Consider the following 115812-nt stretch of genomic DNA (forward strand, 5'->3'; position numbering starts at 1 on the left):
AACCCAAACCAAAAAAGCCCCATGAAGGTAATATGTTTGCTATACATACATAATATTAAGTGGTACTACTGCCTACTAGATTCCAGAAGCACATGGTAACACTGGTTACCATCTCAGTTACCACACTTCTATTTCTTGCCTTTTTCATGTTCATGAGTCAAACACTTACTTGTGCTTTTGATCTTATTCAACTTAAAACTAAAACACTAAAGAGGATAAAGTTCCTTAGTAAAAGTGGCATCTTTACTATTGAATGGAATTATTGATGTTCTACAGACATAAATAAATTGCCCATAGCAAGCTTGAGGAATAACCAAATGAATTTTCAGAGCCCAGTTTGTAGCAAAGCTGACTGCATTTAAAAATTACCCCAAAGGAAAAACACACACCTGTGATAAATCCAGTCAGTGAGAACCATCCCTTTTTGACAGCTCACAGAGTGAGAAGGCCAGTGCTCCAAGGAGGGTTAGGGCACCGGCAGTGATAAATTTGACTGTGATAAATTTGGGCAAAGCCTGACAACCTTGCCTGGCAATGTAGATAAAGCAGTGGCTCTGGCTGGCATGGAGACACCCAGCAGGGGCTGGTTGCAATGCACACCTTTCAGGTCTGCAGAGCACACTCATCAGCCCTGACACACCTTGCAGAGCCAGACACAGCATACATGAGCTTTGCATGCACAGTAAACATGGCTGGAGCTGTTTACTACAGCAAGTAAGACACTAACACAACCCACTGGATGAATGGCCTAAGGTTATCTTTTACGGAACAAACCATTTATACTAGCATCAATAGATCTCAGGGGGTCAGCAGTGACAGACTCTGTGAACTCAAATGTTTCTCACCCATGAGAAGTGCTCCTGAAAACATGCCACAGTGTTTGCTTCAAGAACAGCAACTGCCAAGAACAGAGATGGAAGCAAGCAAAACTCAACAATGTCAGCCAAGTACAATCCTCATGTTTCATCACAGCTTTACTTCAAAATATCTGTAAATCTGACACACAAGACCACTATTTTAGATTCACTGAAACTCAAAGGTAGCACCACATTTCCTGAAACTTTAAAGATATATAAAGGACAAAAAGGGTTAGGGACCACTATTTCTGTTTTAATTCCAGAGAAACTAAGCCTTAGTAGTTATTCTCCTAATGACTGAAGTCTACGTCATTATAGTTTAAAAACTGGGAAAAGTACACAAATGGGCCACACAAAATAAGAACAAGACGTCAATTAGCATTACAGGTTCTAAAAGCAGCTGCTCACTAAGACTCCTAAAGTGAATTTATGGCCTCTCTGTGCCAATTTCTCCCTTCCTGCCTTCTCCAGGAAGGAAAAAGAAGATGGGGTTTCAGCATTGAAAACAGAGGACATCAATATTGTGTACTGGAAGTAGAAAAAGCCCTGTGTCACTAAGTTTCTCAAAAGGCAGGTATGGCAGATAAAAACGACTTTTGTGCTTCTGAAGAACACCACCACATCCCTTAAGAAGAAACAGTATTAAGAATCAACGATAATCTTATCTCTGCCCAACAAGAAAATGTAACAATAAATTTTGAAGTAAGAAATAAAACACTCTCTAACCAAAGGAAGCTTTCTGAAGAGTAACATAAAGCACTAACAATTCAAATGAGAACGAAAATATTATTTCACTATTGTTTTAAAAAGAAAATACTGCATATAAAACTGTATTTTATATTTTGCCCTAGGGAGAAAGAAGGAATTACTGAAGACTTCCTTTCCCTTTATACACACTTCCTCCTCCTCAAAAAGGAAAAGAGAAAAAAAAAAAAAAAAGGATGAAAAAGCCACTACTAAAGAAAATAGTCATCAACAGGCACAAGCCATTACTGGAAAATATTTGATTAATGATAGCACAAACAGTATCAATTAATCAAAAAAGCCCCAACAATGCCAAAATATCAGACAGAAAGGCTGCATTCCTGAACTAAGCTGTAACTATTGACTCTAACCTGTATCCTTTCCCAGCCGTGTCTCTTTCCATGGCACACATAGTCCAGGAGACAGGAGAACCTTGCTCAGGAGTGCTCTCCCTGCTCTCTTGGAGGCATGTGAAACCAGTCCTGCACTTTATACCAGCTGCAAACACAACTGCATAAATAATAATTTAAAACTGTTTTGCCCAATAGCATGGCTCTGCTCCTGAGTGTAAACTGATAGGACACATCCAGCCAGCCAACATGTAATGCTTTCAGAATTACTCTTCAGAACCCTGAGCACTGGAGCAGGGCAGGGAGGGGATGATTCCTCACTGTGATTATTTTAATCTCAGCCATTAGTTAATGTGCTTGTTTATGCTAATATTGCTGTCACAAAAGTAAAGTACAAGAGTACAGAATATAGTGTCCTGTGCCTGGATGACAATAGGGGGTTAAGCAACAAAAGTATTTTTTGAGAGGCATTAAGCAGTGCTACCTAGTAAAAATTGTGATTTATTAAGAAAATCATAAGCAATCTTAGAATTGTCTTTTAAGAGATAAAAAAATGAAGTGATCCCTCAAATCTGAGGATACTGAGCACTTTTCAAATACCCAAGTTACAGAAAAAAATTGCTCACATCTAAGAGCAATAGAGTCAGTACATTTTCACCCTCTATTTGCACAAATTCTTTGGTTTTGATATATTTAGGCTGACAACTTTGCCCAAATAATTAGGGAATGACATTTTCAGGTCAGTTACAGTCCCAAAAGACAGAAAAGCAAAGAGATTATAAAATACAGCCTCATCAACCCCCTGTAAAGTACAGATAGAGAACTTTCCCAAGTCTCTGCAGACAAGACAGCACAGACACCAAAAGCTTCATATCTGGAATATGAAACAAGCTACATAGAAAGAGACACAGCTCTTACATTTATAACTTTCAGCCTGCAAGCTGCACAAGCACTCTACAACAATGTCTCTTGCTCAATAATTCAAAAAACATGATATATAAACCACTGGATTCCAGCAGCCCAGAGCAAATAGTGCATTTCTTTTATTGCTTAAGATGAAGACATCAGTTTTAGAGACTTGCAAGTTTGCTGATGCTAGCTGGTAATTTAAGTTACCAAGGTTAACAGGAGAGTCCATGGAATCACAAAGACCCTTATGAGACTAACTGGACAATAAAAACAGCAAACAAAATTAAATATAAGTGAACACAAACACATCTATCTCTTGGGGGAAAGCAACCTCAGCTTCAAATATAAATGTGCTCTCAGCGTATTAATACTGCTCAGCAAGACTACAGCATTGTGATTCATAGCTTCATTAAACTATCAGTACAGTGTTTGGAATAAGGAGAAGAAAAGAAGCAAAGCAATTCCAGAAATTATTAAAGAAAGGAATAGAGTATGAACCATAAAACACAAATATCACGCTCAACAAATCAAGTTTTTGCCCATCTACCCACACTTTAATTGCTATGTGCAGTTCCTCAATCTCAAAAAAAAAAAAAAAACCCAAAAAAAGCGACCAAACAAAAACAACAACAACAAGATTTTCTTACAGATCTTAAACTTATCAAGGAAGGGGCAAAAATAAGATCAAAGGCATATAATAGCTCCCATGAGACATCTCAAAGGGAACATGACAAAAGCCTATCAAATCTGGCATGGCATCGAGAAGGGAGACTGGGAGTGCTGTTAATCATCTCTTCAGTGCTAAAACTAATGACCAGAAAATGAATTTACAGCCAGGTTCTCAATAAAAAAGTGAGCTACATTTTTAATGGATATTGTGCGAGGAGATGGGGAGACTGGTCATGCACAAGGTACAGAAATTTCCTAATGGCTGTTAAATATCTGAGCACAAAGGGCTCAGAAACCCCTCTGAGCCAAAACTAATTGCAAGGTGGAAAGCAGTCAGGGCAGGAGGAAGACCTTGGGTTTGGGTTTTTTCCTAAGGCTTCTGCCCAAGGCTGCAGGTGGGCTGGATCCCTGAGCCAGTGTCTGCTCCGTTCTTGTGCTGCCAGGAAAATACCCAAGTGTGCATTGCAGAGCAACACAGATGGAGCACACAGGGCTGCAGGGTGTCATTTAGAGAGAAAAGACCTTTCTATTACTTTCTGTCTTAAAAATTCTGAAGAGCCTCAACAGTTTTGCATTACAAGTTGTGAAATGACAAAAATAAGAATTCTGCATTTAAGTGATGCTATCCATCCACTGTTTTCAAGCCACGTTTGCTATTGCTACTTCTCTTTCAAACAGAAGGGAGCAAAGACCAGAGCTTTGGGCAAGAATTGGCTGTTACACACCTCAATTTCTCTACTCCTTCTTTGGAGAAAACTTCAGAGCTGTAGCTGCTGCGAGCGATGTGTAACCGTTGCAATACTTAACATTCCAGACAAGTGACAGGAACATTTACAGAACTCCTGAACTCACAAACTGTGCTCTAAAAGCCTTTTCATAACAAAATTTAAATTATGTAGCCTTATTTTCAAGCTCCTATTTCAAACAACTCCTATTTCAAACCACTGCCAAGGAAAGAAAAAACAACTGTTCATCAACTAGCATGGGGAAACTGTTCACAGAGAAGAACACTGTCCATAACTTGGTCTCAGCAGGAGCTTCTACACTGACTGCAACTTCACAAGACTTTTTTTAAAATTATTGCTTTGAAAAACAGAATAACAGACCAGGTAAATCCATACCTTACTGGTATCCATCGTTGAGCTGATTAAAAAACATTCCAGGTCAGCTCAGTACCCTCAGCATGCCCATTAACTACAGCTGCTCACAGTCCAGATCAAAACACCATCCACATTACTAAAGTAGGGTTTGTTTCCTTGGTGTTGTAAATAAAGGTAATTTAGTTACATTGCCATTTTCCACTCCTTTTGGGAAATCTCATAGTTGCATTCAAATTTGAAGCCACACACTAAGAGATGAGGCAGCATACACCTATTTCCTGGGTAGCAATTACACTTCTATGTCAGATTTTACATGCTTGAACAAACAGCAGACATGTCAACCTTCCCTGTAAAACCCTTGGGTTAATAATATTAGCTAAATAAGAGCCAACTCCTACAGCAACACTTGTTTTCCAGGAAAATGTAAAAATGAACACACTAATTTTCCCAGCCATAAGTCTGGCCAGCTTTAAGGACAAAACCCCACGAATCTAAAAAGTGATACTTGATCAGTTAACTCCATTCACTGGAAGTGCTCTTACCTGTTATTCCAAGCATGCTCTAAAGAGTTATTCCAAAAATCAGCAACCTTCCAGTTACAAAGGTGTATTTAGTGTCCTATAACCTTAAGCATATACTGTATTCCTCACAGAGCAAAGTCCTCTGGTGGAATGCTTACACTGATAATTGCTGTGATTCCTACAGCCATGAGTCCTACTGACAAACACACACGTGGAAGTTCTCCTGGCACTGCCTGGCAGTACTTTCAAAACCAGCCATGTCCACTTTAAAACCAGAGGAGTTGGTAGAACAGCCCAACAGGACAGCTTCCTTCCCTTTCAGACTGACCTGCTCAGTGTACATTTCACTGCAGTGTTCTCTCTCCAGCACAGCTGCTCCCAAAAGTGCTCCTAGAGCAGGGGACCAGGGGTGACCTCCTCCCTTTGGTCTACTGTAAATGTTGTCAGCTGAACTCAGATATCAACAAAGCAGCAAAGGCTTCTGCTGCATCAGGCTCCCAGGGAGGAGTAAGGCAGGCAGCAGCCGGGTGCCCATGACAGGAAGGGGACAGAGAAAGGACGTGCAATGGGCCATTTCACAGGCAGACCAGTGGCTCCCAGCACACGTGTGTTACAGGTAAAACCTGTAAGAGAAGTGATTAACTTTGACTAGGTCTCATCCTCATCCAAAACACTCCACCAGATCTTCAGTTCATGCAAAATCCAAACCCTCCAAGTCCTGATACCAGGATGGTTATGATGATAGATCTGTTCTTACCAGCAGCTGATTAATTCTCAGCTTGAGGACTTTCTATTGCCTGGATGTCTGGAACTGGGAGGTGATGGGTGCTCGCTTTGTCCACTTCACCACCAGCCTGGTCTGACAACATTCTTGAAGGCATTGCAACAAAAAAGTCCCAGAGAACAGAAGCAGCAATAATGAGATGCATCACCTGAGGACCTTCCCAGGCCCCAGGTGTTTACAGCTCTGGGATTCCCAAGCCCAGAAGGACCATCCTGGTCTCAGATGCACCAACAGAATGGCCCAGCTGGGAATGGCTCATGCACAAGTCAATCTTGCTAAGGCTGAGGGAGGGAAGTGCCTGCTTAGGTTAGTCATGAAAATAATTTAATTGTACCCTGCCACCTAAAGAGGCAGTCCCACCCCTTCCTCAGTCCTCTCCTCTCCATTCTAGAGATCAGAGCTCTTTTTTGATGACTTGGTCTTTCAGACAGATCAGGACTGATGTGACTCACCTTGTAATTGCTAGATACTATGCAAAGGAAGCAGCGGGACTGGGAGCTGGGAACAAGAAGGAAGTCTCATCCTTTCACAGATGGTGTAGCCCCAAATTTGTTTTAATTCAGTTTCAGGCTATTGGCCGCTCAGCAACAGCCCTGCTTTAAATGAACTTCTTACTGCCACCAAACCTCCAAAGCCACACTCTTCCAGGGCACAGATGAACCATGTTATTTTTACACTGTCCCCACATGACAAAACAGGGCACTGAGGAGCCTGAAGCCTGGCTATCTACAGATTTCAATTCTGTGCAGTGGCTCACATCTTTCCTCACCTCCAAGACCTGTCACCAACACACTCATTACAGAGTTTAAAGTCCTTCAGGCTTGGCAGACAGAGCAGAGACAGAGCTACATGCAAATCCTTCCTAAATACTCTGGTATCACTAAGGGAGGAGCAGTTACTGGCCTCAGTGTGGAAGCACAAGGACATAAATTTGAGTCATATGGAAGAAAAGTCTTTGTGACAGGATGGAGAGGTTTCCACCAACTGGTAATTTTATTTCCCCAGGGAAAAAGGGTAAGACTATTTCTCTTCCAAATTTAATTCCAAGCCTTCCAGAAAAGGGTGAATCACCAGCCAGTTAATGGAGTCACCGTTCCCTGGGACAGTTTGGTTGTTGGAGCAATGCAGGGTTTTACACAGGACAAAGGCTGGGAAAGCACTAAAAGCCCAGTACAGCATCCCCAGCTGATGTAGCTGCTGATGTGCTGATATCTTCATGGAATGCCAAGTGCACTTTCCACTCTGAAACACTTTTAAGGTATTTCTTTGAAAAGCTCCTGTATCTCCAGGTTTCCTGGCAAGCCTCTCATGTGTGGCCTCAGGATAGTTTTTCCTCCAGAAAAATGCAGTCTTTCTATTAAAAAAGGCTATACTGAAGTCTTTTTCTTTTCCCTCAAATATCCTTTATACTGCAGCAGTAATGTTCATAACTGGTAGACCTAATTTTCTTCTGTAGACAGACACCATTTATTTTTTACAGGTGTGTATTATCAGAAAGATTTTCAGGAAACTGTCAAGAAGTTTTTTCAACAAGTATTTGTATGATTTCATGTTTTTAACATAGCAAACGTAGTTCTGAACATGAAACGAAGTAGACTGAAATTTCACCTGCACACTTGGATCTGTACCCTTTAAAATGTCTTCACTAGGTTTCCTGAGCTTCCACAAAACAGAATTTACATTGTTTACAGCAGTATCTATCCCAGCAAAACATCAAAACCTTTGGAGAACAGAATGATGGCACCTTTAAACCTCTCCAAAGTCACAGGCATGCCCATGCTACAGGAAACTCTCTCCTGTTTTGTATAAAACTAGCAAGAACAGCAACAGTAATGGGAGAAAAGCTTATGTCACAAAGTTTTCCTTTTAACATGTTAATTCTTGATGACCTCAGTATAGTTAAATTCAATTATATTGCCACATTCAAGGATGCATCTCATATTCAAGTCAAGAATAATTTGATGGCAACAGCTACCAGCAACTGTATGCATTCAAGTGCATAATTCTCAAAAGAGACATTCATTGTCCATCTTATGTAAGAAAGTGCAGATCCAAAGTAGTTTTCCATGATTCTGTCATTGAAAGGAAAGAAGGTTCTTTTTTTGTTGTTGTTACAGAAAGAAATAAAAACAAAACTAAAGCTTCAAGTGTACACAATTACTCAGAATTGTAGAAGGAATCACGTCTATAAAAGTAGCTTTAATTTTCCTTTTCTCTTCCAGAAAAGCCTGTATTCCTTCAGGGACTTGAAGGAAATATTTGCCATTAACCATTTAAAGTGCTGGTCACTGGTTAGGGAAAAGCCAATCGAAACAGGCAAGACCACTGTCTGAAAGACACTGCACAGCAGATGCTGCTTTAAATGCACAACCATTATCAACCCTCAGTGTCATTTACTTTGCTAAATAAAAGAAAATTTTAGCTCAGTATAAGCTGGCAACTCAGTAAAAAGAAAAAAAAATTAAAAATCCTATGGCTAAACAGAGAAAGTGAAACTCTAGCAGACCATTTTTATAAAGGTGCCCATGTCACTAAAGACCTGTCCATACAAAGCCAACATTTTTGCAGGGAAATACATTGAAGGAGCCTCTCCAGTGCCAACCCTCACACACCAAGCAAATTCTGCAGCCGAAACTTCAAGAAGGTTCCATCTGCCAAACCACTGTGTGCTTTTAATTAAGAACATGCACAGAAATGTATTAAGAAGAACACAGAAAGTTTCAGGGAGCGGTAGGAGCTCCAGCCTCGTGGTCATGCTTTCCACCCACCTCCCCAAAGGCAGATCCCACACAAAGCCATGACTCACTGCAGGTACCTGTGCACAACATGTATCCCACACTGGCCAAATGACCAACGTCAAGGAAATGCTTTTAGCATCCAAAATATACAAATACTTTCAGACTGATGTCATCAAATGTATCACTCCAGTACTTCACCTCTACCTTAACTCTTTTTTAGTATTATTTAGATACTACCTATTAGCTGCTTGGTTTATTTTCCTGAATAAAACTGCATATCTAACAATTAGTTGCGCCCAGTCATTACCTTGGCTCCATTCTGGCACACAGTGATGGAAAATAAAATTTATGCAAGATTTATCTTCCAAAGATGTCAAACCAAGTTTGAAGTAAGGAAAAACTTGTCATTTATTCTTCTGAAACTTTGCTTTAGTGGCTTTATAACCATTTGATACTCAGCAAGTGACTAGTTCTATTTTGTTTTGTTTTGTTGTACTGAAATCTTGTGGCTTGAACCTCTCCACAAAGTCTCCTTTCACGTAACTTCAGAATTTATTCTCACACTATTCTTCCCTGCAATTTGGGAAGCTACTAGTCCTGCCACTGATTTGCAACACAGTGTCAGTTCATTGCAGAACAGAAGTACCCAGAAGACATTTAGTTACAAAGATGAAGATCAAAAGTTGCAGTGCCTACAGTGTGCCCACGCCGGGTAGATGCAGCACAGTGAAGTCGTCTTTCCCAAGGAAAATCATGCATGTGTGTGTGAAAACTCTGCTAATGAATTATTTTTAGTTAAAGATAGTGTCCTGTGATTACTTCCAGGCTACACTACTGCTAAGTGCTCCAAATAGTGGCTTCTCTGATCACTTCAGTTGGAATAAGCTCAAAAGAAACAAGTAATATGTTCCTTGTAACCAGTCACGTAAGGCTACCATTATGTACACAAATCAGCTTCCAACACTCGCCCTTTCTCCCTTTTTCAGTATAAAGACCAAAAATAAGACCAAATGGGGTGATTTTTTTAGCCAGGAAGCACAAGCCTAACGTTTCTTATGCTGTTTTTCCCAATGAGCAATAGTGATTCAGTCCCATTAATAGCATTACACACTGCTAGGACTGGATCCTCGTTGGCAAGACAGGCTCCAACATCACAAGGTCAAAAAAAGAGCTTCTGAATTATGTTAGTGAAAAATCTCTTAAGGAGTTTCCATAGCCTCCACCTACTGAGAATCTGTTTTCCTCTTTCATACCAATAGTAAAGCAAAAATGGCACAAATTTGACTTCAAAATGCTACTTCTATCTCTATCAATGCATAAAACATTGACTGTATACCCGATTTATTTTGCACAATTAAATCTTTGCAGCACAAATATATCCATCCCAACATGTACTTAGACAAAAACTCCTAAAACTCAGGAAGGATTAGAAGCTGGCATTTGCCACCTTTAAATGATGTGCAGGCATGGCACAGGAAAATGCCAGCTGGCCCAAGCAAGTCGTGCCAATGCCCATGCTGACACTGATGTGGCCAAGCACGTGGCAGACCTCAGCCTAACACCCAAGCTGTCTTTGATTTACTGCTATGGACACACATGGAGGGAAACCTTAGCTCCAGCCTGATGCAGAAGATACCTTTGGCAGATGCCTGGAAGGCCACAGAGATCACACCAAGCCAGAGCACAGAGGGAAAGGGAAAATACCCCAGAGCTGCAAATCACAATAGAAGGTAACAGTCCATGACACCTGGAAATTCCTGCACAGATGTTTTCCCACTGTGATGTTCCAGCATTTTAATATAAAAAGCTCTCATACAATCGAAGAGAGAAGACAGATCTTTACCAATGATCACACTAAAACATGTGTCAACAATTGGCTTGAGCAGATAAAATAACTGTGAAATGTGGGCTGAATTATCTAACTAGATGGCCCTTTATTTGACAGAAATAGAAAAATGCATCAAAAAGATTTGAGACGTTTTATTCCCAATTATGTATTATATTCAAAAAAGAAAGAAAAACACATGTATCTTCAGCCATACAAAACAACATCTGAGAAATCCAGGGTTTTTTTCCTTACTTCACCCAGTTTACCAGCCTGGAATCTGGTTTTTCCATTAGCTGAAAGTGAAGTGGCAGTGTTACAAGAAACATGAGACTACTCCCGTCTCAGTTTCCCAGTTTTAATCTCAGACTATTTACAATGACCTTCTCTTTTCATTTTTGTTAGCAACTACCTAACAACACTCAACCAGGCTGAAGAGGGAGAAGAAACTACTTCTCTTATTCTGAGCTACTGCAGCACTATATTGTGATCCACAGTGTTAAATGCAGCCACTGGCTTTAATTTGCCTTTCAGCAGCCAAAGTCCACACCATTAATAAGCAGGAAGCAGCTCCAGAAGGTTTATGTTTGCTTTTGGGGTGAGCAGAGCTTGCACAGACTATGCCCTTCAACAGAACCCATGGCTCCTTAGAGCTTTCTTCATCCAGCAGAACTTAGAGGACACATTTTCTGCTAAAAGAGAACTGTGTTTCCCAGATCCCAGCCCAGACAGACACTTCATGCAATCACAGACAGTGAGATGCTGTTGTGGAGAGAAGGCTGCAGTTTGCTGAGCATCAGCACAGCGCTGCATTGTTTTTCTCTCTGAAGACACAGCGTACAGAACCTCTCACAAGAGGCAGGCGACTGGTTTTGTCCCAGCTACAGGAACCTGCCTTCCTACATCCCTGGTAATACGAGGTCATGACAGACTAGGCAACTAAAATAGTGTGAGGCGCAGGATGGCAGACAGCAGGCACAAAGCTGGAACTCGGAGGCCCTTTCAGCTCTAAAAAGGCAGGAAAACCGCGCTCCAGAGAAGCATGAGCCCAGAATCCAAACAAAGGTGCTCCCAAACGCACCAAAACCCAGCTAGAAAGCTGCTGAACGCGGGCACTGGGCGTTTCTCCCCAGGGAGCTCCACACGCACCCACCATCCCTCCCACAGGCACCAGCCAGCGGCGCGAAGCCAACGATTCCCCCGCGGGATGCGAACGCGGGCCAGCCTGCGCCTCCCCGGCAGCGGCACCGGCGGCCGCCCGCCGCCTCCCTCCGCTGCCCGCGGGCTCCCTCCGCTGCCCGCCGCCTCCCTCCGCTGCCCGCGGGCTCCTGGCAACACGGCTGACAGCGGGGCCGCGCAGGGCGGGCGGAGGGCGCCGCGGGGGGACCCGAGGCGGGCGCGGGGCGGTGTCACCGCCGCGGGGTGACAGCGCGGCCCCTCAGCGAGTTAGGGGCCGAGCCCGGGGCTCCCCGCGGCCGCGAGGCGCTGCGGCCGGGGCGCGGGACACAGGCCCCGCCGGAGCCTGCGCGGCCGCGGACGACCCCCCGGCGGGCGGGCGGGGGTCGGGGCCGGGCTGTGGCGGCCGGCGCCGGGCGCTTACCGGGGCAGCCGCCGCCTCCTTCCCGCTGGGTCGCAGCCCCGCTCCGGGGGCGCCGCGCGGGCCGGGCCGGCGGGAGGGGGGCGCGGAGGGGCGCGCGCACGGCAGGGACCCCTCCTCCCGCCTCCGCCCCGCCCCCTGGCGGCACCGCGCACGCGCCCCCGCGGCCCCGCCCCCGCGCCGTGAGGGGAAAGGGCGGGGCGCGGGCGGCGCGTGCGCGGGGATGGCGTTCTCTCAGCGCCGCCGAGATCCGCACCTGGGGCTCGGAACTGCCCGGTGCCGGCGGCAGGCTGGGGGGAAAACACCCTCGGGTGGTCGAGTCCAGACTGTGACCCAACACCATCGGGTCATCTAGAACATGGCGGTGAGCTCAGCGCCGCGTTCAGTCTGTCCTTAAACACCTCCCAGCACGGTGACTCCATCACCTGCCAGGGCAGCCCCTTGCGAAGTCTGATTAACCCTTCTGTGGAGAAATTACTGCTCGTGTCCAACCTGAGGCTCCCCTGGCACAGCCTGAGGCCGTGTCCTCTCATCCCGTCCCTTGTTGCGGGGGGCAGAGCCCGGCCCCTCACGGCCGCCTCCTCTGTCAGGGAGCTGTGGAGGGACAGAAGGTCCCCTGAGCTCCTTTTCTCCAGCCGAACCCCGCAGCTCCCTCAGCCGCTCCTCATCGCTCCCGTGCTCCAGACCCTTCCCGTTATCCGTCTGAGGGCGGCACGGCCCCGGGCCCGCATCTGGGACTGGTGAAAAAAACATTATTTTGTGGGGGTTTGGGGGTAGGAGAATAAGCATGCAATGTTTTAAGCTCTGCCACCAAGCACGCACAATGCAGGAAACATAAGTGTGAGTGGGGAGGCTGTGGATCTTTTAAACCTGTGCCTTGCTGCCCAGATCTATAATTGTAACTTCTCATTCGAGTGAGAAGTAGATGTTTAAATGAATGTGTGTCGTGGCTTAAATGGGCTAGAGTTTTCTTCACAGCGTTCAGCACAAACCCAAATATAGCCCATACTAGCCGCCTTGAAGAAAATTAACTCTACCCCAACCAAAACCAGCACATTGTGGTAGGAAATAGCTTTGCCTTCTTAGGTTACAAGAACTCATGTGCACACAAGCTTTCAGAGTCTGAGCTCCCTTCAAACGCACTAAACTGAGCTCAGCTTTGCAGCCCATCACTGTACAGGATGTTTGACTTGTCATGAATAACCAGCAACTGAAGTTTATAACCCCAAATTGCAGTGTGGGTGCCTTGGTGGGAGGTATAGCAGAGTTTGTATTTACAGGCTGGGAAGTGCTATGAACATAGTAATGAAGAAAATGTGCTGATTTGACACATCCCTGTAAAAGTTTCCCTCTATTTAGGTTAAAGCTTCTCTCCCAACAGCAACTCAGCTGTTTTAGCAAGAGAAACATTTCAGTGTGAGATTGAGTTGTATGTCCTCCCTTGAGGTACATTCCTTCCTAGAATTCATAGGAATAGAATTCACAGGAATAGAATTCACAGGAATATAGAATTTGTAGGTTGCAGATTGGTAGGCCAAGTATGATTTACAGTCCCCTCATCTTTGGCGAAGTTAAATTTTTAATATCGTAAATCAAAGTAAATTATATCACTATTACATCAGAATTCCCTTTAAAACTGGCAGGATATTGCAACATAGTTAGATTTACGTGGTGGGAAATTCTTCCTGTTTATGTGTCTCACAAAGTCATTTTCATTGAGCTGTCCTTCCCTGTCCATTTCTCTGTCCCTCTGCCTGCTCCTACCTGGTGGGGATTCCCCTGGCAGGGCTGCACAGATGTGGTGTGTTCATTTGACAGTGAAAAGCTCCTTTATGTTTAAGAAATAATCCTGATGTTTATATTCCTACAGTAGGACCAAAGTCATTCTGTTGATTTTCTGCTCCATGATGCCTTCAGCAAAATGTTCTCCTGTGTTTCTACCTTTGGATTGATTTTTAAAAGTTATCAGCTAAAAAATGGCATTTCAATGGCACTACTTCTGTATTAAGGATGTGAAAAGTGACTGCATTTGTGTTGTACAATGTATTTCTCACGGAAGCCCACAAAGGGCTCAGCTTTCTGTTTTGCAGCAGGAAGCTCAGCTCAGTGAATTAATGAACAAGCTGCTAGCTGACACTGCATATGCCTCGGATCTTGGTTCTGGAACTTTAAAGGTCGCTGAAAAAAACCCCGTTACATTGCAGTATTGTGTGCTGTAATGTGTGCAGGAGCGGTTCAGCTGTCTGCTAGGAAAGCTTTTCCATTGTGGTTATGTTCTGGGTTAGACTGCCCCAGAGGATTAGAGAATCTCCATAACTGGAGGCTCGTAACAAAGAGCAGACAGATGTCTCTCCGGAGTCAGGCAGGGACGGCTGATCCTGCCTCACACTGACAGCTGTATTCCCTCAGCTCTCAGGGCAGCTGCTGCCCCAGGGCAGCCTGTCCAAGCCTCAGGGCTGTCTGGAGAATGGAAAGACACCTGCTCGGGTTGAGCAGTTTGCACGGAACATCCGTGGTTATTACATTCATGTTCTTTCTCATCCTGCTCCAGCCGCTTTCATTCGCTCCCTCTCGTTCCAGGTGCCGCAGGTTTGTGCCGGCAGCTTTGCTCAGGCTCGCACGCCAGGCTCACCTCCAGCCCCGGGCAGCTCTGCTCACCTGCGCCCTTCAGTGGGGAAAAGCCCCCAGCAGGAGTGCCTGGGATGCTCCAGGCTGGCAGTCAGCACAGAGCTGGACACGGTAGGAGCTGGTTGTGGGTGCAGAATGCTTGGGGCAGGACACGATCCCTTCCAGGCTCACCCAGGGGTTGCTCTTCCATGGGATTGCACTTCAAGCGTTCACTTTCTGGGAGAGAGAGAACCATCTGGCAGAAGAATATCACATTGAAGCTATTGGAAAACTTTTATATTATACAGCCACAACACTGGTAAGAAGTATTACTAATAGTCATTGAGTTTCCCCTTCTTTGCCCAGTTCAGGGGTAAGAGTGATATTCGGTGTAGTTTTAAACACTGCAGTCAGTTATATTTTATCTATTTCCAACGTTGCAATGGAGCCCTGTAATCTTTGTGATACACACTTAATGAAATGGGCTAGAGAGCTTTCAAGCAGGTATCTTTTTATTGTAGAAAGGTTTATATATTATATTAAATTTGGACTATATTCCAACATAAATGTACTTTAATTACATTAATAATTTAAACAATATTTAAATAAAGCACCAAGGTAACTTGATTTAAATAACTGATTCAGTTTCCACACTGATTCCTACAAAATCCCACTAATTTCATGCAGTGTTTGAAGAACTGGAGGCCAGAGCTGATTCCTTAGTAAATATGAACTACAGTTCAAGTGCTCTGCACACAAATGGAAAGTGGACAAAGTCTGAGAGGGGCTGGGTTTTGAAGCAGAACTCCTACAAAGGGATTCATACAGATCTGAACATGGACTGGGTTGCTCAGCTATTTCTCTACCTTCCATGGAAACTATTTCCACACATTCAAGATGTTTCAGTTTGGTTCTCTGTACTCACCTCTAGATTTTAGGTGATACAGCTTTTACCTTGTAAAACAAGAAGCAGCTTTAATTTTGAAATAGCAGTGTTAAATTCCATGCCCCCAGCAAACTCAGCTGAATGCAGTTCACACATTCAGTGTAATGCAGGCCCACTTTTATCTAAATAAGACCAAAAGAACCTGACAACATAGATACAGGAGATTTTATTTAACATTGTGTACAAAGAAAGGCTACAAATGCCTTAAGACATTTTTTCCCCACATACAGTTTTTGGATCCCTTTTTCATACCACTTTTCTCAGAAAGTTAAAAAAAAAAAACAAAAAAAAAAAAAAACAGAATGACAAGTTTTCCCTTTCCCCTTCTCTTTGGGCCTAAACTGAGAGATGTTTAGTAGTATGGTTTCAACACCTTTCCATATTAAACTATTAGGAATAGGTTTTCTTTCCCCAAAACAGAGCACTATGAGATACTGAAGCATTAGCAACAGCAGAATAAAATGTCAAAAACTGACTCCCTAATATGGTAGTGTTTAAAATAATGCCAACAGTATTAGCTCTGATGAAACCCCAAATTATCCAAACAATAACAAGTTGTTTGTCTTCTACATCTGATAATTTAGGACTAATTATATAATTTAATTGTATTTATATTTAAATAAATAGTCTTAACTCCTTTCCTTGGAATTCTTCATGGATTATAAACACTTATAATACTAGAGATAAGAACCAACTACACAACTTACATAGGCAAGAGAAGGCTGAATTTTTGTTGGGTTTTTTTTTGCTGGACAGACACAGAAAGGACAACATTTCAATGTCCTGCTGTGAGATAATTTTTAAATTCACCATTCCATTGTGATGCATTTCAATTATCCCAACACAGTAATTCCTTACCCTCTTTTTGCTACCTTGGTAATAATCACTTTTAGTACTCCTGAAACATTGGTCCCTGCATAGCAAAGTTTTATCCAGGATTCTGCAAGTTTTGTTTGTGACTGTGAAACCCAAGAGAAGACTTCTTTTAGGCTGTGAGATGCAGTAAAGAAGGCAGAGAGTAGAAAAGGTTTTTGTGGAGAAATGACCTTTTGCTAAGGCAGCTTTTACATTGCCATTTACTATATATGACATAGGGTCTAGATATAGATCAGTTTTCAGTTATTTGTATAATTCCAAATCAGCATTGTCCCTGTTTCTCCCAAAATGGGACTAAAATAGAGGAATTTTGAGCTAGTCTAGATGAGCATTTGATCATTTGGTTGGGTGCAGTAAGAAGGAACTCAGAACTGCCTCCTGAGCCCCATCAAACTGCCCCAGGGCAGATGCGAGCACCCAAGGCCTCTGCTCACTCTGGGCTGGACCCGCTGTGACCTCCCTTGGGGTCATCTCCAGGAAGCTGCTGCAGTCTCCTTGCAGGCAGGAAGCTGTTTTGTACACAAGCCTGCCCTTTGCTACATCCACAGGGATATAAAATGCCGTGTGGTATAAATCATTCTGCAGATTAGAGAAACAGTTCATCTGTAGAATGTCTCAGATTCTCAGAACATCCCACCACGGGGGAAAAGACCACAGCAGTTACACATGCAAAAGCTCTAGCACAAAATAAAATTTTCTCTGTTCTGGTGAACCATTTTTGACAAGAGGATTTGAATATGATTGTGATTCAGACAAAGCAGTAAACACCTCTGCTAGGCTTGGGCACTCTGTAAATATATTAATTCCCAAATACGCTTGAATAGCTGTAAATAATAGAATTTTATTTAGCTCACAACACAGCCCTGCGTGAGCCCAGACCTTCAGCAGTACCTGGTCCACTCTGCACAACCAGGCTGGAAACATTTTAATTATCTCCAGGGCTCTGCTCTGTAGCTCTGCTACAAACTGAACCTCTCAGTGTGGTAATTGCTACAGTGCAGAAAGATGTGAAGTGGTTCTGTTGGGAAAGGAGTGGTCATGTCTTACTGTGAGGTGAAACATGGCAGCAAGAAAAAAATTATGTGAAAACTGCTGCATATTTGACAGTGGTCTCCAGCAATGTCACTGTAAGAAGATAAAACAAGGTGGATGCAATTTAAGAAGATAAAACAAGGTGGAGGCAGGTAATTTAATAATTTTCTAATTCTCAACAACATTTATGAATTTGCTTGACCCGAGAGGCATCAATCTAATGATATGGTCATAGAAGGGAGAATCAAGACAGCACATACACTCAGGTCTGCTTTGGTCCTACTGCCCCAACCCTTCTGTCATTACAGCTATTGTGGCATTTTATCCTTGCAGCCCAAAACCAGACTTCTAGCTTAAACAGTAGTCCAACTTTGTGGTTCTAGGAGCTTTTTACTTCCTTGTGGTGATGGTTCACCTACTTAACATACAGGCACTATAGCTCAGGGGGAAATGGTAGAGAGCAAGTGGAAAGCTTTCCTTTCTTAGCACTGAACTGTGAATGTTCACTAGCAAGAAAGAGGGGTTGCAGCACATCAGAACTGTGAGGCTGCTGGAGCTAAATTCCTGTCATTCCTGTATTCATGTTTATTTACTGGCAAGAGAGCCTTTGCTCAGTTATCTAGGGCATGAGCCACCTTCTGTAACTCAAAATGAGAACCTCATTCTAGTCCCAAGCAACGTGATCTTGAGCAATTCCCAATTCTGCCTCCCTCTTCCATTTGTGTTGGTTTTATTCCCTAAAGATTGTTAAGGAACAGTTTATTAACTGTAAGTGCTTCCTTTATAGCTTCTGCTGATTTTAAGGGCAATGCATGGATTTAATTCTATTCAATTAGAAAGTTCATAGAACACAGATGAACATTTATTTCATCCTGCTTCAGAATGGAGAATTGCTAATACTAGTCCAAGGCTCCAGTATCTCAGTTGTACAGGCCCTGTGTTAAAGGAAGGGAACGGTACCATGTTTATTTTTCACTAATAGTGGTAGGACAATGTTAGCAAAGGCTACAAAGAAAAACATCCCTGGAGTCGAAATTTAAGAGGGCATAAACAAGTGACTATCTACAAGAATTTGATTAATTTGATTGTATGTAGGAATTGCCCTTTCAGATTTTTCTTCTTCAAGGAACAGAAACAAATCCCTCCCAAGTTCCTGCACAAATGTATTGGTCTTCTGTTATTACAAGTCCCTGTCATCTTGAATTAAAGTAAAAAGAGGAAGTGGAAGGGTTTTTTTCTTAAAATATTTCCCATTTTATACTAAAATTTCCATAAGAAGAATGCCACATCTTATAAAGTTATCCCAGTAGATGACCAAGCACTGAAACAGAAGGATTACCTAGTGAGGAATTGGAGAAGGTTGGGGTTTTGCCATCAGACTTTAAACATTTTTAAAACCACTGACCATTGGTCAGTTTACATTTTATACACACTTGAAAGAATGGCACGTTAAGGTAAATGAACACATTGTGATGCCTTCCAGTGTTACACATGTGACAAACCAACCTGGAGATCCACATCTGCCTTAAGGAACAGTCCATTTGTTTAAATAAACTCATAGAAAACTGACAGGAACAACCATCCAAGAGTTTTTAAACAGGTAAAAACGAATAAAGTGTGAAAATCCTGCACCTCCCGTAAACCCCCTCTGTGGTTGCACCGCGAGGGCCGCGTGGTGCCGGCCGAGTCCAGAGAGAGCCCCGGCGGGCAGGGGCACCCGCAGGGACAGGCACCACACTGCTGCCTCTGCCCTTAGCTGATACACTGAAAAATAGCAGCATTAAAGTACAGCCTGAAATAGCTTAGCTACTACCTCAACTTGGTAAAAATGTGCAAGAATAAAGAACACCAGCAGCATTTGAATGGATGCGTTTCAATTTGGTTTCCGACACTTCCCTCCCGTACAAAGCACACACAAACACAAAGCTGACTCTGAGCTAGTAACTGTTACTTCTCGTCCATCTTTGAAAACTTTTCCCTTCATTTACTTAACTTTTTAAAATCCTACTTAAAAACCTATTCAGTGTTAAAAAAAAACTCACGAGAATTTTAAGGTAGCTTCTAAAAGCCAGGAAGCTGATGCTTATTTCCCTCCTTAAACTGGAGAGACACAGACTATCCTAATCACCTGAATTTCCTTAGCTGAAAACTTAAACATTTCAGATTCCTGTTCCTGAAAGCGACATTTGTAGAAAAGTCTCTCCAATACATTAGAAACTGAAGGAGCAAAATCTCCCAGTGCACACATAAAGGGTAACTTTTTGCTAGTTTGCTCTTGTGTTGTTTATATTGTACCTTTTAACATAGAAAATTAATGAGTCCAGTTTTCTGACAACTCACAAGGGAATGTATAAGAGGAGAAATCAGAAGGCCTTTACTAAAGCCAAGTTTTGCATTTCCCTTTTTGTTTAAGTATGATAAGGCTTATTAAAAAAAATAAAGTAAAAATTAAACCAAAAACACAAAAAAACCCCTCTAAACAAACAAAAAAAACCCAACCAACATCCCTGGGAAAAAAAAACCATAAAAGTCTTTTGGAAATACTTAATTTCTGAAAACATTAGACTACTGGAAAAAAAATAATTGCAAAATTAAAGGAAATTCAAGAAATCAATTCTCGTATTTCAAATCAGTTCATGATTTCATCATCAGCAATATGATCCACTATCTTTTCCAGCCCAAAATTACCAGCTTTGGGGAAAACATATTCATACTTAACACAAATAATTAACGGGTTAAGTTAAATTAACTTTTTTTCCCTGATCCACATGCCTGCATGTTAGATAACATTACATTAGAACTGAGCATTGTAATGAGAGATTGACAGCAACAACCTGTCACAGTAACCAAAGCAAAAGCAATTTTCTCATGGTTACATACTATAGATCAGTAACTTAATATTAAAATTAACTTCCTATATAAATAAAAATTAAAAAGTTGGGCAAAAGTAAATTGGCACAGTCATTATGGTATTGCTTTCCAGTTTCAACACTGCAAGGAGCAGCCACAGATTCCAAACACCAAAGGAAAGGGCTATCACCCAGCACCAGGTGTAGCTTGGGTTTTTTGCCTTTTCCTTGAAGTCATCAGCAGTGCTCCTGCCTCAGGTCCATCCCCCTGAGTGGGAGCAGGCAGGAGTGCAAGGATTGCTGTAGAGCTGCTGGGGAAAAGGGAAACAAATACAGAGAAACAAACACAGAGAATGCTTTACTGCTCTGCACCACATGGCTCAAGTCAAGGGTTTTTCAGGATTGTGACTAATTTTTACCTTCAAACAGGCAAAAAATGAAACTAAAAATTTTAAAAAATCAAAACCTTAAGCCTTCAAGTTTCCTTGCCTCATTCCCTCCCTCCCCCCAAAAGCACCTCCTACTACAGACAGTTTTTTCTTTTTTTGAGGGTTCAGAAGTTGGAATGTTGTGGAAATACACACAAGAGAGAAGGAATTTCTAGTTGTACATTACATTACAAAGAGGTTTGCTCCCAGACCTAAGGAGGGAGGGATACTAAGCAATATTAAATTCCTATAAGAATCCTTACAAAGCATGCAAAATATTGATATACTCACAAAATTGAAATTTATATTTGTTCCTTTCTGATTTTGCAACTTCACAGTACAATAAATTCTAATATTCTGCAGCAGTCAGAATTACAGTGACTACAAAATCATTTCCCTTTGATTTTTTTCTATTTCCTTGAAACACTCCTTTGCTATTTTTTTTTAATTGAGAGTTTGCAGATCACCCATCAGAAAATGTACAATTCAGCACAAGAGGAGTTGCCTTCTGTGTCATATTTCCCTGAAAATGATGCTGACACCTGACCCTACCAATCTTCCAGAACCTGTCCCTCCCTCCCCTTTTTGTGCTGATTCCTTCCCTTGTCTTCCAGCCGTACTTTCCTTCCTGCCAGGATGATGATGGACAGATGCCACTAAATGGATGCTGCATAGCTGGGTAGGAGTAGCAGGGGCTGGAATAGTTTAGGAAAATGGCATCACTCCCACCCCCAGGATGTTTGGCACAACTGCTTCAGAGCCAGAAGGCTGGCTCTGGATACCAGCGATTAGATTCTGCAGTTTCAATTCCCTGGACAAATACTGCTGCCTTTTCCACCCGGTAGCTGTAACTGATTTAGGGAGGGAAATACAAAATTGGTGTTTGGCCAGACCTTTTGTACTGCTAGATGGCGTTCCACAGAAATTTCTCCACTGCTCTTAATTAAAACAGAGTTGGAATTTCTGGAGAACCCACAATGCATGCTACTTGCTAGATTGTCCATAAAGTATGTTCTGGCATTTTTTCAGAGCGTTTGTATCTATCAGAAAAAGACTCTTGTAGAAACAACGTACAAAGCCTCCAAAAATTCAAGTATCAAAGAAAAAAAAGATGTTCTGATAAAAGTCTGGAGTAAACAGCCAGACAAACAGAGCCACTGATTTTTTTTTTAATCCACAAATTCTTCAATTACTTTTGCAGAGATAATATATTTTCTTTGGAGTGTTGGGAATTATCAGTCTTCCCAAATAATTTTCATCAAGTTTGGTGGGGTCTAAGGAGTTTAGCAATCCTTCCGGGATAATATTGCCTCTGCTTTTATAACCAAACAACAGAATCACTGACTGTTATTCTCCCTGCCTCACTTTAATTTGCCGTATTTATTTATTTCATTTTGTTGAGTTTGTCTCAACCCAACAAAACCCATCAGAAGTGCAACATAGGCAAGAGCAGGGCATCTCTTTCCCTGGGATGTACAAGCATTTCTATGGGAAGGGCTGGGTGAGCCAAAAAACCATACAAACAAAAGAAAAAACCCAGCCCCCAACCAGAGAACAGTTCTAGCTGTACATAAATCTCTTTGATTTCTTTAGAACCATATTCAAATCAAGACTTGAATTTCTGTGGAGAGAATTTTAGATCCCAGACCCTTCTCTTCTCCTTCCTCTTGCAAAGCAATGCTATTTTTTGTAGCCTCGAACAGTACTTGAAAAACAGCAGTTATTAAAGACACAGTTGTGATATATCCTTTAACACCCCTTCTCCCAAAAAGGGGTGTCCTATCAAGTGGTCCAGTAGAAATCTTGAAGTTTCTTTATGATAAATTAAATCCATAAAATGAGGAATACCTTCTGTCACATTCCCAACAAGAATAATCGCCACACTCTGTGGTGCATTTGTCCAAGTGTCTATTGCTCCTTCTAGTGGAGACTCCGCACAGCTCCATCTCCGGTTAGTCCTGGTTCTACCAGCACAAGGAGGTTTTCCCCCATTCCCTCCAGCTTGTCTCTGGTTAACAAACAGCAGAAGCATCGAGGGCCAGGATTCCCCAGGACAGGAACAGGCCAGTCTGAGGAAACACCAGTCATCTTTTTTCCCAGGGTGACAGAGTTACACCAAAAGCAGTTTGTGTCCTGTTGGTACCTCAGGCACCTACACCTCTGTGGAAAAGAGAATGTTTTGCCTCTTGCTGTCCGGAGTAGGGATAGTCTCTAGCTGCAGGAAGTACAGAAGAACTTGAACCTGGAAAGAGAAACAACAAGGTAATATTAAAACCCTTGTGAGAACTGGTGATACAGCTCTCTGGGTCATCTAGCTGCCGTGTATTTAATACATTGTATTAGAGCAGTAGAAATAGCAGAACTTGCAGTGCTTCAGAGATACTCTTTTTAGATTCCAGGTGGAACAATGGTGCTGGTTGGTTCCAGCAATGAAAAAATTAAATGTAGAATTTGTCCTTACTCAACGGAGAAATACAAACCAGTTTGACTCAGTGACACAGGCTCTGTGCTCCAATCCCCTGCATAACCTTCAAAGGCAGCAGTGGCCAAAGAATTTTGTTGTGCATCAGTGAAGGTGGTTTAAGTGCTGAGGAGCATTGTAGAAACACTGCCAATTCTTCTATCCCAGGCCAGCAGCACAGTGCTGGGACACAGCTCCCCAAAAACTCTTCCCATGCATGAGCACACACAAGATGCACACACAGACATTCCTTCATGAAAAGCCATATTTGTACAGATGCAAACTGACCTGCCTGAAGGAACACTGTTCTACAGACAGGCTAAAATGTCTGTGTGAGGGAAAAAGTTGTTTTGTGTTTATCAAAAAAATGACCACGAAAACCCAGAGGGGTTGCTGAGCCAAGCCTGCCACAGGACTGATTTCCCAGAAAGTGTCTTCACAAGATGGAATGGCATTTAAGATTTCAGGATTTTACCTGGGACATGACTTCTAGTGACCAGCTGTCAGTCATTGTGATGGGCTGGGTTGGGTTAGCAGGGATTTTACTGTCCTTCTCTGAAGGTCTGAGCAGTGTTGGTCCAAAGACAGTGGCAAGATTATGTAGGGACATCTTGTTCACACTTTCCCTCTCAGCAACCCTGGGAGAAGAAACAATGCACAAGGCAGACCTTCATAAATATCTGAGTTTTATAAATGAGAAACTGAGGCACAAAGTTTAAAAAATTTGCCTAAGGGTAGAAATGTCTGCAGCAGAAACACAAGTAAAGCCCAGATTTCCTGGATTTTAATCCAGAATCTCAATCACAAGATGATCTTTCATGTCTCCAAGACAGTCACTGGTATGTACAACATACTTATGCAAATCAACACATTGGGCAAGCATTAAGCCAGCTTATTGCATTAATGTCAAATGCATGACAATACTTTTTCACAGTTACAACCATATTACAAAGACATAGACAAAACCAGAAAGATGACTACCAAAGAAACTGACAACTGCAGTTAGGCAAAGTGCTGGAATTTAAAAAATAGATCATACTGGATTTCAGAGACCTTCTGAGACAGGGTTTCCTAGACCTTAAATATGGCCAAAGTTTCATGGTTTATACAAAAACCTTTCCTGGTCTTTGTATCCAGATGCAGGTGCAGTCTCAGTGACACTGCAGCAGGAATTTGCATTTGCCATAGCTAAGCCCTGACTCTTTTGTTATTTCTTTCCTCCAGTTCTAATCCTTTTTCAGTATGAGTGGGAATGGAATTCAGGATTTACTGCCTCACTAAGTGAGCATGAGACAATAGTTATCTGATGAGCATTCATAGCAGATCAGCAAATACTTCTTCATTTCTGTGATTCAGCAGGTATTTAAAGCAAAGAGTCCACTTTTTCAAAATAGCCAAAGCTTTACACATTAAATGCATTTCTCAAGGAACCATATATTACCTTTTTAAATGGTCCAGAAGGAAAAGGAATGTCACAAGGTTGGGTTCTGGAAGTGATAGCAACAGATTCAACATACAGCTCTCCTTTGCAACAGGATCTGAAAGTGCTGCAAGACAGAGAAGAAGCCATCACTACAGGCAGCAAGTGTGAATCTGACTGAGCCATGTCCCAGAACAGCCAATAGGGATGGTCCCAAAAGGACTGACTACATCATCATCAGCTGGAAGGTCAGAGTTGCACATCAATACTCCACAGCATCTTTTATTTCACAGATTCATTAAGAATCCTTTTCTCTCAAGCAGTTCAAGTGCTTTGAGGCTTTCAATCATCGATGTTTTCCTCTGCATCAAGATCAGATGAGATACATATCCCCCTCCCCTCCAAAGGGGTTTCCCTGAAGCCTGCCTGGGCAGTGGGTGTGCACAGCCCCAGCAGGCAGGCTGGCATTCTGTCCTGAATCCATCCTTCAGAAACCTGGGCTTTTGCAGCTTGCAGACCAGCATGGCAAGCGCCCATACTGCCCCACGTGGGAAGGCAATGTCATTCTGAGCTCCATTCCACTCCCCTCACAGCTTGCTCCAGGCTGTTGTCCAACACTAAAGACAGGGTTTATGATGCTTTAAGAGCAGCCTCCATTACCAAGGGTTCCTGGTGCTGCACCTACCGATGCCTTCAGCAAAGTTGGGGTACAGCTCGTCTGTGAAGAGTGGCTCCGGCAGCTCCCGGAAGTACAGTTTGAGGGTGCCTGCAATGGCATTAACGTCCATCTCACTCATCATCACTGACACATCCTTGTTATCTGAAAGAGGAGAGAATAGAGGAAGGGTAAAGATGGACTGCTGGCCTTGCATTCCTTCTTTTCCTTGCTTTGGGTCTGTTTATCTTTTGTCTCTGCCCAAACAGTTGGGAGTTTTCCTGTTTACATTTCTCTGGATTAAATGAGCAACCTTCCAGCTGAGAAGTGCTGCACAAATGACTGCAAGCACTTCATTGCTTTACATCAAGCCAGGGAACCCCACTCTCCCAGGGCCAGCTGTGCTGTGCCAGTGACCCCAGCCTGATCTGAACCAGCCCCTACTTGACTGTATTTATATGTATTTCAACTTTTATTACTGACAGCAGTTGTTATTCCAATTCCCTGTCTCTAACAGCTTAGAATAAGAGATTCTGAGATTCTCTTAACTCCCCACTGACTGTAGCTAAAGCAATTCAGGGCTTATATTCCAGTTTTGTTACTACTAAGAGCAACAAAACCACCCCCTCCCCCTAAACTAAACAGCAACCAGCATAAAGCATAAAGCTTTCATAAAGCACTGTAAGCCAGCATTTAACAGAATTTTAAAAAGCTGTTTTTCAAACTGTGAAAGACCCTTACTTGCACTAGCCGAGATTAATCAGTGGTTTCGGTAGCTTAGGGTGATTGAAAAGAAAACACAGGAAGGAAATTTCCCTAAAAACCGAAGGAAAAGTGCAGGGAGGGTGAGTTTGGGTGTCTGGCACAGGTCTTGTGACTGGTGGAGCATGGCTTGAACAGTTCTTGGACCATCACATGGAAGCTGGAATAGGGCAAAATTTCACTTCTTGTACCTCAGCAATTTGGAAGCGTTTCACCTGCCTGATCCCAGGTGCCTTTTGGGACATACAGGCCACTCAGTTAAATGTAGCACCAGTAAGGAGCCTTTTTCTGCCCAAGATCAAAGAGAGCTTTGCAAAGGTTGCTCAAAGTGATCTAATTTTCTAAGCCTGTGGACATCAGTCCACATAGAGTTAGGGAGAGAAGCCCCAACCACCAATACCAGTTTCATAAACAGCCTTCCTAGTTCTAAGGAACACTGGCTTTCACAAAACATTCTTTATTTTAAGGACTTCTATTAATTTGGACACCTCACAACAGTAAAGAAATTATGAATTCTAATTGCTGATGTTTCCCCCAGAGAGGTGTCTGCCATTTACAAAGATTTGGCAAGACAGGTAAAGCCATCATTTCATGGCTTTAAAATTAAAATTTTTAAATTTAAAATTTAATTTTAAATTAAAATTAAAAAAGCACATTTTGGTACAAGGATCCATCCTGTTTTATGTCTTGGGTTACATCAATAAATAAAACATGCAGCCAGGGTTAAAATTATTTTCCTTGAGTGAGAACCTCTACTTCTTAATGCTTCTTGGGCAACATAAGATTAAAAATAGCACAGCCACCTGACAGGGAGCTCAGGCAGGTTCTCACAGAGCAAAGGGAAAAGTCAGACACAAATACTTACTGACATCAAAGGCAGCTTTCAGAGCCTGGATGTCGGTTGCAACCCCGGAGACGCGGTAGATCCCCACCTCCTCCATCCCGCGCCGCTCGATCTCCTCCACGCACTGCCGCACGATGTACGGCACCTTCGACCTCTCTCTCCTGAAGAAAGCCACACAGAGGTCAGTTCAGCCCAGCCCTCCGTGCCTGCTCCCCAGCCAGCCACAATGGCTACAGGCACCCCAACATTTCCCTGTGCAAACCCCTTCTGGAAAATGGGCTGCTAGGAGATCTGAGCAGGCAGTCAGGACTGAGCTGAAAAACTCCTTTTAAAACTAGAGAGGGTTTTCTGACTGTCTCAGCCTGGCTCTGGCTGTTCTGCGGCTTCCCTGAGCACTTGAGCTCTTGGCCAGGTCCCAGTGCCCCCACAGCCTGCAACTCTGCCCAGGTAATCAGAGGATTCCCAAACAGCCCTCAGATACATAGCAACTGTTGCCTTCAAACTCATGCAATTCCATGGGGAGGAAATACCACACTTCCCAAACCATACAACAGAACAAACAGGTTTCTGCTGGCAAATGATTCATGACAAAAGATCAGGAGTTAAAATAATACAATGGGATCTAAAGACCTTGAACATTTTTGATTATGGAAAGGAAACATCACTGTTCAGTGGCTCTGGAAATTTGTGACCATGTCAGCTAACTACAGAGAAGGCAAGGGCAAAGAGGATTTCCGGAATTCAGAGGAGTGAGAGGCTGTCAGTAAACAGTCTGTGTGCAAATTGGTTTTTATCTCTCCAAAAAAAGAAGCTCAGAGATTGTAAAGCATCTCCTGTCTGCAGCCACATCTACACTCCTATACTAATGGAGCAGCCTGGACAGCCAGACCCCTCAGGGGGACACAGGCAGGTGCACCCCACTGGCCACTTGTCTTCCTGAAACACAACGGGGAGAAACGTGACCCATCAGCTCACTTGGTGACAATGGCAATCTTGACCCCGAACACGCCTGTCTGCTTGCGGGACGGCATCCTCTTCAGGCTGAACTCCCTGCTGGTGAACTTCACAGACAGCTTCACTTCCACCTGAACCAAAGAGAACAGCTGTTACTTTTTAAACATTTTCTTTTTCTTTTTTTTTTTTTTTTTTTGTGCTGCAATGAAGAGCAAGAAATATAGCCCACAGGAGGTGCAGAAGCAGAGCTCATTTCTGTTTGCCATGCTTACCCCATTCATTGAGATGACTGTGCGCTGCCAATCTTTGTCCTGCAGTGCCTGCGGGTCCAGCTGGAAAACAGAAGTTAAGAGCTAGGGTCAGACTTCAGAGAAACCAGCCAGCCTGGAAGGCTTCTGCAAGTGAGCAGAGCACGATCACTTTTACCTTGTTATTTCTTTTCCATAGGAAAATCCACACTCTTAAGTTTCCTGGGTTTCAGGGAAACCAGGTTTTGGATTTTGTGAAGTTCTCTAAACAGGGCTGATGAGGATTCACACACATGGAAAACCCAGCAACATGAGAACAGTGTCTGCTCAACAATAAAGGCAACCTCAGGGAGCACAACCAATGTTTGAATCTCTTGAGAAAACATGGAAAGCTGTCCTTCAACCTGCCTATTCCTTTTCATTTCTCTTTGCACATAGAGGCAGGAAGAACACAAGGCCCTGCTATTGCAAGCAGTTATTAAACAGAAACAAGTTCCAATCTCTCAATTTTGGCTTTGCTTGTTGATCTTTTGAGAGGACAGTTGTGAGGCTGGGGAGCAGCTAACTCAAGTGCTAGAACATCACCCAGCAATTCCACTACTGCCCTGGTAGAGCCCAAACACATCTGAAGGCCTGAGGAGTGGAACTCAGCTCCAGGTAAACTGGCAAGAGAGAGGAGGAGCTGTCTGCTCGGGGGCTTGATCAGCCATTGGAACCAGCCAAAGCAAAAATTCTCCTGAGACAGCTTTGTAACTCTTGAACACGGAGGCACAGTAAGACCAGGAGGAGGCAACTGCAGCAAACTGTTTTGAGTTTACTGCTGTCAGCAAACAGACAGTCATAACCAGAACTGCTTTGCAGCACAGCTTCCCCCTCTCACAGAGCCCCACGCATGGCCAGAGAGCTCTGGCAGGGGAGGGAAATGCTAGAACAATGGCAGCTGCAGGAAATTCTGGGAGAGCTTAGACACGGTCATAGCTGTACTCAGATCATCAACAGAGCAGCCCAATGCTGCTGACAGCTACAGACACAAGCCCCCCCATGCCCTTCCCCACTCCCCAAAGAAAGGCAAGCAGCAGAGTGAAGTTCCTCCCTGCTTCCTCCCACTGCAGAGACCCCAAGCAGCAACAGAACAAGCGAGGCCAACCTTGTCCCTGCGCACTCTGTTGCGGACGTGAGCCCACAGAGGGTTGCTGCCAGCACACAAATGTTTCCCTGTGGAACTGGATCGGCTCCTGTAGGTGCAACGCCGGCAGAAATTGCTGAAGAGCCCTTGCAAGGAATTGTCAGTAACCAGCAGCTCCCACATTTTGGGAATGTGCAAAGGTCCAGGAGGCCAATGGGCAGCAGCGCTTGGCTGCAGAGCTTCAGCGACCCCAAACACAGGACTGCTGGCCAAGGGGGTTCGCTTTTAACTCCGGCAGAGCAGATCCGCCCCCGCCTGTGGGGCTGGCCAAGGGCCCCACGGGCTGGCCAGCTTCTAGGCTGCTCTACCCTCAACTTCCGTGCTGGAAGTTTGATTTCTTTCAACAACTGAATTCTTTCCCAGAATCAAGAGGAAACCATTTCTGAAGTGTCTGGTTTCCTATGAGGAGCAACCATGCTAAGTATTCCTGAAAGCTTGATCTCCAGCTCTGAAGAGTCATCTGGTTAAGCTGCCAAAATGACTCTGCTGACGGACACAGTCACAGCCAATCCTCTTGCTGGGAACTAGTTTTCCATATGCTTTTAGAATGGAGTCACTGAGTGTATTATTTATAGCAGAGAGTTATATTATTTATAGCTTAAGACTAAAGGGGAAAGAGGGTTTGAATATTTGCCAAAAACTTTAAAGGAAGAGTCCAGCAGAATCCAGTTACAGTTTATTTCAGCCAACAGGTATTACTGGGTATGTCTCAGTAATGACCAGGGAATTCCTGCCACTGCATGAAACAAAAGCAAGTAAATAGCTGTTAAAAAGAATACGAGCCAAACACCATCCTGTTCTGTTTCAAGAGTGACTTTGACAGTGCTGCAAAGCTCAAGCAGAAGCTGAGTGTTGGGGCTGAGATCTCGCAAAGACTTTTCCTTGCTGGAGCTGAGAGCTCACAGAGACTTTTCATCACTGGATAACTACTGGGGCTGAGCCAGGACTAGGAGTAAACCTCCACGTACCTGCCGCTGCCTCTTGCTCCCTTGTTTCTGAACTCTCCTGCAGAGCTGGCAGGACCCCTGCACTCCCTCCTACTGTTTGACTCCCGCTGGAGAATGCCTTGTACTGAATGGGGACAGCCAGGGAGAACTGGCACCAGGGCTGGCTGACCCAGCCAACCCTTCATGAATCACTGGCAATAACAACAGCAATTAAGGGAAAAAAAAAAACCAAACTCCTCCAAGGTGCTTTTTAAATAACAAAGCAAAATGATAGAAGCTATTAAAAGAGCAAAGCTTGAATAAACTTTCAGCAACACTGAGTGAGACAGGAAGATCAGGTCTAACAGTCTGATAAGTCACAGCAGGACATAACAGAGTCAACAGGAAACCAAGAACTGTCACTGGGAATGCAATCAAGTTTCAGTCGTGGTCCCAGCTGATGACTGACCTTCTGAGGCCAGCAGGAGCAACAGAGGGAAAGGGCAGCTGCAGCAGGGAGGGAGAGAGCACACTGAGGACAAGGAGCTAGCAAGAGCGATGCTCCAGCACAGAGGACAAATGGGGCCATGCTGTCTTGTGGCCTGATTTGGAGATCAGTGACCTGAAAGAAGGAACACTGAATAGAAGATGGCCAGCACAGCAAAGGGAGGCAGCTCTGGGCAAGCTGTGCCAGCTCAAGCAGGGGAGGCACTGTGCAACTGCTGCCTCTGCATTTGACAGTGGAATTTATTGCTCCTTTACACAGTCCCTCCAAACAGTTGCTTGGTTTAAATGACATGCCCCATCTTCATTGAAGCAGAGCCAGTGTGTTGTTTCCATGCTCTGTGCAAATAGGACAGGCCTGCTAAAAGCCTCACAGACCATATCACATGGGCTTGTTTGCACAGTCCTCACCTAAAGCTCATGCTGAACAGGAAAATACAAACCAACCACTCTGTTTGCTGCTCCCTCCAGGCCCCTCGTGGCCTTTAGTATTTGCAGTAGCAAGCTGCAGCCCGGAATTCACTAATGAATAAAGCCAATACCTCTCTGTATCCTGCCCAAAACACAACAGAACAAAGCAGCTCAGCACCACAGGGGTTTCTGAGTGCAGGTCTCTGGCCCGTGTACCTCAGCACTGAATTCAGACAGGGCACAGCAGTCAGGAAAGGCTGAGAGTGCACAGCAGTGTGGTGAGAACCTGGAAAAAGGTAAACTGGGGATGCTGCTCTGGCAAATGCAATCCAGGCATTAGGAAGGGTGTCTATGCTCTGTCCTGGGAAACTACCCCAGAGAGCTTGATCATGATTTCTTTTTCCCCAGAGAGAAAAGAAAACATGCAGAAGGAGGGAAAAACAAAGAAGCCTCAGTGGAAATGAAAGAGCATGGACTGTAGAACATTAAGGTTAGTGTGTTTTATATATTTATTCACATTACTTCTTCCCTTTATTAAATTTCTCAGGCAACTTTACACACCATCAATTTTGAATTGTAACTGATGTGACATACATGTTGTCAGAGTCTCACTGCTGCTGGGAACTCCCAGTCCTGCCATAACCCCACTCTTCTCACAGCTCCCCACTGACAGGTTAATCTTTCCCACCATCACCCTTTAGCCATGACCCATTGCTATCTTCATTTCCCCCCTATTTTCACTGCTGGGACAATGTTCTGCTTCAGCAAACTGTTTAAACAAGCAAAAGGTTTCCACGTTAACACTTGGGAGGTACAGCATGGGACAACCTGGTTTACATGGAAAACAACTTAATGCCTGAAATAGCCATGGGCACTGCTATGAGACATCCCAGATAATTAAGATAAGAGTGATAGTTTTGCAAGGCAACAGAGGAATGGTGCTGCTCCACAGAATGAGTGATCTAAGGTCACATCCTCCCTGATTTTCCAGCACTGCTGTGAGGGAGAAGGAAATATTTAGCTTGAGCTGATCATGCAGAAAAAGAAAACAGCAAAGGAAATGGCATTTCTACGCGGCACCAGTGGGAGGAGCTGGATCACAGGGTGAAGTATCCCTTCACTCATGCACTGTTCCCAAGACACAGGCTGCTCCTGCTGACAAATGTGCCCACTTAGGTACAGTTTCAACGCCAAGCAAAAGGCTGCTACCCTCCAAACATGGAGGGGGATGTGCCTGCCAAGTGAAATGCAAAAATCAATGAGCCAAAGGGCCAACCCAAGTGCCAAAGGTGGACTGCAAGGTAACAACAGAAAGAAAACCCCAAGGTGTTCACACTGAGAGAGGCTTATGCCCATAGCTGAACTAAGCCTCACATTTCCTCCCATCATGTGATGTCCATTCCATCCTCCTCCAGCTCCCCCAGTAATTTCAGTTTCACACTGTACCCAGGAATAGTATTTCTCATGCCTGAGGTGCACCAGAAGCCTCAGCCATGTGTGCCAGTCAGTACACCCTGCACTGCTGTGCCCAGGTCTGGTGAGGACTTCCCTTCTACATTTCCAGGAGGTTCTCCCTCACTAAAACCTCATGGGTTTATGTTTCTGAGATAAAAAACTTGCAGACTGGCAGGAAAGAAGCAGCTCTTGCGTCTGGCTATAAAGACATGAAAATAAAATATTCCATAGGAAAAGAAAATATGAGCAATGGGAGCTATTAAAATTGCTGCCCATTCCTGGAAACTTGTGACTACATGGACCAATTTCCAGCCTTCCTTCCTTCACTGCCATAATGTAACGGAGAGATTTCATAAACATTTTTACAGCCAAAACAGTCCTCGTCTCCTTGATTGTCTTCATCACTGAGGCTCAGTATTTGGTGAGTCAGAATTCCCAGTAGTGGGAAGTTGCATATTTACAATAATAATGGCTTAACAATACACTGCAATTTAGCCAACAGAGAAATTTCTCTGCTTTTATCAACAGGAGGACGCAGGCACGACGCTTTATGTTCCCAGAGTTTTAACTAAATGGAATTTATGAAAAAATCCTCGCCCAACTTCACAGACCTTGCCTTTAGACAGACAGACTTGGGCTGAATAATGACAGTGCAACAACAAATCAGAAAGCCCAGTGTAAACTACAAACTCTAAGGTAAACAAAATTTTATATAAAAGCACCTGGGAGAACAGAGCCAACCTTCAGCCACAGGCTGTCATCAGATTTTGTTGCATTATTATGGTTTCTTAATAGAGAAATGGTGCTTACTTCAAAAATAGGACTAAATCAAAACCTTTAATAATTTTTATCAATCCAAAATTTTACCAGACTGTCATATGACTTCTCTTTGATTCAACAGAGTTTGGAAGTCATGATGGGACAGAAATCACTGAAAATTAAGAGGTTATTCTGGCAACTGATCAAGTTTCTTTATAAATTTTAAAGGGGATTTACAGAAAGCAAGAGAACTTTTGCATTTGCCTTTTATGATACAAGCGAACACAGCATTTGTACATTAATTAAAAACATTTTGATTGATGTTTTAACCTTCCCACTGTTTAGGTTTCTGTCAAAGAATCAAGATGCAATTAATATTTAATTGCCATCAAAGAGTATTTTTATTTTTACAGAATGTACAATTGCTGTGCGTAAAAATGCCCACAGCTATGAGAAGGATAAAAAAACTGCCAAAAATTTAAAAGGTTTTATTTGCATTTTTTAATCTTTCTATGTAAAATATTTGTAGAATTTAGTGGGTCAGTGATTTCAGGGTCCTCTGTTATGAGCACACAAATCTCCAGGGCATTTCAGAGCTGGAAATTTGCTCTTTTATAGTTGCTCAGCTCCATGGAAAATAGCCTTTGTTAGCTGCAGGGACACAGGGATTTCTGCTCAGCCGAGACACACACACACACAGGAGACACCCTGTGCTGGCATTTATTGCCTGCACGTGAACTCCCTTCCAAATCCCACCCTGCATCTGAGGCAAAACAGGAGAGAGGGAAGAGGCCTGATCAAAGTCATTGAGGCAATGAACCCCACCATAGCCAAGGTGGGATGTGATCCCACAGGCCACCCTCACCCCATAAATGGCCTTGGCCTGCACGACCATCACTCCAGTGCCAGGGAAAGCTGTCATCCACAGGGAGATGGACAGCTAGACCTAAATGCAGGGGAGCTGGGGAGATCTTTAAACATGCCAGAAAGAAAAAGATATCTGGACAGGGTCTCTGTTCTGTTCAACAGCCACTCCAACACAAAGAATGTGTCCTCAGAGCAGGCATTTAAACACGCTCCTAAAGCTGTGGATAGACAGTGCAACAAACTGGAATGAGATGGGAGACATGTTCCCCATGTTTTCCTCCACACATGGCCTGATTTCTCCTACATCCAGCTTTAGTGCTCTATCACACAGCAGCTCCCCAAGAGCAGCAGCCCTTTGCCACCATCACCTCCCCTATTTTACTACACATCTGCCACACAAAGTGTCCCGGGCCAATTCTCAGCAGTGGAAATGTTCCTCAGATGCTGCCTGCTGTCATGGACACCACACTCTGGGGATGGCAGTCACTAGGACAGTCAGGCTGTCCCAGGGCCTGGCCAACACATCCATCAACTTCCAGCACACACAGATGGGCAGCCTTCCTGCACATGATTTACAGAGTAGAGAGAATATTCTAGCATCCTCCTGTCACAAATAAAGCATCCTCACCAGTGCCCAGGGGCAGTGCAGCTCCTATACACTAGTGTGGAAGTTTTGAAGTTAATGGGCAAATGAGAGATCAAAACAAGCAGCTATTCATTCCATAAGGGTGCTGGAGCAGGCGTAGGGCACAAAGCAAGAGGGACAAAGCTGCTGACTTCCTGCCTGTGAAGCACACTGTGTACCTCACTGTCAGAGGGAAAAATCTATGCTGAGACAATCAGAAGGCAGAAAAAAACCTCTGTGGTGAACTCCAGGCTCCAAAAGTCCTGTGATGTTTTGCAGTAAGGGTATCAGGAATGAGTTGAGCACAGTCTTACCTGGATCTGTCCTTTCCCCATTATGCGGTCTGTGCTCTCTCCATCCTCTTTGGTGAGCTTGGTTTTGTTGTAGCACTTTTCATAGCACAGAATTCGCAGTGTCTGTGAGCCCTCCAGCTCAATCTCAAACTCCTGCAGGGCACCAGGAAAGGAAAGAACAATGGCTGCATCACAACAGGACACCAATCTCGGAATAAGCAATACAGTCTCCTTAATATGCACCAGGAGAACACTTGAGGAGTGGCCAAAACCTCCTCTCTACTGGAACTGTCTAGAAATAAGCTGAAACTGTATTTTGTATCTAAAGGGTGGTCAAATTGGAGACTAAGATGGTTCACTCCTTAGTCAGGTTTCACAGGTCTCAGCAAAGCATTATTCAGACACAAATTTGCTCACCTTCCTTGTAAGAAATTTTGTTCACCAGTAGGTCTGAGTTGGCTGTAAACAGGCAAAATGTCTACAGCAAATTCTTCCCCTCTCAACAAATAAACAAAACCATCTCCTTCAAAATATTTTTACTTGTGTCTTTAAAAAAATTATCAAGCATGCATCTGTTTAAAAGATGAAATACTGGACAAGACTCGTTTGTATCAAATTGTTTGTTTGATTACCACTGATCCAAGAGAAAATCTTCTGCAAGCCCTAACAGCCAAATGAACCTGGCAGAAAAGTGTTATCTGAGAAGCAGCATATGCAGCACAAGTGCTGAGCATGCAGCAACCTCTTCCATTGGCAGGTCTTCTGCCCATCATGTGTTGATGTTTGGTACCTGGAACAAGTCACACCCAGAAAAATCAAACCTACCTCATTCCAGTTGGGCTCCGTGGTGTCTCTGTAAACTCTAGTTTTTGCCTTGTTCACAAAATACCCAAAAGAATCCACCTCTAATGTGCAGTACAAATCTGAGGAGGGGAGACAGGGACAAAAACTTAAAAAAAAATATCTAGAATCTCCTAACTTGCATTAATCACTTGCACAGGATGCCTTAATTTCCACCATCTCTGTGTTAGTACCAGAAACATCATCCCATAGAAATCTCATCATCTTGATCAGCCCAGCTGTTCTTAAGAAGTCCTGTCACCTTTTTTGATCATCGTGTCAAGTCATTCCCCTGAATTTTAACACCACTTTCTTCCCAACAAAAATTCTGGATGCCAGAGAACACCTTCCATTCTTTCATTGTAAAACAAAATACAGCTGAAAGAATTCAGGATAAGGGCTGACTTGTTTCTAGAACACCTGGGTAATCAGCAAACACTGCTTAAAAATCTCAGACTAGGCCTAAAAATCAAAGCTGTGTGCTCGATCCTTGATGGTGATCTTTCTGGGAGTTAAGAGTAGGAATTTCCAGTTCCCCAAAACACCTCTTCTCCTCACCACCAGCACAGATGCTGCAATCCACACCCAGCTTTCCCAGCACATGGCTTATCTAACCCCTATCAGTACCTCTTGTGTGTCCCAGAACTGCAACTCACTTGAGCTTTGCTTGAATCCCGTGGCAGAGTGGACAATGACGTTCAGGAATCCATACAGACCTGGAGATTCGTCATCTGTACAAAAGACCCAAGGGATTCTGTTACATTCTCAGTGGAGCCAAAAGTGAGAGTGATGAGACTGATATTACAGAGCTAATGAGTAAAGGGTCACTGTCCCCAAGGGCGACAGGAGCACATAACCACCACTTCAACAAGACAGGAGACTTCCACAGCTGGCCCCTGTAATACCTTCTGGCACTGGGGGGCTCTTACAGTGACAGTTCTAGGATCAGCAAGACAGCATGGAAGAAATTCAAGAGAGATAAAGTAAATTATAGAGGCTAAGTCTACACTAGCAGATTAAGTAGTAATTTAAGATGGTCCCATCCAAACAATTTTGGCCAACTAGTGTTGCTCCAAAGGATTCTCAGACATAGCTCAAAGCTGTCCCAGGCTAGGACTCCACCAGCACTCCAATACCTTGTACAACAGCTGCATGCAAGGACCATTTAATAGTTGATTAATGTATACTGGAGGATGCCTGCAGCCAAAGGGAACAGTAAGAGCAGTTCTAGGGGAAAGCACAACATCAGGCAGGGGGAGAGTTTCACTGCAGCTGCACCATGTGGAAGCAGAACCCAAAGGTCTTACCTTCCTTATTGATAGTGAGAGGAATGTTGTGGACTGTCTGAAGCTTCACACAGGAGTTTGTCAGCATCTGGAGCTCCACCGATGTGAGTGAGAAGCTTTTAAAGCCTACCATGGAGATGGAAAGAGGGAGGAGTAAAAATTCCAAGGAGAGGCTGGACACATGACCCCTCATCCTGGGCACACATGGGTAGTGCTCCCTGGGCACTGCTCAGCAGCAGCACTGAGGTGCTCAGGGCAGCACTGCTGCGGCTCAGCCCAGCTCTGCTGGGGGCATGTTTAGTTACTCCTCCAAGTCACTGAATGCTTCACAGGAAATAGAGGGGTTCTTAGCTTCTTGCAAAGCCAAAACCACTATGCCATAAAAGTAACTAAATTGCTTTTGAATGGAGCCAGGGAAAAGGCACTGAGCTCTGGTCTCTAGGGTTAATGGGATAATCTCTACACACATTTATTTACTAAGTGCTCTCTCTACACATTCCTCACATGCTGCTGCAGCAGATCATGTTCCCCAAACAGCCTCAGACAGGAGACATCCATATTGCACTGTGGATTTCAAAGCAGATCTCTGTTTTGCTAGGGTTGGTCCCACACCTCTCATCCTCTGGAGTCTTGCTCTCTTAAGATCACAGTATTTGTACCAATGACAGCTGAGGGATACTCACATTTTTTCTGCTGCTCCCGGATATTCTCCCTCCACTCTGCCCTTTCATAGTCCGATGAAATGAGGAATGTGTAACTCTACCCAGGAACACAGAAGAAAACAGGGTATGCATTAGTCTGATGCATTACTGAGGGCAGGGCCTGCCTGCTCCCACCCTCCCCCAGTGCAAATTGCTGGACAGACATCTCTGCTGGTCCTCCTGCCATTTATCCTGCATCACATCTCTGTCAAGACAGGCTGGGCTCTGGCAACATGCCCACGGTACAACACGGACAGTCTGAGCTCACAGAGCCCCACCCTGCCAAGGGCAGCTGTGGCCCTGCAGCAGTTCCCATGGCAGCTTGTGCTATTCCCCACAATAGGCATTCAGCTGCACCAGGAATGCCAAAAGCCTCCAGCACAGGCCCAGACACTGATGAAGCAGTGACACTCAGGAAGCAGTGACCAGCTGATAGATTTTCACTGAGCTTTTCACACAGTCCTGTGAGACTCCTTTGCCATGTGCATGGAAAGGCCACAGTGAGAGGTTACAGCACTGCTAGAGCAGGGAATACCCCTGGCAGAGGAGGACCCTGGCAGAGGCAGCTGCAGCCCCGAATACACTGCCCTGAATGTGCCAAGACGTGAAGCACAGGGCAGTCTAGAAGGAAGCTGCTGCAGAGCTGGACCTTGTGTGAAGGGCTGTTCCCATTGCTCCACCAGGACTGGTGCTGAAACAGGGGATTCATTTCCATGGTTATTTCTTAAATGCCACTCTTGTATGCAAATTAGCCACGGCCTTACAGGATGCCATCATAACCTTTGGCACAGCAAGGATGAGGTGTCTGCTGCTTGGAAAGCGCACTGAAGAGACACAGCAGAGGCCACAAAGCCCTCCCTGTGCAGGAGCAGACGCAAGCCCCCACGCTCTGTGGCCCCTGGGGTGGCAGGGGGTGCTCTCACCTTGCCGTTGCGATTGTGTACCCGGAAGGCCATGTTGGGAGACATCAGCAGGAGGAGCGATTCCTGCTCTGAGAGCTTCTTTTTCAACCTCTCAATGACCTTGCTGCCTTTATTGGCCCTCTGGAGGATGTGGGAGAGAGGGAGACAGAGGACACGTGTTATTCTCCAAATCTGCCCCCATTTACTGCTATTTTGAAATCCATAGTCTCTACCTTGTGAGTAGACAAATGGCCCCAGAGCAGAAGAAATGCTGTCAATAGGACCCACAGGACTCCCAGCTGCCCAGAAAGGTGTTATTTGCAGAATCTCTACACTTGGGCTGGGCTCTGATCACCAATTCCAGCTGTCCCAGCTGAAGTGCAGAGTGTGTGGCCACTGTCCCTGCTGTACCCTGTATTTTCCATTCCAGAGGCTGCAGTAGCATCATGTCACAGGGCAGCCATAGCACTGCCAGGTGCCCCAAGTGTCCCTAACTAAGAAGACTAAGGAACTTCTGTAGAAGCCGCCCACTGATCCATTTTCATCAAATGTCTGCTAAAAATAGTTTTCTCCTGGAAAAAAATCCAGTCCCAAACCCAGCCATGTGTATTGTTTAGCACTGGTGCACCACGGCACACATTGTAGACAACTGCAGCTGGTGAGTAAAAGGCTTCCACAAAGTGTTCCTCCTAATATCTTACTTTTTTTCCAGGAAGCCTTTAAAAGCCAGCCAGGGCCAAGAAGCAAAATATGTTCTTTGGAAATGTGGGGAATGACCTTCCCACAGCATGAACAATGTTATTCATATCCTGTTCTACACACCACCAGTGTTCAAACTCTTCTTTATCTTTGAAGCTCCAGGAAGGTTTGGGATCTAACAGCTCTCAGAAAACATATCTTGCAAGCAAAGAGAAGCCTGAGCCAGAGACACCATGTCCATGTCTGACTGTCCAGTCAGCATAATTGCTGTTTTCTATACATTTGCTGCTCTTTTGACACCAGTGAAATAGGAAAAAGCTTGAAAGGCATAACTGAACCTGCTAAAATTCATGAGTATATGGCTTCTGACCAAAATCACTGGCAGGATCATAATTTAACAGCCAGAAACTGGCAAATAACACTCCCAGTCCTTCTCATGCCTGCAGCAGAGGATCCCTGCCTCCCACATGGATGCTCAGAGGTGGTTTTGCTGAGTAGAGGAGCTGCTGGGTACAACCACAGGGTCTTTTTGTCTCTGCCTCCTCCCAGGGCAGCATCACCCAGGCTGTGCACTTGGATGAGCAAAGCACCTGGCTATCACAAGCCCCTGCCCAACAGTCTGTTGCAGCCTGGCTCCCCACACTGTGCAGCCCTGGGAGAGCTGCCACCAGCACCTCATCTGAGCACAGACCCTGTGTCTGCATTGCCACGGAGAGCTCAACTCCTTTACCTTTTCCCGCTGGATGTCATTCTTGATCTGAGATATCTTGATCTTCATGGCATCCAGTTCCTCATCAGGTACCAGGGGGATATTGGGCACTGCCTCAGACTCATCCACCATTTGGAAACTGAGGTCAGTGAGCGGGATGTACCACTTGCAGTCATATTGTTGGCTTTTTCTGAAAGGCAGTAGGTCCAAACCTTTTACTACTAGCACACTACTACTACTGGTGTTTGACAACACCCAGTGCTTCCCACAAGTTCTTCCTTGCTATAGTGCAGAAGATGCAGATATCAGCCCAACTTTACTGTGACTCCCATATGGAAGAAGTCTTGCAACAGGCTGCTTTTCAGTAAGACAGCCTAGCAGGGCCAGTAGCTGGTACAGTACATAAAAAGGCAACTCATTTTGTTATCTAGTTCATTTCATCCTAAAAATCCACATCCATCTCCTGCAGAGAATTTTGGTCCTGCATGCTCCCTCTTTGAAGCTTCTGGTGTGGCAAAGTTCTAAAGCTGTGTCACACCTGTGACCTGGTGGCCCCCTGAGATCTCAACGTGGGTCTCTCCTGCCCAAGCTGGGATCAAGTTGGAGCAGGTGAGCCAATGGATATAAACCTCTGTGTAATCCAGCCAGGTGAGAGAACTAGAGCTCATAGCTGCCATTCTCCAGGGATTTCATCAGGATAAGCAGCTCACTTTTTTAATGTTTCGTGTCATTTATTCCCTCTTCACCATGGCTGTCAGGAACATCCACTCTTGGGAATGTCCCACTCCTTTCATTCCTCACAAGCACATGCTTTGAAAAGGGCAGGCATAACTTTTTGCTTGAGGAGAGCAAGAAGATAAGAGACATCTCCCCAAATGTTTACCTAATGAAGAGAAACCTTATTTGAGGCAAATACATTGGTAATGGTTTCTCCCCTCTCATTTGTGAAAAGTGTCAGCAAAACTGCATTTATAGCTGCACTTTAGGGTTAATACATAGTCTGTTTACTTCACCTTTGCCATTTTTCTGTAGAACTGTTAACAGGCTGTAGCTGCAAAGCCAAAATTAACGACCTTAGTAATTAAAAAAGTTAAGAATGTCACCTATTAAAAGAAAGGGGAAGTAGAAAAATGAATGACATTTGTCCAGAATACAGCTACAACATATCCTGCTCTCCTAGGCAGGCTCAGGGCAGGGATGGGAGGAATTATCTTTCCTGAGAGGTCAGGACTTAGACAGGATCTCAGAGTAAGCATTCCTATCTTGCTGATCATTTCTTTTCTAACTACTTCTTGTGGATTATGGTTACCCAGGTCTGGGGTATCCATATGCAACTAAAACTGCAGGCTAAAGCCAGGATTCTGTTACATCTGAGGTGCAAAGCACAAAGCCCAACAAGAACTCTTACCCTCCGATCTGCTTCTTGAGCTTGGCACACAGGAAGAGGTCAGTAAAAAGAAAGACATGACGTAGCTTGCGAGCCCCTTCCACCAGCTCCACCATGAAACTGTCCTTCAGCAGCTGCCGGTGCTGGGGAAAAAACAGGAAAAATGTTTCACTGCAATATGAGCTGCAAATCTGGCACTGGGGCAACACAGTCCTTAGACATGACTCCTACCAGGGCAAATTCAGTCTGTCTAATTCAGAAAAATGAAAAAGCCTATTAAATGCTCCTTGTTGTCAACTCTGCTCCCTGCTGTAGCCCTCTCTCCCAGAGGCAGAAACAGCCATGAATCTTCTCCCCTGCCTGGTGCTGGGCCAGCCTTCGGGTTTCTCTCCATCACCTGTACCCGAGCCCAAGTGCAGTTTGTTGTGAGTCACTGCCCAGCTCCTTTGTACCAGAGTCCCCGAATCCCCGCCAGCAGGTCGTCCCTTCCCGAGCCAGCAGAGAGCAGCACACACCGCTTCTCTCAGAGTCACTTCTCCCAGAGTCACTTCCCAGCCTCTGCATCAGCTTCAGCCACCCCAGCAGGGACAGCAAAGCTCCCCTCTCCCTTCCTCTCCCATTCACAGAACGGCTTTGTCAACATTAACAGATAAACGCCATTGCTGCTGCTTCGTTACAAGTGCTATTAAGGAATAATTACTGAACACGTGTATCTGGCAAACTTCTCAGGAGTCTCTTATCAGCCTGTGCTTTAAAAGAACCTTCTGGATGTACCCTCATCACGTGCCTATTGAAATCTTATTTATATATCATATAAAGATTTCCCGAACCTGGAAGATGCAAAGAAGCTGCACAACTCTGACACCTTTAATCTTGCTTCTAGTTCCACGGAGTTTGACAGCCTTCTAAAGAAAGGGCACACACTGCTAGGCAGAACCACTGCTTTCCTAATTCCTTTGGAGGGGAGGGGCAGGACTCCACAGTGAAAAGCCCGAAAGGCTGGAATGCTGGCACATGGACAGGTGGCTGTGTGCTCCTTCCAGTGGCCACGACAGGAGTTTCACGCCCTGCTCTGTTGGTGTCAGGATCAGCAGGACTCAGTGCACATCTGGAATAGATACCTCCCACTGAATTTCAAGCAGAAGTCAGGGCATTCAGTTCTGGGCAAGTTTTATTTCCACCAATATGTGTAACTGTCAGTGTTGCCTCACTTCACAGCCAGTACACGCAGGAACCATCAGCTTCCCCACACATGCTAAGGAACTCTTCCCTGACCTGGACTTTGTTATTCCAGCCAAGAGGATGCTCCTCTGCCATCACTAAGTGACACATCAGCCATTCCACATCAGCCTAGACAGCGCTGTGCCTGGAGACAGCAGAGTTCTGCTAATCCTGTCCAGGGCTCACCAGCCCCTCCCCAGCTGTCTCCCTGCCAGCCCTGCCCAGCCCCATGCTCAGGACCCACCCCTCAGTCCCTGCTGCCCTGCCCCAGGGCCGGGTCCCCACACTGGACACACACACAGAAGGGTCTCCACAGGGCAGCACCACATGAGCAGCTCCCCTGGGCAAGGTCCACCCACACTGCAAGTGATGCCTCCATTTCCCAGGTGGTGCCCCTGGGCTCTGTTTGTTGCATGATTTAACAACCTCTGAGCACATTCCCTGCTGAGGGCGTGGGAGTGCAAACCCCTGTGCTGCCTCTCCTGCTGCCTACCATTCTTCCCATCTTGGCTCTCCAAAATGAAAACAAACCACATCAGTCCTGAGCCTAGCAGGCATCATGGCAAGGAACACAGGACAAAGAAATGCCCTTGCAGACATAATTCTTCTTTCCACAGTCTGTCCCACAGCACCCTACACTTCCTGACAGGGACTAGGAACCTGCATTTTCCTGTCTGCAGCTACAAGAGCACCACACCTACCTGTGGAAGCACATGGAGCAGGGTCAGCAGCTCTTCTTGGTGCTGCCTTCCATTACCTGAAGCTCCTGGAAATCTGGGAGCAGGGCAGCAAAAGCTGCACCTTTCCCAGAGCTGCAGGAAGCAAGGCTGCTCCCTAGCAGACTGCTGCACCACCTCTGGGCAGGACTCTGGGGAGATCTGCCATCCAGCAGTGATTCAGCTCACAAAGGCCTGTACACATGTTAGTGTTTATTTTTAGGTGGGTGTGATCCTCCTGGCCTCTTCTCAGTGGTTTTGGAGAGAACTCCTGCCTGCACTAACGCCTTTGCTGCTGATGGGCACTTGAGCACGCCTTCCCCTCCTGCCTAGGAGAACAAGCCCCAGATAGGAAACTGGAAACACTGAGCTTTGAAAACAAACAAACAGGAGGAGGTATGTTGTCAGTAGCAAGAACACTCTCCACTCTTGTGAAGAATTTCATTTGGGAGCAATAATAAGCAGGGAAACATATTTTCTGAGCAAGCCAAACCCCTGATCGCAGGTTTCTAGATCTGATGCATATTAATTACACTGCAAATCAGCTCAGCTCCTCTGGAGAAATGAGAATAGCTGCTTGTTGCCAGCTCAACCTCTGCTCATTGTTCGTAGGTGTAAAGACGTTCTCACAGCTTACTCATCTCTGCTACCAGCAGGATGTGGCACTGTCCTTTCCCTGCCTGGCAGTGTGACAGGGCACAGTCCTGACCTGACCTTCTGCCAGGCACTGGCAGTGTGTGAGATGAGCCAGGGCCCCAGCCCAGCACCTTGCTGAGAGCACAGCTCTCCAAAACCTGAGCAGAAAGCTCAGCCATTCCTTACAAATGGCCCAACAACCTTCCCATTCCCACCCGGGGCTGAGGTGACACTCAGTTTATTTGGGTTAGCACTCCTGGGAACCAAATCCTATCACAGTGCAACACCGAGGCAGCAGAAAGTCCCACAGAGAGAGCTGGGTGGAAGAGGACAAGCCTGTACTTCCTAAGCTTGGCTGGAACAGAAGGAAAGAGGTGAAAGAGATATATTCCAGTCAGTCAGAGGGAAACACGGAGCTTCCCAGAACCCTTCATTCTTCTTCTTGCTCATGGGAGCTAGTTGGGAAGGTCAACCTCCAGCAAGGAGCAGGGGTGAATTGCCACAAGAGCAACCAAGCATCTGGAGAGGAGAGTACAGGAGAAAACATTTGTGGATCAAGTCAGGAAATCTCTCCTCACTACCAGCTTTTCTTGGAAAAGAGAACTTTCATTAGGGCTGGGCAAAACAGGCATGCCCCTGGCTGCTCAGCATCCGTGGGGCTGAGGAGGGGCACTTCCAGCAAAGGGGCACATCCTTTGCTGCAAATGAGTCATCTTGCTGGGAGGTTCAGCAGGTCAGAGGGAAACAATAAAAGGATTTCCCAATGGCTTACCAGATCCCTGCCAAACCGCAGTGTGGGAGCAAAGGGCACCTTCCTGGACCTCCTGACATGAGTCAGCCCATCCTCTCCCACCCTGGGGGAGCCAGCAGCCCCCTCAGACAGGGCTTGTGCCACTCATAGGCCTGTGCCACCTCAGCTCTGTGGCTCTGGAACCATCACTAAAAGTCAACTCCTCCCACTCAACAGCTAGTTCTTTTGTGCCCTACTGTTAAATGGGGTCTCCTGAAACACAAGGGGTTTTTGGATGGGTGAGCCTGCTGTACGTGCCATATAACAGCTCTCATGTGGGAAACCATCCCTCTACCTTGTTCCCAGAGTTACTCTGTTTGTTAAAGAAACCAAAAGTGCTAAAGATGTCCTAAAATACCCTGAAACAACACTGACTACAGAAACACCAAATAAACATCCAAGAGAACTCAAGATTAGGGTGACAGTGGCAGGAAAGTGGCAGAAAGTCTGTTGCACAGACAGCCCTCAAGACTGTCAGGTGTCCAGCACAGGAATTCAGCTCAGCTTCAGAAAGATGTTCCAGGAAATGTGGGAGGAAAGCCTTGATTTTGTATCATAACAGAGTGAATTAGGATCATCTTTGATTTTTCACATGAGGTCTGTGCTGTTAACTTCAGTGGCTCTTGCAAAGCTCTTGTACAGGTGCAATATAAGTTCCATGTCTCTTTTCCAGGCCCAGCTTTTCTTTGCATGTTTTCATCTGCTTCTTCTCCCACCCACCTCAGTGCTCTGAACAAAAGAGCTCTCCTGTACCTTTTCCAGAGCTTGGTTATCCTCTTTGGATTGCCTATTGCTGTCCTCCTCCTCCTCCTCTTACCTCTGTCACTGAGCATCTTCCCCTCCTCTGCTACCAAGCTCACGACTACCTGTGTGCTCATCTATTCATCCTACAGTGTTTTTGTGCTGTTTGCATATGATAAATCCTGCTGCTGTCACAGACTGATTAACTCCAGGAAGTGTGGCCAGCTTGTCTGAGACACGTTACAAGAAGTGGAATTTAAAATCCTACCCGAGCAGCCCCACAGCTGCACAAAAGGCCATCTCCCCGTTGTGTGCCGAGGAAAGAGCTCATCCGATGTGGTGACAGCAGAGGCCTGCAGCGTGCGTGGGTGAGAGCCCTGGGAAGGGCTGGGACGTGTGAGGCACAGGGAGGAGGGGAAAACCAGGAGATGGGTATTGGCACATGTCAGTGAGGAAGAGGTGGTTTGGCTTTCTGCAGAGCGTAGGAAGAAAATGATTCCTCGTGTGTGTAAGTGTGTTGCAAGACCAGGACTGGAAAAAAAAAAAAAAAACAACAACAACAAAAAAAAGAGATGCTCTGCCTTGGGAGTTAACTGGCTGCTCTTTGAGCATTTTAATGGCCTCTTTCTTCTTCCCAAAGCTCCTGTCACCAGGAGCCCTCTGGCTCCAGCTGTAAGACAGAGTGTGAAGCAGCCAAGATAATTTCTGAGTGCTCTATTGCCAACATCTGCCCAAGGCCTCCAGGAGCACTAGGCACCAGGCCCCATGCTGTGCACGGCTGTGTCTGAGCTTCCCTTCCAGCTTTTCAAAGGCTTCAGCTTGCACTTTTGCTCCCTTGCACATGTCCTTTGTCCTTTCCTTTCTCTAGCACACTTGGTCCTCTACGAAGTGAGGCAGAAGCCTACGGCAATGATAGTCCCTCGAGTGCAGTTTAAAGCCACATTTAGAAACACAGTAGAGGAGCTTTCCAAGTAGCCTCTTCTCTCCAGGGCAAGGACCAAGGTGTACAGCTGCACAAGGTGATCTGTGGGCTTGTTCCCAGGAAAAGCTGCCTGTCAGCTCCCTTGTGTCTGGACTGGTGCTGATGAGACCAGACATGAAGCCACTCAGGCAGCAGCGACCCAAAACTCCAGGCTCCATCCCTCCATGCCACTGTGGGATCACACAAAGATCAGTTTGAACACTTCAGACAGGGTGAGAGGACATGGCCAGGGCAAGGCAGAGTGGCAGGCACCACACTCAGGTTGGTCTGAACTGCCCTGGAAAAACACTCATGTAAAGAACACAAGAGGAGCAGCAGTCAAGAAAGGGACCACCACCTCCTGAGTGAACTCTGCCATTTTTTGCTGCTTCATTAATTCCTGCTTTGCACAAATGCACTGAATTAGCAGGAAACACCAGCCTTGACCTCTGGCAGGCAAAGACACAAGCACTACAGTCATTTGCATCCGGGCTTAGCTGAAAAAACCCAACAGGCAGTACCCAGAGCTGCTCTGTTAATAAGACTAGAGAAGGTTTTTACTGCCCTCCTTCTGCACGTAACAGTGCCACATCCTTCATCCCAAAGCATTTGTTTTCCTTCTTCCACAGGGCACCATCCCCAGTAGAATCTTAACCTTGTTTCCTATTTAAACCAAGACAAGAGTGGTGCAGGAAGATTAGCAGTGACAAGAAGATGCCTCTTCCATGGCCCCAAGGGCTGGGTGACTCTCCACCACTCACATTCCAAGCCACAGAGTACAGGGCTACTAAGAGTCCCTTCCTCTCCATGCATTTGCTTGGTTATTTGGAGGGCTAGCAAAGTGGATACCTGTAGATAACTAGTTAAAAAACAGTAAAAAAGGTAGGACTATAAAAGTAGAAAGATGGGGTGAAAAGAAGGGAGCAAGAGAATGCAGTGGATCAAGCTGAATGGAAACAGACCCCAAAGGCCAGAGATGCCCCCCTGGCTCCCCTGTGCTGCTAGGCTGGGGCTGAGGCTCTGCTGGCTCCTCTGTACCACGGCCCTCAGCAAAGTCTGCTGCAGTCAGCAAGGACCAAACTGTTCACAGGCTTACTCCACCAATTTTGCCTTCCCTGCTGCAGCTCTTTCTGGCCTTCTGGGGAGAGATTTTACTCCCTTTGTTCCCACCACTTTGCACTACCTGAAATACTCATCCAGCCCAGCAAATTAAACCACATGACAGAAACCTCCCAGTTCCTATGCATAAGTCTAGATTAGAACAAAGCCTCTGGAGCCCAGCAGAACTGGAGGGCTGGAGTGCAGGATGGACACCTGGCACCACACAGGGAGCCCAGCAGGCAGGGCAGGCTGAGTCACTGCTCCCAAAGCAGGGAATCACCTCTGCAAAAGAGAACAACGCTGTGCTGATGAGCCTGTACTCTCTCCTGACCTGCACTCCCCTCCTTAGCAGCTTGTCACTAGGGAGATTAGTGACTGGCTGCTTTCCCCGGTTCAAAGCAATCCTGAAAAAAAGAGCTGGAGCAAGAGGCTGGCAAAGGAGATTTGATTCCTTCCCACAACACACTCAAAGGGAAAAAATATTCCACATAAAAGGCAGAGACTGGAAAAAAAGATAACTGAGATCAGCACCTAAGCAATACATGAGGGGAAAAGGCTATTTTACCCTCCTTCCTTTCCACCAAGGAAACTTCAATGGGAGGAAGGCAAATAATGAAAAAAGCCATCAAAGCATGCTGGTGATTCATTAAAATAAAAAATGCATTATGCATTGAGAGCAGTCAATTAGGAGATGCAATCCACACACTGTCCTGTCACCCCGGGGGAAGCACCAGCAAGGCGAGTGGGAGGAAAGGATAACTAGAAAAGGAAAGATTTACAGGCATAAACAAAACCCAGCTATGACCCCAAGCTGAGCAGCTTGCAGGAAGGAACAGCCATCACTAACCCACACAGAGTAGCTGGGAGCAGATTTGTGTCTCTGCATTACTACATGGAGAGTGAACATACCTACTCTCAGGACACAGAGGGTTCAACTGGGGCGCTACTGCTTTGACAGAAGTGGGATTTTGGTGCCAAATGACTGAAGAAAACATTCATGCTCAGATTGCCAGAGTGGAAGGCAAGTCCTTTCCTTCCCTGGGCTCAGGAAAAGCTGTGTGCAGTGAGGGAGGGCACAGAGGGTTCCCAGTTCCCCCTAAGCACACCCACAGCTCTGGTCCATTCTCTTCCTCCCTCCCCACATCACACCTGGAGTCGTGGCAGGACCAGTGAGAGTGTGAGCAGCCTGCTGAGCCCAGTCCTGCCATGCCTCCCCCTCCTGCTTTCTAAGATCTGACAAATATACCGTTCCAAAAAGCCATCAGCAGGATCATCCTCCTGAGCCTGCTCCTCTGCCTGGGCTCTGAACCTCATTAGGATTCTGCATGAGGTGATTTCAAAGCCTGCATCCCTCACTGAGATGCTGACAGACAACCAGAGAACACAGACTGCTCCCTCCCCTGCGAAGGGCATTGTAGCCTGCGCTTTCTGCTATGACTCAATCAGCAGCCACTTTAACGAGGCCATCCCCTGTCACTGAGGCACTGGTGACTGATGGCTGAGCTTCTACCTCAGCCTCCTCAGCCTACAATTGCTCGGCCCCTCCTCTTCTTTTCTCAGCTGGAGGTGTCCTCGGTTGACAAAATGAGGCAATGACCAAGACTTGCAGGGAAAAATACACCAAATTCCCAGAACTGCAGCTTCCAGCAAACCTTTTGTCAGCTGAAAATCAGTTTAACAGCTAAAAGCAAGCATGTTTAGCTGTCAAGATTTGGGAATAAATCATGCAGGTTGATGGTATCTTAACAACCTCCTGGACTTTGTAAGAGATGGTTTTGTACAGGGTAATTTGGGTCACTGTTGATCAGCCCGTGTCTGGAATGCTGCCACAGCTCTCCTTACACCTTTACTGAGCTGCACCTCTCTGTGTCCAATCTCCTACATCCTTCTCTCTCTCAACACTTCTGCCAGTCCTGGCCTTTCTTTATTATGAGGGACTGAATCCCTTTTTAATGGAATTATGAGGCAGCTGAATCAAGCCATTGAGGAATGCAGACTCCACCATAGAGAAGCTCTGTGGCCTCCCTGCACAACACTGCATGCAGGTGAAGGATCTGCACATCTCAGACCTTTCTGGGTGCAGTCCAGCTCCTTAGAGAGCTGAGAAGTGTGATATTACCTTCTTAGGAGTCAATCATCTCTCTGGCTTTCCCAGCCCATTCAATTTGCTTTGCTTTCCAGTCATATTTACAACTCTCTTCTTTAGAATAAGGATGTAGAAAATTAATTTTATGGTTTAAACGAAGATTCTGGGATTCCTAATTTTTCATTATTTCTGATGTCTCTGCACCTTTTTCTCCTCCCAGGCTTCCCATTTGGTTTTAGTTTGCAGGTAAAATACAAATCCATGGCAATGTGCATCACAGAAATTACATATGACAAATGATGATAACAATGCTAAGGACAAAACTCTAATCACACTTTCCTCTCCGTTTCCAAACTGTTTTCTGAACAGAAAACAGAGGGAGCTGTACCACATCCTTTAGAGAACAAGGACACTGCATAAACTGTATCTTAGCAACAAAGAGCTTAACAGCACAACTTCCTAGTCAGCTCTACAGAAAAGACATAACCAGCATTTAGAAACTGAGAAAATAACAAGAGCAGGAAGACTCACCTCCCCCTTCTTTACAGTCATGGATTGCCGGCGAGGAGTGATCTCCTCGTTGATGCTGGAGAGGAAGTTCTGCGAGATGCGCAGAGCATCCTGCAGCAGGGGATGGTCAGGGTGGCTCACAGGAGTGTGCTTGAGCAAATCCTGGCAGCAGAACACAAACACAGAGCACAGTCATGGGCAGCACTGCATGGCAGGAGGGCTCGAGCACCCCTAAGCAGAGCTGTAGGATAAGATGCTCCAGCTTCTTCACACAGATTAGAGCAAGGCTTTATCTCTAGAAGATACTAATACCCTGCACCTCTTGGTGACATCACTGTAAAGACAGCAGCATCCTACCCATGGACTCCAACTCTGCAGTGTAAAGGGAAGAGGCTCTTATGAAGCTCAACAGGTTTATTTTTGCAGTCCTGCAGCTCCATGGAAAACTTGAAGGTCAAACAGAATAGAAGAGGGGCCTAAAGTTTGAAAACTCCCCTTCAGACACTTACATGCAAGACAAGTGTGCTGCGGGTCACTCGATCCACTGGCTTGTACAACAGAGCTGTGGAAACAAAGCAGCAGGAATATCAGGAAGAGTGAGTGTGGAAGCTCCTTCTAGCATGGGGCATCTTCTACTCATGTGCCCTAAGACAAGTGCTGTGGAACCTGATCTTGACCAGGCTCTCTAAATGCCCCCACAAAACCATTACTGCTGGGGTTGCATTTGTGCTATCACTGGGTAGCAGATGTTCTCTTAAAACAACAGCACCCTGTGGATGGGCTGGCTTTGCCCAAAGGCACTGATGAGGTTTGAAGCCAGCAGGAACTTCCCCATGCAGGCAGCCTACTTTGCACAAGCTCTGTTACTTAGCAAAAGAGAGCTGACTTCCCAGGTAGAGCCAGGAGACTCCATAACCTTCCAGCATTCGAAAAGAAAAAGGGAGGGTGGAGGTTTGGCAACATCCTCCATACAGTCCTGACAGACCAGTCTCCTCTCCACGGATCACTCACTTTCCAAGGAATTTTTCGTCGTCTGATCTTTAGATTCCTTTGTGCTTCTCGCCTTTAGATTCTAAAAGAAAAAGAAAACCCACATAGCAGATGGTCAATCACCTTGAAATACCACATGGGAACACAACAGACTATCTGCTCCTCCAGGGGAAGGCCTAGATGTGAAAGGAGAGCCCTATCACAGTTCAAGTGACAGGGAAAATGTGCTTTCCTTCTTGGTAAATCCATCACTGCCATGTCACAGGCACCCACACATCTCAAATATTAAGCAATGTTCTTAGGAGCACTGTCGATAGACAAGCAGCAAAGCAGGGAACCACCTACAGCAACAGGGATGGGGGAGTTTTTAAATCACCTGCACAAGGAAGACATCCATAAGGACGTCCATAAGCCACTGTCCCAGCACCAATAAATAAAGTACAGGATTGGCATTCAACACCCTCAGGTTATGCTTCCTATTCCTGTACTCAGAGCTGGGGACAGACCTTGAACACGTCAGCTCTTCCACAGTAGCCAAGGAGCACTGTCTGTGACTCTGCTCTTTGCCACGAGCCATGCCTTGCATTAATGTGCTCAGCTCCAAAATCCTCACCACAACACAAATGCAGAAGTACCACCACCATCATTCCAAATACAGGAGATACTGGCCTGATTCAGAATTATTTGTCAGAAACAGCAAAACTGAGAGATCATATTTTACCTCTTTCTCATAAAAGCCTCAAGGGACATGTGATATAGAATGTACTGAGGAGTTTTCTCAGAGCACTAAACACCCCTGGTGGTACTCAGCTCTGATGATTTATCTGATTGTTTTTAAGGACACACATATAAAATTCATTTTTTCCTGGCAACTGAGTTCTTCAGGAAATAATCACTGCAATACAAAGATCCAATGAGCCCATGCACTGCAGGGAAAGATGATGGTCTAGGAAGCCTGAAAAAATATTCAAAACGCTTTGAGACAGGTACTCCTCTGACAGGGAGGAAAACAGAGCAGGCCAAAGAACAGTATTATAGATTCATGGTTGACACACTTGCCTTTTTCAAGAGAGAGTTACCCTCTCCTCTCCACGCCAGTGAAGCCTGCAATCCCACTGACAGCCACAGTGCAAGCCATTAAGGATGGCTTTTATACCACAGCCAGAATCATCATTAGCAAGGGAAACATTTGAAAAACTCCCATAGAGCTTTCCCTTCTAGAAATGCATGAAGGTGGCACAGAGCTGGAGGAGTTCAAAGTAATGCCAGTTTCTACCAGATTCCCTGGGTGGGGACAGCACACAAAAGCTGTGTCTGTGACCAGCCTGAGGTACAATTCAGTGTAAGAACACGAGCTGGAGCAGGGAGTCTGTGGGAGCTCAGAACTCCTCCAGAAGTCAGGGCTGCAGAGGTACTTGGAGAATAGACAGGAGTGACATGGCAGGGTATTAGTCAGAGCCAGACAGCTCGTGTGTCTGAACACCGTGACATTACCTCAGAGATTTCAGCAAACTGAGCATTGGCTTGGCAGCATTTCTCTGCTGTCTCCATAGCAACTTCATAGTTATCCACAAAGGCCCGGTACACTCCCAGCTGGCTGGCCTGCAGGAAGCAAAACAAAATATAACGATGGGGAAGAAAGGAGTTTGGGATGGTCAGTCTTGGTATCCAATGATCAGGTCATGTTTCTTTCACACAAACAACTGCAGGGAATACTGAGCAGGCCCAGAACCACATCTCTGACCTCTCACCTTTATCTAACCAGCACTGGTGCCCCCATGCACCCAGTTCCACCCAATGCTGAACAAGTTTACTTGTGAAGGATGTGAAAGCCTATGAGAATGACACATCCTTATTTCTGACATCTATTTTTCCCTTCTGAACTGCCAGATTAGTATCTATTAATATTGCAGCTCATTGATGTAACTGGAGCTGCTGGCTTTTTGCCACAACATATGAATCAGGGAGGAATGATTCAGCCCAACAGCACAAATGTGACCCCAGTAAGCTACTTCTTGGTCTTTGCATGATGGATATACTAACTCAAACCCAGATATTACCCAGATCTGCATTAGTGAGCATTATTATTATAAGGGCAGCAGAGTGCTGAAAACACCAAAGAGAGATCTAGAGCACAATCTGTTTGGATGGCAGTGACTGGGGCACTAGGTGACAGAAAATGGCAGTTTTTCCAGCAGAAGGAATATGGAATGGGTCCAGAAGAGGACAGAACAGGCCTCAGAGTACAGCAGTAAGTCATTATTATCACAGAGTCTTAGCACTGATCCCGTTTGCTGACATAGGAACTGCAGCCATATTCATGCCAGAGAACACAAGATCCAGCATGGGAAATCCCTGGGTAGCCTCCAAGCCTGTCTGGAGTGCAGAGCTGGCTTTGTGCTGCAGAGCTGCCAGGCTGGGCTGGGCACACCCCAGCAGCCTGAGCCTGCAGGGCCAGGCAGCAGCCAAGGGTGCAGCAGGCAAGGCTGCAGCAAGGAGACCCTGCCAGGGGCTGCACTCACCTCTGCACCCTCCCTGAGCCTGCTGCCTGAGATGGGCAGGAGGCAGAGCAGGGAACTCCCACACTGCTCCCTCCCTCTCCTGCTCTCTCTCATAACCATGGTGCTCCCCATTCTCTGTGCAGCTTTGTGCCAGAGGTGATGGAAGAGAAAAAGCCACTCTCACCACAACATTCCCTGCACAAATTCTGTTAACAGGACTGAGAAACAGTGAGCTACTTCCTAGGTCACATTTTACCAAAAGACTAGAAACCATCTCAACCCTTACACAAAATTACACAGTTATGACTGAAGCTGAAAAAATCTGTGCTCACTTACACCAGGGATGACTCCAGCATGGAGAGAATGAAAACTGTATTTGCCACTGAGGCACAATCCTGTCAGAATTACTGACCGTTTGCAGGGCTTAAGCCATTCAGATTTGGAAGATGCCAGCTAACATGGTAGAGCTTTAAAGTTTCTCCATTCCCATACAGCTCTTTCATTTGCTGCTACTCCTGAGCAGTCTTTCTAAGCTTTTGTTTTCCTCCTCTGAATGTGTCATCACAAAGACATCTTCTTTATTAAAAACTGGGCTTCCAATCACAGCAATAATGTTCATACACCATTTTCGTGCTGGTTTAATTTTTTTTCAATTAAAAAGAACCCACGGAAAATGAAACAAGAGTTGGTAGAAATGGCTGGCTTTTGGACTTAGCTTTTTCTGTTTCTGAGGCCTATCAGTGAGGATGTTTGCTAACTATTTCATCATTTCTAAAAACAGCTCTAAAGAGTTTCCTTTCTAGCTATATAAAAATGTACAATATATTCCCCCAAAATGAGAAGCGTATTTCACTCCCACATGCCTGGCATCTTTTGTTTTTCTCATCAGGAAAAGGTGCAATAATGGTCAATTTGATGTTGCAAATAGATTGTACTTTGTGCCAGAACACACAGAATTCTAAAACTCTTTGCCTCCACTATCTGTGACTTCAATCTACTGTGCTGGTTTTTGCATGACAGTACAGAAAAATAATGTCCCCAGGGACATCTGGATATTTCAGTGTTTATCATCAGACTGCATGACATGACCACGAGTAAACAGTCTGCACCAAAAGATTTGATGTATATCCAGTGTAGATGCCTTATAAAGCCTGATGTTCTTGCTGTCTCTCTCATCTAGTTGCTTCCCAGTGCCTGCCAAGAATTATTAGCTTTATCTCCTTCAGGAAAGAGTTTGCAATTCCCACCACTGCTGTACCACCCAAACTGAAACTGCTATGCCAGCTCAAAGCCTCCTGCACCAGGGCAATTTGTTCCTTTGTTTCCAATGCCAATCCAACAAAATCAACAATTCTGCCACAAATGCAGAAAAATCAGGGAAACATAAGAGCAAAGGAAGGGCTGAACTCTTGCACCTGAGATCAGCAGCAACAAGAAATGGTCTGAAACAAAAGCTAAGTAGCTGTGCAGTGAGTAGAGAGTTGCTGGACGGCCCTGCCAAGGAATACATTCAGGTCTTCTCCAATTAGTGCTATTCCCACTGATGCACCACATGTCCAGGGCAGTTTGTGAGGCTGCCACCTCCAGCAGCCTGTGTCTGCTTCAGCATGCAGCAGCAGCTGGGTTTGTCCTCTCAAACCAGCTGCTCAAATTGCATACCATGAACTATTCACCAAGGCACCAACTTGACCCCTCCTGGCAAAAACACGCTGGCAGTGAAAAGCAGATTCCTGTATTTTCATCTTGAGCTGCTGGCACGTACAGAAAACATCATCTTCCAGGCCAGCTCCCCCTGCTCCATAGGGGATGGGGCTGATGCTGGCCTACACAGCTGCTAACAATTGATGGACCCTGGTAAAGCACACTCCCCAGCCAATAAACCCCTCACTGGAATGTCACTCCTACCCTGAGAACCAGAGGCACCTCAGGAATGCAGAGCTTCTTTTCTTTTCTAAAAAGGAAAAAACAGCTCCTTTAATCCTTTGCTCTCTGCACATGCTAGGGGAGAGGCTAAAGGGGCCAAAAAAACCTCCTAGAATGCAAACAATTTGTCATCTGGCTCAGAAACTCAGCAATTTTAATTCAGCCTCAGGAATATGCTGTATATGTCTTTGTCCTTTTCTGCACTCAGAGAATTTTGTTGAGGTTGCTTGGAGGACTTTGAGCTGCAGGTTGACTGCATCAGCATAACAGCAAGGGGAACAGAAAGGCCAGGACAGTGGCAGAAAAGTAAAGCCAATGGTGATGTCCATAAATCAGCCCCAGGCAGAGCAAAGTACCAGAGAGAGAGTGTGAGGGAGTTCAACAGTAACGAGGAGCACTTCACTGCTGGTGTTAAGAAGTTCACTTTGTAATACTGCCACTCTCCCATCTCCATCTAAAGGAAATGCTTTGAGGACTCTGCAGAAACCCTGGAGATTCAACATTTATGTGAAACTGTATTTATTTTACCACCACAGCTTGCTGCAGTCTTTAATTAAAGACAATGAAAGAGCCGTTTTTTTGCTGTAGGGCCTCCAGTGCAGTGGCAAAGTGAGGAGGTGAGAAACCTCTCATCTATTCCAGCCACAGACTTTGATCCCTTTGGCCTCTGCAGTCACCAAAGGGAACCTGCAGCTCCTGTGAGATGGGTGAGGGGTAGCAGCACCTTTGGTGATGGCAGCTGACTCACCAGCTTTTGGAAGAGGTCCCCGACACGTTGCTGGTGACTCCACTGCTGCACTCGGGGAAAGAGCCCATCATAGAACTCTTTGTGGATCTCATAGAGCTCAGGCACTTTGAAGAATATTGTCTCAATCTGCTGACTGGTCAGCACGGGCTGGGAGGTGGTGGCAGCGGCTTTCAAAGGCTTCATAGGCTGAAATGAGGAAAGAAGGAAATCATTCTCATGCAAACCATGAACATTCACCTTTGCCACACTGCAACACATTCCTCTATAGAGTTATTTTTCCTCCTAATGAAAAGTGAGATTTGCATTCACACAGCTCCTGAAAGCTAGACATGAACACGTTCTCTCATGGGGATCAGCCACCCCTGGTAGCTGGATTTTCCCTGGATATCAATGCTGCAATTAAAATCCCTTTGCACTCCATTTCCCTCATCTCTGTCCAACTGTACAGCAACGTGTAATAATTAGCACAGGATTCTTAAAGACAAAGCTCTTGGATACGGCCCCGTTAACAACTCCTAAACTCTGCTACATCCAGTCCTTCCTTTAAGCCTCTCTCTCTGCTGGAGGAGTAACAGGTACCTTTTGCACCCAACAACTTGTAACCCGTGTGAAGTTCAGGGAAACTCTGGATAGAAGCAGTAGAGAAAATTCAAGTACCAGTGTTTGAACCGGCATCTGTCCCCAGCCTTACCAGCAGCAGGGCCTCCAGGTGGCTCAGGTAGGTTTCCTCACTGGCTAGGATTCCTGACAGGACCCATTTTCTCATCTCCAGGCCTTTCTCCAGGTCTGGCTCACTCTACAAAGAAGTTGTTTAGGAGAAAAAACATTTAAGAAATGAAGAGTGCATTGCAGGGAGCGTAAGAAAAAACCCCAAGAATGAGCATGGAGAATAAAAGACCATTCAGTTGACCAAAGCACACTTGTTTTTTTAATTTACTTTCAGACTAAAAGCAAAAAAAAACATCCACCTGTGCTCAGCTTCTTGTTTCCAGAAATACGGCAACATAAAACATTAAAGAAATTTTTATTTACCAGCAACTGATACCACTTAGATTATTTACAACTTTCAGCTTTAGTCATCCAACTGTGGTGTCTCAATCAGGTGCCCAGACCTGTTAACAGAATTCAAAACATGGAACTTAAAAACTCAGAATTCATCCTCCTAAACAAATGTTGGGGCCCTTGTTCTGTGCAATGCCTCCCTCCTTCCACGGGAGCTCTCCAAAGCTGTGTTTCTGTGAGCAGACAGGATCACTCCTTTGCACCTCCCCAGGTGTGCACAAACACACCACAGTCACGGCCTGACCTGGCTCCACAGGGCTGCTCTTCCTCCCACTCTCTACTAGTCCCTAAATTATTTTTCAGTGCCAGCTTGTACAGTGTCTATTTTTAGTGAGAGGATGCAATAATCAGCATGGCTTGGAATGCACACACTGATTTTCTTATTGGGATTCCATGAAGGAGTTCTTAACCATAACAACTGAAGAAAGAGGAGGGAAAAAGCCCCACATAACTACATTCAAGGGCTAATGGGGAAGACTAGCATGAAGTGTTAAGAGAAGGAGTAATCCCTTCTGTTGAATTTCAATTATCCTTCCTCTCAAAACTGTTACCTGAAAAAGCATTTAACCTGATAAAGTGAAACTGAGTGTTTTCAAAAACTCTAGAAAAATTTGGTCAAGCAATGAAGGTTATAAATAATAAGAAACATCCCCCTTTCACAGAGTCCTATTCCCAGTTCTTTTTATTTTTGTCATTCACAGAAATAGTATTTTAAAACTCTTGCAACCTTTTTATGTTGTTAAAAGTCTCTAAGAATAGAGTCAGAAGTTGGCTCTGAAAGGGTACATGCTTTTCAAGGGATTTGGGTAGGTTTTCTGGGGCTCCATCCTACTCTTAATAACGAGAAGAATCTTCAGCTTTTGATTTCACAGTGGGAGGATCAGGAAGCAGAGCAGTACACTCCACTCTAGTGACTGAATATACAGCCCTATAGCTGCCCCCCAATAAGCTCCACTTAGTTTAGGGTCCTCTGCAGATGTACAGATGAGGTACCTGGGCTGGAGATTCAGTCTGCAGGAACTATCACATCCTGAGTGTGACTTTGAGCCTACACACAACACAAAGAAAGAAACAGATCCTCACGCTCCCAGATATTTCTGGATTCTGTCTCATCAATAACCATCCTGATTTTTTGAACGGTTTCATTAAATTTCACAAGCTATATTCTAGCCTAAAAGATTTGCAGCAACTACTTCATAAAAATTTTGTGAGGTGTCAAATACCACCACCATCTCTTAAATAAAAGTGGCAGACAGAAGCTGTTCTAAGGAAATGAGTAAGATTTACACACACATTAGGTACTATAGGGAAAGAAGAACTTCTATTTGCATCCCACCTTTCAGTGACATTTAGTAAGAACCACAGGGCCTTTTGAAATCTCGAAAGGGCATCTCAAAGAAGGCAGCCATTTGTAATTCACCAGTCAATGTTCAGAAGACTTCAGAAAAACACAAGTGACAAACTACATGGTAAAATGAACACTGCCCCAGACTGTGCATCCATGGAGCACCTGTGTGACTGGCACAGAAATGTTGAACATGGCTTTAACCATTCCTTATGGTTTCTGTGCAAGGGGTGCCTGGATGTCCAGCTCATGGACCATTTTGTAAAGCATGGTACACACACATAATCAAGACAGGCAGCTCCAAGATGGTTAACAATGATTGCCTTCATCCAAAGAGGAAGAGATGTGGCAGCCCTGGTGCAAGAAAAACACAATTGCTTTTGGTTTCCAAAGATTTCTTACAACACTTAAAAAAGAAAAAGTGCAGCTACACAAAGAAGCATTGAGAAAAACTAACAGTGCTCCGAAATCCGCATTGCTGAGGATGAGGTAACTGGTCAATATTGACACAGCACTATAACTATCTTTAACAGGTTCTCTTGGAGGAGGTGAGGATTTAAAAACCAGCTGGGTATGTTTGTAACATCTGTAAAGAGCAGCACACAATGACAAGTTCTTTAAATTGCTTAAACTTGCCCATCACGACAGTGGCACAACAGTTTTCCTTATAGCACTGAGAACAGTTTTCCTCTTCACCAGTAAAAGCTTTAATTTACAAGCCAGCTCTCGCTGGGCACCGTCAGCTGACGGAGACGGCCTTTTCTGCCGGAATGTTAATTTCCTCCCGTTAAAAGAGATGAGCTTTCAGAGAGACAAACATCTCCCAGGACACACTGCAGGCCTTCCTTCCTGGCCATTACCACGAGGGCACTGCGCACAGTTTTGTCCTTACCCTGTTTTAATGGGGGCATTTTTCCAAGTGTGATGCACGCAGAAGTCCAGCCTCGGCCACAGCCAGCCAGGACACAGGGCAGGGCCTGGCTGCCTCATGCTCTGCACAGCAATTGCTCAAGAAACCCTCGGGGGAGTTGATCCAACGATCACAGGGCACATTACAAGATCTCCAACGCTGTACCTCAAATTTACATACAGCTTCCTCCAGTGTGAAAAGATGATCCCCTGCTCCCGCTGTGTCAGGGATCAGCGCACCGCCAGGGAGCTGCTGTGTGCATTGTGCTGCTGCTCCCGTTCCCTCCCGGGAGCTGTGTCCTGACAAGAGCTCCTGCTGAGGGAGGCCTTTGCTCACAGCGTCAGCTGGGGCTGCCTGGAGCACAGTGAACATCTGGGAAACAGCCCCTGTGCTTCTTCAGCCTCAGGGTCCTTTGAAGTCACACTTGTTATGAAATGTACTCCAAGACTCAGAAATTCACTTGGTGCCAAAATGAGGAGGAAGAAGAGTAAGTTTATTACTTGGTACATTCCTCACTTACAGACCTGGGAACAGGCTCACCTGCTCACCCAGCACAGGACAGCAGCGAGCAGGCAGAGACTGGAACTGTCCTCCCAGCCTGCCCACACAGCAGCCAAGCCACGCTGCACCCTGGGCCAAGGGCAGTTCTGCTTTGCCCCGGTCTGACACAGAAGGGAAACAAAGAGCAACACTGACTCCAACAGCCCCAGTGCCCCTGCACTCCAGCCAGGACAGTTAACAGGGAACATCCTGGGCACTGGTATCAAGCTCCCCACCAGTACAGGGAGACCTGCCAAGGCTGAGGACTCCTTTCCCCTATCCTGGCAAGAAGGGAGCAGTCTGAAATCTTTGAGCTGCTTGTGGCAAGTGGAGGAGCTGGTACCACATCTACCAGACCACAGAGGATGGGGAAAACACACCTATTAGCAAAGTGCAGATGGGATGTTCCCAGCAGGAAGTGGGAGCAGCCTGTATTGGCAAACTAACCACTCAGCAGGGAGTGCCAGGTGGTCAGCAGTCCATCCCATGCTTCCTACCCAGCTTGGTTAGCCTGTCTGCCACTTGTACAAGTCTGACTGGTATTTCATGCTCTGACTGTCCCTGCTCTTTGATGCCAGCGTCCATGCCTAGCCTTTCTCCATTACCCTTTCTCCACTGCCCTCCCGTCTTTTGGCTACCTCTCTGTCCCCATTTTTCAGAATAAATCTTACAGGAGTGTAGCAGGGCAGCAGTCAGAGCATTCCTGTCTCCCTGCCATGGGAGCTGTGAGGACCCAGCACCCAGGAGATCTGAACAAACAAGAAAGCAGTGCTCTGCTTCCACTCCTGATGAAGTACATTTAAAAACCACAAAAACAATAAGGAAGGTGGAAGCAGGAAATTACACAGGTATCTCATGCCTGTAGGATCCTGGTGTTCTCCTCTCTTCTTAACTGGGGAGGGGGGAAGCTTTTTGCTATTCCAAAGCCTTAAAAATCGAAAGACTGTGTCACAGTGTGATCTTGCAACCTGAGCCTCGGCCAGTGAGAGGGGTTGGAAGCTCTGGAGATATCACAGTGCACAGCTGGCCCTGAGCCATGGCTGGGTTGAATGTGTTTACAGCTTGTCAGCCTAAGTGCTTTAGTTTACTAACCAGGTTGGCATCGTGTGCTGTGTTCAATTACTGCGAGGCTGACATTCACCAGCTCCAAGGTTTAGACAGATTCAGCTCTTCCTGACTCTGGTTAAAGAACTCAGGGCTTCCTGGTTCTTGTTTAAATTAACAGCAATATTGTTTTCTTGCAAATGTTAGAAGAGCACAGACTAAGAATCTAGAATCCACACTACGTAAGATTCTGCAAAGAGGTTGCTGCTGGCACAGCTCTGTAAAGAGAATCAGGGATTCAAAGTGGGCGTATAAAAGGCACTTTAACTCTTCCTTTGGTACAGGGTGTTCATACACCGTGCAATGACTGTGTTCAAAGGCAAGGTTTCCCAAGCTCACAATCTCATACAGAAGCTGACAGCCTACAAAGGAGAAAAACATTCAGCTCGATTTATAAAGTGTAAATATGTTTGAAAGCTTCTGCTGGAGGTGTCTCATTGTCTTGGTGATATTAAATCAGGCAAATTCTGTAATCAAGCCAATCATGCTCCATGTGGGGAGGGGAAGCAGCAGGGAGAGGAGCCAACATTATTTATAACACCAGGACTAGTGTGCCAGCTCTCCTCAGGAAGGGCTGTACATCCAGGCAGAGCCCTTAAGGAGCAAAGAATTGGAGAATAAAAAGGAAAAACTGCATCTGTTGGGGGTGGTGAGGGGAAAGTGACAGTAAAACAAAACAAACAAACCAATTCAAATACTGAGAGGAAGAAAGGAGAACGATTAGGAAACACTGGAGGGGGAAGGACAAGCTAGCAAGAGAAGTACCAAGAGGAGCAGTAATCCCATTTACTGCTGTAGCTTCAGGGGTCAGCTTCTCTCCATCCCCTTGGGACCAAGCTAGGAGCAAAATCCACAACCTGCTCTGCCACAGCCCTGCTCTTGCTGAGCTGGCAGACAGCAGGAACAAAAGGATCTGATCGCAGGACAGGCAATGGCTGCCAGTGCTGCACCAACCATGGATGCACAGCAGAAAAGGACAGAGAAATTCTACCCGCAAGTCTGTCAGCAGCAGGCAGTTTCTCCTCCAAACAGAACAGACAGTAAAAGGGAGTCACTCAGCTTTAGCACTCCTGCCTCCCTTGCTTTGATACACGCAGGAATTGGAGAGATCTGTTTTGTCAAAAACTCATATTCTAAATTCCTGCGAAGGGACTCCCCTCATTTCCTGGGGCGGCAGAATGAGCTTTGCTTTTCCCCTGCCTGCCCTGCACCCACCCCACAGAGCCCCAGGCCTATCTCTGAGCCTGCCTGTGCTGGGGAGCATCCTCAAAGGCCTTTCCTACCTCTGCACCTTCCCAGGGCTGCCACCTCTCCTCCTATGGAGCAGCACCAGGGTGTCAGTGAGTGAGGCTTCCCTCTCCTCCCAGCCTCCTTTAGCCTCCGGGCTGCAAGCTCCCCATCCAAAACTGCTGGAGTAACTCTCCTCTCCTGAAGGGTGTCAGTCCCTGACTCTCCAGCCGTCCCTACACCTTCCTGTGGCCGAAGAACACTGTAGCAAACTCTCCCTCTGTTCTGTCTAACTTTATCCAGGTATTTTTTCTGCTCTTCACCCTCACTGTAGGGGAAAGACAGACACATTCTCTCTCTTGCTGGGAGTGAATTATCACTATTTTTTACCAACAGTCTGACACCTTCTGAAGCTACCAGCACTGTCTTATTTGGCAAACATTTGGGCTGACATTTTCCAAGAGAGGTTTCCAGAATTTCCGTAGAGTTCAATCACAACAGTTCAGCTGTTACAGAAAGGAAGGTTTGGGAAAATTAAATCTCTTCTCAAGTTAAATAAACAAACAACTTAAGCATTAGTGGAACCTATTTCTCCTTTTTCCTCTGTCCCTGTAGGCTTGCTACAGAGCAAAGTTTGGAAAAAGCACTGGTTTTATGGCAGGACATGCATTAGCAGCCCAGCCTGAGATTCTAGAAGAGCCAGAAAAAATGGAGCAAGTTGGGCCAGAGCCTACAAACATTTAAGGCCTCCTTTCCACACAAGTCAAAGGCTGCTGAGATCCACACCACAAATGCCTGTGTTCCTTGTCCCTCTCTGGGTCACAAACAAAGCCAATGCTGGAGTCTGTGCAGTGGGCAGGGAAAGGTGGAATGGGACTCGAGCAGCCCTGGCTGGAGGCAGAGCAGGCAGCCCCTCCTCTCTGCTCAGGAGATACACGTGGTAGCAGGGAGTAGAAAACACTGCCCAGGTGACAAAGTGGGAACACCACAAACCTCTGTTAGTCAACTGCAAGCCTCCATTGCTGGAAGAGAATGTGCTGGGAGCTGCTGGTCCTACACACTGAGGGAACAGCAGGAAGCCCCTTCACAAGCAGCTCAGGAGGTTTCCCTTCATTCTCTTCTAGCAAGTGACTCTGCTTTTGTCACTTCCTCTGTGGTGGCTGGACAGAGCAGGTGAACCCTGATGTGCTGCACAACCAAGGGCTACAGCTGCTCTAGGGAGGTGGAAGAGCTCAGTGAAACACCTACCAGAAAAACACAAAGCCCAGAGCAAGCCCATAAAATCAGTCAAAGTGCCCTCAATATTCACATAGCAACAATGCAGTCCCCAAGAGGGCTCATGGATGAGGCAGACAAACATCACAGCAAAATGTTGCAATGCCTGTGTGATGATAAGTGAACTACTTAGATTTATATTTATAAAAAATAAATTCATAATATCATTGTTTGCTACATTTTCTGTTTTCTGGGTGCCTGACTGGAATGTTGTTAACTCTTGGTTGCAAAGTGAAATTCAAGGAATTTTATTTTAATGTGAAGAAAGCTGTGTTCAAATTCAGAATCTGGTTTTGCAGAACATTAGGCATCTCACATTAAGCACCCCAAATTAGCAGAGGCTTCTCCCATAACCTGTCTGCCCTGATTACCTGTGGTTAGTGAACATACCATCCTCTCATCTCACAGGAACACTGCAAGCACAATTAAAATCTGTGTAGCATTCCAGGTGTATTTGGAATTAATGGAAATATATTTTGTATATATACTTTTGTACCTAGATCAGAGTTTGCAGTGTCCTGTAAGGTGCACACTCTGGAGATGAAAATAAGGTGCAGCTCTAGAGATGAAATATTGAATCCAGGGAATATCATTCCCTCTATCCACTGCACAGTGCAGGAGCCCACAGGAGAGGTGGGACAATTCAGTAATCCAAAGTTATCATAAAGATTCAAGACTTCTTAACTTCTGAATGACCTTACAACCTTCATGTTTTGCCAGGGTGTATGTAGTGCATGTACTCTGTTGCTGCATACAGTTCACTTCACTTCCAGACTCTGGTCATAAAAATAATCTGAAATTTTCAGAAGTAACTGCAGGCACCTCAGTTAAAAGTAAAAGGGCAAGAAGACAACTTCAAAAGCAAACAAATCTAAACCAAACATGTATTCTCTTAATCAAGCTTAGTACAAAAGAAAATAAAATAGACATACATCCTGCTATTTCTGGTCCAACACATGTTCCATGTTTGGCTCAGCAGTGTTTGACACTTAATTTTTTACTGATGTCTTCTCCACTATAGCTGAAAACACAGCTCAGCAAAAGCCATCTCACAGCTCGTGATGACTGAAAGTTTAACTTGCTTGGAAAATATCTGGATATAAATGAGTCTCTTTCTGCTTGCCATGGACTGTCCAGAGATGGTTGTCTGTGAACTGACTACAGACAGGACCAAGGGAAGCAGTTGAGGTTCATGATGACAAGTCTAATCTGTATCAGGACACCTCTTTCTTTTGGAAGCCATGAAACATCTTTTTATAGACAGAGAAAAGGAAGCAGCAATTTATGTTAAAAAATTTTTTTTAAAGAAGCAGCCTTCAAGCATTATTAAAGTAACCTTTAAATTAATGACTGTTAAATGCTTATGAGGCAATATTCAAACAAATAAAGACCAAGATTAACTATTAGGCAGTGTCTTTTCCAGGCCTCCAGTCACAGACACCGTCATAACTGGTTCTTTGAAGATAACTCTCGGTCATGTGTAGTCACTCAGTGTTTTTCCTTCATCTTGAGAAACATAACCTGAAAATCTCAAGCCAATACTAAAATGGTTTTGAAGCTTTTTGAATTTACTAATGATATTTTTTTCATTCAAAAGCCTCTTACATATCACAAGAATTCTCATCTTGAGAGATAAGAAAGCATCTCAAAATGAATACACTAAAGCATAAGCAGCTAACTAGATTCCACACTTCAGAGACAAATAAAATTAAGCAAACACCAACAATAAACTCAATAAATGCTTTAAGAGATCTTGACAGTGAGTTTTATAAATGAGAAAGAACAAGGACACTGTATCAGGAAGGATTCTTGGCCTAGAGTTGATCCTGGAAGAAGTAAGCACAGTTGTGACAGTCACCAACAGAGAGCAGGAGGATGTATAATGAACACTGAGCACTGATGGTTTGTGGCACTTCTCAGACTTGCCTTTTGATGCAAGATAAATAAAACTGCCTGATAATGGTGATGGTGTTGATTTACACATACACTGATATCTCTAAAATACCCATAATTATTTTCCATAGCATCTTAATTAACAGGAAAGAACAATACAAAGGCAACACGTAAGTTAAAACACTTGGATGAGAGATTTCAAAGTGTCATTTACAATGTGGGAATTCAAGGTTGTTTGGCACATTTTCTTAGAAGTACTGTAGGAAGGAAGTGACAGTTGGCTTTGTGTTATTGAACGTTTTTATGAATGATTTGGGGAACATGAAAGTTTGAAAATGACAAAGATATTCAGGGAAACAGCAACTTGGGACTCAAGGGCTCTGCAACCTATTGCAAAAGGATAAAAAGAAACAAAAGGTTGCAAGTCAAAGAGACTAATCCAAGCTGAAACTAAGACATTTTGGACTGTCAAAGACAGCAGAGCCAAAAAGAACATTGTAAAACCCAACCCAGAAATTTTCCTGAATTTCCAAGCTATAGCCATGCTACTGAACCTGAAGCAAAACCAAAGCAAGGCAGACTGAAGGGCTGTGTTAAGCCACAGGTCAGGCAAGGCAGTCCCTTCTGTATTTTTAATCTATGATAATTGATTATATAGACAGCTATTTAGTGAATAGTCAAATCCATTACAAGTAGTGGCCATCTCCCACACAAAGTCACCATTTCAGAGCTGCACTTTTAATTTTTTTTATTCCACTTCCACAGGGTGAAGAAAATAGGTCTTCCAAGATGCTTGATCAAAACCATTAACCCACCTGAAAAAAACTTATTTTCCTTATTAAAGTCAATGACAACTCACATGCAGAGACGTATGAATGTGTTTGGTTCCACGGTGTCCTTTCCAAAATATCTGCTATTTAGAGACCCTCTCAATGCAATTAGTCACCAACTGTCTCCACTAAAATGCACAAAGGGCTCAAAACCACATTGAGCCCTGACGTTTAGGCCCAGCATCAGCTGCAGGCTCAGTTCAGCTCTAAGTGTCCCCCCAGCAGTGCCGTGTGCCACGGGGAGATGTCGCAGCGCAGCAGTCCCCGCCTGTCCCCGGCAAACCCCACGGAAGGACTCACGGATTTGGTGGACTCCAGGGAGCCCGAGGACAGCGTGTCGCGGCTGCCGCGGCTCTTGGAGCTGAGGTGGGGCGAGGAGGAGGGCGAGTCGTCGATGTAGGGCATCATGTCATGGTGCCGCCTCTGCTCCTCGGCGCGGTCAGCATCGTACGCGTATCCCGGCGGGGTCCCGCCGAACGGGGCATCTGCAAAACACAGCACAGCCTCTGCTCACCCTGCGGACACCACCACAAACACAGAGCCGGCCAGCGCTGAACGCTGATCAACGAGAGCAGCAATCACCATTACATTCATTTGTCACCAGAAGTTCCTTTCACTTATTCTAAGTCCTAAAAGGCAAAGTCCTTTCTTGCTCATTGGTGCTCATTTAATGACAGCTCTTTCCCTCATATTTTCCTTCAAAAGCATTAGCATCAAAATAAATGCTTCTGCCTGCTCCATAGAAGTTACCAGGCTGGGTTCAGGAACCTACTGGGTACCAGACTCTGGGTGTTGTGTCCATCAAGAGCAGATGATGCCCCTGCCAGTTCAGGAAAGAGGTAATACATAGCTCAGGGGAGAACTGTAACTCACTCCATCACTCTCAGTAACTAGAAGAATGGGAAAGAAAGGTTCTATACATCAAGTGAACCAACCTACTGCCAAAAATAAAATCCTAAAAGGTCCTCTTCTGTTGGCTGCCCCTCCTCCTGTTTTGATCTTAACCCCTTAAACAAATAAACAAACCACGACACTGTTCCCTTCTATACATCCCGTTTCCCCTCCCCCAAAAAGCCCTAAAACAACGCATCCAAAACACAAGCAGAAAGGATGGTGGTATGAGGAGTCAAGTTAACATTACAGCATGAGACAGCCATGAACTTCTGTGGGAAAAATGAGCAGCAAAACTGGTCATGGCATCTTTAACTGCTGTGCACAGAGACTGCTCCAGCAAAAATCTGTAACAAGGACACACACTGAGCAGCTCCTTCTGCCATAAGCTGAAAGATTTCACCTCTCTGCACAAAGAAATATACACGGATGAGCCAAATCTGGTGCCTACACAGTGACACTGCACCACAATTTCCATGGGCCTGGGGAGCACTTTCACCTGCCAATGCCCAGAAGTGTCCTGTGTGTGACAGTACCAGCCATGACAGGCCACTGCCCACAAAATGCCCGAGCTGTTCCTCCTCTTTCAGCTACCAGTCACAGAATGCCTCCCTTCTCCCCAAGCTGAAAAACAATCCCAAGGAAACAATCTAGATCTGCCCCTGCAGAAACCAGTGAGCCTTATGGAAGACAAACCCATCAAAAAAGGAAAAACAGTTACACTTGAACACAAGTAGAAGCAATTTCTTGTTTTCACAAATATCCAGGTTCTGTGAAAATAATAAGCAGCTGCTGCCAAGCATACTAATAATCGTGTTATACATCACTAAGGCAGGGTGGAGGAGTAACATTTTAAAGCCCACTTTCCTCCCTCACAGTAAACTCAGTTAAAGCATGACTCATTTCAGTAAAAGATGTGAACTTTATGTGGAACAGAATAAAACTTGATCTATGTGGCTTTTTCAGGAGGGAGAGCTGGTCTGGGGAATTTACACAAACAATATACTGAAAACCCAACAATAAACTCACTGTCGATGTGAGCCTCTGTCTCAGCTTGTACCAAATGCCACCCAACTAAGTAACAGCCTGGTACAAGGCCTTTAGGCTGCTGAAGGACTGTGGCAATATTATTTTAACAAACTCCATGAGTTTTATGTCATCCACCTGCTCGAGTTATTACCTTGTGCTCAAGTTCTCAGAGTTGCTCCAAAGACTTGTTAGACTGTGTACAATCACAGCAACAAAGGGCAGAGGGAAGGTGGTATCTGCTCTCTGGAAGGAACTGTGCTCTTGATGTTAGAGGTTTCCAGAGTCCACAACTATTTAGAAAAGACCATATAAGCTGATTTTTCTAAACAGCAGCTTGCATGGGAGTTGCTGAAACAAGAGCTTTGTAGCCCAAAAAACCTATGATACACCACTAACAATTGAACGTGGGTGTTATCCAAGGAGGGACATCAGTACTGGACACTTCTGCTGGCCTCAAGCCTACTCAAGGAAGAGTTCCTTTTTCCTGCAGAAGTTTCTCCAAACTGTTCTTATCCAAACCAATTTCTCCACACTCCTGCAGTAACACGACCAAGTTGCTGAGTGGAAATTAAGGCAGGAATATTTTTTTCACTCCCAGCACTCACTCTCAAAATGAATAGTTTGCTCTACTTTTGTTAGTGGGGGAGTAAATGCAGACTAAAATACATTAGCAGAAAGGCTTGCAGTGAATAACATTATTTCCACTTTCCTCACTTTCTCCAGCTAAAAAACAGCTTCATGCTTCTACCTCCCATAACATGTTCTGTCTCCTACTACACACAGGAAAACCTTGACCAGAAACTGGAGGAAACACCAGGTGGAGGATCAGCTCAGAAGGATATTTATTCCCAGCTTTGCAACAAGATTCAGTCTACCCTTGAATCACTTTGTCTCCCTAGCCATAAAAAAAAAATAAGTCATCTTGCCAAGGAATGAATCTATCAGTGTCACAGACTGCTATGAGATCTGTTCATAAAGCCCTGCACAGAATTTAAAACTTTATTTCTGTATCCTCCAGGGATTCTTCACACATTAAAAAGCTTAGAAGAAGTTATAATCCTTCTTTCTATTATTGCTGAATACAGCACTGAAATCTACCTACGGAGATTTTAATTATCTCAAAGGCAGAACGACCTTCTTGCTTTTCTTTGCCATTTTTTCCAAGAGAAGCAAAGTACTGCCACAGCCAGATTCACCACACAAGCCTGAACACCAGGAACAGAGGTAGCCTTGTGTCTCAGTGATTAAAGAGCCCGCTGTTGCCAGGGAAACTGGGTTATTCACATCTCCTCAGCCCAGCACAACGCTCACAGGCTGCTCAGCCTCCACCTGGCAGCAAAGGACCAGAGTAAAGAGATCAGAGCCAGGAGCTCACCTGCTCTGACACCTCCAGCTGCTCCAGGTGCTGCTGTGCTCGATGGCAAGTGGAGACAGCACAGGGGCTCAAGCCAAGAGCACTTGGTTTCCTAGCCAGTGTCTCTGTTAAGGTGAGCATTAAGAGGGTTCTCATTCTCATTTTAGGGCCAGCCAGTCTCAGAGTTACTGTCAATAACTTTGCCATCAAGGCCAGAGGAAGATGAACCAAAAACAGATAACTGCTGACAAGAAGAAGGGCAGGCAAACAAGGTTGGTGGGCTCCAACACAGCGTGCTGAGAGCCCCAGAGAGACCCCGAGGACACGGCTCCACGTGGGCTCTGCTTCTCGTCTTCCCACCAGGCACAGCCCTTTCTCCTCCCCTTTGGGAAACCTCAAAGAGATCTCATCCCATGGAGAGCAGCAGCTGGGACTTACAGACATGAGCCCTCTCAGCACACAAGAGGAGCTATTTGTACCCCTGGCCCTCTGACATTCTCTTACAGTACCACTCTCCTACACCAGCACAACGGGCTCTGAACCACCTGGGGCTGCCCAGGCTCATCATTAATTCACACATTCTGCAAACAAAAAGCTCAAGCATTTGCTTCCACCATTGGTTGTGACAGCAACAGCCTGGCCTTGCTTTGCTTCAGCTTATAGGAGTCTGTTCTAGCATTTCCCTCCTCAGTTACTGCTCCATCCTCTCATCTCGTTTTTCATCTCTATCCCATTTTCATTGTCTTTTGTTTTTATCAAACATAATATTCCTTTCCTCTATAACTTTGTGCCTCTCCCCCTATAAACTGCTTACCTCCTTTCACTGCTTCAGATTTCCCCTGGCTGGGGGGTAAGGAAGAATCTAACAAATTTACAGTTACAAATTCACTGGCACTCACAGAGAGCACAGCAACACTGCTCCCTTGTCCTGTTGCCTACACCCTTCCTGCTGGGTGCCACATTCATTCTTTGGAAATATGAATTCATAGACCTAATGTGAAAGCAGGAAGGGTAAAAGAAATTAACTTCTAAGTAAAAAGAAAGATTATCTGCGTCTAATCCACGGCCACACAATGGTTCAAATGCACGTGTCATACTTTCACAGCAGCACAACATCCAGAGCTGCTTGAGAGGCTTAACAGCAGCATGCAGAGAAGATTCCGAGCGAGCTGTGCTCCAGCTAATCCTGCTAAAAGAGCAGTGAAGCCACAGCAGCTCAGACCTGCCTGCCTAAGTAAATACCTAGAATCCTGGAGGGGGAAGGGAGCTGTACATCCTGCCAAAGCCCCACATCACTGTGGCTTCTTTGTGAATGGCACCAAGGCTAGCACAAGTTTGTAATGTCTACACTCACTCCAAAAACATCCCCACAGCTGCAGAGCAGAACAGAGCTCAGGCAGTTTGCACCCCTGTGTTTCTATGCCAGGGAATGTGTGAGGCCATAGTTTGACAATGCATTGTCTTGGCAGCAACAGGGTTTTAGGTTTCCCCCACCAAGCCATAAACCATTTCACTGCCCTTTCCCCTCTTATCCCCTTAGTTCTGCAACCTCACAGATGCCTGTGGTCCAGATAAAGAACTCAGCCAGCTCAAAGAAAAACATCTTTGACGCTTCCCTTCTAAGCTGGATCAGCTCTGTGATCTAGTTCATGGCTCAGAAATCCAAACTGGAAGGATACACGCACAGTAGGTATGGGGTGGGCACACTTAAAAGCTTCTGCTGCAACTGAAGAACATACTAGCAAAACACTGCCTCATTTTCCTTCAGGCTGAAGCTTAGGCAATTGCTGGGATTTCCACGTGGCTGCTTTAGGGATAAGTTACCGGAATGCAACACCCTTCTATTTTTATTTTTCCTTTGTAACCTTTAAGTTACTAATGTGCCTTCCAACCTTAGCTCCAGCTTTTTCATATCACTGTTTACTTGGTGATAAACAATACAGAAACATGTCATTTTATTTCTTAGTGCTGGCCAGGCTACTTGGAGAAGGATCAGGGACTCAGGCCCAGTGCTGAGCACATGCAGAAGTACATCAGTGTGGATGGGCTGTGAATGCAGTTGCCTGGGGAATACAGCACCGCTCTCTAAAAGATATAATTACGCTATGGAAAGCTAAACATCTTGCTTATTTCCTAAACATCTTGCTTATTTCCTTGACATATCCTGAATCATCATCTCCAAACCCAGGAAACAGCACACTCAGTATGTACAATTTCATACAAAACTGAGATCCACAAATGATAATTGTGGTGTTTACCTATACCAGGAGCCTGTCCCCCAGGCCACGAAGATCAATTATCAAAAGAAAAAGAACAGATATGTTTGCTATGTCAAACCCCTACAACTTTATTTTTCTTGTATGGATGAAGAAAAGGCTCTGCAAGGATGCTAATCAGATTCAAAACAAACTATTTTCCTCATCCTCTCTATCTCCTCTCTGTGTAAAGACTGGATACCTACACGTAAGGCTGCTTAGAGAACCCTGAAGCCCCCACTCAAATACAAACCAAATTCATTTAGTTTTGAGAAGTCCCATTAATTTGTAAACTCATTCTTCAATACGAGGTAAAATCAATGACAAAATCATCCCAAGTTAGCTCCAAGCCTGCCCATGGCCTCAGAGCCTGTTTCTCCTTTAGGCACATGAAGTGAAGCCAGGGGTCAGTGCTGAGAGACTCTTACCAGGCCCCCATCACTGGCCACAGGAATTGGCCAGAGGGTGATCCCCACACTGCTGAACAGGCTGACTGGGAGCATGGGCTGCACAACCAGAACTGCAGTGAAACACAATACAGCTCACCCCAGGAAACAGCCACCAGCTCAAACCCAGAGTAAACCAGCAGTTTCACACAGGCTGCACTGTCCCTTCTGCAGGACACATGAAACCCTCTCCAGGGAACAGAACAAAACGGAGGCAGCACCCCAGGAAGAGAGCTTTCTGAATACATTGCTGGACACTAGAATGACAACTGCAGCTTATGTAGCATGCAAAAAAGGAGTTTGTGAATCCAAATTTTCAGCAGATTTTCCCACAATCACCAACATCCATTTCAGGTTTGCATCCTCTGCCCTCTCATTCCAGTAAGTAATCCCTCAATCATGTGGAGTGGCTGCAGAAACAGGACCTGTCACATGTAAATTCTACACAATGCTTTGATGTTTGCTAAGGAAGTGTAAGGCCCTCACATGCCAGTCAAATGTGTGTGTGCATGTACAGATCGAGAACTGCATCTTATTTTTGAGCTGGAAGGAGGAGAAAGCAATGCACCTTGCATATGGAAGCAGCAAGACAGCTGGTGGCTCTCTCCACCCTCCTTCCCCCGGGGGATCCCAGGCCATGGATGTTAACCAGCCTCCAAGAAACTCCTGTCTCTACCACAGATGAGCTTTATCCCCATAGCAGACAGCGCCTTTAAGTCTTTAGGAGATGAATTAACTGCAGTCCACTTTTAATCTTTTAGGTGTGTCAAACTCAGATCATTAAACATCTAAAAAAGAAGATCAGAGTTCTTTAATCTGCCCATATATTCCATGAAGAGTTCATGCAGAGACTAGAGGACAGGTCTGATCTGTTTGTAGCAGCCTGCTACTGAGACATGTTGCATTTGCTTTCATTGGTGTATTTGTGGGAACAGATTAAACATGGACACAGATCTAATGCCCATGCAGAAGAGGCTCCATCATCCACCCAGAATGTGAAAGCTGGGGCTACTGAAGCCGTTCTCCACCGCAGGGAAACCCTAAGCCATCCTCCCACAGGACAGAAGGAGCTGATCACTACAGCTACTGAGAGTCATTAGAAAAATCCAGGAAGCTAACCTGATTATCCAGCAGAGTCCAGACAAGACTGCTCTGCAGCCTGCAGATTCCGAGGATCTCCCTTCTGCCAGCACAACTCCCCTGCTGCTCCTCTTCCCCCCGGCAGCTGCGGTCAGCAGCCCCGGCTGCTCTGGGAGTCACACACCTCACACCAAGGGCACACACTGCAGCCAGCAAGGCAGGAGGGGTCAATTCCCACCTCTCCAACACATCTGACACTTAGAGCAGTTTCAGTCCAACTGAAATACTGGGAGGGAAGCACCACCACTGCACACCACAAACCAGCCTGGGGAGTCCAACCGATAGCAAGAGCTGTGATTAGGAGAACAGGTTACACCTTTAGGAGATGTGGCCTTTCAAATACAGGGTGTCTCCACAGCCATTTGTAAATGTCAGGATATACTCCAAGCAGTGGGGTGTATTACATCAGGATAATAAAGTTACACCCTTTGCCACCACGGAAGGCAAGACCCGAGCATGTCTCTGTGACAGCTGACAGTGTCTGTGTCCCAGGGGCTGCTGCACGCCCTCCCAGGCACTGACAAGGTTCAGTCGTCCCCACTCAGAGCCCTAAACAGCAAACACACACATACATGGACCAGGGATGCTCCTGGCAGGAGTGGCTGTAAATACCTTACCAACAGGTAAAGACAGAGAAATTTGGTCGAGGCTGAATTACACAGGTACCACCCATTCAAGGAACAGAGTGTGAATACTCACAGGGCCCAAAGTAGTGAAACTACTTCTTGCTTTTTTCACTGTTCCTCCTGTTTACCACTGAGTCATAATGGCACAACATTACACCCCACAACATGCATGAATACCTCAGGTTCCTGCCTTAGAGAGCAGAAAATGAATCTCTTTCCTTATAGCATCTATGTCTTTCGATTCCTCTCCTGTTCTATGTTTTCTCAGGCAAGTTGGAAAGGTTTCCATGTTCAGTTCACATTGGCAGTCAGGCCACTGGATGTCCTTGGCAAAGGAAACCCCAAAGCACACTGGAACATCTTTGCAGTTTTCTTTTCCACTCCTCACTCAGGATTGTGCCCCAGGTTTAGCTGTCCTCATTTACAGCAAGTCTAACATGCAGAAAGCAAATTTTAGGCCTGGTTGTTCACATGAAGAGACTTTTCAGCACAGAGATACATGGACAGGCAGCTACATTCAGAAGTATGTGTGGCTTTGTGCCAAAGGCACCAGAAGCTTCAGCATTGACTAGATCAGAGGTGCAAACTGACTGAGAGAGAGAAAAGGTTTCCATGAAAAATAAGGTAAAAAACACCAAGAGCAAAACCAAACAAGTAAACAACCATGAACCATGCTCAGCTGTAAGGAGAAGAACCTGGAAGTCAAAAGTATTTCCCAACAAAAGCAGGGCCTTAATTTTGAGGACTAAAGTTTTAGGACTCAAGTTGTTTCCCCTGTGTAGGTTCCTGTCCATGTCCAGCCACTGTCCCCTAAATCACATTTGCAAGGACCATGGCAGAACACAGTAGGAGCTGGCTAAGCTAAAAATAACTGGAAAGAGTGTTATTTGATAAGCCAGAGCAGTTCCTGTTCCATTTCACTGATTCTCTCCACACAATGCAGCAGCATAAGAGCACTGAGGTGGGATGCAGCAAATGTGACTGCTCAGGTCAGCACTACTGCTGTGCTCAAACCACAGCCTTCATTTCAGTTCTAAAAACAACATCAGTAACAAAGCCCGAGTGGAAACTGGATGTACTGACTGCATTGCGAGGGCTGCTGCTCTCACACCCAATCATCTGTCATCTGCCAGGTGAAGGGAAGAAAATTCCAACCACGACCAGCATACTATTTACTGTTTTGCTCTTCACAGTTGTCTCAGTTTTGCAGTCACTTCAAACAACATTTGGCAACAGTAATTTCCAAAGAAGTAGATTATAAAATTAATTTAAATAAAATGGAGCAATTCTCACCTCGTGGTCACTGAAAAGCCCTCCCCATTTCTATATACACCTTTTCCTGTATTTAACTAGAGCAGACCAACAGCCCTGGCATGTGGAGAGGAAAGGGCCTGTTCAAACAAGAGTTTAACTGAACTGACAGCTCTGTGAGAAGGGAAGGGAGGGTCAGCCCTAGGCAGTGGGGGGTACTAGAGTCTATTTAAAAGAAACAGTAAAATGTCTGATAAGGACAGTGTTTTGTCTCTAGATCTTCGACCTCTTTCAGGATGAGTTGCCTTGGCTTTACCTTTTTGCAATATTGTTTTGTTTTCTCACTGCTGCAGCTGGGACACTAAGAAGCCAATAAAGGTAGCTGCCCTCTTCCTGTTTACACTGTAAATCTACCTCACTGGCATCTTACTTGTAACACTGTGAAAAATAAGCTATTGATTTACTATCTTGGCCTAGAAAAAGCAACCCAAGCTGAATGCCTTGCTAGGCAGATGGTTCTGCCTACACCACTGACAACCCTTTCAGAACACAGCTGCTGCCCAAGCTCAGTGTCTTCCTGTCATCTGGCTGGAGAAGAAAAAACACTTCTGTGTCATTCATAATCATGGCAAAGTAGTTACAGAAACTTTTTTAATTGAAGATGCTGAAGGTAGAACACAGCTTCCTACCAGCATTAATAAACACCATCTTCTCTCCATCTCTTTCCCCTTGAAAATACTAGTTTAGGATGAAGGTCAACGTCTGCTCTGGGTTAGGAAGTTCTCAGCTGACATCCCACACCACCTTTTTCACAAACCGTGTGCTTCTATGTGGAATCTGCTTTTAGAAGTGGAAGTCCTCCTCTAATTATTATGAAGAATAAATTTAGAAAAACACGATTCAAAAACAAGCAGCCCAACGGTGCCAGAGTTCTCTGAGAAGCTGAAAAGCAGATGAGAGGAAAGACCTCTCAGTCAGAGCTCATGGTGTACTTCATCAGACACCAACAATGCTGGTTTGCACTTCAGCATCATTGACTGATTCATTGCTGCTCAGATTTTATTAAAACATGGGATAAGAGGGAGCTTATTTTGGTAACACAGATGTGTTACACCACCACTTCATTAAGCCCTGACACCCCACAGCATGAATGAGCCAACAAGGGATTTTGAAGCCACGCCAAGGGGAAGCACTAAAATGCCAATGAATTTCAGCCAAAGGAAAACAGGACCACATCAGTCCCAACAAAGACAAAACAACCTGTGTAGACGATGGTGTCCCCCAAGAGCTTTGTTCTGTACCCAGCCTTGTATACAAAAGCAGAGCTCCCAAAACAGACTGAGTGTTCTCATGCCCAGCAAGTCACAAAGCAGTTTCACTCGGTAACTCCGCACCAAGTCCAAGAACTGAGCTCTTGCAGCTCCCCAGTATTTCAGGGGGAGCTGTGGATTTGCAGGGACACACGGAGCCAGGCAGGATCAGAGCCTGGCTGCCTGAACAGACAGCTGTGACTGCCACACACATTCTTCAAGGACACCCAGAAGCTGCAATTCAGCTCAGCTGGTGCAGGGGAGGGCAAAGCAGGAGAAGGACTTACCTGTGGAAACAGCTCTGTCTGCTGCAGGCCCCAGAGCAGCCTCTGCACTGTTGCTGTACTGCAGGTGATGCAGCCAAGGGTTGCCCACAGTGAGCACTCACCCCCAGGCAAGTCACAAAACAAACAGAGTTTCAGGGGACTCTGTCTCCACACCCCACGTCCCTGCACAAGACCTCTTTCCCTTGAGGTGAAGAAAGCTGGTTAAGGAAACACTCTGGACACAGCTAAAAATCACAAAATACACACACCAAGTGTCTGTACATAAACACACACACACACATATACACATACACCCCCCAGAAGAAGACTGATCAGTTGTCCCAGCTATCTGGAGCAGGATTTGGGCTGCCAAAATACAGGCTGAACCCAAGCAATCCACAGCAGACTCCGACTGAGCAGTCTGCACAGCAGGGTAAGATTTTAAAAGATTAAGCAGTACAGCATGGACAGTCACATACAGAGCAGACACAGCCAATGATGATGCTGGCTGCTGTTAACACTTGCATTTCCAAATTCCACTGCTTAATAAAAACAGGTGAAGAGTCCAAACAGCCATTCCAGAACATGACAGAAGCCAGAAGCAGAGAATTCTCACAGGAGCCAGTTTAAAGTAAGAAAACTTTAAAACCAATACAGCAGCAAAAGAAATGCTTTCTCCATATGGTTTTGGAATTACTTTCTCCTTTTATTTCCAGTGGCACACCCCTCCCAAAAGAGCCAGACAACTATCCTTCAAGCTGAAGCACTGAAATTCCAGAAGGAGTGATAATCACAGTGGTCTGACATGGCACTTAAGGCCTGCTTCTGATTTCAAGCCTGAAAAAAAAAATCAATTATTTACCAGAATTACGACCTACTTAGCAGATAATAGCCTGGGATCTCCTCCCTCCCCCCTTTACAAGCAAGGTTTTGCTAGAGAACAAAGCATTACAAAGGAAAGTCTGTGGGAGTAGCAGGAACAGGGGCTGTTTGAGGAGCTCCCCAGCCCCAGCACAGGCACATCAGTGCCCGGGCAGCTCCCGGAGGGCAGCTGGTGATGGGCAGCAGCTCCCCTTGTGCAGGGACCCCCGAGGCCAGCCCTTGGCTTTGGCTGAGAGTGGCAGTGAGCTGGCCTGCCTGGCACTGCCACCACTCCAGTGCCTGTGGAAACCCTGGCTGTGACATCTTCTGCATGAACTGACACTGCAGTCAGTCTTTTGAGAGGACAACAGTTCTACAAACACAGAAACACAAAGAGAAGCTCTATGGAGGGCAACCTACAGCTACAAAGAGAAAAAAATCAAATATTTGAGACAAGATCCAAAATCTTCAAGACACTGAGCTTCCAGAAGCCCTTTATGTTAGTCAAGAGGTAACAGAACTTGGTGCCAAAATGCATTACAAATACACATATGGTCTTGACACCTTACCCAGACACCTTAGAAAGAATATAGACCTAAATGACTCTTTGGCCTCATTCAATTCAAGTTAACAGAGGTGAGGATATAAGAATCCACAGCAATTTGTATTGCAGTTGAAGGTACTTTAATCCCATCTACCCCCAAGAAACTGATTTAGAAATTATGTCAACCTAAACTCCTTATATAGCCCAGAGGCATGTCCGGAAGCAAACAAAAATCTTAGATGGGATAAACTGCTTACTGGAAAGGGATCAATCACTTGTCAGCAGAAGAAATCCTCACAGTTATGCTCCTCCTGTCAGAGGGAGAGGATCCAGGCCATGGTTTCTGACTTGACTGGACCATTTTGAAAGGGAAAAAGATCAGCCAGGCCCAAATACTTGCTCTGAACTGAGTAAATTGTATGTACAGCTAATCTTTGTGCCAGTAAGGGAGCACACGCCCAGAAGGATGGCTGCACTCCTCCATGCAGCACAGCTGCCTCAAATCCTCATTCCTTTTAAAGGAAATGTATTTATTTATTTTCATCTCTTGCCTTTCATCTCGTGTTTGCAGACAGTCAAATATTTTGAGTGAAAACTTCAGAGAAAAGCCTAACCATCTTTAAATGGAATCCATGTACAACCAGAAGCAAGTAAAACACAACAGGGGAAAATAAAGGAACACTTGTACATCAGCACTATATTTAGATACTGCTTTACTGGGACTGTTACAGAAAACTTGGAAGACGTGTTGTGTTGATGCTTGGTCCAGCCCTAAAAAGCTTCAAGCAATTTGCCACAGCCCTGAAATAGAAGTTGTGACGTTTCAGACTGCAAGCTGCACAGAGCAGATACTGTTCAACAGCACAGTCACTGTTTTCTACAAAACCTCTGCACGCCGCTACGTTTCCTGCATTAATGCTTCCTTTAACTTCCAGCGGCAATTTTCAACAACAACTACACTGTCTGACAGACTCACACCCTTTGATAGGTTTGAAATACTGAAGAATTCATAGGATAAGACAAGATTCCTGTCAATATTACTACAACAGACAGCTGTAGACAGAAACAGTACTTCTAAGTTGCCATATGGGACTAGCCAGCCAATTATTTCAAGCACGGCATCCACTCACATAAAGCAGAAAGTTTGATCCTGCCCCAAGTACAGGGTTTGACAAACTGTTCCCAGAAAAATAAACCTTAACCTGGGGATTTGTTTTACTTCCTTGGAGTGGGGCATGCCCCAGAGCAGGTTTTATGCAGCTCATAAAATGCACCCACCCAGCACAGTGGGCACATATTTCATTACAAAAACTGGATGTGGCCATGGAAACCCTGTTCAGGACATCACTACCATAAAACAACAATCACCACCTTCAAGAGGCTCTTTTTAATACCAAATATTAACTTCTCCTTCTAAATCCAAAAACATTACAAATAAAAAAGGACTCTGAGAAGGTAAGTTAAAATGGGGAATTTCTGGGATCACACTGGTACCTCACAAGCCCAAGTAACTCATGAAAGTAAGACTCAAGCTATTTGAGCAAATTTTAGCCCAGATCCTTGGCCAAGAAGCTTTCAATCAAATAAGTGTAGACTATAAAAACAGCAGGTGTTAAAGATGTCACAGAGAGTGACATCAAGTTGTAATGGAAGAAACACAGTTCACACAAAAGGGATGACAAATATCCTCAGGCACTTTCTTCCTGTTAATAATCACAACCGTTTAAGTTGTTAGTTTCACATCAGCAACCCAGGGCTTGGGGACCACAAGTGGCTACACACAGCAGGAGCTGCAGGAAGTGAAACAAGCCCCTGTGTCTCTTCTATCCTAAAATAAAAATGGGTTGGACCTCAGAACCTTACAAAGGCAAAGCTGTCTTCCAACAGCAGCCTGGTGCAGATGAAAGACGATGGAATAGCTTCATTTTTGTTTAAGGTTTATTTTTAACAGATGGGAATGAGGAGAAGAGAAAGAAAACAAGCATAACTTACTCCATTTGCATATTACTCCTGGACGTAACAGCTCAGAAAAAAATGTAAATTTTCATAATCACCTGCACTGCTGATGCACATGTATTCATCTAAGCACAAAGTGTCCATGAAGGCCAAACTCAGGCAGCAAGGTGAGAACTCCCCAGGTAAAGCCAGCATACCCTTGTGGCCAGCCAGCACACCTCACAGCACTCAGCCCTCAGTGGAATGCCAAGCAGATGGGTCTCTTGCCTTTGGTTACTACATCCCTCTTCAGCAGGAGCACAAGGACCCACACTCTGTTCAACTCTGTTACGAGGCAGTTCTGCAGCACCAAGGACCAGCACCCGATGCTGACAAACGGGAAGGGAAAGAGAAGAGCAAAACCAAAAAAGCACAGCTGAACCCTATCAAAGGGTGGCACTACAATGGCCTGGACGTCACATAACCTGCATGTTAACCAAAGGACTTGGGTCCTTAGCCACTGTCCCCGTTCTCTACTAGTCATGGCAGCACCTTCACCTGCCAAGCCGGGAGATTCAGTCTGGGACTAAACCTGAGGTCACCCTGCAGTCATGCACACACTGCTCAGCCTCAGAGAGGTACAAAGGGTCACGGGAGCAAAGGCAGTGAGAGTCTCAGGACATGAAGTGTTCACACAAGGGATGGTTTAACTGAGTACCACAAAGTATTCCTGCTGCTGTTCAGTCTTGGTTAGGAGGATCTGAGCCTCCCTCCCTTCAGGGCTGCCTCCCTCTCCTCTGTCTCCTCCCAGGGCAGGGCGAGCACTGCCTGATAGGTCCCTAGCAAAGAGCAGCCACTGTTCCTTTTCTGTAACTGCTTCTTGGAAACTAAGGTCCCCGTGGGACCTGGTGAAAAGCCAAGGGTGAAATGTAAAATTTAGTAACAGTGGGATCTGCAGCACAGCACTCTCACAGCACACAGAGTTTTCTAAAGGGATTACTGGCTATCAGCCATTCTCAAAGGGGGATCTTCACAGGAGACTGGCCCTTGCCTAGCAGGAGGGATGGCACAGGCAGGAGGGAACACAGCCACAACAGCCCAGCTCACTAGGGATGAAAGGCAGTGGAGTTACTGCAGCAGGAGGGCCTCCTCAAATGACAGAATTAACTGTACAGCTGCCAACAGTGCACCTGATGGGGCTTAACCCCAGAGCAGCCCTTCAATGGGAGCTCAGGCCCTGCTCTCACACTCCAGGGCAGGCAAATGGCCCATGGAACCCACAGCACTGACACCTGCACGCCTTGGCATCCCAAACACAGTCTCACAGGGACACGAGGGATCAATGCTGCTCTTCACCAGGTACCACTGTCACATGGAAGCACAGGTAATTCCATCCTGTAACTGGGAATGTGGAGAGATGGGCACTGCACAGGCTCATGCCTTCAAAAGACAGGGTTTAAAATTCACTCCTCAGCTAAAACTTGGAATGACCATACTGCAAAATGAGCTTCCCTCTCAATGTACAACTTCTTATTCAAATCCAAACTCCTCTTTCAGGCATATGAACAGTCCAGGATTAAAACATACCCCTCTCCCAGTAACAGTATTTTCTCTCTAATCTGCCCTCTAGAGATGACAAGTTTGCCTCTCCTCACTCTTCTTTCTGAACAGAATGTAAAGCTTTTCCTTGCCTTCCAAAAAAGCTGGGCTAACCCTGCGTAGCCCACAAGGTTGGAAAAGACTGGAAAAGGTTTTGGATGTGAACATTCCTCTTTCTTTAGCCTTGTTTTACGAGAATGCTGGGGAGAACGCTACACCCTATTGCTGCAGAGAGGCCAGGAAATCTGGCTTCCAGCACAGCAGGTCACCCTATGCAGCTTGGAAAGAAACTTGGAAGAGGAGACTTTCGGTGAAGATCCCACCTCCTTCAAATTCTGTTAATAACCTGCTTTTCCTACTGAATGCTGTCCATACATTACAGAAATCCTAAGAATGCCAGTGTGGGTGGTGCACACAGCCCTCCACATCTGGAGCCTGCAAGCAAAGGGAGGCCAAGGCCATAAAGCTTCAGGCACCCCTCAGTGAGCTCAGCTCTGTGGTTTAGTGCCCAGCCTCAAAACACCACATTCCCATTTTGAACCTCCAAAAACCAGCTCAATTAATGGGCCCAAAAGCCATGTATAAAATATATATTATTTAAGGGAAGCAAGGAGGAGGAGGAGAAGACACGAATAGAACCTTTGATGTGAGGAGTTTCTCCCTATCTGTTTGTTGGGTAATTTAAATCTCTCCCTCTCCACTGTCCATGGTTATTGAGTCTGATAAAAGGGAAGGAGGAAACCACCTTGGACAAGCCCCTTCTGCTTAGTTTCTTTAAATGGTAACAGCAGGTCTAGTCAAACCTATTTCCCTGTTCCCAGTGCTAGCCTTTCCCTCTGTTCTCATGCCAGGTACAAGGAGTATTATACCAATGGCAACCAGTGCCAAAACCTCTTCCATCCTTTAAACAGCAGAGCCCGTGAGCGTGGTCCCACAGAGCAAGGCTCTCAGGGCTGAAAAGAGCTCACACACAGAAAAAGAAGTGGCCTTTCTGGGAATGTCCTTCCTTGGGAGAAATGGAGCACAGACATCCTGCTGTACTGTCCAGGAGAAATGGAAGAAAAGACTGAAGAAAAAGCTTGAAATAGAAGTTCAAAAACAGTTGCTTCAAACGGAAACACATCAAACAACTTCCTTCTGCACAAGCAAACAAACCTCATAATTTCTGAATGTTCCCTCAGTATTCCATTGAAAGGGTCAGGAATTCCTGGCAGCAGAGATTTTTATCCCATTAAAGGAATTGAAACCTTTTCTCTCCCTTACCTAAGAATGCATTCAATGTCACATTTATAAGATGATACATTCGTGTAAGTTGATGCCTCTTCTGGCAGTGGCTAATAAATGATCCTGGTAACATCAGAATTATATCAAAATTCCACCACAAAGGATAAAACTTAGCTTTATGCTGAGCAAAGCTGCAAATCAGGAGGACTAAAGCCTAATTTAGGTACACTTCTGTCTGCAAGGCTAGAAACAATAATCTCAGCTGAGGAGACATAGAAGGCTAAAAGAGCTGGTGACAAACAGAGAATTCAATCCAAAAAGACCGGATGGCAAAGAGAAGGTGGATTCTCTGAGAACGACAGCTGGAGAAAAGAAGTCCTGGCATGCAGCAAATCCAAGGCAGAAAGCATTTTCCACGCCTCCAGGACTGCTGGAAATTAGAAGTATTCCAGTAACTTAAATTCAATTGCTTATAACATCACGGCTCTCTGAGTGCAGTCAGACTGCTCTGGAAACTGGCAAAAAATTATCCCTACTTCCAGTATCACCTGGGCAGTTCATTTTCCAGGAGACTGGCACCATGAACTTGGACTTCTCTGGATCTTGTAGATGTACAATGCCTGACTAAAAAAAAAAAAAATAAAATAATCACATCAGTCACTGGGAAAGTGTCTAGGAAACTCTTCTTCAAGGTCTGAGAGTGTGGCACCATGGTCACTAAGACAATACATGGCACAAAATCCTGCTGTATACCAAATCCCTTTGTGTCCAACCATCTGGGACAGCAATTCCTTTAACGTAACAGGGAAAAGCCACAATATTTTAGAAATGTGGCTTTTTAAAAAACACCCCAAGTTGTTCCATTGTTTTTTACCTTTCTGACATGTATAGATGTGCTGAATTTACTATTTTATTTACTATTTTATTCATTACTTTCAGGACACGTTACAGAAAGACAACAGCTGAGATCAGGGTCTTTTGTTCTGCAGGTGTACAGTTCAACTCTAGGAAAAGCCAGATTAGCATCCAGCACTTGGCTTTCTCCATTTATAAACTGAGATAATGTCCTACTATATTCAGAACTGTAAAATAAAAGCCAGAAAAAACCAAATTAGCAGTTTTTTGGGCAAAAGTCACTTCCTACACATAATTAACTCTTCTTAGGCTTCTCACCTGCACTTTTCATAAGAGGAAAGGTTTGGTAAGGATAGGATATAGGATATAAGGATATAGGATAACCTATACAGTTAAGGGCTGAATTGTTCAATTGCAAAGAAGAGAAATTCCAAAGCATCACTCAGGAACAGCTTTTTGAGACAAGAAGAACTAGACAGCTTCAAGTTACTACAGAAACAAGCAACACACACTGCCATACACAACAGAAGAATTTCAGAATTACACAAATCCAGGACCCTCAAAATCTTGCATATTATCCCCATCAAGGCAGTATTTTGCAGTCAAGCTCTTCTGGATGCAGTATTTTACCCCCCTTTTACCTTTTCTACTACCAATCCTTTAGTCAAAGCTTCTGCAAGGGCATAGAGAAAAACCTGCCTTGGTCTCAAATTCATTATGCTTGCAGTTTTTACCCCTCTGCACCACCCTGATGGATGCCAGTCCCAGCAGCTGGTCCTCAGAGAAGCCTACACAGTAATTGACTTGACATCTTCTTGAACACTTCTGCATTATTATTTTGAGAGCTTACAGGTAGGAAGGTCACTGTGTAAGGGCATGCCACCCACACAGCCTGCAGTTCCCCTGAAATCATGCCCTGGAACACAGCATCACATCTGCTGTCACAGGACTGACGTGTGAGGAAGGTAACAAAGACTGAGCCAGCTCCTGTACATATCCTGCACCACCCTCTGCTCTGCCCCGAGCTGAAACCTGCTGTGCATGCTTCTCCAGAATGAAACCTGCAAACACAAATAAAAAAATCAATCTGTGGGTGCTGCTCTGACCTCCAGCACACATACCCAGACTGCTGGGGCAGTGCTGCTCCGGGAGCTCTGCAGTGGCAGTGGGAAGGCAGCTGGGCATTGCCACACCGGAGCAGACCATCAAACGGAGCTTCAGCCACTTGACACCAATCCCAACTCCTTGGTGGCTTTTGTTTGTTTGTTTTCTCCAATCAATCATGCCCTTTAAGGCAAATTCTGGGTTTTCCTGCAGTTAGGGATTCATTGCTTCAGCTTGGCTTCCTCTAGGACACATGGGAGGAGAGATAAGCTCTCCCTTTCAGTCACTGCCGACCGCAGATAAGCAGAGGGGCTTTATTATTTTCCACCTGGCTCTACAAGCAGGACACAGGCAAGGATAATCTAAAAACCTGACAGGTTGAGGAGTAGAAGCAGCAAATGCTTCTTCAGCAAGTCTAAGCTTGCTAACAAGGTTTAAGCAGCAGGGCACATTATTTTAGGCTCAGGAAGTAACCGAATCTTGTAATTCTGCAGGAAAGAAAATGAGTTCTCCTCCTAGGAAAGCTGAGGGTGAGTAGCTGATGTGCATAGTCGTTCTTTGAGAGCAACACTTACTGGCAAAGCTTTTCAAACCAGCCTTTAGGCACATTAACTCCCTTCAACACAAAGGAATTTGAAGACCACAGTCTAACAGAGGAGGAAGTTTTGCCATCTCATCCTTTGCAGGAAGGCACAGGTAGCAGCATCACTTCAAGAGTATCAGAGAGATTACTGAGCAAAAAAAGAAGAGGTGGGAGGCATTTAAAATACACTGCAGTTCAACAAAATGCCAGTATTTCAACAAATGCCAGTATTTCAACAATGCCAGGAAGTGCCGAAGTCCTGCCTCTTATTTTGTCCCAAAATACAATAGTATGATTTAAGAAGGGTGTGTGAAAACTTACTCGGTGCCCCTTAACTGCACATGCTGCTGCCCACAGGCAAAGAAAATGTGCTCCAAACATCATGGCACTGTAAAGCCTGGATTTCTTACCAACTCAAGCTGTAACAGAACAGATGCACTTTTAATACCCCTGTCACCCTGCCCATCCTTTCAGATAATGTTTGTCCCTGGAATAAAAGAGAACAGACAGCATTTGGAGAAATACAGAAGCAGATTAGTGAATTCCTAAACCCATTTCAAACAACTGTGTTTCTCATGCTCATGTGCTGCATTCTCCAATGTTTTTTAGTTGTTGCCACATTCCTAAAGACAGCTATCAGCATGGCAAGTTGCCATTACAAATCTGGAGTTCCATCTTTAGACTTCACATGAAATAAGGTCACAGAAATGAGATGCAAGAAAACAAGTCTGTACTATCAAACATTTGGAAACTCTTAGTCAAACAGCTGAGACAATGTTCCTGCACTCGAATAATGTGCTCTGTTCATCAAAATGCTGCCCAGCACTTTAAGCAGATTTTCTCTATGCTTCCACTTCCAGCTGGTTCCTTCTGCTAACTCACATCCTGTGTGGATGCTTGTAAGCCCTGATCTCCAGCAGACAGTCTACACTGAGACATTTCTAAACTGAACTCCTGAGGTGATCCCTACACATTATGCACTGAAATATCTACTACGGGGGCTTAAAAATATACATATCTGGTCTCTCCCTCACAGATTGCTTTTTCCCCCAGTGAAAAGTCTGAGATACCTGTGGGCCAGGAGCAAGAAATATGAAAGAAACTGTACCAGAAAAAGATCTTATAATTCACTTGGGAAAGTTCTTTTCACTGAAGTTAGTGGGACTATATCTCAGAACACTGTCAGAAGAAACACTAAAAAGTCAAGTATTCCAGTGCTTTGAAAGCACATATTACTTGAGATAAGAAAGTAATTTGCAGAATAATCAAATTAGAACAACAAAACCACTCCTCCAGAAAAACAAAGCAAGATGCTCTCAGTATGTACAAGCAGGCACAACTAAGATCTGCAGATCTTTTGACCTATTGCAGTTCTTTAAAATGGTTTATGGTAAAAAAAAAAAAAAAAAAAAAAAAAAAAAAAAAAAAAAAAAAAAAAAGGCACTTATATAAGCAAATCCAAATATTTGGTTTAATCAATGGCTCCTAACAGTGTACTACAAGATTACCTGTCAATTTTGAAAAAAAAAAATAAATACAGCATTTTGTTTAAAATAGAAGAAGAAATACTCATAATTAAAACGAACAGGGAAAAGTGCCCTTCAGCAAGGAAAAGGAGTAACCCTGGGGCAATGATTGGGCAAGTCATTGAACAGGGGCTCAGATTTGACAAGGCACACAGTGAGCTCAGGGGCTGTAGGATGCAGCACACTGTGCAGGCACACCAGACAGCAAAGACCACACTGACACACAGCAATGGTAACCTACACCATGCAATTAAATATTTAGGAAATTAGGGCCTGCACAGAGCTCTGCAGCAGCCACTGCCTCCTTACTCTGACTCTGGAAGAGAAGCTCTGCATCAGGGCTCTGCCCTGAGCAAGGATAACTCTCCCTCTCACAGGTAGCTGTGGCAGAGTCAAGATGCTCCAGGTGACCAAAGCACTCCACTCAAGGTTTGTACATTTAGCAAGTAGGAAACAGTTAAGCAGTGCCAAAGCCTTCCAGAGGCACAGCTCTTACGCTGAATAACAAACCAATTTACATTATGCATACAGACAATAGTGGATGTCAAACCTGGCATGTCAATGAATAAGATTGTGTATTTTCTGACACGAGAGTTTTCAAATGAGCTCACGCTTTATGCACCACACAAATGTGAAGAGAAAAGGCCTTACTCTTGAACCATAAAACATTCTGCACATTGCAATACCAAGAAACCCCACAAAAACCATTAACACTCTCCACAGGAGTTTCAAAACATTTGATAGTATATGCACAGCACACCATAACATGAGAAGCACATCTTTTATAGCACGTTGAAGGAGTCTATCTGTCTGTTATCAGAACATTGTAAAACCAGATTCCCAGGGAGAAGCCTCTCTGCTTTGCCACGGCAGAGCAAGTGAGACTAGACTGCAGCAGCTATCCAAAAGAACCCTGATAAGGACATTATGCATGCACAAAAATGGTGTCAGTCACCAACCTGTACATGCATTTATCTGCAATTATAGCTTATTATGCCTGCAGTCATAACACAGTTTTCAACAAATCCTGAAGACATTAGCCTCCTGGAGAGTATGAAGTAGTTTTCCACCACTAGCAGAACCAGCTGTCTGAGGATTACTGGCAGTGATAAAAACCTCTTTCCCTCTGTATCACCTTACAGTGACAGCAAGGACATCAAAGGAGAGGGACAATGAACAAGCATGAGTCTGGTTAAGTCAGCACCAGCAGAGCAGGAGTGCAGCACAGAGATGGTTCTGGAAACAGCTACCCCAGTGGCAACCCAGAGCAAAAAGATGGATGCCAGTTCCAAGGAAGAAACCTGCCGGATGCCAGGCCCATGCCCAGTCACAAATTACACATCACTACAGGGAAAAAAGGCAACCTTACATTCTTAATGTCACTTCTCTGACATTGAATTTAAGAAATGATGTAGGTATTTCTGCAGCCCCAGTTCTGACCACACCACAACTGCATCCCGAGAGGAGGGCAGACCCAAAGCCAGCAAGGAGCATCTCCAGCAGAAAGAGGACACAGTGGGACAGCACTGTGGGAACATCACCCTGCTGCACAAGGACGTCTGGCCTCCTGCTCAGAGATAAATCATGACTTTGAACGCCTCAGTAACAATTCATTTAATAAATTACTCTTGTCTCATACCAGTTTTCAGCTCCAGTATAAAATCTGACCTTGACTAAGATCGACTGGCAGAGAAATGATACAAAAAGTAAACAAAAGATACAGATTTTCCATTCAGATGATCCATTAATTTTCTTTCTTAAGTCCAGCTCTGCAGCTAAAAGACCAAGGACAAGCATATCCCTAATTAAAAGTAATCCAAAGAGAACATACTGATTCAGTTGTAACAATTAAACATTAAAACATTCTGGAATCAGACCTTCAGCATACGATGTACATACTCGGTAGATCAAGATCTTTTGAACAAGAAGGGTTTCTGATATGTTCACATGGCCAAATCAACATGAGACAATGAACAGATTTCAGAGCTGGTACTACAAGGCTTTTCTAAATCACAGTTTCACCCAGACGGTGCTTTAAATGTGCCAGGCAGAGCTTTGAGGAACCTTCGTTATCAGGTTTCACAGGTGTACACTGACACATTTAGATTTTTAAATGGTTACAGTGCACTCCCAGATACTTCAGACTCATGCAGAAAAAAAATACTCCCCCAAACAAATTTATTGGCAGTTTCTGACCTGTATTTCAGCAGTTAAAAGAATTAGGAATGTAAAGTGTGCTGGGACTTGAACTCTGGGTGTGGTTACCACTAAACTGAAAGAAAGAAACAAGCCAATGCAAGAACCAGCTCATGTTTTGCCGGGGAGATGGAAAAAAAGGCTAAATAAACCCAGAAACTGTGGTAACAGATACTAAGTGTCATTTTGAGCGTCACTGACTTCAGCAGGGCAAAAGTTACAGAATTGACTGCACCTCAAGAGAGCCAGACATTCTGTTCCTGTTGAGCATTAATTCTTGCCATAAGACGCATGAAGTTTATCAGTGAAAACAAACACAAGAAAAGACAATTTCGGTTAAAGACTGTTCTATCCAAGCAGTAGTTTTCCTCCAAGCTTTTTAAATCCAACTATATTCATGTAGTAAGGTGGACAGTTTCTATTTAAAACAAACAGAAAATTCTCTGTCAGACTTTACACTTCCTTAATCACTCCTCTGTACCTGGAGATGGCATGATCTCGGCACTACCTAAACATGAAGACTACAGAGAAAAAGGCTGTTATCAAAGATGAATACCCTTCACTTCAGCCTTTACACAGGACTTCTTTGTATCCCTATCCCAGTCAAAATAGTATTGTCTTCCATACTCACTTCTCATCCTTCTCCACCTTCCCCACAGAAACAAATATGGAAGGATATCTGCCTGCACTTTAATTTACACAGATTCCAAACTGATCCAAATGGCTGTTAATCAGAGCTGCACAAATACATGGATTTCTAGGGTAGGTATCTCAGGAAAGGCTCAGAACTACCCTCACTAATCTCCCTGAAGGTGATGAATATTTACAAGTGACAGGGTACCACCGAGAAAACACAGAACTTCCAAAATGCAAATTTGACTCCAAATTCCTCCCCTTAAAAAAGAAACCCTTGTTCCAGACGTGCACAGCAACCTTGACAAAGGCCCTTGTGCTCCAAAAGCAATCTACAGCTCTTTAATAAACTAGCCAGTGTGGCAGGCAAAGGAGATCCCGTGCTGCTACACTGGGCAGGAAAGGCTGCAGATCCTTCACACGTGCTTGTGGAGGGTCCCTTCTGTCACTCCCCATCGCCGCGGATGAGAATCCCGAAATTCCCACCGGTCCCCAGGGAAACAGCACAGAGTTCATCCCCCGCCCAGCACCTGTAGCAGAGCACAAGTTTCTAAAGCAGGGCTGAGCCATCAGCTGTCTCCCCAAGGCACAGACAGGCAGCTTTTGTGCCTCCCTGCCCTGGCAGCTGCAGGGAGAGCCGTGGGGGCTGCGAGCAGGGGCTTCTCCCCAACACACCCAGCGGAAAGCATCAGCAAAGGACAAAAAAGGACTCGGGAAAACGGGGCAACAGAGCGAGCACGCAGATGCCATGTATTGGCATCCTCTCCTTCCTTCCAGCTTGCAGTTATTCATTCTGAGGGCTAATGTTTAATGCTGGGGAAATTCCAAGTGCACCTAAGGCTAGAGAATTTAAAAAAGAAAATGTGAAGCACAGTCCAATCTCACCTGCCTGCAGCCTTTCTGGGAAAAGGAGTGGAGAGAAGCCTGTCCGACAAAGCACCTTAGTCACCCAGAGCTTCCATCAGCCAGGCTTCAGGAAGATGCAGGTGACAAAGGACTAGAACAAACCCAAGTGGCCGTGAGCACTGGCAGGAGCTGGAGGGCTCAGTCCTGCCCCAGAGCCAGCAGCAGATGCCACCCCAGGGTGTGTGACAGCCCCCATTCCACAGGCAACAGCTGGGCACAACAAGTGGCAAGTGACAAAGTCACGAAGAGAAGCAGCAGCTGAACAGGTGACAGTTCCAGCAGAACCCAGCTGGAGCCCAGTGCAGTGAGTTTGGAGGGTGGTGGCCACAGAAAGGGAATCTAAGCAACAGGAAAAGCTGCAGCTTTCCCTGGAGCCAAGTACTCCAAGTTCAGGGCATAAAACAGAAGATAAAAGCAAAACCAGCAGAGTAACCACAGGAGGGACAATGGGAGAATCAATGAAACATGCCTGGGTAACATTTACCACAGTCAGTGGTAACACATGAAATGTGTGTTCCCATTTAAAAATTCTTCTGTGCCTTCCTCTGGTCCTCAGTGTTCCTCCAGCTAAAGCACTGCTACTCCTCTAAACTCAGGTAAGCAGTGATACCCAAATAGAGATACCTATCACATTCCTCCCAGGCCTATCCTGCAATCTTCAAGTAAGCAGGGAGTTTCACTCCCTGAGTGAAACTCTCTGAGCACAGCTCAGGTAATGAACATCAGCTCAGCTTTGACAGCACCTTCTGGGTTTTAATGCTGTCACAGCTGGTCCACCAGCTGTTTTCTGCATGTACTCTTGCAAACTTAAGGGGCCGGCCAGGCAGCAGAAGTTTGAGCACTAAATTCTTGGATTAACAGGGGTTAGATGAGGCAAATGGATAAGCAGCAGCACTCTGAGGAACTCCAGAATGGACGCATAGATACAGAGAGGCTAGAGTGCAAGAGCCACACAAACAGTATTTCTCAAACTTTTTAAACATACACAAACATACAAGTAGTGGCTGAAACTACGTACAAATATGCACAGGCAAATTGCTCTAACACTGACTTAATTACAGTTAAATTAACACTACTATAGATCCACGCCCACTAACAGAAGTCCTAAGAAAACAAGAAATAAACAGGTGAGTCATCCAGCTTTTTCACCTACCTTTCCTGCATCCTTTATTGAGCCCAGACTCTGCAGGATCCAAGCTGCTGCCACATTCCATGCAACTGAGGCCACCAGTCGTTCACCAGGCAGTTGCTGGGCACAGGTTTGGAACCATTTTCCCATTAACATGGGCTCACTTGGAAACAAAAGGCTCAAACTACTGACCCATGTCAATTATTTTCTTCCTCTAGCTATTCCAGATGAGATATTACATAGCTGCTCGCTCCCTCATCCCTACAGATTTAGGGGAAAAAAAGGAAAGCTGTGCCCAGCTTGCTTCAGGACAGGTCTCCAAAGCAAAGTTAACCAGAACATGTGAACACAGCCAAAGCCTGCCATTGCCATTGGCTGCTCCTAATGAAGGGAGTTGCCACAGGGTGCATTTCAGACACATCCACAGGCACTTCTGCCATGGATTTATCTTCCTTTGCAGTAAGCAACGTTCCAAACAATTCTCAAAGAAAATCCTCATCTTCATCTTCCACAAAAAGACAGAGTGCAAAGAGGTAAAGCACATCCCCCCCAATATCACCTTTCTTTCACTGCCTGTGCTGTACCAAAGGGACCCCATTCCCTTCAGGCTTTCCTGTACAACAGGAATCAGCACAGTCAGGAGGAAATTGCCAATTGCCTTTTACCATCCCCAGAAAGGTGCTCAGGAGCAGGAGCTGGGAAGGCCAGGCTGGGCTCTAGCAGAGCCTTGTCTACCAGTTAAGGTTAGGTAGCTTCTCCACGAGCTACTCCGCACCTGCTATTCACAGAGAGTAAGAGTGGTCTAGAGATTCCCCTTTCTGCTTTCTTCACTTTCATTCAACCTCACGAATTTCCCACTGAAGGCATCCATCCAACACACAACCAAAGCTATGGCATTGAAAGACCTGCAAGATAAACCACCAGAACTGGCAGGATGCCTTTATCTGGCAGTTTTGATCGAGGTTTGTGGAAATCTTGTACCTTCAACCTTGCCAAGCAGTAATGTGATGCCTCCTCTCCACCAACAGAGATTTTTGTTGTGCCCACCATAACTTGTTCTGTCCACCCCTCCAACAGTGACTCTGCTGGGTGTGCAATAAAGCTGGGACACTCCATCCCCTCTCACAGAGTAGAAACAAGAGCCAGGGTCCAGAGACAGGCAAGAGAGAAAACCAGTCTGAGGCACACAGGTGCTGCTGAGCAGCTCCTCACTGCTCTAAATGCTGATACAACTGCTGCAGCCAGCTCTCCTCCACCCCTTCTGCTCTCCATGACTAAAGGACAATACAGAAGCAAGGCTGGCCTCTCACAGCCAGAGAAAACGAGGGCCTGCAGCCTACAACAGTGTGGGAATATAAATCATATCCCAACCAAACCTCATGCTGTAGTCAAGACAAGTGGTTCTAAACCTTCTTTTAAAAAAGGAAACAAAATCAAAACAAACAACAAAAATAACAGGGCAGACCACAGCTCCGCTGCTTTTAGGTCTTCCTCACCCTTCCAGGACCTCAGAAAGACCTGGTGCCCTCAGAGAATATCAGCTCCTTCTTGTTGATAAGCAACTAGCCGTTCTGTGGAGCTGCCCCATGAAAGCAGGGGTTCCTTTATTTACGGTTTCTTTCCTCCTTTCCCACCAGTTATTTTTAAGGGATTATGTTTCCTGTTTTCACTGCTTTGCCTTCATTTGTCATTCAACACTACCATTAAAGTAGGAGGGAAGTGCAGGGGAGCAGACCAACACAAAGCAACCTCTAGGGTTCAGCAAGCATAGGATTAAATGTCACTTCTTCCCCTTAGCCTCACCTCTCTCTTGCACACCCTCCTGGCATAAAAATGCCTTATCCTCCAGCATATACCCAGATTCTGAGAGCCGTGACAGATTAGACATTTCAGGATAGATCAGATAAGTAACCTATTCATCCTGGTTTGTGACAGCTACTTACCCTCCCTCTGGCTGGTCCATTCTGGATCACCAACAACTTGTTCTGGAAAACCCTGCCTGTATGTTGGAGCTAGAAATGGTGCCACAGCACTTTTAGAGACAAAAGCAGAGCAGCAGAACTCAGATACTCTTTCTTGTTATGCTGTTGATTTGCAGACATTGTCTCCCTACCACCTCAGTACTGGATGTGTGATTTTCAGGGAAATGGTAGTCAGAGAAAAAAACCAAAACAAAAAACCCCAATGAGCCAGGCAACAATTCAGATGGATGCAGTCCACAGAACTACTGCCCTTTCCTTAAGCCTTTGCTTACAAATGTGCTGGCAGCAGTCTCACAAACCCTCTTGATGAAGGTTGTACTGAGTAACTCAGATGTAGTATATTCCTACAACTCTACTGCTCCTCAGCACAGCTCTTCTGCAACTTGTAGAAGTATGGTGACCCCTGAGGACAACAAATACAAAGTTATCAAAGGTTAAGGGTAACAGAACAACTGGCTTTGAGTAGATAAAGGGCAGTTTTACTGTTTTAACACCTTTTCAGATATCTCAAAGCTCTTTGCTCTCTGTTCATACATTCTTTACTACAGCCTGGCTCTCACCCATCACCTGATACTCAAACACATGTGCTCTCTGAGAAGGATAAAGAATAACTGTTTTAGCAGAAGCAGAGTCAGAAGCATCTTTGCCAAGTCCATTAGCCCCTCCAAGAGTTCACATGCTCCTATTCACATGACTCCAGGGTTCCTGAAGGCTGCTGCTGTAATTGCAGCCTTCCCACCCTGCTCTCTGCCAGTCACACTGCAGGGCTGCCCCAAAGGTGACAGTGCACTGCAGTCGAAGCAGATGATGGCCATGGGATGGAGGAAATGAAAGATAAGAAGCAGTGTTGGGACAGGAACACAAAGACTCTGAAACTTAAGCTGGTTTTAAGCCAGCTCAGGGTATGGTTAAGCTAGTCTAAACGAGGGAGTGCAGGTTTGTGCAGCAGCAAATCAGACACAGAGAGAGTCCTTACACAGGTATCAGAGAGCAATTAAGGTTTAATTAGGCTCAGGATAGACAAATCAACACCAAAGAGGAAACTAATCACATATGAAACTTAATCATGCATGGTACACAGACACCAGGGATACCAGAGTAGTAAAGGTCACTGAGATAGGAGAAAAACAGACAACCAAAAAATGTCAACAAGGAGAGAAATCAACAACTCAGATGGCCACAGCCACTTCTGGAGAAGATACACATCTGCTCCCAGGCAGAAGTAATCTTTACTTCATGGGACTGCAAAAATGAATATATTTCAGCAGTGGAGAAAAACCCAACTAAAATCATAGCAAAGCATCAGGAGATCTGACAGCTCAGAATGAACAGCTGGGCAGAAGGGACAATAACGCTGAAGACAAAAGCAATTTCCCAATGCATAAACCAAGTCTCTTCCATTGCATTAGCAAAGGCAGATACCCTCCCAACACCAGCTAAAAAAGGGTGTAGTCCTCTCTAGCAAAGTGTGTCACTGTGCTGGAGGCCTTAGCTCAGCTGGGCTGCTCTCAGGAGAGTCAAGAGAGCTGTGCAGGTACAGCTCCTCTCAAAGCACACATTCCCTGAGGGCTGGGTATTTATTTTTCCTTTCAACAGTGCCACCTTATTTCTTGATACTACTGTAAACAGACTCACCACAGGAACTGGTTTAGAGAGCTGCTGATTCAGAGCATCAGCAACTTCAGATTTTAAAGTTCTCCTTAAGAGGTGGAACAAGCAGAGCACACAACGAAGGAGTTTTGGGAAAAAAACCAACATGTACAAAGTGTATAAATAAGCAATCACACAGTGAAAACCTGGGTAAGCTGCTGCAAGGAAGATACTGAAAGTTTCTAGGCTTGGTAATATACCACAGATCACAAGACACTGCATTCTTGGCTGAGTACGCCAGCTTCTCACTGATCTTGCAAGAGAATGTTAATGAGACCTACCTGGAAGGCTTTAAAATTTGGGAGTACTGTTCTGGCAGGAACTTACTGGTTAGTAAGTCATTCTGAAACACAAATTACCTTTACAGTAAATCCACCTTTTAAGCAGTTAAAACACAAACAAAAACAAATAAACAAACAAAAACCCCAAACCAAACATCAACCCAAAAAATCTCCAACATACAGACCTGCGTTTGGAGAACTGCAAATAAGAAAAGCCGGTTAGTCCGGCACTCAGTCCTGTAGCACAGGAAAAATGGAATTTTTTCAATTCCTGTCTCCTTATTGTTGCCAGCTAAAGGCTTGGTTGATTTCTTAAGCAAACTCAGGGGGGAGAATAAACCAAATTTCCCTGAAATATTCTCCTGCCACAAAAATTTGTATTGCAAAGTACCATTCAATAACACCAGTTATGGTCAAAAGAAGTGTCTCTTGCACTTTAGTAAGTGAACAAAATCAGACCCCTGGATTGTACCACGCCAAGAGCCATTGAAATGCCGGGAGAAAAAAACAAGAACAGAAGAGCTTCCCAGTAATGAGCCTGGTAATGAGACACAAACTACTTTATACCTTCAGTTCATTTACATGCATTAGCAATTAAAAATAGCTCTTTGGTTGGTTACATAAAAAGATGTGGTGACCAGTATGATTCTTTATCATCCAAATACTGCAGCATAACCCAACAAAACGGCAGCAGAACTAACTAACTAGGGCCCTTTACGCCCTATCCACAGCAGTGCTCCACCAGGAACAGGGAAAAGAAAGGTGAAACCTTACTCATCTAACCACCACAGGCAGAGATGAGAGGGGACAGAGCTAATGTAGCATCACTATCACCACCTCACATCACGGATGAGATGTATGTAGTAAGTTCTAGAAGCAAAACTAAACTTCAGGGTCAAGATCCCAGACCTATCATCTGTAGATGCTCTTGGACTGAAAACGTCTCTCAGTTTCCCTGGATGGACAGGGGATGTACCCACATTTCTGAAACACCTGCAGATCCCAAGAATAATAATCCCATATCATTACAGCAGTGCAACTGAAGATATGAAAAACCAAACAAAACAGTTTTAACAGTCTGTCTGTGTCTGTCTCCTTCCTCTTCTGCACAGAAAATACTAGACTGAGTTTTCTCTCCCCAACTCCCACGTCAGGTACAGGATCCTTATGTGCATTTCTTAAGCTGACCTCCAATAAAATGACATAAAATGACAAGTTATCCTTTTAAAAGTAAATAACTGACCCTAATCACAAATTTCACACTGACTTTCATTTTATTAAAACTATATTTCAATATACTTAAACCAAACCCAGGACTTTCTAAGCACAGGACTCCCTACATCCTTAGCACTATGCCTTTCTCCAGGCCTGCTTCTCTGAAAAACATTCACCCACCCAATTTTTGCCTTATCAGGAACCTGCTACATTCCAAAGGGCTGTGCTCAAGGTTGTAATGTTCTTTTCTAGGCATTTTGCTGACTATTTCACTGCCAAATACGGCCCTTTCCAGGACGTACTTGTTTGCAGAAACTCCAAACTTGAGGCGTTTCTGTCAGTATTGCTGACAGAAAGCAGACTGCAGTTTACTTCAATCAAAGAGAAAAAGTGTGTCACTTTGTGTATTTTTAAAACTGAGAATTAATAATTGATATCTGCCTTCACGCCAGTCCTTTGATCCCAAAGCAAATCAAGCTGAAGGGATACACTCAGTAGCACAGCTGCCCCTGGGGTGAGCCACTGGACACCTGCAGGCTGTGCAAGGAGGAGAACAGGCAAAAGAACACGAGTTTGCCCTTGTAACAGGGTGCTGAGTCCTGGCACAGCAACGAGACTTTCTCAGCGCTGCCTGAGAGACTGACTGGTAGACAGCACAGTGTTAAACAGCAGGAGTGGTGTGCTGCTCCCAGTCTTCCCCTACAAACAGCAACTCCTCCCCACTGCCTAGGGCACTGGCTGACATCTCCCAGGCACACTTGGTATGCACACAGAGATAGGACACACTCTGACAGGTTTCATTTGGAGCCATCTTCAAGGACATATTAAACGATGCAGTCAAATCCACTTAAATACCCAACAGAGTATCAGAATAAACCTGTTAAAAGGATTATTCTGCATACGAGTTGACTTCTCCAACAGTTGCATTTGTTGCAAAAAGCCCTTTAAATGAATACCAGCTAAGGAAATCACCTTGGGGCTGGGGCAGAGCACACAGCCAAGCACGAGAAATCAGCTATTTTAGAAGGTTTGAGAGAAGAGAACCAGACCCAGCTCTGCTGAGTTGCTCCAAGTGCCTCAGATAGTAATCCTATTTCGGGAATATAGGGACTGCTCTGGGCTCAATGAGTCAGCAGGGTGGGGCATTTTTTTCCCATGTTTGTGGACTGAACTGGAACAGAAAAAGCAAAAGAAGCTGGAAGCCAGAAATGTAGCACCTGGCTGGTGCACAGGGAGGAATTGAGCAGAGTTAAGTCAGAAGAGTTCACAAATCTCTGCAGAGCCAGCAGTCACAGATAAAAATAGAAGTCTTATCTGGAAGTCACGTAAGCATTCAAATAAAACTGAACAGAGAAACTGTAAAGATGTTTCAAGCTGCAATCTATGTGTATTTTCTCCTGGTGGTGACTCTTGCCCTCTCCTTGTTCAAGACTGAGCTTTTTAAGCAAATCACACTATCTGTAAGAAATCTCAGTTGCATTATTAGGCCAGGACATGACATTTTATATTTCAAGGCAAACAAATGTAAAAAGGCCTAGGAATGACCTCTAAAACTCCACTTTCCCAAAAACACTCATCAAGGGAAAATATTCACATAGTTATAAGATGTAATACTACAGATGTCTCATTACAGTAATTACATCATAAAAAATTAATGAAATCTAAGCCCATAAACACTCACACACACACTCTGAGAAAGCAAACAGAAGTTACTGAAGGAAGTTCACTCACCTCTAAAAGCTGTGCTGACCTGGCATCCATCCTGTCCTCCTTCCAGATGATTTATGACCTAAACAACCTTTTGGCAGAAGCTGGTCACCTTTTTAAGTGTTAGTAAAAATTAATAATTGTATCTGTTTTTCTATTTCTCCTGGTCATAAGCAGTCAGTATACTCGCTGATGCAATAATTAAAACCACAAAGTACTTACACAGGCAACTGGAAGGGGAGTCACTCAGACAGACCAGGATGTCATCAGGTTGGTCTTGCAAACACTTACTGTAAATACTCCCATTCTCAGTCCCAGCACTCCACTTAGATTTATTCTATAAAACAATTTCAAATATCTGCAAGCTCTCGGGCAGCTTTTACTCATTCACACTCCCCAGCAGCAGAAACAAAGCATCTGCCTGGGGAAGAGGCAGCCTGCTCAAAGGACACCCCAAACCTCTTTGTGAAAGCCCCAAGCAGCTGGATAGTCATAAGTGAAATTGCTCAAGTTAACAAGACTTCTCAGCGTTAATGTTCCATTGTTATTTGATTACCAGCCCCAGTCGCAGGGGACTGGGGGGTTTAAGTGAAAATTGTCTTTCATGGCATTGCACTCTGCCCCAACACCACCCAATCAGTTACTGCTCCAGCAGCAACATTTGGAGGAGGACAGATTAGGATCCATGGTTAGAGGGGTTTTGTGCTTTGGTTGGGTGAGTTCTGTGATTTTTCTTTGATTGATTTTGGCTCAGAACAAAACAAACAAAAGCCCCAAAGATGCCACAAATAAATTCCCTGATCCAGTTCTCAGCATGAGCCTAGAAATGAGCAGTTGCTGGCACGACTGACAGGGCAGCAGGTCACAGCATGAGGCTTTAGCACCAGAGACAATTTAAATCAAGATTTAGCCTCAAGGGGCATAATACAAAAATACTGGAAGACATACACAGATACATGTTGTAAGACAAGGCAGCTCGTGCTTCAAATTTTAAGCAAAGAAACCAAAAAAAAGGAAGAAGTAGAAAACCCCAAGATTAACACACAAGCAGCAACAGCCACAGGCAAAAAAACTCAGATTCTGGCCTTACTTACTTAGTGAGGAACGTGAATGAGTTAATATGAAGAGAGAATTAAGTAGAAAAAAAAAGAAATAGTGGATGGAAGCAAGCATATGAATTGTAGAAATGAGTGAAAGGGTAAGCCCTCCAGCAACAGAACTCAGGATTTTCATTGTGTTTTGCTCTTTTTTTTTTTTTCAGTATTTTCCTTTGAAAGTTAAATATGGATATAAACCAATTTCTAAACACATACCTATAGAGGAAGTTAATCAATTTACTAACTAAAGTGTGATCCAGGAGAAAAGCGCTGAATTGATTCCAGTACCCTAGAGCTCACCAAAATTCAGCTAAAACCCTGAGTTTCAACAACTCAAGACTGAGCTACATATTTCCTCATTAGTGCACTTAGAAATTTATTTATGCAAATCACTCTATTAGATAAAAGCTTGCTATAAACCTAAGGCTGTTTTTCTTTTTAAATTCCCTTTTCATTCTTTACATGTGTTTGGAAAAAAAAACTTGCAAATGACTTATTTCCTTACAAACTAAAAAACAATCACAAACAACCAGTTATTAAAGACTATTAAACAGGCCTGTTTCAGTATGCATCAGCCCTACATGGCAAATGTCTATTAATGGGAAACCAGTTTTAGCATCAGAATGCTTCTTTAACCAGATGTTGGTCTAATTATAAGGAAAAGTTCCTTATAGAGTTTAGGTAGAACTCTTTAAATATGCTTGTATCTTTGCATCAGTGCATATTGCATATACACTGAAACCAGTCTGAAACACCTATATACAGAATAAAATATTCAAATTAAAAATTCTTCCTCTTCATATTCTTTTTGTGCACATATATATTCAGAACGCATTTACATAACAGATAATCATGTCTCCTTTGCTTTAAGTGGAGATACTGAGATTTCTGACATGCTCTGGAATGGAGGACACGAACTGGAGGGAGATGGGTAACCCTTTATCTGCAGGAGAAATTTTATTATGTGTACCTACCAGCACAGAACAAAGTAGAGCTTAGATCCCATTAGTGTGTGTTTCAGTTTGAGCAGAGACCACAACAAATTATGTATAGGTCAGTGCTCAAGGCTGAGTGAATTTGGGGTAGCCAAGGTCAGGCCTAGGGCACGTTTGCTGAGCACACAGGACAGGCCAGTGCCACTGAGCAGCCCCAGCACACCGGGCTGTGACACAGCCTCAGCTGATGTGCACAGTGCCCAGCAGAGAAGGCACCTTCTGCTGGTGTCTCAGCTAGAGACATAACAGACATGCTTTTCTCTCCAGGAATACTGAAAAACCCCTGCTTAACCAAAACTCCTTTTGAGAGAGTCCTAGCTTAGACCACTGGGCAAACTGGAAAGAACGCATCTGATGTTTTGATATAAACACCATTTTATCACTTTGTCAGGCCACTTTCCCCTTCAGGATGGCAGATGCGGGATGGTGAAAAGAATTATTAAATAAAGTAAAAATGCTTTCCAAATTACATTAGCGTTTCCATAGCACCTAACCAGGAGGCATGGCAGATACATATGGCTAGCCAACACACTCCTCCAAGAGGTACAAGAAACTTCAAAACAAAATCACATTTTGACCTGCCTGCCTAGCATAGCTCTGAGCCAGGTCTCAGTCACATCAGGATTGCTACTGAAACAGCACAACCTGCATGCATGTCAGTTTTAAAACATTTATAATCTAAGCCTGTGAAGACCTTATCAGCTCTTTTGAAGTCAGAGCTCAAGTTCAAACTTCAAAATCAAAGTATCTTGGGAAATTCTGGTTCAGGTAGTTACACAGAAACAAACAGCTAGTGCTGTGAAGCTTCACTCCAGCAAAGCCAGAAATCCCCTGGCATCAGCAAGATCTCAATCAAGCCTTTCCTAAGATATTGTTAGAGGTCTCAAGAGTAACCACTGGTGTGTTCAACTATTAAACAAAACAAAAACAATAATCCAAGCAAAAAAACAACTAACCAACCAAAATTTGTTAAGCTCTCTTGCTCCTTCCTTGCTACTTATTCCAAAAGCATACCTTCTTTCCTGATATTTCTCCCTATTGAGAACACTGACCCTTTTAGCAATACAGAGAAACTGGTAATAGCAAGTTGACTTCAGCTCTGTGACTGCATATTTCACCCAGTGCAGACAGAAGTTGCAAAATCAATTTGGATTAGGAAGGGTCAAAGTGATGTTTAAATCCCATGTAAATATTTCTATACAAAGCAGTGTGGTTTCTCAACAACTACAAAAGAAAAGGCTTATGGGTTTGTGGAACTGCTCAGCTGTGCTCAGGAGGACCTTCAAATTCAGCAAGTCAAACAGAGGAAGTGCCTCTCTGAAGCCTAAGTGGGTGCAGTGACAGCTCTGCATTCTCTGCATTGTGTGTTAAAACATCACTTAAGAGCACAGGAGAGTGGAAAACAATTGTCTTCACTGTAGCCTGATACAAATTCATAAGATATGAGAGACCTTCTGCTTTCACAAAAAGCAGAACCCAGACCTCATCTGAATGGCAAGAGCACCAGACCATGTGAATCATCTCAAAATTGCAATCAGTCTCTCGTCCCTGTCGTGCAGCACAGATTAATTCAAGAAGGCAGTCAGGCCTGCAGCTCAATACACCACCTGAAACACCAAAGGAAAACCAGGGAATTTTCTTGATCTCTATCATCTGAAAATAGCACGGGACATCAGTCAGGTCTGCCAATGGCCTTTCTGCCAGGGAAAAAACTGAACTGCTGAATAAGTGTAAGACAGCAAATGATTCCAGGTTCCCTGTTCAGCTGAGCACACACTGGCCCTTCTGGAAATGCTCAAGGACTAAACAAAATCCCCCTTGTCACACACCAGCCCCCTCACCTGATCAGACACATGCTTATCATGAGTTCTGCTCCAGCAGCATCTGCCTCTGGTCCCACAGTCACAGGTTTCAAGGGAAAGAGGGCAACAGCAGACAATGGAGAACTCAAATGAGTTATTCAGCATACTTCATTCCCCTGAGTAAGCTCCTAAGGAAAGATGCCAATGGAGAAAAGGCTGAACAAAAGATTCACCCAAACAATTATTCAGGTGACTGTTAAGCCCAATGTAATGCTCACATTAAGTGCACTAGCTTTCTGTCAGAGTCAGAAGCAGCTCTTGAGGGGCCCCTGAGGATCCTCCTCATATGAGCTGAGAGGTACTTTTCCAGCTTAGGAAGCCTTTGAGACAATACTCTGGACTTGACCACAACATTCTCTTCCTGGTATCCATCTACCCTACATCAGGAGCCACAGATGATCAATACTAGGACTAGAGAAGTGGTGTATGTCCCCAGGCTAAAGAGAGTATTTTCATCTGACAGCTTCTCAGATTCTTTTTCCTACTTGCAATTCAGATTTCACTTGTCAGCTTTCTACTCGAGAAAAACAAGAAAAGTAAAACAAGGAATGGACTGTAAGATGTGCTCTCCTCACTGCAGCCACTGATTTAGTGTAGGATGCCCATCTCCTGTACAAGACACTTTTCATCTCAGCTTAGCACTGGATTTGGTATCCACCACAATCAGGTTTAGGTGGGAGAACTGCAATAGAATTCTGCAACTGGACATTCTCTGCTGGCTAACTTAGAAATTCAAATGAGTAACTATACAGCTGGCAAAGACAAGTTTATTCATCTAAACACCATGATTTCCTCCAACACAGCTGAAGCATTATTGTGTTTTCTCAGAGTGATGTCAGTGATTTCATCCCTGTCAGACTGAGAGATCCAGTGACTGCTTCAGGAGAGTGTAAAGCAAAAATGTCCTACACAGGGAAGGGACTCCCATACTTATTCTACTTAAAAGGATTCAAACAAAGGGGACAGTTTACAGAAGTGACAGGCAAACACAGGAGAAAACACATCCAAATCTTCCAACAGTGGTCTACTGTTCTGAGCATATTATTTTCTGAAACTTCATGTAGTAATGTCACTTCAGGACACTATAAAAAATTTCCGGAGCACCTCTAGGTTATCAGGAAGCCAAACTGAAGATGAGGCAGTGAATTATGATCTGAAGAGCTGGACTAACAGTCACAGAAACAAGTGTTCTGTGCCTTAGCTCACTGTAGGCACCATAATCTAACCTCTTTGGGGAGCCTGAGCCCAGCCGGGGGCTGTCCTGCTGGGCAGTCATACCCTGCAGTGTAACTGCACTGCAGCAAACCAGCGCTGGATTTGGATGTGACACTTCCCTAGTGACAACAGACCAATTACATCCACTTTTTAGCAGCTCAAATACATTTGGAGCCTGATGCTCCAGGGAACAAGGTCTTTTCCTTCAGAACAGATTACTCTGGGAAGCCGCTGGCACATTTCAAAAGAACACACAGATGTGACTGTAGGCAACTGAAGGATTTGTTGTTTTTGGTGGCTTTTTGTGTGTTGGGTTTTTTAAAATTGTCCTAACAGCCTGCTCCAGCCTCACCCATCTTGTGGGTTCAAAATGGGCACTCCTTCCTTAGCCCTGCAGCCAAGGGAGTAGGTAATTGCTGATAAGAGAATAGCTGGTAAATCCCCCATCAGAGAAGTAGCTGCATTTCAGTGTGGAGTCTAGAATATTCCGAAGTTCTTAAGAAGCAAACACACAGAGTGAGCCAAGGCTGCACGGTGCACTTCCCCACACCTCAAGGAGAGGAGCTGCAGTCCAAGCACACAAGTAACTCACTGTAAAGTAACTCCTCCTGCAAGGGCTTAGATTTCAGATAATACTGCACGCAATATTCACATGCTGATCCACAGCAGCCTGCCATGGCTGCTACTGTGCTGTTTTCACAGACCCATCTGCAAGCAATTTGGGGATTTTGGATACCTCAGAACTTGTGCAGAAGCTCCTGAGGAGGATGGGGTGGTTTTTAGAAATACATTATTTTTAAAAGAAAGAAGGTTGTGATGAATCTACTCTTTTGGGAAAGAATCCTTATCATCCACAAGATAAAATAAATAACAATTTTTTTAAAACCCACCCCACCCAGCAGTAACAGAAACTGGTGAAATAACTGCAAATAAAAAAATAAAATAAGGTAACAACAGTGCAAAAGGCCTGCAATACCAACAGGCACAATTTAGTAGTATACACAAACACACTGAACTTCAGCAATTCACTCTTCCTACAGGGCAATCCTCGTGGATTCTCACACACATACTCCTGGAGTACCCGTGTAGCCAAGAGCAACTAACTTGACTCCAGCTGCCACATCTGGGCAGAGCTTTCTCTAAAGCAGAGACTCCAATTACGTTTGCAATAATCTGATTACTACATGAGCCATAACCTGGTTAAGAAAGGGTCTGAGAGATATCATTTTGGCACTTAGGAAGAAGACAGGGAGAGGGAGATGCGCTTTGTTGTTTTAGTAACAGACAGATTTGCAAAATGCAGCCAGATTTTTTGACAGAAATACACCACATTGTCGTACACAGGACGCTTTTACTGTTTGAAACACATACAGTACAATTTGAAAAAAAATTTGAGAAGTTATGGATTTGTAAGACAGTAAGACAGACCAACATTCACAGATTTACTTACAGCTTAGGGTTACTTTCACACCACTTCTAATTTAAAGATATGATCAGGAAAGCAATTCACTTTGTCATCAGTGAGCTGGCCAAAACCTGCTTTGTAACCCAAGACACTCAATCGGTGTTTTGGAAGTACTTCATTCACATGCAGCTCACCCAAACTAATCCATGCCAGCACTTTTCTAGTCGCTTGCAGCCTACCCCTGCATCCATCTGCCATTCAGCCTGGACTGGAACACCACCTCTTTTCCTACATGTGCCAGCAAAAGGTTACTAAAGCCAGTGATATTTCACCAGAGCAAGAACAGGATCAGACCCCTATTATTCTTCCCATGCTTATCTGACTGAGCAGAACAAATCAAAGAGGAGATGGTAAAAAAACCCCCAAACTGCTGCTCTTGGTTTCTCTGGGGAAAAGCAAGCTCCAGATAAGCTGTGCCTCCAATCAACACTCTGATTTTCAGGAGCAGCAATATGCTTCCCTATGGTAATTGAAATGGAGCAATTCTCAAACAGCTTGCCAAGTCTCACCTCATTAACCTTTATGGACTGACCTCTAAAATTCCTTGAAGCTGAAATACAGGTCCCCCTCGACTCTGCATGATAACTGTTTACCCCTAAGAGGTTGGGGAGCAAGGGAGGGCATTAGAGAGCAAACTGCTAAACATGCTGGGACTGGAATAAGAACTGTTTCCAGCCTAATACTGGGACCCAAACCTTCACAGGCTTAGGCCTCCTTTGCTGGCCCTTCTTTCAGGTAGCCTGCAAAGCCAAATTTGGATTACAAGTCACACCACACACCCACAACACTTCTCTAAGAGTCGGTATGCAGCTCTAGTGTGCTGCCCAGTAGTCAAAAATAAACATTTCCTAACCCACACTTGAAGGTTTAGTAAATTTTATAATTGAACCATATTTTTCTTTCACCCCAAATCTGTTACTCAGGATGTCTCCTTGCCATTCCAGTCAACTAATTTTATTACTTTTGCTCAGGTCTCAGTGAAAAGCAAGCTGTCAATCAAAGAGTGACTGAGCACAGTACTTAGCATTTTATTCAAATATCCAAACTAGAGATATTAGACAAATGGAAGCACTTAGGAAAAATGGTAAAGCAATTAGTTCCACAAATTAGCAAGCTCTTAGCTTTCTTTTTCTCAGCATTAGCTTGAGATAGCATAACTATAAGAATTAAGAGTATAATGTTCCAATTTTGCACCCTGGAAGTCTGTGCATGGGGTCATGTATATTTACACTAAACAATAAAAATCTTCAAGGTTAAAATCACACCCAACAACTGCTCTGCTCGAGATGAAAAGACACAGGAGACCAAAGCCCTTCATTTGCCAATGTAATTCACTGCTTTAAAGTCCATCACCTGCACACACAGGTAAATCACTTCCAAAGTCACTGCAAAGCTTTAGGGCTCGAGCCCCTGGCTCTGCAAAATCACTGAGCTGGGTCCAACTGTTTTGTATCCAGCACAGCATTCCAGCCTGTGCCCATCACAGTGTGGATGCTGCATGGATATCCTGTGGCTCTGGGGCTGCTGACTTCCTACACCACTCCCAAACTGCAGGCTTGCACTGGCAATACAGTTCACCTGCCCAGCCACAGGCCACTGGCTGCCTCCAACAGGTACAAGCCCTCTGGCAGCTGCAGCTGCACAAAGGGAGCCCATCTGCACCCCTCTGAAACTGCTGGTAAGGGTGCAGGGGGGACAAGCAGCTTTCTGACCCACTACCTGCAGAATTCACAGCCTTCTGCATCCTCCATGGGAAAGGCAGTCCCACTTTGATCTCCCTGTCATGGACCATGAAAATGAGCTTCACACAGGCAGATGAGGGAACACCAGCAGTCTCCAGGGCTCCCCAGTACCAGACAACTACTGTGTGGATTGGTTTACACTCCCATTTCAAAGGCAAGTGCTTTGTGACTGCAGAAGTACCTGATCTAGGATGAACCTAAGAAAAAAAAATAAAATCTATCTTTGTGCTATTACTTCTGGTAGGCCTGAGGTAAACATTAGCAGCTCTCAGTGGAAGGAGGAACAAAACAAACACTTCAGAGTCCACCATAGTCACTGGGGACATGGAGTAGCTCCATAGATTCCATTAAACTCTGCTGGAAGGAAAGAGAAATCTGGAAGAGAAAGAGAGGGAGCTCTTCACTCCTCCAGACTAAGAAGAGGGGAGTGGTAATGCAAGCATCCTGGTAATCTCCAAAATCTCAAAAGCCACTAAGTCGCTGAAAAGCAAGGCAGGGTGGGGGGTTGCATTTAAACAGCATCTTGGCATCAGTGCTCCTAGGAAATCACTGATGATCACAGCAAAGAATTAAAACATGGTGAAAAAGTAATAGCAAAATGGACTAAACAAGTGTCAGGAAAATTTAAATTGCGTTATTGATCCAGTGTAAGTCACAGATGGAAAGCAGGACCTGTGGCCAGCAGGCCTTAAAATTAACAAGCAATCTGTACATTATAAATGTTCCTACATTTCAGCTCCTCAGAAAGAAGAATCTCTTTACACAGTGGACTGAAGTCTGCCTCAGCTGCTCCAAGGGAAGTTGTGCATGTGAACAACAGCACAACAGGACTGGCATGTTGCCTCAGGAGTCTGCTAAACCCTGCAGAGAACTTTTCAAACTACATCTCCAAACTAAAATTCACAGAATACAATACTGGGTGGAAGAAGTGCAGAGCTAAGAAATTTGTCTAAGATCTCAGAAGATGCAAATAACTCAGGAAGCAAACCCTTGCAGAAACAGAACAAGGTCCTTCCAGGATGACACACCACATGGTTTCTTGGGGTTTTACAAATAAGTAGTGTAAAGTTTGCTTTAAAAGCAGAAAATTCAGATGCTTGCCTCTCTGGTCAGGGATTTAAGGCACACAAAAAGTGAAGAACCTACAGCTCTAGGTAAGCAGGAGTTTTAAAATGGCCTGCAGACATAACAGGAATCGTGAGGTTTGCAGTTCACATGCATAAATTCCACTGCTTTCTCCTCTCTACATTAAACTCACTAAAAATACAGAGAACGTTCCATGCTCTCCAGAAAGGGACATGCAGAACTCCCACACTTAGTAGAGGCTAAAATAAGTAGAACTTGTCTCCAATGGAATTAAATGACACATATCCCCAGACTGACCTCTCACTGAGCACTGTGGCGGTTGGTGGCTGTCTGGAGAAAGAGCCTGGCATGACTCTCCCAGAGCACCACCAAGCCTCACGTGAACAGAAGTTACTCCTGGGGCACCTTGAGGGAGCAGCTGTGCAGGTAAACATTATTTATGTGGACTCCAGATAGTTTCCATGTTATTATGCAGACAGATAAAACCATTTCACACAGTGAGAGCACCGATTTCATGCAGCAAGCTCCAAAGCCAAGCGACAGCTCCAGTGTGCTCTTCATTAACAAACTGCTGCTAGTTAAAAACTGTCCCAGCTGAGGCCATTGCAAGGTCTCATCATTCCATAACAGTACTCTGCAACTTTCCCCTTGACCATAAGCAGAAATGCATAAGTGGCTTTTCTCATCTCTATTTCTGCAACTAACATTTAACAAAAGCCGTAATTTAAAAAATCTTGTTCTTTCTTCACAATCATAGTAAAGATATTCAAGCTTAATGCAAAGTTAAGCTGTGAAATTTTTTCTATTCCCACTACAGGAAATTAGTGATACATAATTAATCCTAATATCAATATCTTTGCCCAGGCTCCATTAAGTACATTTAATAGAAAGTACAGCTATTACCAAATCTCAACCCTGGAGCTCTCATGCTGCTCCTTGGAAAAAACTGAAAGCCTACTACACTTTGGTCTGCTTTAAGGTTTTAGATAATCTACCTCCAAAAACCCAGATTCAAATTTTGGCTCAGACCCCATCCACTTGAGAGTTAGATCCTTCTTTTGTAATACAAAATCAGGAAAACATCACTTAACTGTGAACTCATGAAATAATTTGGACAAGAACAGCACACGTCTGCTGGCCAAGCTCAAGGTGCACTGGGACAGATCCAGATGGAAATGTCCCATTGCACCTGTCCACAGCACCCTCAGCATTACCACGGGAAGAGAGATCAAAGGCAAAGCCAGAAAACACACAACAATCTGAATACACAGGGAAGTCAGATACTGTTGAATAAACCCCACTTGATGCTAATTAACATTAAAGCTGGCCAGAACCTACTGTGATTCAAACTTGCACTCTGTTCAAGCAAAACTTTAGGGAAGCCTGGCAGCAGCAGCGACTGAACCACAGGTGCTGAACAATCTGTCTGGATGTGTGAATGGCTTTGGTATCACTTGGCCATGGAGAACAGCCCGCATCAGAGCAGGGTAGCTGGGAATGGGAGCCAGCCAGATAATCACACAGTGGTCTCTCAGGCCTTTTGTTTGTTTTATGAAAAGGAGGTCCTGCCAACTGGTTTCAGATCAAAATTCATCCCAATCCGGAAGGAGAGAAAATTCCTATAAAATGTTGCTCAGTAGGAATTAATCAGAAACACAGTCCTCCCGAAGGCATGAGCCTTTTTGGTTAAGTAAAAAGTTGCCACCAGCTAATGTGCAAGACAGTACTGATTAGCCATCTGGTGAAAGTTCCTGCTAAGCTTGCCATGTCACCCCCTGAGCTGAGGAAAGCAGAAGGTGGATCAGTTACATTCTGTCCTTGCCTGCAATGTGTGGTCATCCTTAGGAACAGGACACAAAGCTTTCCAGCACATCTAGGAATTGTAAGTGTTCTGACTTCTCAGCTGCCTTTTTTTTTTAATCACTGCATCCTAGATAAACGATTTAAAATAAAAATTATCTATTGCCTTTTTGAAAGCTGAATTTATCATTAAGCTTTATCAGCCTTTGTAATTTTTACCCCTTTGTTACCTTCTGCAAGAACTGAAATTGCCAGGAGGCTTCCCAGTCATCTAAAGAGCATCAGTAAACAAGAGCAGAGACAGATGGTTGAGCTCAGTTCAAATGAGCACAAGACTCAGCCTCTCCCTAAAACCCAGGAAGAATGCAGCGGTCCCAGAGAGAAAACAGAGATGTACATCCAATCTGATAAGGGAGAAGTCACTGTGAAGAGATGCAGAGGTTCCATGTACACTGAATATCCACCACAACTGTCCAGCCCTCCAATAATACAACGGGTATAAGAGGCTGGCACTGGGGCACTGAAGAGTTCTCCCTCCATGGTTGTTCCCAAAAGTATTGCTGACAAAAACAATCAGCAGGGAAAGTAAAACCAGGCATCTCCTCTGAGCAAAGTTACTCTTCCGAGAAGTAACAGACCAAACTCTCACAACCTGAGAAAGTGACATCACTGACAGACTTCTGAAACCACCCACTACTACAGGAATCTGGTCCCATTGACAAACAACAAGTTAATCCCTTATTAAAATCAGAGATTCAAAGAGACAAAGAAAACCCATGAGAGAAATCACAGATTTGTAATTAAAGAAATCTGTCAAAACAAATATTCCTATTATCTTCAATCTTGGATTTGATTTTCATTTACTGCATAGGAGACTAAGGTGTTAGCACAAGATACTATTTACATTACATGCCTTGCCTGGCTAAATAGGTTCAGAACATCCACATACATTCAAAAAATCCATCTGAATTAATATAATTCCTTGTATGCCTCTTCCACCTATAAACTCACTGTGATTCCACAGACACACCTCCATGCCTGAATGACTTACATAAGAATGGGTTCAAACATTGCCCATTCTTCCCCAAATGAAAAGCTTTATTCTGCTGAAATTCAGGTAACATTTCTTCCCTCAGGGCTTCCTAATATTCCAAGTTCTCCCTTCATTCAGAGATAGCAGAAAGCTCCAGGAACAGGACTGCACAATCATCACCTCCAATCAGCTCTAATTGAAGGCTGACACGAGACAGAACGAGAAACTAGCACTGCAATTAATACAGACAGGAAAAAACAAGACTGTGGGAGCAGCATCATTATCGGTAAAGCTCTGGCAAAACCCTCAGGCTGCGGCTTGTTAGCATACTACCACCTCTGAGGTAGAGTTTTAACTACTCCACAGTGCACAAATGAGGAATAAACTGGTGGTGAATTCACCACAGATGGTGAGTACCTGCTGAAGTTCTGGCCCCTTTTTACCTCAGTGTTCAGACTGAAACTTTAAGGAATTATGAACATAGGACTCCACTGATCCTCTCAAGAGAAGCCTGAATCAACACTTCTGGGAATCCAGATTGAATTCCTAAAATGCAGTCTGACATATACTTCTGTAGGATCTTCCTAAAACAGCAAAACTACAAATTAAACACAGAATTCTCACATGAAAGAGTTGCCTCCTCACAGTGATCCACCCAGGGTCTGCCATTCATTTCCACGATGCCATTCCCTGCTCTGTACATTTAAAAGACTAAGCAAACAGCTGGTACACACCTGTATCCCCGTGGAAACAGCTGTCCTGGTGACATCTCCCCGAGGGCAAATCTCCATCACTGGGCCAGATCTGTCCTGTCTTTCGTACTCCCACAATGGTGGCCTCAGACACGATGACCTGCTGCTGCCGGTGCCGTTTTTGGGACTGGGGGGTTGGCGGGCTGCTGCTGTCAAAGGACTGCTGAGAGTTCTGCGAGGGGGAACGGCTTTTCTCCCGATACATGCGGTAAGTGGTGGGGCTGGGGGAGACATGGCTGGACTGTCCTGAGGAGAAGTCTTCCTCACTGGAGGTAAGGTTCTCGTTAGAGCTACAATCAGGAGTATACCCTCCTCCAATATCTTCAAAACTCCTGGGGGAATAAGATCTCCTGGGCCATGTGAGATGTTTTTCCTGGTCGGCTGGGCCCTGATTTCGCAGGATAGGTCCTTTTCCTTCCCCTTCCCCCATCATTCCACCGACGTAGATACTCTGATACGGCTGAAAGTCCATGGGCTGCCAAGGTGAGCGGTTGCTGCCGTTGGCATTAATCAGGTTATCTTTAAGAAACTTGGCGTTCAGCTCAGCATCCTCATATTCTCCATCATAGCCAAAACTGCTCTCTGAGGACCTTCCCCTGTAGGAAGGCCTCTGGAACTCGCTGAAGCTGGGTACCATGTTAGAAGGGAGGGAGTGCAAGGACTTTTTGCGTTCCATTTGCATGGCTTGGCTACCGAGGGAGCTTATTTTATCAGAAACATCTTTATCGTTGACCTTTACTAGACCCTTCTCGTGATGATACTCCATGTTCACATAAAAGGGCTTTTCAACAACATCCTTGTTATCTCCAGAAGAATGCGAATTAGCCTTTTTCATTCTCTCAAAGTTGGACCTTAGGGCTGCCACACTGGTGCTGTTCCCTCTCTCCTTAGGTTCAAACGATCCCTCCTTCTCAGCAGATCCCACCAGTCTGCGAGTGGAAGCCGATCTGTGTTTTGAAGGAGAGCCATCTGTATCACAGCGATTCTCCATGTCTTCTACAACTCTCTTCAGTTTCTCTTCACCATAGTACTTACACCTGTCCTGCTCTCCTTCTCCATGGTGGGGACTGTCCAAAGGTGACAGGTCTGACCCGTCGCTCTGGGTAGACAGCTTCCGCATAGAGGGTATCCTGGGTTTGAACTTTTCCTCCCCGTGATGTGACTTGCTTTTTTCATATTCGTCTTGGTCAGCAGACTGGTGATGATGCAGGTCCTGGATCTGCTGCTCTGCACCCCCTTCAGGCAACTGAGAAACACGTTTAAAACCCCATCTCTGTCTATCATAGCTTTTTTTCTCCTTTGCCAGAAGAGTCTGCAGGTAAATCATGCGGAACCTCTCCTTGTTAACCTCCATCTCCAGTCTCCGGATAGATGCTTTGCACATCTCCAGTTCCTGTTCGATGTCTCCCACTGATTTCAGCTCCATTTTAGGAGGCTCAGAGTCTGCAAATTGTGCTTTCCAAGCCTCTACAAACCCCACAGGGTCCACCATTTTGCATACGGGAGCAAGTGGAGAAGACGAGAAGGAGTCTGGAGAGAAAGAGGTGGAAAGAAAAAACCAACCGGGTCTCACATGTAGAAGCAGAAACAGCTCGGGCAGGGTCAACTCAGCGAGTCTCTTTCGCGGTCCATGCAGGGCTCTGGGAGGCAGGCAGCAATCCTGTCTCGCAATCCTCTCTCCTCCCCGTCTCCTTCTGCTTCTGCCGGCCCCAGCCCCGCGTACACTCGCTACTCTCTCCCCGGCATGACCGATCGTCTGCTGGCGAACAACAACGCTCCCACCCCGGCGATCCCCCAGCAGTTCAAAGCGCGTGGACAAAGGAGCGGGCTCGGGGCGGGGGAGGGAAGGTAAATATCGCCCCCCACCCACCTCCTGTCGCCGCCGTCCTGGGCACGGTCCTCAGCGCGGCCACGCTCCGGAGCCCTCCGCTCCGCGCTCCCTCGCCAGCCCCCGTGTTGTGCTTTCTCTTTCTCTCTCCTCCTCTCCCCCTGCCCCTTTCCCTGTCTCCTCCTCCCGGCTATTGTGCTGCGCTCGGGGCGGCGGTGCGGCGGCGCGTCCCGGCCGAGCTCCGCCGCTACCCGGCGGTGGCCGAGCGCCCCGCGGCCCCGCGGGAGCCCCCCCGGCGGCGCAGCCCCCGCGGCCCGCGGCGGCCCATCGCGGCCCGGCTCCGGCGGCGCTGCGGAAGGGGAGGGGAGGGAAGGACCCGGCGCAGGCACCGACACGGCGCTGGGGCCTCTTAAAGGGGCAGCCGGGCCGGCGGGGCCGGGGGATCCGCGGGCGTGGTGGGGGCCCAGCGCCTTCCTCGCGGCTGGCCGTGAGACAAAGGCAAAGTCGTGAGCGGCGCACGCCCGCTCGCCCTCGCAGCCGCAGGCCTGGGCATCCTCACACCGTACAGACGTGACCGTAGCTAAGACCGGTTAGGAACATGCCGTGCACACAGCCCTGTGTGCATAGGGAGGTATCCATTCCCGTCCACACAGCCATGCCCTCATATATTATGTACAAACACCAGCATGTCTCTGTGCTCTCTCTTGTGTTCACAGCAAGGCTCCCCCCTCCAGGCACTGATGCGGCTCACCTTCAAAGGTCACGTTTTCCCCCACTCGTGTAAGTGCTGGTTAGCAGCAGACTTGTCATTCCCTCCATCCCACCCTCCTTGCCAATAAATGACAAGCTGGATTTCTGAGATGGGCAACCAGTACCCCAAAATAACTCTGATACTGACAATAAAGGCTGCTTTGTTCGGGCATTAGTCTCACTTTTGTCCTGTATATTATTTAGCCCCAGTAACTCAGTCCCACACTTCACCTCTGGGTGAAGAGTGGCAAATGATTTAAACAGAATTCTGGCTGCTGGGTATTATTTTCCTTCTGAAATCACACCATCACACTTCCTTCTCAACCTTGCTTAAGGCATGTGTCCTTTTTGTGTTTTAGTTCAACCTGTGAAAAAAAGGGTAAAAAATACAACCAAAATTCCATCTTGCCTGTTTGGAGGACAGGAAAAGGTGATATGTACCCCTCATACCCCCATAAAACTGTTTCTTTCATGTTTGTGGTGAGGCGTATCTTTTCTGGTACATGTTGCTAGAAAAGAGTGGGATATAGCCCTTATAAGACTAAAATCCCATAGGAATAAAAAGCACAACTCCATGGGAGTAGCTCTCGTACCTTTGAGATATGGACTGTTTCAAAATCCATTCAGCAGTTTTCCTCTCCATGCTTTTTATATGCCAATCAAAATATTTCAGCTATATCACAAACAGCTACTCATGTATTCACTTTTGCATAGTTCATCCCTCTTGGTTTTTGTTTCCTGGCTTTAACTGCTTTTCCTGCACTTGTTTCCTCAGCTTTTAACACCACAGGCAGTGGCTGACCTATATGGAAAACAGATTATGACCTAAATTGTAATAAAAACTATATGTTTT

The 115812-nt window shown here is 45.0% G+C and overlaps 1 protein-coding gene across 1 annotated transcript; it reads right to left on the reverse strand.

Moving 5' to 3' along the window:
• Positions 1-21262: 21262 nt before the first annotated feature.
• BCR (BCR activator of RhoGEF and GTPase) lies at positions 21263-114385 on the reverse strand. Its single transcript, XM_066331238.1, has 24 exons — positions 114252-114385; positions 112364-113911; positions 67137-67321; positions 57342-57446; positions 56651-56836; positions 52973-53080; positions 51500-51560; positions 50998-51050; positions 50510-50650; positions 41748-41869; positions 40361-40529; positions 38953-39072; positions 38012-38087; positions 37350-37454; positions 36699-36773; positions 36028-36125; positions 35224-35355; positions 28201-28260; positions 27950-28059; positions 26996-27135; positions 25399-25533; positions 24735-24840; positions 23769-23931; positions 21263-23074 (listed from the first exon to the last, which is right to left on the reverse strand). The coding sequence occupies exons 2-24, from the start codon at positions 113871-113873 to the stop codon at positions 22985-22987; spliced, it is 4050 nt and encodes a 1349-aa protein (XP_066187335.1). The 5' UTR covers positions 113874-113911; positions 114252-114385; the 3' UTR covers positions 21263-22984.
• Between the last annotated feature and the right edge of the window lie 1427 nt (positions 114386-115812).

Source organism: Sylvia atricapilla, chromosome 17 (assembly GCF_009819655.1).
Source record: "Sylvia atricapilla isolate bSylAtr1 chromosome 17, bSylAtr1.pri, whole genome shotgun sequence".
In the NCBI taxonomy this organism is placed as follows: domain Eukaryota; kingdom Metazoa; phylum Chordata; class Aves; order Passeriformes; family Sylviidae; genus Sylvia; species Sylvia atricapilla.

Bases quoted from the DNA above. Each gene is read 5' to 3' on its own strand.
- BCR (XM_066331238.1), bottom strand. From the start codon at position 113,873: ATGGTGGACCCTGTGGGGTTTGTAGAGGCTTGGAAAGCACAATTTGCA. The intron at 50,651-50,997 runs GTAAGTGTCTGA...TTCTGCTGCCAG, and splicing joins GCAGCACACTTGTCTTGCAT to GATTTGCTCAAGCACACTCC. The intron at 28,261-35,223 runs GTAAGACTGTGC...TCTGTTTTCCAG, and splicing joins TGGGGAAAGGACAGATCCAG to CTGGACCCGCAGGCACTGCA.